At 42.0% G+C, this 129131-nt stretch overlaps 8 protein-coding genes across 11 annotated transcripts; 2 read left to right on the forward strand and 6 right to left on the reverse strand.

Moving 5' to 3' along the window:
- Positions 1-26043: 26043 nt before the first annotated feature.
- Positions 26044-29045, forward strand: ccn2a (cellular communication network factor 2a). Of its 2 annotated transcripts, XM_062411692.1 has the most exons (5): positions 26081-26578; positions 26720-26936; positions 27056-27307; positions 27407-27618; positions 27730-29045. In XM_062411692.1, exons 1-5 carry the CDS (start codon positions 26516-26518, stop codon positions 28024-28026), a joined length of 1041 nt encoding a protein of 346 aa, XP_062267676.1. In that variant the 5' UTR covers positions 26081-26515; the 3' UTR covers positions 28027-29045. The 2 variants fall into 2 exon arrangements, with proteins under 2 accessions (XP_062267675.1, XP_062267676.1); XM_062411691.1 differs by having other exon boundaries at positions 26044-26578; positions 27056-27618.
- Positions 29046-30445: 1400 nt separating this feature from the next.
- On the reverse strand, positions 30446-38507 carry chga (chromogranin A). The gene is made up of 8 exons (XM_062410802.1): positions 38246-38507; positions 37870-37919; positions 36719-36812; positions 35122-35190; positions 34927-35013; positions 33058-33378; positions 31879-32294; positions 30446-31284 (listed from the first exon to the last, which is right to left on the reverse strand). The coding sequence occupies exons 1-8, from the start codon at positions 38289-38291 to the stop codon at positions 31201-31203; spliced, it is 1167 nt and encodes a 388-aa protein (XP_062266786.1). The 5' UTR covers positions 38292-38507; the 3' UTR covers positions 30446-31200.
- Positions 38508-42115: 3608 nt separating this feature from the next.
- Positions 42116-46236, reverse strand: LOC133973916 (phospholipase B1, membrane-associated-like). Its single transcript, XM_062411991.1, has 11 exons — positions 46164-46236; positions 45929-46049; positions 45619-45670; positions 45348-45428; positions 45199-45264; positions 45013-45104; positions 44433-44514; positions 44041-44142; positions 43724-43819; positions 43417-43488; positions 42116-43178 (listed from the first exon to the last, which is right to left on the reverse strand). Exons 1-11 carry the CDS (start codon positions 46234-46236, stop codon positions 43050-43052), a joined length of 966 nt encoding a protein of 321 aa, XP_062267975.1. The 3' UTR covers positions 42116-43049.
- Positions 46237-48820: 2584 nt separating this feature from the next.
- On the reverse strand, positions 48821-58825 carry sel1l (SEL1L adaptor subunit of SYVN1 ubiquitin ligase). The gene is made up of 21 exons (XM_062411070.1): positions 58294-58825; positions 58123-58160; positions 57751-57946; positions 56980-57147; positions 56690-56795; positions 56388-56550; positions 55564-55617; positions 55376-55435; positions 55203-55284; positions 54925-55079; positions 54421-54477; positions 54260-54328; positions 53841-53918; positions 53578-53640; positions 53250-53337; positions 52503-52651; positions 52015-52180; positions 51535-51609; positions 51275-51447; positions 50965-51093; positions 48821-50818 (listed from the first exon to the last, which is right to left on the reverse strand). The coding sequence occupies exons 1-21, from the start codon at positions 58379-58381 to the stop codon at positions 50528-50530; spliced, it is 2448 nt and encodes an 815-aa protein (XP_062267054.1). The 5' UTR covers positions 58382-58825; the 3' UTR covers positions 48821-50527.
- Positions 58826-59758: 933 nt separating this feature from the next.
- arhgap18 (Rho GTPase activating protein 18) lies at positions 59759-77565 on the reverse strand. Its single transcript, XM_062411185.1, has 18 exons — positions 77249-77565; positions 69950-70217; positions 68905-69034; positions 68123-68205; positions 67780-67932; positions 66898-66961; positions 66173-66291; positions 65302-65373; positions 65104-65197; positions 64433-64524; positions 64094-64171; positions 63804-63963; positions 63582-63664; positions 63242-63448; positions 62943-63077; positions 61895-62016; positions 61725-61780; positions 59759-61360 (listed from the first exon to the last, which is right to left on the reverse strand). Exons 1-18 carry the CDS (start codon positions 77383-77385, stop codon positions 61269-61271), a joined length of 2145 nt encoding a protein of 714 aa, XP_062267169.1. The 5' UTR covers positions 77386-77565; the 3' UTR covers positions 59759-61268.
- Positions 77566-80771: 3206 nt separating this feature from the next.
- On the reverse strand, positions 80772-84568 carry fkbp6 (FKBP prolyl isomerase 6). Its single transcript, XM_062410676.1, has 9 exons — positions 84345-84568; positions 83928-84045; positions 83325-83414; positions 83025-83227; positions 82693-82812; positions 82340-82537; positions 81896-82005; positions 81554-81643; positions 80772-81163 (listed from the first exon to the last, which is right to left on the reverse strand). Exons 1-8 carry the CDS (start codon positions 84423-84425, stop codon positions 81565-81567), a joined length of 999 nt encoding a protein of 332 aa, XP_062266660.1. The 5' UTR covers positions 84426-84568; the 3' UTR covers positions 80772-81163; positions 81554-81564.
- Positions 84569-85552: 984 nt separating this feature from the next.
- Positions 85553-90960, reverse strand: tmem244 (transmembrane protein 244). 3 transcript variants are annotated; one of them, XM_062411483.1, is made up of 6 exons: positions 90817-90960; positions 87904-87989; positions 87693-87769; positions 86867-86992; positions 86620-86664; positions 85553-86298 (listed from the first exon to the last, which is right to left on the reverse strand). In XM_062411483.1, exons 1-6 carry the CDS (start codon positions 90955-90957, stop codon positions 86201-86203), a joined length of 573 nt encoding a protein of 190 aa, XP_062267467.1. In that variant the 5' UTR covers positions 90958-90960; the 3' UTR covers positions 85553-86200. The 3 variants fall into 3 exon arrangements, with proteins under 3 accessions (XP_062267467.1, XP_062267466.1, XP_062267468.1); XM_062411482.1 differs by lacking the exon at positions 85553-86298 and adding an exon at positions 86359-86508; XM_062411484.1 differs by lacking the exon at positions 85553-86298 and adding an exon at positions 86359-86508 and having other exon boundaries at positions 90710-90960.
- Positions 90961-95109: 4149 nt separating this feature from the next.
- Positions 95110-114635, forward strand: tmem200a (transmembrane protein 200A). The gene is made up of 5 exons (XM_062410678.1): positions 95110-95772; positions 109109-109246; positions 109440-109702; positions 110368-110531; positions 111283-114635. The coding sequence occupies exons 2-5, from the start codon at positions 109116-109118 to the stop codon at positions 112360-112362; spliced, it is 1638 nt and encodes a 545-aa protein (XP_062266662.1). The 5' UTR covers positions 95110-95772; positions 109109-109115; the 3' UTR covers positions 112363-114635.
- Positions 114636-129131: the final 14496 nt, after the last annotated feature.

The following is a 129131-nucleotide window of genomic DNA, read 5'->3' on the forward strand; positions in this document are numbered from 1 at the left end:
GGGCAGAGATCGGGTTGAACTGGGCGTCAGTATGACAGGGACTATTTTCGGCCGGCTACACACACACACACAAAGTGGCAGGTTGCTGTAAAGAGCTGAGCAGGATTTTCCCTCCGAACAGATATGCTACAGCAAAAGAGGCAGAGGAAAGTTTGAACGGGATAAAAGTTACTGCAGGGCAAGCTGGGTGTGTTTGGTTTGAAGTGGACAGACGCACAGTGAGTTATTAGGTTGTTTTTCAGTTGATGTAATTTTCCTCAACATTTATTTTACTGCCTTATTTAAGAAAAACGCAGGTCCCCGAATGATTCCAGCAAACAAGAATCAAGGCTGAGCGTGTTGATGACTCTCCTCCTTTATAAAAGCTCAACGTGTCCGAGGCACAGAGGCTCCTTTGCAGGGTGGTGTGGAAAAATCACAAAATAGTGACAGAATTTGGACTCACAGGTGAGGCTGTACACAGTCACTTCATTCTGCTAGGATGAGGATGAAATGGAAAAATAACTTATCTGCACAAACCAAGTGAAGTCAGGTCCTTTAGTTGGGTCACTATTGACTGTTGGATGGGGAAACCTAATGTTGTTTCTGTTCCTCGCTATTAATATCTTTAAAGTACCTCTCCTGAATGTGTAATTAGGGTCAAAGCAGAAGATGCACAAGCCAAGATATCCTCACCATTATTTCCTAAAGGCTAAAAACACTGGATCCTAGATGGATGGATAGATGGATAGTTATTGGATACTCAAACCTCCTGAAATGCTTGCATCAATCATGATCATGTACATTAGGTAAAAAAAATTACCATTTTTCATTAAACCTAAAGACATATTTATTTCTGCCAACAGGGGGCAGTACAGAACAACTTACATCACCACCAAGTCCATTATAGTCCAATATAACACTGTGTAATGCTACTCCTGCTTTTTTTTCTCTCTAATGGTTAGTCAGGACTATTTTAATTGACATATTATGGACAATTTAGGACGTTTTTGTACAATATCCATTTAGATTTTCCATAATCCCCATTACAAATACAAGCCACTTAATTAATTTTATATTATATAATAAAATCAGACTGCATCATACCTTTATCACAGCCAGTCAGGTCTTTGACTAATGTCCACACTTTTCTTCAAAGTGGCTGTTGCTCCGTTTCATGCCCTTCAGCAGCACATCCTGCAGAAGTGTCCTTGAGCCAGACAGTGAGTCCTTTGTCTGCTCTGGGATCCAGATCAGTGATGATCCTCACCAGGTGGAGGGGTAATAGCTGTAAAGAGAACATTATTTTTTCAGCTGGGATCGAGATAGCAGTGACCTTGTCCTCATCATAAGTACATTTTAGGTTTTACTCTGCTCTCCCCCTCCCATTTTTGAGCCAGCCAAAACCCACAGGACTTTTCTAGTTAAACCAAAATGCATTTACCTTGGAGTATGTTAAATCCACATGTAATTTGAAGGACCACTGAACCTTGCAGAGTGTTATATATTCAACACTGTAGAGGACATTATACTGACCATAGACTGTATATAAAGATGGACGACGCATCTCCACTTCCTTCCACTATCCAGAAATGAAGCCAAAATATCCCGGACACAAACGCTGCCATCTTTAAAGCCAGAGTCTGCATAGTAGCGATCGGTGAATGGAGCCTATGTAGAGAGGTCCCGCTGATACAAGCACTCGGCCAATCGTGAGCCAGATTATTTAACTTGTACTTCACGTTTTAGCTTGGTCCATGTCCCATCAGCTAACACGGAAGAGGCGGGATTTGCAGCGAGCCACCAGATGGCGATCGACGCGCTTTGGCTTCACTTTGAGGGGAACAGTCATTTAAACCTTAAAAAAAAATACCTGTGTGAATGTTGTTCAGGTAAATAAATAATCATGAACCTTTCTTTCTGTTAAATGTGTCCTTTTATTTTGACTTCTGCAGAATAGGCCTTTTCATAACCTGTTTTATTGAGATTTAATCAGACTGCATATTCAACTGAAAATCTACAAACCTAAGAATCTAAATAAACTTTATGCTGATTTTGGTTTAGTTCCTATCGGGGTTTTAACACCAGAGCCATAGTTCTAATGCATGGGTGACAGATACACTTGAAAGGATTACATAAGCATCACCTCCCTCTAAATAAATCGAATCTGCAAGTCAGATCAATGCACGTGATGGTATCATGAAAGTTTGCTTTGTTGACATCTTCAAACCTTGTACAGTAAGTGAGAATCTCGGTCTCCAACCGTGGTCCTTGACTTGTAATCCGCAGGCCTGATCCAGGACCCCAGAGGGCAGCATACCTCCCGGCTACCCAGGAATGTAAACTTTATTTTGGAGTCCAGCTGCGGACCAGCAGGAGGAATGCAGCGTGTTTGCTGTTAAAACGTCGTCTCTGTGGTGTACTCTCTCCGAAAAGAAATATGCAGAGAGAGTCATAAATAAAGATGAGGTATAGCTGGCACCGGTGGGATGACAACTGGCACCCGAACAGAAAAACATGTTGGCAGGTATAAGCAGGAGGGGTTTGTCAGATTTAGAGGTTTGTGTGTATTCTGGTAAATATTGATGTTTTTCTGAAGAGGAAGTACCTCTCAGGTATGTGACAGGATGTTCCACGCTCAGAGGAAACCGCAGCACTCACCTGCCATTTCAAAGTAAGAATTCAAACACCGAACCGACCTTGGGTGCACCTGTACGCAACTGTTTACTACCTCTGCGCAGAAAAACAAACAAATAACTGACACGGGCTAAGTAAAGATGGTTCCTGGGGCCACTGCTGCACGCCCATGCCTCTCTTAAGCTTTCCCATCCTGCACAGTCAATTATCAACTTTATGCAGTAAGTAGGTGTAATGTTGTTTTACTGTTTTATCTATTTAAAAGTATTTCCACATTGTCGATTTTAGTCAATCACCTTGACACCTGCGTCTCGTCAATAACAGCGCCACCTGTTGCCTCTCTGCTGCAGATGCCACTGTCACCTTGCTAAACCCACCGATGAACAACATGTCCACAACGATGACTTTTGATTGTGTATTAGTTGACTCATGGGGTCTGTGTAACCTGTTGTTAGTGGGTGCTTATGAAATATAAAAAATGTATTGCACACGCACGCATAAAGCAGCTATTCATATTTGTTGTCCAATGAGAAAAAGTCTCTACCAAAGCTCAAGCCACAGCTACGCCCATGATCACAGGGATACCACTATATTTTAATCCAACTGGGTGCTTTCCAGTGAGAAAACCTCACCCACTTTGCATTAAAAAAAAATCATATCCTTGCTCCCATCTCTCTTTAAACTGTTTACAGTCTCCTACATAAACCATTTGTTCGTAAATGTGTAGCCCTATGGTTTAAAACCTGTAGTTGGATCTATGAACTGACCTTTGGAGTCAGACATGTGATTTATTGGTCAAATAGGAAGTGCACTGATTTATTCCCTTGAAACAGCGAGAAAGGAAAGGAGGCTCTCACCAACATCTCTCCGCTCACCTTTTTTAATTTACATCTTGTGTGAACAGGTTTAAATACCATTCTGGTTTGCCCACCTCAAATCATCCCCTATACATGTAGGAGATGGTTTGTATAGGGCAATGTAACCAAGAGGAAAAATGCAGGAAGACAAACTACGATGACCTTGTGCATCGCAACAGACGTCATAACCTCCAACCGCCTCGCCAATGGTGGGAATGGAGGATGGAGGGAGGCAGGGAGGTAATTGAGGAATGGAAGTGTGTCTCCTAGGTGGCCATGCTGTAACTCTGGAAGGATGTGGGCATCGGTCAGACCACACACACACGCACACAAACAGACACGTACACACAACACAGTGTACACTAGTAGCAAGGCCTTCCCAAGCTCTTGCTCTTGTTATTGTTATGCACTGGTGTGTGTTTAACTCTGAGGCCTCACCATGGTGGGACCAGAGGAATTAGACTCCGGGTAAGTGCTGGGATCGGCATTTGATTCTCCGTTTCTGTAACGGTGGGTAATAAATTGTGGGCATTTGTCATCGTGGGGCTGAAGGAATTCGTCTCTGGGTTCCTGTTGAACTGCTCTCACATTTCCTGTTGAACTGCTCACACATTTGGACCAAAATGGAAAAACATGCCTGTCCGATGTTCCGTCCAAACGACATCGTTTTAGGCAATTAGGGAAACAAATCAACTGTGTTTGTTTTCCTTCCCTGGTGCTAGCTGCGTGCAGTCGAACATGTTGGACTGAGCTGGCTGAGAGCAAACATTTAAATGGAGTAATGTAATGGAAAAACCAGAGAAAAAGATGACCTGCTTTGTGCTGCATGTATCTTGAGTATGCATGGCAATATAAGATATTATCCGGAAGTTATTGTTATCGGAAGTTACACACACAGTACAAGGTGAAGAATAATTGCAGAGCTTTCACGTGTTTATGTCTAAAAGTCAGGGGAGAATGTGACTACAGTGGCATCAGCCATCTTTTTGGAGGCAGCATCTCCACTGGTGACAGGAAGTGACTGGACGTTCGGGGGGGCCAGCTCGACCCTTTGACCCAGTGGAGGTGCTGGGAGAGGAGAACGAGGGCAAAGCTGTCATCTCTTATGAAGTTCCAGTCCCATCCACGGTCAATCCCTCCTGCTGCTGTTAGACTGTACAATCAGCTCGGCTCCCCGTCGCCCACGTGCACTCTATATGTCTCACGCAGACTTTCAAGATTTTCTATCTGTGCAATTTCAATAAAATGTTTATACAGTGTTAAGATTGTCTTTACATTGTACATATTTCTGTTAGTTCATTGTGTTTATAATGTATGTTTTTCCTTATCACCTTTACTGAGTGTGTATTTAACTATTCCCTCTTTGCTGCTGTAACACTGTAAATTTCCCAATGGTGGGACAAATAAAGGATTATCATATTTTATCACAGAATTCCATTGCCGTCGGAAATGTATAACAATTTCTCCCTTATGAATTACCCCAAATAGTTGGGAAAAACTGGTTAATGGAGGTTTCCATCAATAATCAAAACATTCACATCAGCAACCACTAATGACTTTTTATTTATTAGTGAGCAGCACCCAGTAAACCTTAACAAACAAGGATATCTTATGAACATTAACGATTGAGGCACAGTAAAGAGAGATCTCATCAACCTGAGCCTTTGTCCTGATGGTGTTATGAAAAAGTAGCAGCAGAGTGGGACTGTGATGGTCTCCCAGTTGAGATCAGAGCAGTTTGGTGTGGGGAGACTTAATATGCTTCGAGCAGTATGGGTTATATCACCTAATTTTATTTTTGAAAGATATTCTTTAAAGTTGAGATTATTTTCAAAGTTATTTCTCTGTGTGTCGGACTTACCGGAACTGACCAGGATTGCAGACCCATTGTTTACAGATCCTGGCCTTGAGCAAATTCTACCTGTTAATCAGCTGCACTGAAAGGGGTTTGACGTCAGCAGCGGACAGAGCTAACAGAGCGAGAGGTGCGAAGACCGTGTGGACGAGTATTTGAGGAGGCAGATGGGGCCGTCCGGGTCAGAGGTTAAGAGGGGTTGATGGGTGGGGCGGCAGCGCTGGTCGGGGTGGAAGCCGCTCGGCAAACACAGCTTGCTGTCACAAACACATCACGTATATGAATAACCACACGTCTGTGAGAGACGCAGAGGACGGTGAAGTGTGTGAGCGAGGGAGAGGAAGGCGGAGAGGTGGACGAGAGCTCACGGGAGGGAAAGGGTGAAGGGAGGGAGGCCCTCAGTTTTCTCGCTGTTGTGTGATATGTTCTGCATGTTTTCACACCGGGGGGGTTCTCAGACTGCCCGTTTCCATTTCACTGTCTGGGATTTGTGTTCAAAATGTCCAGTGTTTGACGGATGGAACCAAACAGCTGATCATAGATGCAGTGAATAATAAGGGTCAGATTGAACCAAGATGAAATGACCATCACAAATGAGATGGAGGATGAGATCCATTCATCAATCATATCCTTCATCTCATTTGCTACTTGAAATGTAGGCAACTCATTGAAGAAGTTGGCATCACGCGGGTACACATTTTTATCTTTTTGTATAATTTCGTTATTAAACTCATGTTTTTTATTTCAGTTTCTTAAATTTGTTTTTTATTGTTGTATGTACAGAATTGTGGACATTTTTTATCAATTTGACCTTTTTACTGTATTAAAAATCTGAATAACTACAACAACAATAATAATAACTATAACAATAAATAAAACAATTATCTATGAATAGGAGAGTATTTAAAATGAGAAATGATACGATATGAGAGAGATGATATCACTTTATATCCCGATACATTCAACAAGATGAGATGAGATTGTCTGTCACTAATGATATGACATGATAAAAGGAAAATATGAAAATCAGACAAAACTGAGAGTTGTTGGTAATAACATGAGGTAACTAAGTGGAACAATTAGACAATATAAAACAACATGACACAAGTGCGAAGGGGTGAAGCTAAAGTCAGATCTGTTGAGGAAGTAAAATGAGACAAAATGACTACAGTAAGATAACACATACTTTACATCAACTTCAGTAATTAGAAAATAAATTACTGAGTGTTTACAATGAGATGAAATAAGTCATCATTACGGATAAGATAAGATGTAACAATTGGATGAGGATATGTTCAATAAGAAATAATAAAGAAATAATGAATTGGATAAAAAGGTTATAAAAGATAAGACATTTCTTGCCTTGACAAGATCAACTGTTTCAGTTTCGTCAAACTGTTTTACTTGTTTCGATTTTATATGAAGGTTCAGACGGATTCTACTCAACCACAGATACACAACAAGCTAAAGACGACTTCACCTAAATCCGTCCCTGTGTCACTGACTGGTTCAATCCGACCCTCAAAGGGACAAATCTGCCACCACATCAAATGTTTTCCTTTTAGATCTCAGTAAAGGCTTTTGCTCTTTGGTTTAATTTATCCTGGGAATATTTGCCAAGCACACACGCTCTCTTTTCATCAACACCCCAATTCACACACACACACACACACACAAACACACACAATTACACACATTCATACCTGGCTGCTGCCCCTTGCAACCACAGTCCTTTACTGTTGATCCAGGGGGCAGCTCCAGCGGACCAATTTGGACATTACAGAAATGTGCTCAAGGGCATTTCCATGGCGTTAGCTGAAGCAGAGGAGAGCAGGTCACAATCTCTGCCACGGTCTCCAATTTTCGTTGGCGAATCTGGGATCTGAAATCTCACTTCTCGTCAGGCTTAACTTGTTAAGACTTAAGGCTTCTGCATTTTGGAACTAGACCCTTTGTGTAGCCCAATGAACATTTAAAAGAAAAATCCAACACATCATTAAAGACTTTAATCAGTCTCTCTCTGAACCCTTTCTATTGCCCCATGTTTCTGTCCAGTTTGTCAAAGCAACTGACACCATTGCCACATGATGGTTTTTCAGTTCCTCATTATCAAATTATCAGTTCACTCATTATGAATGACACCGAGTTCATGTCAGTTATTTTATTCTCTTATAGTCTTTTCCATTTAACTGGGCAGTCTACGCCCAAGTTAGATTCTTGGACGCTGCAAATCAAATATCTCAAAGATGGTTTCTGTTAATTTAGGGAGGTCTTATTCCTCTCATATTTACTTGGTCGTCTTTCCAGTTAGTTTGGTTTTAATAAATTATTTCATCATATAAAAACAGGGTGATTTAAATATGATGCAAACTCAGGATTGGTTGAGCATGGCTCCATCCTCCTGTCATCAGTGCAAGATGGCAGCTCTCATATCTGGGAGGAAGGGCAGACACATCATCAGTCTTTTCATAAAGTCCATAGACTCAGATTGAATCCTATGTCATAGCATTCCACAAATTCACTCAAAACGACAAATGTGTGATTCCTAAAATTAGCCATATTCTCTGTTTGGGAATCAATCCTCTAGTAATTATATTCTGACCAATAACACATTGAGGGACTCACAACCATACAAATATCATGGCTGTATGCAGATGCACCATCTAAATTTACATTTTTCATTAGGAGCGACATTATACAATTACTAAAGTAAGTGGCAGACAGCATGGATGTTCATCCTCAATGGTTGGACTGTGGCTCAGTGTTCCAGGTGAGCAGTTGGTGCTCACCTCTTCATCAGAGCCCTCCCTTCATGCGACAGCATGTTGCTCTGCTCAGACCGGTCTGAACTGCCCCTCGCTAGGACACGGCCGCTTAAGCATCAAACGATATTTTTAATCAAGTGGTCAAAAGCTATTGCACAAACATTCTAAAGTAGCTTAGGTCAACAGTGTCCCAGAGCCTGTTCTGTTAGCTGGAATGCTCCTGTACACTGCGAACAGGCCTCTCTTTGTGCTGCAGTCCAGCAGTCTCACGCCACACCGCACCGCTCAGGAATCCTGTTTGTTTTCTTTCAAATTTCTCAACCTAGTTGAGTTAACCTGCGTTGCTCGAGTGTGTGTGTGTGTCCGTGTGTGTGTGTGTGTGCGTGTGCGTGTTTAAGTTTCAAGGTGTGCGCCAAGTGTGCATCTGTGTTGCACCAATGCAACATCAGAACAGCTCATTGACCATTGGCTCATTCTAAGCTGGTGCCAAAGTTCACTCGCTTTCAAGTGGAACATACTGGTAAAACATTTAAAAGGTTGAGTATATATCACTGACTCTGTGAATCCGGCCAGCTGCAGAGTAGCTCGTTGATGTGAGGAGTTACAGATAGATGCCTATTTGACCAAACTCCGCTCTCTGCTGCCAACGGGCCTGGCTTTTAATTCACATTCAATTTAGTCACAGTATTTTCCTTAGCAGATTTGCAGTGGTATTTTAATGAATATATCTGATTGAAATCCCAGGATGTGAGGACTTGTACACGCTTAGTTTCCCCGTCATTTGGGGACAAGAATCTCTCTTGAATTTGTTGCTGTACATTTCTGGACTCCCCTGCACTCGCTTTCTAGTCAATCCACTTATCTAACCAGTAATCTGCAATTAGCCACAATACTGCAGGATTTTTAACACCCTCAGTGCTGACCGGACAAGGCTTCTCATTAGTCCTCCTCCCTTTTCTCCCCAGTTCTGCTGTTGGCGAAGCAAACCAGAGGAATTCATTATCCCGGAAACTTTCTACAGATCAGAGTAAGCCAAGCAGAGCAATGCTATTCGTCTTTCCTGTGCTTCCTGACAATAAAAGCTGCACACAGTTGGCCTATTATTTCGGCCACAACTGACGACCACTGTTCCTCTTGTCATTTAGTGCAGCGCTGGCTATCAGGAAGCCCCGCTTTTTTAAACTGAATAGCCTGGCACTGTTTGTACCTGGATCGGATTCTTTCTCTGGAGGGAAAATGTCAAACACATCCCAGCTTTGTTCCGATGGTTAAAAGACAGGCTGAACTTTTCACCACCCATCCAGAGGCATGTAAATGGGTCAACCAGGCTGGGCCAATAGGCTCGCATATTGACTCGACCCATCCAATCAAATTAGTGCTTTGCTGTTTTGTAACCAATCCAGTTTAGAGTATTAGTTTGCGGTACTAACGTTAATGCAAAAATCTGAAAATGCTGACATCATACACTCGTCCTTTCCTTATCCCTTTTAGCCATATCATGGATAGCCCTATATGGTAATCTGAGTACTATCCACCCATTATCTATTATCCTTTAAGGGTCATGGAGTCAAGTACACCAGACATTGGGCAAAATACTTTTTTATAAACTTTTTTATAACCCATTTGTTTGTGGGTCTTTCTTCATCATCCTTCTGTCAAAAGATAACAGCTAGTTTGTCCACGCGTCTGTCTGTTGTCTTACATGTCGTCCCCGCCCACCCCCGGCCAGAACCAATCACAGCTCACACGGAGCGGGACGTGGACAGGTCACAAGTCCGTGACACACAACTATTCACTCTCGAGTTCACACCTACAGGCAATTTAGAGGTGAAAGTTTTCCTCACCTCTGCAACTGTGGGAGGAAACTGTGCAGATGTTGACAAGAGCTCCGCACAGAAACGCCCCATGTACGCATGGAGGAGATTTACATATTGTTGAAATTGGAGATGCGGTGTCATTTAAATTGAAAACGAACTGAGTTCAATGGAGTGACCAGATGTAAAACCACCGAAACACACCAAATAGTTTGCTGAATTTATTTATTTTGCCTTTCTTTGAAGAAGAATAATGAATGGAGGAGGGGTCAGCTCAAACTGTGGTCCAACTGGCACAGGCTCGAGGCACAGGGAAACAGAAGGGTCAATGCACTTCTGTTAAACTGTGGATCTAAAAGAGAGAGAATGAAACCCACCTGAAGGAGGATGTGTCCTTAATCCTCTCTTCCAGGTCCAGCGTTATCTCCACAGTCCATCCAGAGTTCCGCTCGACTCATCACTGGAAAAAGGATAAATCAAGAGGTCGAGGCCGCTCTGCTACTTTTATACTAGCAGCCACTAATCAGTTTACTCTGATTGCACATTGGAAGATACCTGACACCTGTGTTGCTGAAAGAGTCTTTAGCTCCGCCTTCCCCTGTGACAACGTCCTGATGCATTGCACTGCACACTGAACCGGATTCCACTCAAAGCAAAAAGAATGAGAACGTGCCAATTACAATGCAGCACAGCAAACACAAGTCAGATTCAATACTGTAGGCACTGATCGTTCTCACTGCAGGTCTCACAACAATACGAAGACATATACGAGCAAAATATGAACTTTATAATGTATAAAGACAGTTTGAACATTACTCTATATAGTGTTGTTTATATAATATTGCTTGGTAGTTTTCAAGTTACTACCACATTGACTCTGTCTACATTTTCAAATCCCATCTTTTTAAACTGGCATATTCAGTCTGATCCGTTTTTCCTACATAATGTTTTATTTGTGAAAGGCGCCTATAGGTAAAATGTATTTATATTATTATTATTAGTAGTAGTATTAGTAAGGCGGACATAGCAAATACGTAGAAACATATTTTGGCAGGGGAAAGTTGAGGTCACGTGCTAGTTGATGATCCTCATTTCCGGTAAGGGCCATGTTTGATTTGGGACAACACCACCCTGTCAGAACACACACCACTGAATGCGTTGTGTGCACACCGTCATGTGACTGCACTGAGTGAAGGATCCAATTTGAGACACAGCCACAGTCTTTGTGCTCAGCTCCCCGTCTCCTGGCATCGGCCTCAGATCAGTTATGAGAGCCGTATAGATTTTCACTGCTCTCAGGTGACAGCAAAGTTCAGATTGTTCAGATGTATCCAGAGTATGTTCAAGAAACCTTTTTTAAACATACGTTTTTTTTTAAATGAAGGATGATAAAGGGTTAAGAATATCTGGTGGATGATCTGATTTACGTTGTGAGGCTTTGTCGTTATTGTTGTTGATGACGACGTATTTCATTTTCTCGCCTGTCATGAAAGCAATTCTCCCTCTGATGTCTTTGACTCGCTTTCAAAAGCGTTTTACTGCCACATTTCCAGTAACCTGAGGAAATGCCATTTCTGGGCTGTCCCACCAAATGCCACATATAGGCGGCCCCTTCTTATACTGCAGTGTAGGCTGCTCTGAAAAGCCCCTCCAAAAGACTGCGCAGGGCGGTGTGTCCTGAATGTCCCGCACCTGCATAAACACAGCGGGCCAGGAGAGCTGCCTGCCGCCCCGTCAGCCACACCAAACCACACGTCCAAAAGGCAGGAGAAAAACATACCTGAGAACAGTTGCCGTGAGAAGCGACGGTAAAGTCAAATACAGTCAACCTCAAAAGGTTGCAGGGTAAGAGAGGTGCAATCTCACATTTACACGGGCTGAGTGAACGCCAGTATGCAAAGTGAGGCTTGGCTTTTGCACGCACAGTTAAAACATACCAAGGGGAACCGACACTATTCTGTACATGTGGAATAAAACCAACGGCCATTTTAAGATTTGTTGAGAGAAGAGATGCGAAGCACTTGGACGAAGGAGACGACGAAAAGGAGAGAAATGTCAAAAACAGAAATCAGATTGGGTGAATATAGAAAACATTTTGGAAACTTGAGGGATAATTACACAAAAGAAAAAATGTGTTGCAACCAGAAGGAGTCCGACAGGGGGCCCCTGAGACAAGCTGCGTATTGACGCGCCGTGACAGAACACCTACCTGTCAGACATGCCCTACATAGGTTCTCCTCACAGGGGACAAGGCTCCATATTCACACAGCATCACACAACACCTCGTCGTTACGTAACCGTCGCACCCTTCAATCATTGTGCCGTAAGTGAGACCTCACAAGGGGCCCCCGGCTCTGCTGCTTTATAGTACAGGACGCTCCTTCTTAGCGAGTGGGGCCTCCGCGTTTTAATCCTGCAGGACTCTGAAATGCAGAAATGCCCTTAAGAAGTGGTTTAGGCCAACGTTTCCCAGATTTAGAAATAATACCTGGGTCTGTTGACCTCCTCCGGGCTTGCTGGAAAACAGCAATTTAACACTACAATGCTCTGGCAACGAAAACACTGCGTTCATTATGTCGTCACATCAATAAAATGTGTTGCATCAATTGTGTAAACTCCGAGTTTGCTGCCACTGGTTTTGACACAAAAGTGATAATTCCTTCCTGCGTCATCGCCTCGTCCTCCTCTGCTGCCGATGGATTTATGCGCTGCCAGCGACTGGACACAGCTGGAAAAATGGCGGTGAGCTCACAGCTAATGCACGAGCCACATTACGGCGCAGCCCATGTAGATGATGATACTTTCACTGGATTAAACTTCTGATAAAGTAGAACTGCTGAAGCAATATGCGGGTTCCTGTTGCTATGATGTTTTTTGGCTATTTGTGAAAGTTTATTTCACAAGTGACAACCTCAAAGTAAACAAAGCAGCTGTTCAACACTTGAATTAAAATGTTCATGTTAGGGATTTCTTCATCACACTGATGCTTGTTCAAGTGCTCAAGAGTTTTTTTAAGTTTGGTTTTAATTTATTATTTGAGGCCATTACATGAGTCAAACAATTGGGATTGTCAGCTGAGACTGACTCACGATTGGTCGAGCAGCCAATTTCTATTTCGCAAGATGGCAGCTTTAATGGGATATTTTGGCTTCATTTCTGGATAGTGGGAGGAAGTGGAGACACATCGTCTGTCTTATAAAACTGTCTGTACAACTGACAACAGCTTTACAAGCGGGCAAGTCCTGGACTATTTCTCAGGACAATGACTTCACATCTCCTGGCTCTTTATGCCTTCACATCTAGCATACAGACAGGACGGCGGTATATCAGTCTGCTCATTTAATCCTATTGGCGAGGGGGCGAATGAACACATCAACTCAAATGTTAAGCTACTCCTTTAAGATTGTGGCAGTTATGTAATACTTTAATTTTTAAGGAAAGATGTTGTTCTTCGGAGACTGTTGAATTGTAATCGCTCCCAAATTGACGTCACCGTTAATAATCATTTACAACCACATTGCTATTTTCAACTTTTTTTTGTGTCTTCTGCTCTGATTCACTCCTGCTGAGAGTGGAAACATATTTCTGTGGGCCCACGCTGATGCGGTAGGAGAAGCATGTGAAACTCGGGTCATCCGCTGCTGGGGTTTGACAGCAAGCTGAGCGATGACACCTTCCTGCGTCATCACTTCCTCCTCACTCTGCTGAGGAATCCGCCGCCCGCAGTTCCAGCTGGGGAATATTCCATGTTGTTGTGAAGGGGAGGATGATGAGGGCAGAGTATTTTCCACTGTCAGCTGGTGGTGCACAGGTATGCTGCAAGGTAAAAAAAAAAAAAAAAAAAGAACGCGCCCTGTCAGCAGAGGACACAATTGGATGTTTTTCTTCTCTCAGCGTTGAGATAGACCCTTTACTCTGTCCTCTTAGTTTGTGCATGAATGCCACAGGCGTCATTGGAAAGTCTCACCACTCTGCAGCCGGGTATTTCAGGAAAACAGCACCAGGCTCGAAATTAATAGGGAGAGAGTCATACCTGCATGAATTCCCCACCCAAATCTGATAAATATGTGTTTTTATTTATTTATTGCTATTCTCCACATGTTACACTTCTTTACTGTGCAAGGGTTAGCAGCACAGTGTCTGCTGTTTAAATGAATACATTTGATGCATTGCATTTTTGTTGTTGTGACATCCTTCTCGTCACTGCTTATTCAAGGTGCATTCGTATCTGCTGCTGCCATCGTTACCTCTGGCGTCCGGGTTTTTTCGTTTTCGCAAAAACGACAGAATGGATTACCACAAATCTTGGAGGAGGGATACGGTAATGGTCGGTAAGAGCCAATAAAGTTTGGATCAGTGTTCAGGACTTATTTTCTTTAACATTGAAAGATTAGCCATTTTGCAACACTTGTGTAAATATCTGACATGTTTAGGAGACTGATATTTATGTGTGCAACTCAGATCCAATCCAAAAAATTGGATCTGATGAATTTATATGTGGTTTCTGTGTAGGGCACTGTCAGGTGGAGGTGTGAACTCTACTGTTCTCGTTTGAATCTGCTGTGAACCTCAGCTGTGCGCTTGAATAAGTGCAACAACACTATTGGCTTTACGGATTATTCTATTCAGGATTCTTGAGTGGTTTAACTTATGCATAACCTGACCTTATTCTGACCCGTTCTTGTGTCTCCGCCAACAAATCTTCATTGTCCTGTCCCTCAATTTGACAAATTGCTGAACTAATCAAAAATGCCTCTCTGTGTCTCTCATGGTCATAATTACCTTCACAAAAGCACCAGTCATTCTCCTCAGGATCACCAGAAAACACAATACAGTGGGAGATACTTTTAGCAAAAGAGAGTGTAAGCGGAGCCGGCCAACGGGCACATATATCAGCATGGAGGGGTCAGATTGCCACTAGATAGACAAACAGACATGGGGCGAGGGTGTGGGCTGCAGTCTGACCTTGCAAACAGATGGGGAAAGGCCTTTCTTTCCAGACACACAGACAGACAGGGAGGGGTCCTGTTAGCCACTGTGCAGAAACTGCATATCTGGAAACAATTAGAGCAGATGGGAAACCTGGCCAAGCTGTTTCTATAAGGCACAGCAACAACTCTCTCCCCAAATCAGTATTTGTTCACCAAACCACCTCTCACAGATGCACAGCTCATTTGAATCAAACATATTATGAAGCCGCAAACAATATCTTTTTATTTAATCCTTGATATCGGTACAAACACATTTGTGTTAACACCTCAGAAAGAGGGAAAGACTAGAAGACCAATATTTTCACAGCTGTTTGTGAAGGAACAGTCGTCCTCGCACTAATCTCTCACATTTTGCTCATTGCCAGGTCGGAAAATGGCTTTTCCCTTTCGCCGTGTTCAGCACTAATGACTTCATCAAAGGACAGATCCATTGTTGATCTCGAATGTGCTTTTGCTGGAGACACCACCCAGACGCTGGCATTCGTCTCCGCTGCCAGAGCGCCCGACCAGGTTTCACCGGTAACGCCAAAGCTCCAGCGGTGTTGAGAGGCCCTCATCGCACACCACCCTAATAAGAGCACTTGTGGCTTGAACATTGTTCTTTCAGATGATGACAGCGTGTTTTTTTTCAACCTGTGCACTGATGTTAGTGCCATGATGGGAAGCCTGTAAGCTCAGAGCTGGTTTTGTGTTTAAACCACAGACACATCATGCTTTTAAGTCAGAACTTAATGGGTCATTCAGATACTTTAGTCATGCAATGCTACTGCTGTTGTTTGATTACATAAGAATAGTAGACAACTTGCAAACACACACCCACATAAGTTATGAATTATAAAACATCTATTAAGTGTTTACCATGACAGCTTCTTATTTTATCGATCAAATAATCAACTCCTAATAAACAACACAATCTTCCCTTAAAATCCACCTATGCAAGATTTAAGTTTATGTCTAAGATGAATGTAAATTATCTACAGTTTTACAATAAACAAACAGATAAATTTGATGTGGTGCATATTTGTCAAAACAAAATGAACGAGATATATTTAATTGTACTAATAAATTGATTATTATGTGATATAAAGCTGGTTTCTAGAATTTGACTCTCATTAGCTACTACACACACAGGTAAGTGACGTTATAGGGATTACTCAGCCTGAGAGAACCCAGTACCCAGCACTACTCAGCAGGATTTGTATAACGTGTCGGGAGGAGTTTTTTGTCAAGTCTTAAAAAATATAAGCCTGATGATGCCATCAGGGTTTTCTAAGCTTTGGGATGAGGAGTCAGAAAGATGTGGTCGTTGACCAAGCAGGGAGGGTCTCACAAAAAATACAATATCAAGTTCCTTCGTGGGAAACGTAGGATCCAGTATTCTGAAGCTTGACCCACACCTTAAAAGGGTTCAGTGATATCACATGGTCTTCATCAGCAGTTTGCTGAGTTTTTATTTGATTTCTTGTCCACATTGGCTTAAACATTACAGTTCAGAGTTAATTTATAACATAAGAAAACAATCACTCCTCAGATTCCTGAAGCTTTTACTGACCTACATCAGCAAAGATGAATAGGTCCTCTAAAAGGGAAAAGTTTGGAAATACTGCTGGTCTCATTTCAGCTTGAAAACTCCAGGGCTGTGTCTTTGTCTGGATGAGCAGAAACTGAGATGTTTAGGAACAATGATGTAGACAGTCACAACCGCTTGATGATTGGGTCTTTTGGTTTTTCGCCAATGTTTATATGGACGGGGTATAAATTGATTTGACCAGTTTAGTTTGAAAACAGCATTTTCCAAATGAAAAACAGTAGTGTGGACGAGATGTAGCCTCAATGCGACAATAACTGCAGAACTCTCTGAGGATAATCATCTGAACAGGTACTAGAGGGACTTTGAGGTTTCAGCGCTAATATGAATTATCTTTGAACTTCAGATGTATCTGTATCCATGGTGGCTAAGACAAATCTTGTTAAGTCTTAACTCTTCCCTTTTCAGTCTAAAACAATAAAGCTCTGTGTGAGGCGTGTGCTGGTAAATACTCATGTTTGATTTAGGTGCCATGAATGGAGATTGGTGACAAGCAGCTGCTAAACAATTACTCATCACTCAGTTTCTGATTTTAAAGGAACAAGCCGTAAAAAGCCGCCCCTGAGTTTTATACGAGAGTGTACGAGGGCCCAGTTCTCCCGCTGACAGCCAGACCATCCAGTAAAACAAACAGTCAACACACACTCTCACGACCGGTTTGACATCTCGGCCAACCTCAAGCAGGCAGGAGAAAAACAGCACACAAATTGAATGAAAAGCCTTTAAAATGTCCAACGATAGAAAAACAGTGTGAGTTTGTTTGATGTTGAGGAACGGTGAGGGGAAGTCTTGACCTGGATCATGGCACATCACGGCTTGAAACACCTGTCGGGGAAGCGCACAAGCCACAAATGAAAATGTCTGTTTTTTCCTGCGCTTGAAGTAACATTTACCTTGGCAGCGAATGAGACAAAGTGGCAGCGTGTGATTAAAGCCCATGTTTTCATTCAAGGCTTTTACAGGAAGCTAATTAGCCGAGGTATGCAGTCGTGTGCCAAGCTAATAGGGGGAAGCTGACATTCCTGCAGGGAAGCGGCGGCCTCACAGAACTACAGAATATGTATTTACACACAAGTCTTTCAATTCAGACTGTTCACATGGATTTCTTCTAATTCGAACCCCTGAAAAAAGCTAGGATGTGGTCGCACTCCCTCGACCACAAGTTGAGTATATTGAGAACATTGAAAGAAAAAAGACCCTGCTGAGGTTATTTGTCTTCTTGTAACCGGATGATAAAAGTGACTTTGAAAGGGAAAAAAATAACTATGTTCAAACAGTGACCGATTGTGGTGCTGTAGAAGCACATCTCCTGCAGAAATGGAAAGTCCGACCTCACTGGATTAAATGCAGAACATGTTGTAAGAAACCTTTGATAAAAACATCTGTTCAAGGTTGTTGGGATCTGAAATCTAATTTGGCATGTTCAAACAGGCACAAATAAATAAAGACTATGGCTCAAGCACACACGTAAAGTGGAGTGGAATGAGGCTGAACAACCTTGTTACTACAGAGTCCAACCTGAAACAAGCACTGCGTTTGAGTTCAGTTGCTGAGTGCACCACATAGGTGCACTCATCAATTTGTCCATATCTCAGTTTTGGGCAAGACATTTTTTATTTTCATAGAGGACTATATCAGTAATAGCGTTAATTGTTATCATCGTAAAGTACTTGCAAGTCCTATAAGGAGAATGAATGTCCATTGTAAAGCTACCTGTTTGGAAAGGTCTTTGATTGGCCTTAGGATGGTTGCCGCTGGTATATGTAAGTGTGAAAGTGACCTGCAGTGGTTGAGCCATGTTGAGTCCAAGCTGCTCTTTATTCAAATTTAATCCTAAACCCAAATAAATCCACACCGCACTGAATCTGCTCTGCACTTCCTTGGGCCCTGTTGAGGAATCCTCACACATTACTGCATATGCCACTGTATATTATGTAAATAATGTATATTTATAGTGCCTGTCTAATCCCACACTCACTCCCTTCTCTCTTTAAGCAGTACCAAGGTCAGATTATAGATAAAGGGCCGACCACCAGTGCATTGTAGTGTCTGCGTTGAGGGACTTTCATATCTGACTCAGATGCCCTAAGACAGAGAGGCACCAACTTCCACTCTCACCAACTGTTACTCTTTTGCGTATTTCATCGGTGGCAAGATGTGATGACACAATGTGATTTAGGAATACATACCTTAGGCTTAACTGTCAATAGGATGCAAACGCCTCCATGTAGTGACAGCAATTCTAGCCATTCATGGATCATGGATGTGCTGTTAGAATGGGAGACCCAAGTAGAGGGAGATATACTGGGATGCTGTGGGAGACATCTATAGGTTTGGAGGTGACAATTGCTCATGCTACTCTGTTAGCGTTTGTTTATTGTTCCACCTTCTGGTCTACATTAGAACCATCTGCTTTAGACATCAGCTGCTGCCTGAGTTATCCTTTCAACAGCTTCCAGAAGACTTTCATAACAGGCCCCAAGTCTAAAGCCGATAGGATGTTTCACAAAAAGAACAGACTTTCAACAACCTGCCGTTCTCAATTCCTCTAAATGAGCTCCAAATGTTCCTGTTGGGGTTGTAACTCTGTGTGTGGCAGGACCAAAACTATTTTTGGAAGCTATCACCGGGAAAGGGCCGCCCAACTTTAGGTTCATAGACGTCTTGTGACCCGAAGAGTTCACGGTGTGATTTAGCAGCAGGCATTTCAAACTTTTGAGAAAGACAGTGAATTTGTTTGATGACTTCATGCGATAAACAAGCGGTTTAAGAACTAGAATCAAAGTTAGGTTGCCAGGTTTCTTCTAACCATTACAGTTCAGAAAAAAAAGGAAGTGCTCCGACACAATGTCTAACTTTAGAAACCCTCACAACCTCTGGCTGTAAGGTCAGTGAAAACGGGGCAGAGGCCATCCTGGACCCACATGGAGCTGTGACCACTCGACTGCCATATCTCTGTGTGTGGCAGTGAATCTACAGCGGAGATGAGTTTCAGCTGTTTGTTGAAAGAGTCCAACAGCCCAAATTCTCATCACTGTCTCCAGCCTAAACACTTTCCAGGACACAGGTTTTAAATAGGCGGTTTCCACTCTCTCTCTCACCCATCAGTCCCGCTTGTTATATCTGTTCAAATGTTCCCAGGCACACCGGTCTATTGTTGGACTCCACCTGCGAGCATCGGCCAGTTAAAGGATTCTTTGTCCAAGTCAGATGAAAGCGAGATCTTTTCCCTTGTTAACACGGCCTGGCGAATGCATTCCCCTAGATTTCCCTAACGAAATGATTTATACAAAGATTCGACCCAAAAATGTAATCCTCCTTCCAGCTATGCCCCTCTGGTATTAATCAATATATCATACCTTGGCCCCCATTGTCCCGAGTAACCCTAAACCCCACTGTTTTGTTCGGGCCGAGCTCGAAACAGATTGGGTTCTCATGTGCGCCTCCAGGAACATTTTCCACCATTCTGGGCTTTAAATAGAAACAGTTTCCATCTTGACTGTTCCTCTGCCCACCAACCCCATTGTTAAATCTCAACAAATCATCCCAGGCTCCAGATCCATTATTAGTTTCCACTGCACGTCTCGTCGCAGGCATGCTTCAGAAACCTTTCCATCGGTTTCCAGCTCTTTCATCTCTCGGTAACCGACCTGTCCCTTCTTCATTGTTAAATGTTAACAGATCACCGTCCAATCCGTGTTAAAATCTTGCCAATAAGTGTTTTTGCAGGCGGGCTGCAGACTGTAAAAGACAGGCACCCAGTTACTTCCTCGGCACATCTTTAGTGGCCTGTTTACTTTGTTGATGCAGGTGAGGCACCCGCACTGCAGATGAGGCACCCGCACTGCAGATGACACACTGTTTTACACTTACTCTACTGTCTTGGCGGCGCTCCCTTGTTTTGCATGCCTTATTATTGGCTGCGTGCGTTGTTGCTATTCAGTACAAAATAACAGTGCTCTCTCTAACATATTGTTTTCAACTTTTCCAGCCTCACGTCTCTCTGCAAGGCAGCCCGAGAGTTCAAAGAGGGAGAAAATATGCAGACAGGAAAATCGTTTTTGAGATTTGGGTTTCATGTTCAGTTTACCGAGTGGTATATGGATGGTTGGTTTGAAGGCTAGAGCCATGGAACATTCCTCAGATATCCTGCCAGCTACCGCTAATGGAATTGAGTTTAATGGAAAGCTGAGTGCCGATAACACAACCAAAACAACCAGCGCTTCAAAAAAGGGGAAAAATGGTAGAACACTATGTATGTGTATGTATACGTGTAGAAATACAAAAACACACACACACACACACACACACACACACACACACACACACACACACTTTGATGACTTGACTTTATTACAGTTACTTACATTTCCTGGATACTTACTCTAACTTTAACCATACAGTTACTACTTGCTTAACCCTTACCCTAACCTTAACCTAATCTTAACCTCAACCTTAAATAACCTTAAAACATGTCTTCTCCTTAAATCTTTATGATTTACGTCATGAGGATTTGCCCCATGAAGAGACAATTCCCCATGAATATAAATGTGTAAACATTTAAGGTCCCCACGACATGAGTTATAGCTGAATCACATATACTCACACACACTTCAGTTTAAACTTCAGCCTGGACAATCAACAAAAATGAAAATTAGTTTCTATCGCAGGGCTGCTTTAGTTTAGTTTTAATAAGGTGTACTTTATAAACTGGCAACTGAGTGTAGAAATAAAGTCCACTAACTACTTCAGCATGGTTCGAATACGCATCCAACAAACCTCATAGATATTTTCTCAAACTGGCATGAAATGGAAAGTACACAAAACCATTTAAAGACAGATGACTCGTGTCCCAAAAATGTCCACAGTGAAAATAAAGTCAAATCTGGACCACAAAATTAAGCTTTAGTGCAGAGTTCTTATTTGTGACTGAGTTGCCTTTTAATATTTATCTACCTGTTTAGTGCTTGGAAGGTCTGACTGCATCATTACTGAATATGAGCAGTGTGCGGGAACCATGGAAACAGTTGGACGATGTCCCAGAGGACACAGAGGCCGCCTCTGTGACGTCAGACTCAGGTGTGACATCATTAACCGGGGTGTGATGGAACTGCACACACATGAGGTGTCCAAGTAAACTGAGGGGGGGGAGGGGGGAAATGTCCACTTTCCGTACCTGAAGGAGGGACTGAATGAGGACAGTGTCGTCACCGGGGGGCAGATAGAAATGTTGCCTGGTCAGAGAATGTGAGTCGTCTCCGCTGATGCTAAAGTTGGAAACTTCCCAGCTGGCACAGTCATGCAGCCCTGTGATGTCACACAGTAACTTTGAAATGCACGGTGCAGTAATGAGGCTGTAAATGGGGCAGGTGACTGCATGCGTAACTGCGGACGAGAATAGAAAGGCAGGCCTTGACCTGGAATCACTGTGTGGGTCACGTGACCTTAAATCGGCAGAGTTCAGAGCCAAATTAGGAGCATCACCCCTTCAAGCATTAGGTAACTGCTGTGGCATATACTGGGGTCAGCTGTATCAGAGATTCCAGTGTAACTATAAACAGGATGTCAAGTCTTGGCTCCTTCCACCTCCCTTTATTAATGAGGGACGTTGATGTTCTTTCTCTTGAGACCCACTCGTTATCTGCTGTTGGGATTATTAATATGTGTAGGATATCTTTAAAGCAGCTATACTCAGTATTTACATGTTAACGATGAATCACCTGACTACTTGAATGAGACAGCAGTCGCTCATGGTGACAAATCCACAAGAGTTAAGACCCAACACTTCCACTATGTAGTGTGTTTCAAAACTTTATTGTTTTGGTTCAATTCACCGCTTTCGTCAGCGTCGGCGCTGCAGGCAGCTGCTGTCGGCAGAGCAAACACTAAAAGTTCACCTTCTTCAACACCAAACAGAAGACCGACAAAGGAAGCTGCTCGACGAATGACGCATTAAGCTGCTAAAGAGACAGATTTTCACATCAGGAGGTGCTGGGGAACAAAGCAGAGCAAAGTGGATGTGGTTTTAAGGCAGCCGGAGACACAGCTCCAAACAAATGTTGATGTAGTTCCTTATGTTTGTGTTGCTGGATATGTGAATAGGCCACTGTTAGCTAACAATTTTACCGTATGCTTCCACCGTAACCGAGTGTCACTGGTCTGAGAACAATTTGTTTCCCTGTCCCCGTAATTGCAAAAAACACATCTGACTTCTTACAATGGGGTTTTATTTTGAAGAGGTCGAGTGTACATCCATTTATCTCCCCTACGACTTTGTTGTGCAAGAAAATGAAAGTTGCGTATGTTTGGGCTTCTCACAGCTTCAACTCAATTTTTTAAATGGGAAACAGATTTTTTTATTTAACTGTGACGAATACAATCCAACCACATCTTCATTGACACATCACACAGAACAGTGCATTTTCACATGTGTTAAAAGGGTTTAAGATGAAACATCTTGCACAGGTATGCTGTACAACCCATGATGCCAACAAGTACAAGAGTTGAACCGACTGCCCCGACATTGTTTCACCACCACTGTTCTAATGACTGATTTTTACCCCACAGCACCTCTCTCTTGGACAAATATCTCAGTCTATACTTAGCCTGGACATATCTGGGCCTGCCACACACAGAGCCATATGTTTCCCTTGGCCACCGCATGTCAGCCCCTCCGCACATGTAGATCCGCAGGACAGTGAGTAGGCAGGCTGCATGTGAAACCCAGAGACTGACAGGCTGAACTCAGTGAACACATGGCCGAAGCTGCCTGTGTCATGAAAAACATCCGGGAAAAACAAGAGCTTCCTAGGTTACAGTGAGTTTCAAGGTGGCTCCTCAACAGGAGGCAAGCAGGCCTTGACCTTAAAATGATCCTGGACCTTTCACTTCCACATTGTTTTTCAATAACAACTGTTATGACCTCACTTATCTATTACTTGGTGAGACTTGATGCGATCTGACAAGTTGTTTTATAATTTCCCCGTCTGTCAAAGGTATCAAGTGACTTTCTTTAAAAAAACATTCAAGAACTTTGCCTGCGATGTTGGATTCACTGACTTTGTAAACAGCCTGACAGACGCTAGGTTACCCCTCACACAAGATAACAGCGTCATGTTAGTTTGAGTGTTGTTGTGCAGTGTGGCCGGAGTGCGTTCCTCCATCAAGCTGCTTCCTTTAGATATCACAGAGGTGAAGCGTGGGTCCTGAGTCTATGATGACTGATAACACACACACACACACTCAAGGTCACACACACACACTTTCTCTGGTTTGTTTTTAGAGACAAAATAGTCCACACAAACTGCACTTTCACTCACGGCAGTGTTTTTCCTCGGTCTAATAGGAGTCCCTACTGTACTGAGCCAGCATAGGGAGAGAACATATCCATATTAGGAAAAGAGCAGACGCCCTTATATGGCACGCTTCCTCCGTAGTAACGGCCCAGTCTGCTGGCTTCTTCCTCGCATTCCTCCAGCTCCAGGTTTCTCTGGGAGTTTTTCATTTCCGATTCGCTGGCTGGAGAAGGAGCAGGGCCGCCTTTCATAAGAGTCTGGCCTGGTGTGTGATCCCCCTTTTTCAAAAAAAATAGAAGAAAAAAAAAGAAATGCAGAATACACAAACCTCCGTCTAGCCTCTTTCCTGCAATCCTCCACTCTGGGGTTTGATGTAGTAAAATAAGCCTGGCTAGGGACAGGGCACACCTGGCCTTTCAAGTCGCTCATAGACTAAACCTCATTAGGCCAGTGAGAATCAGGAGAACATGTAGCCTTTGTTCCTGTTGTATCTATGTCCACGCGAGCTGGGATGCACTTCCACCAAAACTGGACTCAGGATTTTTTATTCGTCCTCTAAGACCCAGTGGAGTCAAAAGTTTATTGTCAAACGTGAAACTAAATCCACAGCCTTTGTGTTCAGAAAAATCCATCGCCCTCGCACAAAGCTGGAGAAGCAGCCTAATAATGCCCGAATCAACAAACATCCAATTTCGGGAAATGCCATAAACTGAGAACATTAGTCTTCATCCCCCAAATTCCCCGTCCTGCATACCTTGGCAGAGCCGTGCATTTTGCGCCTCAGGTATCTCAGGAGACTGACCATCAGGATCATCTTGTAGTATTCAGTCACAGAAATAAATCACTGTAAGCATTAATAACACATGTTAGATTTATCATTCGCTGAGTCTGTGAGGATAGGTTTTGACTTGGATAATGTATTGCCTCACAAAGAGGGAAATCTAAATGAAGAGGAGTTTTTGGAAGCTCAAACTAACTTGCATTATTGTAATTTATGTTGGACTGGTGGGTTCCAGTTTGGACTGGGGATATTTTATGTGCAGCTATAAAAAATCTAAGTAAATGTACATTGGCTATATCTATTTTGCAGTATTTTACACTTGCATTCTACTAAACTTCACAGGGATATTTCTGTTATTTATTTCCTCAGAATTGTTTAAAAACAAAAGTAATTAAATTCTTTTCAAAGTAAAGATTTAACGTAAATATTAAGAGCTTGCAGGTTATAGTAGTGCGGGGCCACATTGTATACAATGTCTCACAAAAATACAAAGATGTGAATCTGTAACTTGTTTTTTTTCTTGTCCTTTTTACTGCATTATAATCATCTTATGATTTGTCGACCTCTAGTTTAGGTGTTATTGTAAACTCCATTCAGAAGCTGTTAATTAAGTTCTATCCACCTTGAGCAGGTAAACAGTACAATACCACTTGTGCATTGATGTAACGATATTAGCAATAATGCAATACATATAACAAATCACTCACAGACAGGGTACTGATCCTGCTACATTTACTGAAGTCAGTTATGTAATACAGCCCTTGTACTTATCATAGAGTATTTTTAGATTGTGGTATTTCTTATAATAATCCTTATAACCTGCATCCGCTTTATAACTTCAAAAGTCACTGAAATAAGGTCATGACAAAGAAACCTGATTATGATGCGTGTCACACATCTGGGATCACAATGCTTCATTCATTCGTGCTCGTGCGCCCACATGTGTTTAAAAGAGTAATACTCCGAGATGCGGCTCAGCCACTGATGTCAGGGGACAAGAATGCCTCTGCAGGGTCCCAGACGTAACCGCACATGTACGGAAGACAAAGCTGAACGGAAGCCCTCGCCAAGTGTCTGAGCTGCAACAAGCACCTTGATAGATAACCAGGCTCAGGTTACTGGCACGGATGGATTTCCTTTCCCCTGCGGCTCGCTGTTAATTTACCAAAGTGGAGACTGTCTTTGTGCCTTTGAAGGAAAACGCAGAGGAATGCTGTCCTGGGCTCAAAATCTTAACCACTCATTACACATAAATCCGTTTATACGCCAAAGCATGTGTACGCATTTTTATGAGTTTACACCCGTTGTTTTTGACTCCTCTTCTTTCATGTGAAGCTCTTTTGTTTTTGAACCACCAGCAAGTTTTTTTTTTTCTCATCTCATCTCATCTCCTTCTTCTTCTTCCTCTTTTTTCTAAATTAATATTTATAGGTACCGGCTGTCTGTTTGTGAAGTCAGTCTCCAGGAATTCCCAGTGTGGGGTCCCTGGTCTCTAACCAGACTTAACCTCCCATTCCAGATGAAAGCTGCTCCGAAAGAGAGATGGTGTTGTTTGGCCGAGCAGCAGAGCCTTGCCTTCAGACAGCAGGAATGTGGGATGTCTGGAGTGGGGGTCAGGAAGCGAGGAAAGAATGCCAAGTATGTCCATGTTTGTCCAGGGCTGGCTCTCCATTCAGCCCCCAGTGACGTGCAACGAGGGCCAGCGAGTATAAAGGGAGCTCGCCTCTCCGGTCAGAACTCAGATCCACTCCTCTACCGAAGCTAAACTCTAGCTTTCACCACGACAAGAAAGAACGAAAAGGAAGACTACGACCGGAGCCACTAGACGAAACCAGACAAGAGATCAACTTGATCAGAAGCGGTTTCTCGAGCTCAAACTCAAAGACGAAAGGAAGACCTCCTCAACTCAAGACTTAAGGACAAACTAGAACCTATTTCTACACGGAAGAAAAGATGTCCACTGGAATGGAGAAAATGATTTTGCTGCCTTTCCTGTGCATCCTGCTCTCGCACCTGGTAAGTGAAAAAAGACATGACTTTATATTGTTGTTTGTAGATTAAGACAATTGAGTCACACAAGCTCCAATCTTAACAGACATTGAGCTGTCAATGTGCTGGATGTGAATCTGTAGCTTACCCGATGATTGTTTACCTCAGGCTTCAGGTCAGGAGTGCAGCGGCCAGTGCTTGTGCCCCTCCACTCCCCCTCAGTGCGCCCCTGGAGTGAGCCTGGTGCTGGACGGCTGCGGCTGCTGCAGGGTGTGCGCCAAACAGATGGGGGAGCTGTGCACAGAGAAAGACGTCTGTGACCCCCACAAGGGGCTCGACTGCGACTTCGGAGCCCCCATCAACAGGCGCATTGGAGTCTGCACAGGTGAGCCACTGGCACTAAAAAAAAAAAAATGTTTAATCCTTTCTGTCCTTCTACCTCAAAATGTCCACATAGTGTCCAAACTGCATCGTGACCTTTTCCCCTTGTCCTTTCCCCCACAGCTCGAGAGGGCGCCACCTGCGTGTTCGGAGGAATGATTTACAAGAGCGGAGAGACTTTCCAGAGCAGCTGCAAGTACCAGTGTACCTGTCTGGATGGAGCTGTCGGCTGCGTTCCTCTGTGCGCCATGGACATCAGACTGCCCAGCCCTGACTGCCCCATGCCCAGACGGGTGAAGGTGCCAGGGAAATGCTGCGAGGAGTGGGAGTGCGATTCTCCCAACATACCCAGTTTCATGGGCCCTGTTCTACCTGGTGAGTTAGTCTTCAGACAGCATTGTATTTGTATCTGTGCTGAAATTAGCTTTAATCAGGATGGTATTTCTAAACCTGTGTTTGCTCCTGTGTCTACAGCCTACAGAGAGGAGGAGACCTACGGCCCAGATCCCTCCTTGATGAGGGAGAACTGCCTGGTTCAGACTACTGAATGGAGCGCCTGCTCTAAGACCTGCGGCCTTGGCATCTCCACCAGGGTCACCAACGACAACCGCGATTGCCGCCTCGAGAAGCAGACCCGACTGTGCATGGTGCGACCCTGCGAGTCCCAGCTGGAGCAGAGCATCAGGGTGAGTCTTTGTTCAACTGCGCTTTTCTCACAAGCTCTTTAGATACAAAAAAAACATGAGCACCTACACTGAAGAACACCTGCTGATATTGTTCTTATTTTCCTCCTGCAGAAAGGGAAAAAATGCATCCGCACTCCCAGACTCTCCAAGCCCATGAAGTTCGAGATCTCCGGCTGCACCACCACCAAGTCCTACAGGCCCAAGTTCTGCGGTGTGTGCCTGGACGGCCGCTGCTGCACCCCCCACAGGACCACCACCCTGCCCATGGAGTTCAAATGCCCCGATGGTCAGGTCATGAAGAAGCACATGATGTTCATCAAGTCCTGCGCCTGCCACCACAACTGCCCCGGGGAGAACGACATCTTCGAGTCCATGTATTACAAGAAGATGATGGGAGACATGGCCTGAGCGGCTGAGGGACGATCACAGCTTATGACTTGAAGAACAAACAAAGCAGAACTCCATCTCATTTTGCAGCTCAGTGTATATGTTTTTGGTAATGTTTTATTTTGTCATTGTAAAAGTAGACCAGACACTTGTCTAAGTGGCTGTGTATTCTATGGCCGGTGCAAATCGGCCACATAGACTCAGACAGAGGGTTGCCTAGCAACTCCGAGAGATTCCTGCACTATAACTTCTACTTTTGACAAACCTGCTGCCAGGTTTTCCGCCCATCCCCCTTGATTTATCCTTTACAATCCCATCCAATTTTTACAGTATGCTTTTTTTTTTTACTTTATCTAAACCTTGACTCCCCTCAAAATGAGGGGTCTGATAACTCCCCCCACCCCCAGACCTGCAAACTCTAAGCAGCTGTAGAGGGAGCACGCAGACCACAGCAGGCCAGTGTTCCCCTGTCCAAACAGGTCTGAATGTGTCCTTGTGTGTGTGCGTGCGTGTGTGTGTGTGTTTGTGTTAGCCTGAATGTCAGCCTTGTCTGTACAGACGCTGTTCACTCTCCTCCCAGTGTGGAGGAAAGGTCAGAGTTTCCGCCCAGCACGTGGATGGGAAAGCAGCAGCGTGCTGAGTTTAGGGTTAGATATGGAACACAGTGGGCTTTGCCACAGCACTGAGGACAAAAAAAGACACATGTTGACTTTTATTATAAAAAAAAAAGATATGGCTATTACTGATTCAGGTCAGAAGGAAGAAACCAAGTGTTTATAGAAACTATTTTGTAACAGAAATAGGAGAGAAGACTGGAAGAATTGCAATTTCATTCCTTTTTTATTGTTGATGTGTAAATGATGTATATATTTGTACAGTTTAAGTTAATTTAAAAGCCAAATTTGTTCTGTGCTTCGAAATGTATCGATAGTGTGTTTTGTGTCGACGGTGTTTTTCACTATTTTATTGAGAAGTGTAACAAAAATGTTACATGTTTTACTTTGTAGCTGGAAATAAAATGTTATATATTTTTATACAAATATCTTCTCCAGTTGTTGTCTCTAAGTTTGCTCCCTATGCCAACATGACTACATCTTCAATACTGCTCTACACATCTATTTCAAAGCACATGTACTGCTTATTCACATACAGGACTCACATGTTAGCAACATGTATGACAAGAGTATAATTTTTCACTTTTCTGATATGGCAATTAATATAATAATGAACATAGATATCGTTTTTACCAGAGTCACTCTGTCAGATCTGCAGCTGAGTGACTAAAATCTGGAAATTGTTCTATAATGAATTAGTTTCCTTCTAATTAAACTCATTAAAATAATCTGTAATTTTTTAATATTCTATGAATGATCCCAAAGTGTGTATGTGTGTGTGTGTGTGTGTGTGTGTGTGTGTGTGCGTGTGCGTGTGCATGTGCATGTGTGTGTGTGTGCGTGTGTGTGTGTGTGTGTATGTGTGTGTGTGTGTGTGTGTATGTGTGTGCGTATGGGTGTGTGTTTGTTACTTCTCTCTCTTGCATAATAATCGACTTCTTTAGTAACAAGGAAGTTCAGGAAATGTGTGTGAGTTTTTAAAACAGAAAACAACCTGAATAACACACAGAACAAGACCTTGTTTCTTTCACATTAGACAAGGTAAAATAATAAAATAACTGAGTCTAAAAAACTAAAAAGAGTCAGGTTGCAATGCAGCATTTTCTGAAAACCTCCCTCTCTGACGGAGCTCAGAGAACGGAGGCAGAGTGATGACGCCACCTGGTGTCCTTTTGATTTTGCTGAATAGTTTGAATTTTATAGCCTCCACTTTTCTTGCAGATAAAAACCACTTTTCTCTCGTCACTTTTTTCTCTTTTCGTCTTCAGGTGTTTTTTAACCTCTGTATTTAGACCCAGACTTGAGAAGTTTTGCTTTTCAGCCGTGTCTCCTGCAGATTTATTTCTTTAAGCTGTCTCCTCTGCCCAGATTCAATTCTTGTTTTTTTTAACCCATTTCTTTATTTACCTCTTCTCCGGATAGAGAACAAAGAGTTTCAAAACTTCACATTGTGATTTAAATCTAAACACTGAGTGTTCCCTCTTATTATCCACAACTAAAAGGGTAATGTCAATACAGAGGCTTAAAATGTAGTTGTCTTAGAAATTAATACATGCACTGTATGAACAGCTTGTGTGTCTGAGTGATGATTCATGTTCTCAGCTCCATCGCCCACAGACACAAACAGGTTCAGACTGAAACTACAGTGTGAATGAATGTCTCTGTAGATTGAGAGGCTAAATCCACTGTGGGAGTAAAAAATACAGTATAGTTCATAGGAATGCACAAAGCATCGCTCTGAGTTCACGAAATTGCATTAATTCCATTATTCGCGTATTTGATGTGAATTCAGACAAAAGAATTTTCCAAACAGTTTTTCCAGATACAATTTATTTTTTTCTTACACAAATCTCATAAAGTTTCAGATTCCAGCCATTTATCTGCTAAAAATGTTCACTTATTGCCTTGGCTTGATTAGATTCAACTGTATAATAATAATAATAATCATAATAATAATAATAAACAAGCATGTATTCTTCTTCAGTCAGTAAGCATCTCAGAAAGAGCTGAAATCTAATGCCATTGCTGTACAACCTCACCTCGGCGGTGTGTGTGTTTACCTGGATCTGCCTTAACCTTTCACATGAATCAGTGTGCAGAGTTAAAAGAATCGGAAAAGCAGGCGACGCACGATTTGCAGAAGGACAAAGATGATTGTCAGAGAAAATGAAGGGAAACGAGTTGTCGACCTCCGCTGACAGAGAGACTGCTGTTTTTTTGTTTCCTTTGGGAGCCTTGCAGAGGATTCTCAATAATGTATGCGCGTCTCAACGCACAGAACGCGTGCATTCGTGTGCGTCAGTATGCATGTCTAGTCGCGGTGTGCATCTACCGTGTGTGTTTGCTACTCTACGCGAGGGACAGAATTTCACGGGTGGGTGGGGGGGGGGGGCTGCAGCGGTGCGGACATCCTCGAGAAAGACAGCGAAAGAGAAAAACTTGTCACATATTCACACGCTCTATCTGTGGGAGCCGGGCAGCTGGTGAAGCGGAGGAGGACGAGGAGGCAGAGGAGGTTGCGGTGTCAACTCTGTACCAGTCTCTCTCGCTCTCTCTCTCTCTCTCTCTCTCTCTCTCTCTCTCAGCCTCGACGCAGCTCGTGGAGTTTCTGGGCGACGTTCTCAAGCTCTGACTCGATGGCTGCCAGGCTTTCAATTTCAGGCTCCTGTACAGAGCAAGTGGGGAAAATATAACTATAGTGTTAACAATCATAAATTATGTGTATATATATACATATATACAGCCTTAAATGTATGGGAACCACAGACTGTATATAAAGATGGGTGACAAGTATCCACTTCCTCCAATTGTGCAAAAGTTAAGCCAGAATATCCCAGATATGGGGACATTAGGGTTATTTCATATTCAATTTCTGCCAGTAGATTCCTTTCACCTAAATATTACACACTGGACCTTTAAAACCAAACTTTAACTCTTGGATGCATCAGTTTATGAAGAACTACCTCAAATGTCAGAAACCTATCTATAACCATTATAAACACTTTTTAGTTTGGGCACTGACAATGAGTATGACCAATACTGCAGTGGGCCACCGGGGGGAGCTCAGGAGGAATTTGGCTTCATTTTATGGGGGGAGCTTTTACATCATCCATCTTTATATAAAGTCTATGATCAGAACTTCATCTGCTTCCACGTCAACTCTTACTCAATATGTATATAGCTCATAATGGTAAACTTTTCTTATTCTTCATCTCTGTCTCTTTTCATTGTTGGAAGATAAAAGCAGTGGAGCGCTCACCTCTGACTTCCTGCTGGCGCTCCCCTCCTCCTCCAAACCCTTCTCCTCCGGCGCCCTCTTGGAGATCATCTGCAGCTCCTTCTCCTCTGGAGTCTTGGGACCGCCTCTTTTCTTCTTCTTCTTCTGCCCCTCATCATCGTCGAGCACCTCCTTGGAATGATGCGGCACTTCCTGCTGACTGTTTCCCTCCTTCGCTTCCTCCTCTTCATGGGCCTTCTTCCTCAGCTGCAAGCCCTTGCCCCTCTTGCTCCATCGCTTTAGGTTCTCCTTGCTCCCTCTCTTCACATCCTCCTCCTGCTCCTCCTTGCGTTTCTGGGCGAAATGTGAAGATCTCTTATCTTTCTCCTCTTCGTCCTTCTCATCTAGCGTCTGCTCTTTTGATTTGTGTCCGTCTCTCTTCTCAGCAGACGCAGCACCTGGGAATATGAAAAATACAAAAGATCTGGGTGCACTTTCCCACCTGTTTTCTGACTGAAACACCTTCAGAACACCACCAGCAGAATCCAGCCTCAGCAAGTTTCCACTTCTTGTAATGAAATGTTTCTTGCCAGCTGGCAGCTCGGCCTCACAGTCCTGCTAGCTGTGCTTTAAGGGAATTAACAGCGTGGCGGGAGCAATCGGATGACTTGGCAGAGGCTCGCTTTTACAGAATAGGTGCATTGCATTTGCCACTTTAGCTCAGGAAATAATAATTTCTTTGTTAATCTGCGTAAAGATTCGACTGAGCCTGATTTCAGAGATTTTGCAGAATGCACAAGCTGCTCATTTAGATTCTAGGACATGGAGACGTTTAATCACTTCTGTTGGAGTGCTGTCAGTGAGCCAGCAAAATTGGCCTCGCTCCCCTGTGGGGGGGCTGGGTTTCATCTCGTAGATGGGAGCACTTCCATCAATCACCCAGCCCTGTGGTGGCAGCGGGTTTCATCTACGAGCCACTTTGTGTGTTTTCTTGCTCTCTGCATATCTTAAAATCCAGCAGCTGCCTTTGGTCAAATTCAATCTTTTAATTAGCTTTGATGTAAAATAAGTAAAAAATAAACCCGGTTTGGACGCTTAAAACATCAAGCACTAAATATGAATATACACACGTTTCCACAAATTTATCTTTTCACCCATTTTCCTTTTGGGTCTTTCAAATTGACAGTAACAGCTACGTGAAGAACAAAAGAGAGAAATTACCTTTCTCATTCATGGTCATATTTTCCTCTTCTGAATTTCCTCTCTTCTCCTCGCTTCCCTCCTCCACTTCCTCTTCCTCTTCTTCCTCCCTCTTTTCAGCCTTGCCCTCGCTCCGATCTTCCGCAGCCTCAGAGATGTGACTTTCCGGGCTCTCGTCCTCCTCCCTCTTCACTTGCACTTCATCGGTGATGTCACCCTCCTCCAGAGACTCTCCATCTCTCGGGCTCTCACCTTTGTCTCCGTCCCTATTTCCTCTCCTCTTCTTCTGTGAGAGGATGGATCTTTCACCGGGGCCTCCTAAAGCCTCCAGCATGGATCGATCTGAACATTGAAGGGGAGACGGGGAGAATTTACAGGAGGATATTGATTTTACAGTGATGTTAAAGGACGATGGTTATACACAAAAGCACTTCAGCTTATTAGAGCACACTTTACTGTCCGATCTGTCTGCTTTTGATTCATGAGGTGAGGCCAGTGAGTCCGATTTCACATGGAAACTACACATTACATGATTCTTACATATTCACATAAAACCTGGAGGACTGATCTGATTTATTCATAACAGCAAAATGTCATGATGAGTCATATTCTTCTACCTTTGCCATTTTATTTGAGCTCAATCTATCAACACATCAACTAAGTTAACTGATATATGATTTTGGACAATTCATTTGAATATAACTAACAGATGAATTAACTAAGCAAATAACTGTTGGTTAGAATTAAACTTATTGTTTATTAGCATTTGTGGTACTGTGATGAATTAATGGAAAACATCCCATCAGCCAGAATGAATATGATGTTTCATTATAGTTATAATGTTATTGTTGTATGTTGTAGTAATAACAGCACTATAAATCTATTACTATTAGTAGTAGTAGTAGTAGTAGTAACAGTAGCAGTAGTAGTGGTGGTAGTAGTAGTAACATTAGTAGTAGTAGTGGTAGTGGTATTAGTATTAGTATTATTATTAGTATAAGTATTAGTATTAGTAGTTGTAGTATTACATTAATTGTCCTATACATTTCTATGTATCTATGATGCCATTGACTGAACTCTTTCACAGAATAGTATCTGGTCATTGCAGAGTCAGCTTCTTCCTTACAAACATCTAATTTCATCTTCGGTTTGAAGGAGTTGAAACAGAGTTTATGGATGGAAATCATTTATAATGCATCGTCATTAGACACTCACAGTAAAGGTCAGTATGGTGGGAAGTGGACTCATCATTAAGTAGACATTGCCATTTAATTTACCCTTCAACTGCATGTATTGATTATGCACATACTGCACTCTATAACTCAACACTTTACAAATAAGGCAATCAACAAAGGAAGATTCAGTCTGTTTAAATTGTTACACGTTTTGTACTGTGTGTTCATCTTACCAGCTACGTATTTTCACTTTGCAGTAACGTCTAATCTACTGAATCTCTACTCTGACCCTTTTCTAACCATTTGATAATTCTTGCACTTCTTGTACAGCTCAGTGGCGTCTAAACTTGGACGTTAGAGTTGGTAGAAATATATCATTTTCAAAGGAATTTTTGCCTAAGAGGAGTTCATTCAAGGGCAACTGGACAAGTTTGTAGATTCCTGAAGACGTTTCACTTCTCAGGAAGCGTCTCTGAGGTGTTCTTGACCTGATTCTGTCCACAGAAAGTTTAAATTCACCTCAACCCTTACACTGCTTGTCTGCCATGTTTAACTGACTGCAAAAATAGGAAATAATGGGGCTGAAACAACATTTTAAGAAACGTATTGCGCAAAATGGAATCAATCGAGATAAACAAACATGAGAGCAAAGTTTGGCTCCGACTAACTCTTTGTTCAGTTTCCTGCATGAATCGGCGCGACTGAAGAAACTCACCCAAAGCGTCTGTGGCCTGAGGAGTTGGTGTGGGGGGGTCAAGGGGTGAAGCAGTGTCGGTCAGCGGCTGAGCTCTTTCCTGGTCACCTGAAATTGTATTTTTTTATATCTGAGGTTCCTTTCTAAGTCACCAGTCTTCAATCAAATAAACAGGCTCAGCAAAAAAAACAGGCATGTGCGAGATCTGTGACTCACCTTGAACAGCGATCTCCTGCAGCTCCTTCAGGAAGTTATGATGGCGAAGGATTGTAACAAGCCTGTCATCTGCAAACACACACACATACACACACAAACACACACATATGCAAATACATGCTTAAACACCTCGTTTGAGAAAGATATAAACAGATAAAAGACCATAAACTGATCCCGTCGGGGATAAAACCCAGGTGAATGTATTTTCCCTTCATTCTTTTTCATCCGACTCAGCAGCTTGCTTCAGTGGGTTTGTCAGAGTTAATTGCCCCGAAATTTACTGCATTCAAAGCAGCAGCACAATTAATCATTTGGCCGACAGAGACTCCCCCCACGTGAATTGCAGCTGCAGAGGGAGAGACGGACTTTCTGCTGAGCCACAAACGGCACCGTGTTCTGTGCTATACACAGCAAGCACAAAAAAAACAACAAAAACAGATAACCTCTGGGCTGTATGTGCCGTGATACCAGTGTGTGATATTTCTTTTACAGCCCCTCGTATTTCTCTCTCTTCTCTCTCCATCCGTGTCCATGATTCCCCCCCCCCCCCCCGCCCTCCCAGTTCATCCCTCTGGTGGTTTACAGTTTCCCTCTAGACGAGCAAGAAGAGCTCTGATTGATTATTTTTCTTTACAAGGACGGCTTCAAGGTAACACAATGACTATGTAACTGAATAGTTTTTTACTGAGTGCTAGTGACCCCCACTATGCAGTGGGTTTTTTACCCAGCAGCCACTGCATCAATCCATTAACCTTATGATGTGGTCATCATGCATCATGATGCTGATGGAGAGGGGGAGTTAAGTAGGTCTCTAGTTATACAGTGGATCATATCTTAGGGAGGTGTTTAACACAAGATGAGATGTAAGCAAACAAAGTGCCAGAAACACTAGTTAGTACAAACAGGATGAGGATAATGAAGATGAACTTACACATCACAATGTCGTTCTATATAAATCTTGATCACACTCTAATTCATCCAAATCTAAGTGCACAAATCATTATTGAAAGGTGACTTAATTTAATTAATTGCATGCCTATAAATTATCAAATCTATGTCGGCTGGAATTTGAGTTTTATTCATTTTCATTTTAGCAGCCTTTATTAAATCAGACTAGTCCCCTTGAGAGACCTGACCAAGAATAGCAGCAACACAGTTTCAACAGTAGAAAATTAACAAAGACAGATAGATACATTAAAACTTTAACTGGATTTTACCAGAGCTTTCAACTTGCTAGACATTATAGTTGATCAAACCAAAAATCAGTTTGCAAAGGAATCCACGTTTTAGCTGCCGAAAACCTAAAATCTTTCTTTCCCAATTCAGTCCGGAACTTTGGGAACAATTATTCACAAAATTCCCAAAGACGGAAGATTGGGAATTAAGATCACTGAGATATTCTCTCAAAAACGTTGTAACATTTCATATTGTATGTATTGCATAACTGGTTATGGTGGTTATGCTATTGCAGGAATGGGGTTGACAAAAAGGGACACCCTGTATGGTGGTGACATACAACATAATGTATATGTAGGTTTGTGTGTTTGAAGAAGAGGGTGAAAGCAATAAAAAACAAAAAAAATTGCCAGTAGCTCACCTGTCTTCAGAATGACCAGACACTCCTGACTGACAGGTATGGGTTGGGGCCTCGATAGCACATCTGCCAACGCCTCCACAACACATTTCATCACCTGCAGGAAAAGACAGGGGCTCAAAAAGGTTTCCTGCAACATCTGGCACTGCCTATGAAATAATTGGTTTCAATTGTCAGTGAAACCCTGTGAACCAGGGGCCTGGATGAGGACATGGACGCGAGCATGTCTACACTGTTTTATAGAGTAAAATTCCTCTGCTTCCCCTTGAATGCAGCTCTTTTGCGAACTCGGCCACTAATTCAAAGAGCGAGCCTCTCTTAGATGACGGATCAAAATCATTTCAACTCCCATTGTGCCTCCAATGTCGAGCCAATCCCACATATCAGATCGTATCAGAAGGGTTCTGCTTCCGTCTGCCAGATCTCTGAACGTCGCTGTAACATCGTCCTCATCTTCCCTTTGTATCCTCATCTCTCAAAAACATGATTTTAGAAACTTACCACTCTGTCTTTCTCTCTCACACACACACACACACGTTTATATATCCTTGTTGGGAAATTACATTGACTTCCATTCATCGTGGACAGCCTGACCCCAATTCACCTGTTACAGTAATACCACATAAATTATGTTTGGCCTCATTTGGACCAGGGAGGGCTACTGTTCCCGACAAGGCACCGGAAAATATTCCACAGAGGTAACAGAAAGTGGATTACTCTGTCTCCCCCTCTCTCCCATCACGGATCCAGCATCCTACCAAACCACGAAGGTCAAGACTCTCTATTGCTCTCAAAATGGAATCTATCGATTTGAACAAGGTTATACACTAGACATCTCCCGGTGGAGGAGGTAATGAAACGGGTTGAACTGCTCGGACCAGGTCATTTGTAATCATTGCCGCCACTTCAGAGTGTGGCCGGGAAGCTCAGCACACGCCCACCTTACAATGAAGCAATGTAGACAATATATATGGTACATTTTATCATATTCATATAAATTATTATTCTTGCAGAATAGATTTAATTACTGTAGGGCTACATATATTATTACCAGGGGGTAGTATAATGCTCTCGCTACTACAGTACTGTAAGGATAGTATCATTTCAAATACATTATATTATAATATAATAATGATACAAAAAATAATTGTTACCTTCACGTCCTCATTCTCCAGCTGACTTGAAGTCACTGGCAATGATAGAACTGGAAGAAAAACAAAAAAAGGTGAAACATGTATCATTACTTGTCATTTTAATAAAAACCCTATAGCTATAGTGTTTTAGCTTGTTTGCCATCTGAGTGACCGTATGATTATGAAAGCACTGTGTGTTTCAGGGACTAAATGTGCCAGATGTGAATTCCCTGCGTCTCTCTCTCTCCCTCTTCAGTTACAGATGTGTCAGTCGCTGTCCTTGGTGCTGAACAGCATCCTGCCACATCCCTTTACGCACAATTTACGCACATTTCTCCGAACAAACCCCAAGCACCAATTAACTTCCCTCGGGGTCTTTTATTTCCTTGTGTCTTACCACAGGTGGACAGTGCTGTCAGGATGAACAGTCCTCTCCCGATCATGTTCGGACTCAACGAGGCTCTCCAGGAATAGAAAAACAGCGGAGCTTGATTTCAGAAGGTTCGGTTGTTCGATTTGTTTGAAGTCCGGTGGATTTAAGGACGCATTCTGAACTAAACTTGGCCGCTTTTCGGTATTTCTGGAGAGCTGAAAATCGCCTGCTGCGTCGCTGAACCGCAGATCCTCCGTCCTCTCCTCTCCGGTCTCTCCACCGACACCTCGCCGCGACGGAGCCCGGTTTTATAGGACGACGCGGGGGGAGGAAGTGACATCATCCTGGGACAAACTATTACCCCCGTGTACCTGATCGTACCTCGGTGCTTGTCAGGGCGTGGACAGGTTCACACCACGGAAGTGAACTGGCTCCTGTAGAGTAAATTATATTTTCTTATATTATTAAATGGACGTTTTGGCACCAGCTTATAATACTAATAATACTATAATTAGGACTGTCACAATGATAAACATTATATTACGAATCATTTAAATAATAAGAATGAATAAGAGGGTAGAAAATATATAAGTACAAAGTCTGAAATCATAGCGAAGCCAGATCATGCTTGACAACATAACATAAATCATATGAATATAAGAACAACATTAAAACAACAAAATATTACAAAAGAATAATTTATTCAAGTGGTCATGCTCTTGCTTAATTGTTCTTTTCTTAATCATCTATCTAATCACCTGTAGTTCTTCATTTAGATCTAGAGGGTCCAGGAGTGGGTCAATTTCCTTTTTGAAATGACTTGATGTGCTATCTGTACACACATACAAAAACGTTAAACCAGAAAATGCAATAAATAAACCTATAAAATAACTATTAGAAATACAGATCGTTATAAACATCAGTCTGTACAGGGGAGTTTCTAATCACTTTTTTAATCTGGAGGCACTGATGCAGCGTAGGAGCCAAAGACGACTTAAAGAATGAAACTGCATCCAAGTGACTGAAAGATGTTTTTATTAACAGGCAGCGTTTGTGAAGGAGAGCCCACACACACCACCCTGTGTCTCCATCACATCATGTTCTGCAGGACAAAGCTGCATCACCGAAACCGTATTTGCTGATCTTGTCTCCTGACGACCCGAATGCGTTGCTAGGTGACGGTGTATTGAAAATGAATGCCGTCATTGTTGTTGCAGCGCCCACTTGGGTCATGTGAGCAGGTGGACTGAATAGGTGTTCAAAAAAAACAAAAGGGAGAACACATTTCTCTCATTTAATAAACCAGGACATTTACCCTTCTTATCAGCAGACTAATGAGAAGCACACATTAGGGTGGCTGTTAAATAACAGGCAGTATGTAATAGATGTTAATGAATTCATATAAATGCTGGTTCAAGTACAAAACACATGTTTAAATCATGGGTGATTATGAAAAGGTGCTGGATGAAATGTGTTGCTCAGCTTAATTCACCGTGAGAAATGTGTGATTGCTTTTAAAGGATATTTAGATGATTATTAACTTTAATTTGAGCAAGAGTTATCAGGAATTCAGCGTCATGTGGTTACAGAAAACAGGTCCATCCATCCATCCAGCCATCCATTATTTATACCACTTGTCCTTTGAGGGTCGTGGGGGAAGCTGGAGCTAATCCCAGCTGACACCAGTGCACTCTGGATAGGTCGCCAGCACATCACACATACAGCGTCAAACAACCATTCACACTCCCATTCATACCTAATATCAATATAAAGTCTCAAATCAACCTAATCCCCAATCTGGATGTCTTCAGATTGTGGGGGGAAACTGGGGGTACCGGGAGAAAACCCACATGGACCCAGAGAGAACCTGGGAACTCCAGGATCTTTCTTGCAATGCAGTGACAAAGGTCAAACTCTGTCTTCATGTTGTACCAGAAATGAGATCGTGACCAGTCAATATTACTTAAAGGGATGATTCACATAAAAATGAAAATTCCCTCATTATCTGCTCACCACTATGCTGGTGGGGGGGATGGGTGAAGTGTTTCAGTTCACAAAACACTTTTTGCGTTTCAGGTGTAAACATCGTTGCAGCAGAATCCAATGCAATTCAAGTAAAAGACAACAAACTAAAACATAAAATGCCTCCCTACTACCCCTGTGATACGGTCCCAGTGTCTGTAAGCAACATTTACACCATATTTTTTGTGTAAATGTCTTCTGCTATCATCCTGTGGATCACAGCAAACATTTAGAATAAAAACATGGTGTAAATTACCTGGTTTTCGAGGCAAATTTTATTGAACTAATCATCCTCAAACATAAAGTAATGTGATCATTTATATGTGGTGAAGATCCTTACACAGAACAAACTGCATTATTTCATTATTCTGTTACCTTACATTAACGTGTTTTTTTTAATACTCACCATCGAGGTTCACTAAATGTATTAAAACTAAACAAATACTGTGCTAACCAATGGAACATCCTTCAAATGTTTGTTCTCTTTCATAAGCGCCAATTCCCAAATGTACACAGGCTCATGAGTTCATTTTGTATGTTCAGTTGCTACTGACACATTCATTAAAAAACGCAACGACAACACAAAGGGGTTTCCAAGGTGTGGGCCGGAATCTTTGTGGTTTCAAATTTCCTGCGACGCCGTTTACCGAGATCCCAAAGATCTCATTATGCTTCCAGTGAGACAATAAAGGCCAATATGCGTCAGAGCCGGCTCCATATTTGCTCCTCATAAACCGGCAACGGCTTTGTTTAAACATAAAGAGGGATTTTCTTTGAATGTGGTAATAGGTTCATTATGAAATCCGACAGCGACGAGGACTGACTAGAATAAAGTCTGAGAGAGGTGACAGAAAATGGGGATAGGAAAGACAGAATACAAAATGTCCATCCTAAAGTGAAGGGTTGAATAAAATATTTACTGGATGAACTAGAAAAAAATATATAAATGTGTTCATTTTCTTTACCCTTGAGATTGTTTTATTAAATAAACACATTCAAAAAGTGCCTCTCCTATTCAGGGTCATTAGACGTGTTTACCTTCTTTCCTATTCTGCTCCATATGATTCAACCCTGCTCCGCTCAGTAAACACCGGCTCTCATTCTCCATTCAAGGGCTGAATTAACAAAAAGAAAGAGAAGGAGAATAGCTGGAGATGAGCTTAATATAGCTTCCACCTGTCCACGGAGCTAGACTAATCCAACAGTCAACACATGATGCACTGTTCACTCTGTTTAACCAGATGAATAGATGATCATATATCACAGCTACTTATACAAGTCAAGTAAGGACTCCCACACTCGCCATTAAGTGGTATATGCACAATATTAAAAGGTTATTTTTGTGCTGCCTGTGGTGTGGTACTCTGCCTCGGCCTGTGCTTGCTGCATAATAATGCCGGTCCTGCAGGACCAAGGAGGGAAAGTAGGCCAGCAGCAGCCTGAAGATCTGAGGAACAGATGCGTGACTAAACTGTCTGTGGTTTGAAAAGTCTCAGCTTTCTGCGGAACAAAGTCTACAGACGACAAAACTCTTTTTTTACATGTTGACATCACGTTGCAGGAGCCGATGGTGCGCGTGTGAGGAGACAACATGTTACTGTAAACGAGGTGAGCTCACTCAGCCTCCAAGGTTAATGGATTTTAGTGTGGGGATTGATGCGATTCATAATATCTTTGTCTTTTCAGTGTGAGTGCAACAGAATGATTGGACTTAATGCACCTTGGCAACACCACAAAACTTAAAGTGAGGAAGTGAGGAAGTGAGAGCCTGAGGGCTTCAGGATTGTGTCCAGGTACTGAGACAAGAAAACACTTTCATAGATTAAACAGACGTTCACCAATTAGTTTAATATTATATATGTGAATGTCTAAATGTCAGATGAACAAATCCAATATTAGCACCGTTTTTTCGAAATTACAACATCTGCAAATTGATATCAAGTAACTTTACCTCCACCAAGGAGGGTATGTTTCCAACCCAGTCTGTTATTTTGTTGGTAAGCAGTGCTCCTCGGATGTGGTGACCTCGGGTGCTCTTCAGTTTGGGGATCCACAAAGTTTATGGTGTTGATGAGATATTAAAGGGTTTTTACCTCACCACCTTCTTGAGTGCGTTAAATTCGCACTCAAGAAGGTGGTTTGTGAGCAAGACCACCCAAAAGCAACTGAAAAGATTCCCATGAATATTTGTGGAAGGACAGGACATGTGCCAAGGTAGAAACCACTAATCTTTGGTGAGGATCTGGATCAGGGGAAGGATCCGGATCAGGGGAAGGATCCAGGAAGTTACTTTTTTTTTAACTTTGGGAGAGGAGTGTTTAAATTTTTTTTAGCAATTCATTGAATTCAGATGAAGAGAACACCCAAAGATTTTTAGGGGACTGATATTTAAGAGTGTGTGATCCAATTGAAAAAAGGGTTTCTGGTGGATGTGTTTCCATGAGGGGACCGAACAGCCTTGGTGGAGGTATGCATCCCATGATTGCCCTTGTACATGTTAAGACCTTTTTCTTAAAAATACACCACCAGTATATAATTATAATTCAAAGTGTGGGAAGGAACTGATCAGCCATTTGGTGCGGCCGTGATAAATGGAAAATAGAAAAAACTTTCTCCGGAGAGCAGCTCACCAACAACAAAAAGTGAAACTCGCCACCACCTCCCACTCCAACTGCCTCTAAATATTAAATATGAAATAGTTACGTCGCATGATTCACATTACAGATCTTCAGACTGCAGTCACTTCTCTCACAGACACGCAGAGCTCCACAGAGGAGTTTGTAAAAACAGCTCTGCAAAGTGAAGGCTACACGAGACAGAGACGTCCCACAAGAAGCGAGAGCAGCAAGATGGCTGCTTTTGATGGAGCGTCGGCCTGAAGAGGAGGCTGGTCTGACCTGGCTGTGATGGGGCGAGTGAAGATGTACGGGTGATCCTGCAGATGGGACACAGAGGAGAGGACAAGCGATAAATGCTTCCTTAAGGGACAATTTAGTATTGGTATCCATTCATCCATCCATCCATCTGCCTATCCACCATACCAACCTACTTGCATTAAACCATCTTGTCTCTTGTTTGGTTTAGCTGCCATTTAAAAGTGCACAAAACCTGTCAGGTTGAAGACACAGGGGACAGATGCTGCACTGGTGCAGTGACACTAACACTTGTCTTACCATCGGTGGACAGTTGAGCGTGATGGGGTCAGAGAAACTGTTCACAATCATCTTTCCTCCCTCCGGCTGAAACTGTCAACAGGGTGAGACAGAGGAAACGGTGAACTCTACTGAGAAAACAAAGGTTTTACTTTAGCTCTTTATTGTTTTAAAATGTGCCCTCGATATTATCATACTGATCTACTGGGCATATATTCTCTTCAGTCATTTCATATCAGTCCCCTGATGGCATTTCCTCATTCTGAGAGGCAGTAGGCCGATCGTTGACCTTTAAAGCTCAACACAAGCAGTGCGAGTCCTTGTTCACCATGTTGTTCCAAAGTCCCTTGGCCAGCTCCTCGTGTCCCTTGATGGTGAAGTGGAAGCAATCGTGAGTGAAGAAGGTCATGTCGATCTTCCCGCTCTGTTCGGAGACACAAACACACATTAGTGTAGGTTTACTGAGAGAGAGAGAGAGTGAGAGAGAGAGACTGGTGAAACAGGACTTCTTTCTCATTCTCAGCAATGCGCTAACAGAGCGAAAAAAAAAGCCACAGCCTGTCACAATCTGGATCCTCAGTCATCAAGTGTCTCATCTTCTGAAAACAGGCACTCATATTGTCTTTGAGGAGAGAGGCGGTTTACCGGGAGGCGCGGAGGGTCAGCGTGTTTGAGGAAAGGCTGATGGACGACAGCAAAGTTGTCCCTGAAGAAGCGGTCGCTGTGCAGCAGAGCCTCCAGTTTTTTCTGAGGGAAGAAACACGACAATACGATCATCCACCAAGGAGCTTATGCTTTCAGCCATGTCAGTTTGTTTGTTGTTTCTTTTAGAATCCATTGTGTTTTGGGGCAGAGTCTTTTGTCTTCTCTTTTATTAAGATTGTGAGAATAACTCATGGATCCTGATAAAATAAACCAGGCAAGTTTAGGGGACTGATATTTATGGGCTATGCTATTTACTTTCATAAACTGTGAATGTGTACATCGTGATTTTGATTAGTAGGTGGATTTTATCAATGTGGGGGGATCAACTGTACCTGGAACTCCAGATTGACCTCCACCAGCTCCCGTAGTTCCTGAGACCCGGCTACTGGCTCTATCAGGCACGAACAGAACGACCTGAGTCAAGATGTCCCAAACAGAAGGAAGAAATGTAAAGAAATGAAGGTTGGAATTCATATCATCCATCCATCCATCCATCCATCCATCCATCTAAGTTAAAGTAAACATAATCATTGGTGGATGCATCTACTGCAAAGTTTGATAACTTTAAAAATCCCCTCCAGACAAATTTCATATCCAGGCTGAACTCAGAATTTGTGTCGAATTTATCCATTTCAAATAGTTAAAAATTCATGACAATATATCTAATTCCTCTTCATCAAAAAACTGTTTTCCACTTTTATTACCATGTCTCCTGCTTTGCTAAAAGCACATTCTGAGTGGTTGTGTTGGAGGTTTCAGATATAAACCGAGATGTGAACTGAGACACTTGAGAACCATTCTACTGTCTAACTCTATACATTGATCATCCTGCACATAATTTAAATGATGGTGAGAGTGAGATAAACGTAGAGGACTGGTTTGAAATGTTCACATAAAGAAAGTGTGGCTCACCGTTGGAGCAGACACCCCGGCGTGGGCTTCTGAACCTCCCTCAGAGTTTGCATGGGCAGGATCTGAGCCACGTTGACGATCATACGAGGAACCTGAACGGAGGGAAGAGTACATGTGTGTGTAACATGTACATGAACTTAAAAAACAATCCAAATGTGTCTCGTTTTTATCGCTCTCTGTCTTTACCTCATTCATCAGCATTTCCAAGGAGACGGTCATATAGTGAATGAAGTTATCCGCCGAGAAAAGAGCCTGGAGAGAAACACTGCAGAGGTTACTGACAACTCTTCCGTTGAACTGACCTCAGGGAGGTGAAGAAGGAGACAGACACAGACCTTATCTTTGCAATAATCACAGATGTCATTCATGCCCATGAGAATGGTCACAAGCTTCCAGTCCTTCTCGAAGTTCAGACCCTGCAAAATAAGACAATGTGACAGTGAGCTTCTTCCCCTCTTGTAATTGGTTACGTTTAAAAAACAAACAAACAGTAGAGTAGATAACATATATATGCTGATAAGTAGAGGAGTAAACGTGAAATGTAACTGAAACGTAAATGTACTTTGTTACATCCCATTACAGCTTCAGGTACTGCAGGAGCATTACCTCATATCCTCTCAGTGTGTCAATCAAATGTCTTGTCTGGCTGGGGAGGTTGCTGCAAGGAAACAGAAGCAGAATCCTCGTGAGCATCACTGATAAATAAAACAGACAGTTCACACACTTTAGCATGAGTATATCATTTCCTGGTAGAAGCAGCCTGAAGCCCAAACACAGCAGCAGTCAGGGTAAAAAGGTTGTGATAGGACGTCTTTCAGGTCAGGCTATGGTAAGTGGAACGATTCCTCTGAACAAACATGGAGGAGTCCATTAGCTCGTGATCCCTGCAGGTTGAAAGCAGAGCTGGGGGCCTTACAAAGTGTTGTGTCCGGTCACAGCCAGGTTGAAGCCCGTTTCACTGATGTGAGCCTGCATCCCGTGGACCGTCTTGCCGGGAGCTGCTCCGACCAGGTTGGGATTGAACAGCTTGAGGATGTCTACATGCACACGATGTGGAAAAATAAAGATGGTTGATAGAGCAGATGCTTCGTCTTTGGTCGACTGAGCGGAAAAATGCTGAGAGGCGTCTGCTGTGATCGAAAACATCTTACTTGCCAACGTGATGACATCCTTAAAAGAGCCGTAGCCTCCGATACTGTAGGAGGCAGAAGTGGAGAAGAACATTTAGTTCAAGAATAAGACATTTATTGACATTCAATGGTTATTAGAGGTCCGTCCATCAACATTTTGCAACAGTTTCAATGTAACACAACTACTTATTGACTGAAAGGTGGAGGTTATATAAGTCATGTGATGTGGTGTCATGTAGGACGTCCACAGAGCTTCACAGGCTATCCGTCACCTCCAGGACACGTGACGATACTCGATGGGAATCCCGAGGACAGTGGTGGCGTTGGCCCCTATGGACGTCTGCAAAAGAGACACGTTCAAATAAAACAGATTATGATGATGTGGAGGAATGAACGATTGACTGAATGAATGAACAGCAGATATATGTATCAGGAGTGGGGCTGAGAAAGTATCAGGAAGTAACACATACTGTGAGTGAATCCCCCAAGGCAGCGATGACTTTGATATCTGCCGCCTTCACAAATTCAACTGAAACAAAGCGTGGAAAGGAAAGATGGAGAGAAAAGAAGAGAAGAGAAAAGAAGAGAGAGAGAAGAGAAGAGAAAAGATCAGTGGAATCTGATGGTGCAACAGAAGAGATTGAGGTGTAGCTGATGTGGACGTGAGGATGACAGAGACAGACCTGAGGAGGGCACAAAGGGAGAAGGACTCATGTCCGGACACTGGAACACAGGGTGCTTGAAGCTCGCCGGTCGAGTTTTCTCTGGAAACTCCTTAATAAATAAATAAATAGAGAGACAGAAAACTTATGTTTCAGATGTAATGAAGCACATTTACCTTGTTACTGTGCTTGACTACATTCTTTTATGCGTCTCCATTTATTTTCAGGTACTTTTCATTTTGACTCCACTTTATATATCAGCAAATATCCGTTCTTTCTACTCTACTAGAGTTTTATAATACACTGCGTTACATGTTCTCATTTTCAAAAAGCCGTCATAACAAGAGGGAATGATCCAATCAGAGCGGGCAGGTTACATTAGACTCCGCCTCCTGCCACTGCATCACTGACTCAGCCATTCATTAATATGACAATACAATGTTTTCAATAGTATCGTCTGCTGTATTCTTTAATAATATGATAGTCTGTACTATTTGTGTTACACAGACTATACACTAGACAATGTAGTAGACGTTTGTTATACTGAAACTATGCAAGTACTTTGAGTTTCAATACTTAATGTACGTTTACAAACAGTACACACTTCATTCGAAGTTATTGTGTTTGCTTTTATTTCCGTATACTTTGTTTAATTGTAGTTTTACTCCTGTGAAATGTTTGAGTACTTCCTCCATCACAGCTCTATCCTTTATTTTCATGTTTCGAAATAGTCCTAGAGGTTTGTATTGACCTGAGCTGCTGCTGCTGCATGTGCTCTGCTCACGTTCACATCCATTTTGAAAGTAGGTTATCAACATGACATTGTTTTGTTGTTTTCCTGGTGTGACACAAATCTGTCACTCACAGCCTTTTGGTCATAAACAGACGATAATAAAATAATAAAATGTCATGGGAATTCAATTTTAGATTTTTTCCCATTGGTTAAAAGTAACATTTCGGTGTTCGGTGATAAAAGCAGGATTAGACAGTACCTTGTTGAGGGCCTCCTTGCTGTAGTGTCGTATCCCCTCCTCATACTCCCCCCACCAGTCGTTACCTTAGAGAGAAGGGTTCATTCCTAAGTGTGGAATCAACAAACACGATGACATCACAGAAACAGGCCGTCGGTCTTCACGTCCATTTTAATCCTACTCTTTATTTGAAACATAATTCGTCTATAATTGTGAGGCACAGCGTGAAATAGGGCCCAGTTTCCCCGTAACAATAAATGTAGGCCCACGTGTGCTCTGCTGGTTCCAGCACTTACCATTGACAGAGTGGGGCACGAGCACACACGTTGCCACGGCGATCCAAAGCCACTCCATAGTAGCTCCACGGCTGAGTCAATAGGTCGCCCCCACGGACTGCACAAAGTGATGCTCTCTTCTTTTTTTTTTACAGCCCTGTCACTTTGTGTCGCCCCCCCCTCCAGAGCTGAGTGACACCCCGCAGCTTCAATCAGCGTCAGCACAATACCTACGAGTTATGTTTGAGTTTTGAGGCACTTTAGGAAACAAACGCTCGTTGTGCTAATGAAAACACGATCTCTCGTCATGTACGCTCAATTATTTAATTAAAGGGTTTGACATAAAAATACCTGTTGATGTAAACATTTCAAAGCTAATTTATTTACCCAGCTTCGAAATATTTTTTTTAGCCGGTCGGGTCAACAGAGTCAGGCTCAGCAAAGGCAAATTTTAGATCAGTTCAAAATGCTTACAACTAATTAAAAAATAGCTTTTCTCCAATGTTCAGCGAGGACAGAGTTTGGTGTATTTGTAACAGTGGAAGCTTTTCTGCTTCAGGAGGCTGAGGATCATGGGTAATATCCTCCATTCACTTGTTTCAGTTCAGTGACCACAGAGATAGATAGGCTTTGTTTTTTTCTCTAAATGAACACCACTTACCAAAAGAGGTATTCCCCACATGTGGCTGCAGAGGGCGCTGTTGCTTAGTGGCAGTTATATAGTGTTGCTTTAACAGTAGGGAGAAAATTGAAATTACAATGACCACCACTAAATATCCATATCATTTATTAATTTCCATATAAACTTATTCAAGTATTTGTGATGGTAAAGATCCAGTCCTCTTGACTTTCTCCCCTTTTAGACAAATTGTGAGTGTTGATATCGATGCATGAACACAGGGACGTCAATTTCATTGGAACCATTTGGAATAATCGTTCAACCTGTCCTTGTTGAGTTTGTACACTTCACGCAGACGTACTGGGAGATAAAATCTCAATAATTCTTACAACATACTGTGGAAGTGAACAGAAGGGCCTCACAGAATAAACTGCATGTGGCAAATTGAGGAGTTTCTATTCCGGTTTGTATAAACACATCACAGACCGACCAAAGCTACACTTGTTTTTCATTTCAGGCTCAGACTCCATCTGAGCTGCAAAGTGTGAGCAGAGCGCAGAGCTCTGACTTGAGCAAATGTGAGGGGGTGGAAAGAGCTGAAGTTTGGTATAAAAAAAAATTCCTTCCTCTAAAGTGGAAACAATCCAACAAGTGAGAGTTTAAAATCGTTCATGTCTGTGAGGCTGTTCCAAATTCTGCCTCAGCGAACACACAGCCTAATAAGCTACAAGGAAGAAGGAAACGATTGAACCTTCATCCAAAACCCAAATCGCATCTTGCTGATGGAAACAGATCACACTGGTGATCTCTGCTTTCTTTCTCTGGACCTCGCGCATCTGTTTTTCACATTTGCTATTTCAAATTAATTTTCAAAAAGGCTGAGCACTCTGCTTTCACTGTACTCGGAGAGAGAAAGACGTCTGTGTAGATCCTCCAGCCGAATCTGCCTCGGCTGATTTTGGTGGCAAGCCTTCTAGATGTTAAAAACATCAAAACACCAAGCGCTGTGCTTAAAATGAAATAATTTATCAAACAAGCATCCAGTCCAGCTTTTCTATCAATTAAAGTTAAATACTAACCACAATTCTTGTTCGTATACTGGTGACATGAAATGGCCTTAGTACATTTTAGCACCGTCACTGACAGTGAGGAAATACAAACTGTCTTTCCCTGTGAACTGCAGGTACTGACCTGACGAGATGTCAATTAAAAAAACAAGTAATGAAGTTAGAATGCGAAACCTGTTTACTCAATGGATGTATAAAATAAAAAGAAAAATGGCTAAAGTCTGCAAAACATGCACAACCATGACTTCTGTTAGCAAAAAGACTGGGGCTAGCAAATAAAATTCTTTGTTCACGCTCTCCTGACTCAAATTATCTTCTCTGCACAAAATTAGGATTGAAGCAGATCAACTGTGTAAAATTTTCTCAAAAAAAAAAACAAAAAAAGTGAGAAGACACTAATGCACATATCAAATTTCAACTATGTCGACCAAAACACCTTCGATCTGGCAACTGCAAGACTATTTCCACGGTGAGGACACGGCTGCTTCTGACCTGAGTCACAGACTAACAAGTCCACAAGTCTGTGTTATTCATCCTCTCTGCAGCACCGTCCTGACACACCTCCGCTGTCTTGCTCTGAGCACAGGACCAGCATATTTAAATGGAGAGAGGGAGTTGTGAGGCTGAGCAGTTCTGCAGTGATCTAAGTCTTTATTCAGCGTGTGGAGTGGAGCAGGCGGAGGGGGAGAGGTGCTCAAACTAGCAGATATTCAGCTAGTAAGGAGCAGTGGCTCCATGCCTGGCTCAGCTTCCGTCTGTCTATTCCTGCCCTCGCTCTGTCTGGCAACCTCTCACAGCTGCTCCTCCTCCTCTTCATCCTGGACCGGACCCTGGCCTTGTGTTTCTTCCTGACCCTGGGAGTCGTCCTGGGCTTGTGGCTGCTCCTGAGCTGGCCTGGGAGGGGGCACCGGGGCGGGGGTAGGGGCAGGGGCAGGTGGACGAGGCAGCACTATGATTTGGTGTTGGCGCTGTCGGTAGGCGATGACTGTGCCCAGGAGCAGGGCGATGACGGTCATAAGGTAGAGGTCCCACTCAGGGCCCAGAATCTGGTCCAGGTCCAGCTGAGAAGCCAGCTCCTTCAGCTGAGAAGATAATGTAGAAGAGCATGAAGAGGTGCATCTCATTAATTTCACTTCTGTATAATGAAGAAGCTTTTAACTTGCTTGAGTCTTTATCTCAAAGCCAAACTGTCACGGCTGAGCTCTGGAATTTAGGAGGGGGTACTTACGTTAAAATCCTGCAGGTACTGAAGTGTGTAAGTCAGACCCAGCTTGCACAGAGCCAGGAAGACTGGGACCTGGGCATCAGGACTGGCTTCAGCGGCCATGTCGTAGAACCGCTTGGCTAAATGAATGTCCTGCAGGAAACAAATGGAACAAATCAGAACTACAAGTGAGTCTTAGCATCTTTGGATTTCAGACCAACAACTACATTAAGTATCTGCTGCATTTACAAAGCAATTTAACTAAGTGCAAATAAATATGATATTGAGGGGACGAGCTGATGTTTAAGAGTCACCAGTGAAATGAAATGCCCACCTGTTTGATGCCCAGGCCTTTCTCGTGCATGTAGCCCAGGTTGAACATGGCCTGTGCGCTGTGCTGCTGCTCGGACGCCAGTCTGTAGTGGATGACAGCCGTCTCATAGTCCACATCCGTCCCGAAGCCATAGAAGTGATAGTCCCCGAGTTTGATCCTGGCCACAGTGTAACCTGGGAAAGACAATAACATGCGTCAACTTGATTTCTAGTGAGTCTCATGATAGATGGATTCCTGTGTGTGTGTGTGTGTGGACTTACCTTGTGCTGCAGCTCTTGTCCAGTGGAGCAAAGCCCGAGGGTAGGTCTCGTTCTCAGTGAAGATCCGTATCCCTTCTGTTTGAAACAATTCACGCATGGTAAAGGGTGAGAAAGTTACTTTCTTAAAGTTGTTGTTATTTTCAGTAATATGGAAAATGGTCATCATTAAGACCCAGAAGCCTTAGGATAAATCAGTTTGGCTTTTGTTTAAAAAGAAGCTGACAACTGTGATTAAACTGTGATGAAGACCAACTTGATTAATGTGAATGTGTAAACTCTATTATGGAATATTCATTGTTGAATCATCAAATAGCCTCAAAGCAGAATAAGAAAACTACAAATATATAAAGATTACTGTCCTCCACAGTTATACTGTGTGGAGTTTTTTCAAATGTAAAAAATTATTGTTATTTGAACCTGATTTTACTTTACACTTCAACACTTTCTTCCTGTCAAGATGAAAATGTCAGTTTCTCTTACTCTGATCCAGAATGAAGGCCACGTTGCTCTGGGCCACCTCATAGCCCTGCTCAGCCAGCAGCAGATACTGCACCAGCGCTGCATCCGACTCGCCCTCCTTGAAGCTGCCGTAGGCCGTCATCAGACGCTCTGACCAGCGGCCGCGCTCACACACGTTCTTGAAAAGCTGCAGCAAAGACAGGCACATTCTGACCACTGAAACAACCAGGCACATTTAACAGTTGCACACAAAAGTGTTATTGTAGCTGCTTCTGAGGTTTGTGACTTTGGATTTATTCATTCTCTGACTGGCAATACTGTAAGAGTGTAAACAATGACCACTGGACCAAGATTAGAATCGATGATAATTGTTCAGCTCAAATTAAGAGCTAAGAAATTGACAGGCTATGAACTTTAACTCATAAATAATTGCTGAATCACAGCAGAGGGACGCTCCTCCGATTTAAACATGATAAAGAGAAAGGTGCAGCGGCTGCAGGGTGGCTCACCTCCACAGCAGTGTGGCAGGAGCGCATCACACCTGTGCCAGTTGCGTGCATCTGGGCCAAATTGTAGAAGGCCAGGATGTGGCCTGCCTGCGAGGCCAAGTTGAAGAACTTGAGAGCCTGTTTGTAATCGCGCTTCACACCGATGCCGTCTGGGAAACAAAAGGGAGAAGAGAGAGAATAACAGTGAATAACATGGAAGAGAAAACCGGTTTTCTTGTGAGCAGAAATAAAAGTTCTGTGTAGGGAAGAGAGAAAAAGAGACTGAGGGCTCGTAAAAGAAATAGATCATTATGTTTTAACCATAGACAGTAAGTAAAGGTTTTCACCCCGGTCCATTGATTTGTTTGTTTGTGGAAACTTGGTGGAAGGATGGGACATGGGCCAAGAACGAAACCAGTACATTTTGGCCGAAATCCAGACAAAGTAGAAGATACAGGATTTTTCTTTTCTCGTTTTTGCCTCAGAGAATAGTTCATGGATCATGATGAAAAAACTGGCATATTAAGGAGACTTATATTGATGAGTGTGTGCAATTTGGTGCAGATCCAAATAAAAATCCAGATCTAGCTAATTTAAATGTGGTTTCATAAGTGGACTGCTGGGCCTTGGCAGACGTGAAGTCTACTCTAGTTAAAATCTTTAGATGATACATGATTTACCGGACCAACAAAAAGAAGGTTGATGTGTAGGATGATGTGCGCAACAAGCAAATCAGACGCACATCCACACTAAGTCCTAAACACTCACTGTAATACATGGTGCCCAACTGGAGTTGTCCATCAACCCAACCCTGTTCTGCTGCCTTCTGGAAGTACTTCAGCGCCAGCTCATAGTTCTGAAGACACAAACACAACCTTCAAAAAGCTGCTCTTAGCTCAGCACCAGCGAGTCAGAGTGAACGTCTCACAAATCAAACTGCTGAGATTTATATTTCCCCAAATCTCTATTCTTAGTGCCAAGAACTGAGGCTGCCAGGATTTAAAAAGAAAAATAATCTGAAGTTAAATAAATCATAGTCAAGTCACCTTATGTTAATGTGGAGCTAATAAATTAATACAAATGTAAGGCTCCTCACCACTTGGACACCTCTTCCATATAGATAGGCCATGCCCAGGCCGCTCTGTCCCACTGGATTACCCTGAAGAAAAAAAAGAAATGAAAAGCATGTCAAAGCAAACTCTGAATGAGTGACACATTATTTAGACATTTCATTTGGAAGGTAAAAGTGTGCAGTAACAGACACATGTTCCTCTCAGGAGATATAAGGATAACATTGATCCAAACACCAGAATGGAAGTTCCTCTGCTCAGATAGAGAAAAAAAAAAAATCTCTCTCACCAGGTCTGAAGCCTTCTTGAAGTACTGCAGTGCCGTCTCGTTGTTCTGAGGCAGATACTCGCTGCCCTCCGAGTACATCTGAGTAACACAAGGAGTCACAGCAATGAAAAACTAAGGACCGAAATATAAATACAGCGCACCACCCACAACAGTACTGCCAAATCATTGGGTTTCTTTATTTTGGAAGGAATTCAGAGAATCGTGCCAATCTCCAGCTATCCGACTGCATCTCACACAGTGTGGGCCACATATTCATAATATTTGCAAACATAGAAGTGGAACAGATGGGTTAAAATTAACCTTATTTAAAACCCATCTCAATATTTACAGATGCAAATAGAAAAGGGAAAATTGTGAACAAAAAAGAGAGCCTTCAATAAAAGTGTGTATTAACACTAATTCAACCTCATATCACCCACCTTTCCCAGGAAAGCCATAGCATGTGTGTTCCCTGCATTAGCAGCCTGGTTGAAGTAGTCGTACGCCCTCTGTTGGAGAGTTTTAGAAACAAATTCAGTGGTGAAAAAACTACCTCATAAAATACATTTAAACTATCTTTTATCTTTTTTTTTAAAGTTACCTGGTGATTTTGTTCAACTCCACGTCCTCCGTGCAGATGAAGCTGACCCAGTCCTACCTGAAAAGAGAAAAAATAGCCTTGTTTACTTTGAGGCATGATACAAAAGTATATTTAAAAAAAAAAAACTTTTCTGGTCCTTTTGACCACAAGTGCTTTACTGTACAAGTTTCATTCACACGACCAAATACTATATACAGTGTTATTTTTTCCTTTTTTAAAAACACACCATTCATACATTGCCAACAGAGCAGTCAGGGGAACATTAGGGGTGAACTGAATATTTGTCGTAAACTGAGAAGTATCAATTATTAGATTACAGACAGCAACTATAAACATAGTCTGCAACACTCAAATAATCAAATTATTACAGTGTATATTTGTATTACTTTTTCCCCAGTGAACACAATTTGTATCCATGTGTTATAAGGCCACTCCCACATTATCAGGGTTTGAATATATTTGTCTGCTTGTTGTGTTGAACAAAGGACACTGCATTGGTTTTACCTGAGCTTGTACGTCTCCTTTCTCAGCTAGAAACTGGTAGTACTGGATCAGGTCTTCCTCCAACATCCCACTGGTGGAGCCCGGGTTCTCCACCTCATCCAAGAGCCTAATCCTTTGCACAGCTGATCCCCCTGTCAGGGACACGTCACTGGCCACTGGTGCCAGAGGGCAGATTGGAGAAATAGAAAAAGGAAGAGAGAAAACCCTTAGTGAGGTTGTGCCCAAAACAATCATTGTATATTAGATTCAAAGGTTAAATAAGTGCTACAAATTCTTACCCTGATTTGCCACAAGCTTGTAGTGTGTAAGTGCTGACTCACAGCTCTGGGGAACACCCACACCTCCCCAGTATCTGTATCCCTAATATGACAAAAAAATAGGAAAATAATTTGTAATATCTTATACAGAGAGTGATTCTGTAATTTATTTTCTGACAAATCAATGGACTCACCAGAATCATATGAGCTACCAAGTTTCCACCGAGTGCACCAAAGGTGTAGTAAACCAAGGCCTGAGAAACAAGAGTGTCAGACATTAAATTCATTCAGAATTTTTCCTACACAACCTTCAAATAATCACATTTAACCTCTTTAAGACAGAACTGAAGTCGCAGTGATAAAAAAACAACAAAAAAAACACCTTAGCTTGACTCGAGTTAAGTCCAAGTCCTGCAGCATATAGAAAACCAAGAGCCTATGGAAAAACAAACAAAGCAAACGTTCACATATTTGATTATCTGCACACTAATTATCATTATTTATGAAAACAAAATGTCAAAATGTATTTTTCTCATTTAAAATACAGTGGAAATTGCCTGTAGTGATTACACCTGTCCATGTCAAAATGATCAGTAAATATACGAACAGATATTCATCTAACTGACAATAGTATATGTATGATGTGAATGTAAAGTAAGAGAACTTTCCTATTTACTGATCTATGGATGAAATTAGATAAACAGCTCTGAGGCTCTCTCCTGCTCCAGGTCGGTGTTACAGTCCACTTACATAACAGACCTGCTGCTGCTGAAGACAGTAATTTACTGTAAAAGCCCTAAACCGCCAGCAGAGCAGGAATGGGAGGGTGTGATTAGAGAAAGCTATCACATGGTTCAGGAGTGTGCACAGTAAGCACACACACTCATACAAACACAGTGAACTTATGTCAGGAGAGCAGGTAGGGGCGGTCCGAAAACCTTGTACAAATAAGTTATTTTAACACAAACTTAGCACATGAAAGCTTGCAGTAGACGGCTACATACATCTCTGTATGATGTCATGTATAATAAGACCCTAAATAATGACTGTAAGCAGGTAACTTTATTACTATTAGTAAGCTATATAACAGCTTTTGTAGAAATTACTTTGCCCCAAGCTTTTTGACCCATTTAAGTGGTTGATCCCTGTAACTGGGATCACTACAAGCGGTTTCCACTGTTTAATCATTTTGGAGTGGAACTGTACCATCTGAGCTTTAGGTGAGCCTTCCACAGCAAGCTTCTCAAACATTTCTTTGGCCTTGGAGACATTCTGGTTTATGTAGTCTCCAAACAGCATGGCGTACGCCACCTTCTCCATGGCTTTCTGGTGTCCCTTCTCTGCTACTTTCGACAGCTTTTCATACAACCTGAGAGAGCAGTTGTATAAGCAGAGGTGGTGAGGACAGTGTGACACAGGTATAACACAAATTATGTGTACATAAAGAAAAAACAAGCTTGTTAAAGTTGATTAGAATTAAGGGAATAAATCAGACAGAAGAAACTCACTCTTTTTTCTGTGTTTTTCTGGTGGTGGAATTGAGCATGCGCAGGACGGTCTGATACAGCTCCTCAGTTTCCTCCTCCTGCATTCTCTGCTGTGCCTGCTCCTCAGCTTTGGAAAGAGTAGAGAAGTCGAAAAGAACATACAGATTCAAAACTTTGGCAACAGTACAGACCATAATCATTTGAAAATGAAACAGGATTTGCTCTAAACCAATTTGAGATGGCTCAGTTGGCTTCTTTGTAATAAATGAGACTAAAACACTTCAAAATGTTCAGGCAAACTTGAGACTTACTCTCACAAAATCCCCACTTCTTCTCCTGGTCATAGTCGTAGATTGTGGCACACCACAACCGTCCATCCCCCCGTCCATCAGTGGTACAGTCCATATACTCTTTCCGCTGGAAGAGGAATGGGAAGACACAGGGTTCTCCATGGGCTGTACCTCCATTCACCACAGGAACTGTAAAAAAAAAAAAATGCACCACAGTATTATATATCTGGGTATAATGTTATGAAGTCCATTTACTATGTTCTCTATGAAACAACAGTAATGAATTTGCGATTCCATTATAACATACATTTTTATTTAAATTAATGTAATCTACATATTATGCTTAATATTACACTTGTGCAAGGAGCAACGAGGAAATAGTTAAAAAATCCCCAGGTCAAATGATGTAACTGACTGCAAGAGGAGCCACAGGTGCAAAGTGCTGTTCATTTCTCATGGGGTTTAACCGTTGATCCGATCTGGCTCTGCCCCGAAACCACAAGCGCTTTCACTCAATACTGAAAACAGGCTAAACCCAGCAGAGCTTACAAAAAACACACCAGGGCAGATGTGTTTTCAGATACAGACCTGAGGGCATAGATAAACCTCCTGACTGTCACTGCTACATAACATTTAAAACATACAAATCTAGAATCCAAAATGACTTAGGGATTGGGTGTGCATGGCCTGAGTAAACAGACAGCTCTGCTCTCAGCCTGTGCTTCGTCTGTCTCACTGCACCTTCATTATTTACCACCATGTCTTTATTTGAGTTCAGATTTGAGTCTTTACCCTCTTTGGGTTTCTCCTCAGCTGGAGGAGGCGCCTCAGGCAGGTCCTCCTTCTCTTCTCCTTCCAGTCCATCTGCAGGCGACTCCTTCTCCTCCTCCTGTTGGGACACTTCATGACCGGAGGTCACAGAGGCACCGGCCACGATGACAGATGCCAGACGGACGTCCTCGTCTTCATTGTCTGGGTCATGATAAGACTGAAAACATGGGCGGGGATTACATACACATTAAAACAGGCAGAATACAGCACACAAGCAAAAAAACGGTGGATTTGTGACATTGAGTATTTACAGCAGTGAATCCCATTAGCTAAACACTATCATGAGTTATCTGCAAACTATGACCGTTGTCTAATAGCTATAGTGTGACGTACCTTCAGCTCTGGGCCGTCATTTTCATGTTGCTCCTCATCTGTTGAGTATCAATAGCACAGTAAGTAGGACAGTGGAAGGACGTGTTTGCTAAACACAAACAGCTGCTTGGTTTCAGACAGCTACCGTTAGCTGCTAGTCCTCAGTGTCAGACTCAAACTGACAGGACTCACCTGATGTTATTCCTCTGACGAAGACTATCAGCACAACGGTCAAAAAGCAAAGTCCTCTCGTCGTCTTAAAACACCTTTTCGACCCCATTGCTGCTGCTGCTGTCAAGCTAACACCGTGCTAGCTGTGGCTGCTGCTGTTCCTCTCGCCACACATTCAGGAGCAGCCGAGTCGCACGAGAAGCACCATGCATAAACACACACGGACACACGAATGAACCCGAATTTCGCTCCGGTTACTAACTCGGATAATTTTAGCTGCAGTAGCTGTCAAAGGAGCTAACGAATGCCAATGCAAAGCTAAGCTAGCTAGATAAGTGGTTGACTGAGGCTAATAACACGCAGAAATACCACGAACACGGATCTTTTACAGGAGCGTCAACACCTCCGGATTCCGGCCAGTGACCGAGCGACTCTCTGTGCGCGAGAACCTCCGCGTTTCAATGCGAGATGCGAAAAACCTCCAGCGTTTACTTTAAATTGACCAGACACTGCTTAGCTTTCCATGTTAAGCCCCGTACTACCGACACTTCCTGTTCTCGAATTTTGACCAATGAGGGCGCCTTTCGCACGACACTAGCCAATGAGCGCGGGGTAGATAAGCTGAAGCCAATCAGGTGCGTACACAATTATGTTTCTCGGCGATGGGCTCGGCCACGACATCACAACAGAAGGTGCAGGAGTGATCGTGTGTGTGTGTGTGTGTGTGTGAGTGTGTGTGTTTGTGTGTGTGTGTGTGTTGCACTTTAAGACAATCTGTACACTTGAATATATTTAAATAATGTAATTGTATAATTTGAAGACTGGACTCAGAAAGACGGTGACATAGTCTATATGCTTGATCTTATTATTATGATATAAAACTGCAATATTCCTAATAGTAATTATTTTTGCGCTGGTAGGAAACCAAAAATTGAATAATTCATTACAAAACTGAGATGATACATTGATCAAGTTTTACAGGCTAAAAAACAAAAAAGCAATCAAAATTATCACAGCTTCTAACAATTATTTTTACATTTAGTTACCCCCCTCTTGCATTAAACATTAAAAAATACGTGTTTTATACAGTTGCAGAGAGAGCTCAGCACATGCAAACTGGATTTGCTTGTACAAGAGTTTCTGTAATTACTGTTATTAGTGACTCTCAGAGCTCCCAGTCACCAATCAAGGGATATTATAGAGTCACTACATAGGGCGTGTGGATGACGCAAGTAAAAACCATCAACAAACCTGATTCCAATGTTAACTAAGGGCATGAGTTGTTTCCATATTGCTTACGCATGTTTAATCACTTGAGAATTCCAAGCTTCCACAACAATATATGCAGTCATTCAGAAAAAGGGGCCTAATATATAATATCAAATAATATAAGAACTGTAAGAATTAATGATGAACCTTTGAAGAACAAATTATGTGCATTGACTCCTTTTTCCAACAATCAATCAAGGATCTCAGAAACAGCAGATGTCGTGATTAGTAAGTACATGTTTATTTACAGGTTTGTTTTAGTGGTCATTTCCAAGGCAGTAAGAAGACAAGGACAATATTATTTGAAAAAAATAAAATAAAAATTCACAGTTCAAAAGATAATGCAAGGCAGGGCAGTTAAAATAAAACATAAAACAATGACACATGGTTTATCAGTTTGACGCTGTAGTGCAGATTTGATCCTCTGCTGCAGAAACTGTGATAAGCACACAGGATCCGATCAGGCTTGTGTTGAAGGCTTTTCCAGTCTAAATCTCAAATCAAAACTAAAAATGGCGAAAGGTATTTTGGGCCACTGTCCAGATATTTTCTTACGCTAAGAGTGTATCATTTCATAAGGCCATTTATGCAGTGAGAAGATAATTTATTCAAAGTGATCTCATGGGACTCCATCTTTATTATGATGGCCAAGACGTGTACGACAATTGATTAATTCCATGAAAGCTTGAAGACGATTCATATAAAAAAGATCAAGTGTGTCTCGTCACATTCGCACGGCCATGTGAGGATGGACTTATACTCAGACACACTCGAACATCCACCACAATCACAGCAATAATAAGGTGATACAAACAGTGATGTCGTCATAGTGTGTCCTGGTTACCTGACACTTACAAATTCCTCATGAAAACTCTGCTCAGAAGGGGCCTGACAGCAGTCCACCTCTGGACCCCTGACATATACCCATTCAATCCAATGTTCAATACTTCCTGGTTCCAGTGAAATGCTTCCATACACTCACATTCAACATCATGACCATTCACGTACTTTTTAGGGCTTATAATAAAAAAGATACAGATAAATGAAAGCCAATGTTTACTAAATTGGTGAAACCGATTTAATAGAATTTCGATAACTTATTGCCGCAAACTATATTAATTCCGCTTATTATAGCAGGCACCACAAAGTGATTAGAGGTAATGAACCACGGTACACAGGTGAAATACTTACAGTATCAAACAATATTAAGAATCCCAATATTGTGACTTAAGTGCTGAGGCCAACTAGAGGAAATAGCGTTTTTCCACCAGTGTCTGCGGTCTGAGAGGAGCATAGACAGCTGTTCTTAACTTCAGGTTCATGGTACCTGAGGTGCGTTATTCCAGTGAGCAGCATAAGGCAGGGGGGAAGGAAAATAAATTGTTGATTTTGCATGCACAGTGTCATTTTACTTCTTGTTTGGGATTTTTGTTCATGCAAAGAATTGGCATTTAAATGTATAACCACACATTATTTCACCTAATGGATTTTCATGGGTTTTGGAATATTTGCATTTTGAGGGAGATTTCAGGGTCAACCATGCGTGTTAAACCGTGTTACACTCCCATATGTTAAAAAACTATCCGTGTCCATGTCCACATGTGTGTCTCGAAGCAGCGAAACCCACAGAGGACCAGGTGATGTCTCTTCTCAGCGGGACCCTATTGTGAGAACAGGAAGATGTCCGGCATCCATGATTCATCCCAGTCTGATCGTAGGGAACCAGTTCATCGCTGTGCAGCTTTGATGACCCACTCTGCTGCAGGGTTCAGCTGGAAGAGGTCTTTCATGTATGTTTCCCCATCGAGACATCTCTCCTCTGTGCAGAGACGGACAGACACACAGATGTACATGATGTACTGTTGGATTACTATGATAACCACCCCCAAGAAAGTTTTGTTTTCATCAAGATCTAATGATTGGATTTCTATGACATTTGTGCGGGATGGGGCACGACCTAGGGCAGAACCCAGGACATTTGGAGTGGATCATAATAAATGAGCAGATTCACTCTCACTAACATGGCGAGATAGGGCCTTGGTCTTAGGTAGGTACTTCTACTGTCTGTGACTTTTACAGCCATAACAGTTAATATATTTTTTCACCATTTGGCCTGTAGCTGGCTGTCAGCGGAGGAAATCTTAACATTGCAATGATTTAATTGGAGCAGGATCAGCACTTACTGATGTTCCCACCAATCTCATAGAGACACAGCTCTTCTCGTTTAACTGCCACTGAGCTGGAGGACGAAAGAGAGAGGGCGAGAGAGTAAGAGAAAGCATTCACGGGACACATGGAGGGGATCAGCACTATGTAGGTAACACTGCTGTATGTACTGTACACATTACATTACCTGTCTTGGCTGAGGAAGCGTGTGAGAACATCAGCAGCCAGCAGCTTTTCAGTGAGCTCAACAGCCATGGAGATTTTACTGAACTGGGGAGCTTGGACCCGTATAAATCCCTGTGAACTCTCCTGGTTGGAAAAACACAGAGAGAAAGGTGAGTAACACATCACGCAATGAACACTTTGCAAAAATCATCATCAACTGTCCTCATCGACAGACAAACACAGATACAATATAATAATAATCATAAAATTCAAATCGCTGCATATGTATATATGTGGTAATTACAAAATGATCCACTGTTCTGTATTTGGCTCTTGATAACCCGAATGCTGCACTGTAAACAATTACATCATAGGAGCAACACTCCTTAACAGCACCACTAGGTGTCACTATTATTCAACTTACTATAAACATAACCTGTTAAAGAGAAGCACTTTATGTTTATCAATCTATCCATTCATCCATATATCTATCTATCCATCAATCCACCTAACCATCAATATATCAATCCATCTATCCATCTGTCCCACTTATATTTTCAGGCTCAAGAGGCAGGGTACAATATATTTAGATACAGTTAAATAGATTGGTTCAGTTATCATCTCCAGAGAAGGTTGTGTTTGTTTGTTAGCAAGATTACACAAAAGCTAGTGGACAGATTTCCTTGAAGGATGAAGTATGGATCACGAAAGATCCTGTTAAATTAAGGTGTGGATCCGGATCAGGGGGTGGATGCAAGAATGTATTTGATCACTTTCTATAAAAGAAAACCAGGCATGTTTAGGGATGTGATATCTATGACTTTGTAAAATTTCGTGCATCTTTAAACGATTTACCAATACCAGGCTTAATGCATGATACATGTTTTACACAAACATGGACAATCAGTAAAATGTGTGGTAGATTTTTGGATGTTTAATCATCCATTATCTACAGATTGATTCAGAATGTCACTCCCTCACTAGCACATCTCAATGTGGGATTGTTAACAGTGATTTCAATGTAAATGTTTACTATAAACGACATAACCTGGAAAATAAAAACCTCCTACCTCAGGGGCAGCTTTGTCAGGCAGTTTCTCAGTGGTGATCTTCTTCAGCAGCTTTCTGACAGCTCTCTCTTTATTTTGTTTCCGCTGACTTTCCATGTTCTGCTGTCTGACCTGGGTCATGATGAACTTGGGGATCTGGAGACACGTTGCACAGATGAGCGTGAGATGTGATACCGACAGTACAACACGTGCCATCATTCATGCGCCATGAAAAAATGAATCTCTGTTGTACACTTTGTCTATGTGGGTGTTTGAAATGGTAGAATATTTGAAACCAGAGGGATCTTTCTGATCCTTACTGTCCAAAGAAGATTCTGGTATCTTATCAGCAGGCGGACAATGTTGGCTGTGCTCGTCGCCATGGAGAACTCCTGTTGTTCCGTAACCTTGGAGCGGATGCCTTTGAACATGAAGATGTTGGGTGCCATGACAACCGAGACGTTGTTGAGCGTCATTTTGTTCTTGACCTGGTGGTCGATCACACGCTGGAAGAACTCCATCAATGCCTGGGGATTGAAGAAAGAAAAAATGTCAATCGATTTCCAAAAGGAAACAGTGAGGAGACTCTCATGAAATAAATGTTACACTTTGCATATATATGTTTGCATGAGGTGTGTTTGAAACTGAGCGTGCACGGACCTTCAGAGTGTCCCGATTGGGCTCCGGCAACAAAAGGACAAGCAGGTTCAAAGCCTGCAGCTGCTGCTTCTTTGTGGGGAGCTCTGTATAACACACACACACACACACACACAAACACACACAAGGTGAAATACTTGATTTGCACTTTTTCCAGTCCATTGTCTCATAATGTGGCTGTAAACTTCTCATGATCAAGCAGAATACTTCATGAACAGTACATACTGTTGACGGCAATGAAAGTGCTGATGTACTCCACAGTCAGTAATGGATGGGGCAGCTCCCTGATGAACAGCTTCAGGAGGCTCGCAGCGTCGTGCTGCTTCAACTGTTGCCACGGAAACATCCCATCGTAGAAGGAGGACTCCAGGTCCTGGCACAGGGACTGCAAGAACCAGTAAGGGTCACTAATGTTAACAGCAGTGAGGACTGACTGGCAGAATAAACGTAACAACCTTTAGCATTTCACAGTATGTGTGCTGTGGTGAAATTTCAATTCAAATACTTTGACCGACCTTGATTCTAGTGGCCGCTCCAGGGATCCGTAGAAGACCCTCAGTGTCTAATCCTTCCTCCTCGATATGAGCAATAAACTAGAGATAAGAGTGAGATTATGTTTACATAAGACCAAGCAAGAAGAGAGAGTAATGACTATGACAATTCAAGTCTGACATTCTGATAAATATTAGTGTCAGTCTAATAGTAAGTTGCACTGTGTGTAATATGACTTATGAGATCAATATGGATGATACAGCAGGACGCAGGGATATATTACATCTGTTTGATCGGTTACTACAGTCATTGCTGTTTATTGTCTCTGTCTCAGACTGTTGTGGAGACTTGCAGGTGCTCACCCTCTGCAGAATGAATGGCACTTTGGTCCCAGGAACCCGCCTCTGGTCCTGCTCCAATAAAGTGGTGAGTGGAACACCATACAGACCGCTTTCTACATACACACGCACAAACGCACAAACACACACACAGAAATTCAGTAAAACATTTACATTAACTACTGTGAACCTGCTAACTTAGACAATAGCTATTATCCCTGCAAAAAAGTTTTGTTTTCTTATGCAATTGTTGGTCGTTAGTTATCGGAATTACTTCAAAATCAGTCTCCCTGGTGGGACTTGACCCAAGAAAGAATTTTATTCCAAATGCCAAAAATTATCCTTGAGAAAAATGTATTTGATGTGAACTTTGACATTTAGATTTGTCCATGTCCCATCTTCTGAGATGTAAGAGGAAGGATTAATGACCTGTACTGCAGTCAGTCACCAGGTGGCGATTAAGACCCTTTTGCTGTCATGTGGTCCATCTTCATGTATAGTCTTTGGTTTGCATATGTACTTGGCTGTGTGTGTTTGTTGGTGTGTGTGTTAGCATGTGTGTGTGTGTGTGTGTGTGTGTGGGGGGGGGGGGGGTATACTTTTCCTGTTTTGTTGTTTTCCCTTTTATGTCTGTGTGTCTGAGTGTCTATTTTTTGTAATGTGCCTATTGTGTGTGTGTGTGTGTGTCAATTTACCTTTAGTCTTAACTTTGACAGCTTTGTGCGCCTTCAGGTCTATCCCAGCAGTGTCAAACAGAGCTGTCATCTCCACAAGCACCACTCTACGCACCTAGAACGTTTAAAACAAGCAGAAATGGATAATGAGACAGAGCTTGAGGAAGGACCTGCACACACATGCAAAATATTACGTCCTAACACCATATGTACACTTACCTTTTTCATATCCAGAGGAGACAGATCTCCTATTCTGGTTTGACCTGTTTTGTCTGGAAGCAGCTTAAAGTTCTGGAGAAGAAAAACAAAGAGAGTAAAGGACATAGGGGCATCAGTGACTGTGGAGGAAAGAGTTAGAAAGCAAACAATGTGCCAAAATCATATTTGACTGTGACACTGAATGGTTCATTTGTACAGTGTAAAACTTAATAGACAGAATATTAAGACAATTAACTATGGAGTTTTATTTGAATCCTTGGAAAAATGGAAATACTCAGTTTTAGGACCACCAGATGTCACTATAGACCGGTTCTCAAGCTGCTCTTGGAAACAAATGCTGCTTACTGCTGACATGTAACACCAACTCTGCCCACTTTAAGTCTAACAGTTGAGTTTAATGTTTTTTAATGCCGTTCTTCTGTTTATATTCAGTTTTTATTACATTATAGGGCTAAACTAAACTTAACTTTACCACGCAATAAAAGATTATTGAACAAGACAAACAGATTTAATTGCAAGAAAGACAAACATTTTAAGAAAATCATTCCTGCGCAGTGAGGTCTTTAAATTGCTCTTGTCACATCTCATTGTTTCTATTATCTCTGATAATCATTGACGCAGAACAATGAGTAAACTGTCCGCACTAGCTCTAATATCCCCCTTCACTAAAGAATGATCACAAGTGGATTTGTATACGATTGTATAACAATGTAAGAAAAAAATCTGTGCATCCTGTTTATAAGTCTGGCGATTGAATGAGTGCACACATGCTCAGTGTATCAGGGAAGGAAAAGACTACTGAGGAAGTGAATATACATGTAGCCTTACGTGTGTGTGTGTTTGTGTGTGTGTATAAAGGTATGTGGCTCACTGGTAGTTTGTCGTCAGGCGAGTTAGGGCTGGTGGCGACCTTTAGTCTTTGATTGATATCCCTGTATGAGAGCGCTTGCTCTGAAAACGCCACTTCAACGTTCAGTTCTGTCTCCGTTTCTGTTGAGAGAGAGACACACACAAACATGCACACCCACGCACATACACACACACACACAGAGATACACACATTTAAGCACACAAGGAAATAGGACCGCACAAGCAGCCCATTTAAACAGTGGTTGTGCAGGTGTTTATACAGGGGTGAACAACTAAGTGTTCTTTCATGTATTTAATCACAGTGTTTAAGTCACTATGACTGAAAGAGGAAGAAAGAGAGTCCTGCTGCATTTCCTTTACCTTTAAATACACTTTAAAATGAGCTTTGCCTGATGTTTACACCATTTTACAGTGATGTACACTATCAAAACATCTAGGTTCTAATCTGAACTAAAAGCAAAAGTAAAGAAATAAAAGCAATGGACTGTGGTAGCAATATTTTGTATTCCACTTTACCGTAGCAGCACTTCTTTAAGTAACAGATGATCATTACCTTAAAAAAATGTGGTTTTCAATTCTAAAATATGTTATGGAGTTGCTAGGGAGATGTTTATTTGGGCCTAAGTTAGTCATTCTCCATACTGACTCATGTATGTGTGTGTGTTTGCGTGTGTGTGTGTGTGTGTGTGTGGGGGGGGGGGGTCTGTAGGAGTATGTCACACATACCAGCTGAAGTGAGGTCTTTCTGTCCGTTCTCACTTCCCTCTATGAGGGGACTTGGCAGCTCATCCTGCAGCACAACACAGAGACACATAAGTAGATAGCACACCGTGTAATGTTCAACAGGTCATCAACTCACACACACACTGAGTGCATCCCCTCCCCAGGACACTTTCTTCATGTTACATATTATCTTATCTGTTAATTAGTGGACAAAGTTTGCAGGAAAGTGAAAAGACAGACTTGGTTGGAAACAGTTTCTTTTTGCTGACTGAAGTAGTTTGGACAAGCAGTAGTAAACTAAACTAAATATACTTTATGTATGTATTAAGTACTATAGTACTTCGTTATAACATGTATATGTGTATGTAAAATATATTGAAGGTGGTTTTATCAGACAGCCTGCTAACCGGTTGCTGAATGGAGAAGCAACAGCAAAGTTGTGACCACATGCAGTCAAAGAGGGAAGAGATCCAGGAGGAAACACAGTGTAAGGAAGCAGCTTCTTTTTTTTCATGTCACTAATCCAACAAGATTTTTAAAGGGATAATCCTATTCACTTCCTGCTTGGTCACTTGTATCACAGCTATAACTTGTCAGTTTGACACTTGGTTTTATTTATGTCGATTTAATAGCCGAAATGTAACACGTTAAGTTATCTTTATGCTAAACTGAGCTAACCTATATATTATATTTAGCCCACAGGCATCAGTGGTATCAAAGACTTATGGCAAGAAAGCAAATATAAATATTGGACTATTTATTTTAACTTTCTGACTTTACTATACATATATATTTTAATTTCATATAGCTCAGATTTAACATCGTTCATGCTGGAACAATTTAATCAGTTTGTGTCTTTGTGCACGTGTGTGTGTGTCTTCAAACCTTTTCAGGAGGTCTGAATATATCCCTGACATCAGGAACGTGTTGTCGGTTGCGTCGCCGTAGCAACGTCTGCTGTAGCGACGCCACGCGGCGCTCTACGGCCGCCGCCTGCGTTCTGGTGAGCGTGGACAGGAACACTGCGTTGTCTTCCTCCTGTCAATCAACCAATTAGAATCACACCACAGTCAACTGACGTAACCACCGTCTTATATGTACTTTGATCATTTGTCAAATGCACTCGGATTGATATAACAGGTTTGACGACACACTCAAATAGGAAACATGATAAACTATGAGACAACGTGGACTGAGGTCTCACTAATTACAGATAGATGACCTATACCTGATCCTGGTCAGGTGCCAGTGTGTCATCGAAGAGTTGTGCTAGCCCCGCCTCCGCAAGCCACGCCTCCTCCTGCTCTCCTTCTGAAAGAGAAAATGAGACAGATTGAAAAGAAAAGTGAGGAGTTAAGATAAAACAACACTGGTGTAAACATTTTGACTCAAAGAGAAGGAAAGGTGGAGACGATTATTTAAAAAAACTAGACTATTATTTTTAACCCTTTAAAAACACTTCACAGGTGCAGGAAAGGGAAAAGACCAACCGCGGGCAGAAGTGGACACACACATTACACAGGAAGAGTTTGTTTGCTCCACAGAACAATAGTCATCATAAACTGGCTAAATAAATTCACATGAGGAGTGCAAATCCCCCGCGTACGAAACAACACCTCTCCAGTCTGAACATGCCTGAGCAGGCAGGGACTTTTCTTTTTTGATTAACAGCTGAAATGTACATGTCACATCGGAGTTCTTCTAGAGTCTTCAAGAGGCTCAGAGCTCTGGTTCAGCTGCTCAATGTGACAAAAATGATTGTATGAAGATGCAAAATAACTGAAGAGGAACACAATGACCTCAATGAGATGCAAAACCAAAATAAGGAGATTTATTATAAAGATATGGAGATGCAAAACTATGTAAAGTAACAAACTCTGCACGACATTATCTTTACATCAGCAGAAATGGTCTGATTCGAGAATCCAAATGACTGTGACTCTATGTGCACTGCATGAAAAGTCAGTGTATCCCCCTTTGAGGTCTGTCCATGGACACAGTGCATCTTACCCTCAGGAGTTTTATTCAGCTCCTCCTCTTGAATTTCTCCTTCTCCTCCACTGTCTCCTCTCCCTGCTCCTTGAGTGATATTCTCCACCTCCTTCCAGTAGTCGTCCATCTCCAGCTCATCCAGAGAGTCCTGTATCACACAATGCCGTACACAATTTAATCATTTTAACCGCTTCAATTTTAATTTCCTGTTTCATATCTTCTTTCTGTCTAGAACTTTGGTTTTAAGATGATAAAATAAAAAGTAAATTCTTCTCAAATTACAGCAGTTGCTCTCCCACACAGACTGAAACACACGAGCACATTCCTGAAGTTTAAACAGACCTTGGAGCTCGTCTCTGTCTCTCACTCTGTTTTTCCAAAGATGGAACTAAAGTATGGGTAAAGTTTACACACATAAAAAAAAAACACACGCACACACATGAACACATTCTTATACAGAGACAGAGACAGCACAGAAGGTTGTTGCCTGTGAATCTCACCAAGACAAAAACCACAAAAGACACAATATCATGCTGACCAGCATTAATGGTTTAGGGGATTACAATGTAAAGGAATTAAATAGTTTTATAACGATAATTGAGGAAATACACCTTTAAATATGATTGGAATATCAGAGGATCCACAGATGTTGGAATTATTAATACTAAAGTTTGATTTGTCTACTTAATCCATCAAACTTTAACTATCTGTAACCTAAGTTAGTGCAGTTTAAAGTGCTTCACCACTGACAAATTGTTCTACATTAAAGTGATAAAAACAAATACAAATTTACAAAATATAAAAGTAAAATAATAAAATGGGATAAAAAAACATACAACATTTTGAGAGACTTAGAAGTATAATATTATTGATATTCAATTGTAACTCCCACAAAAACCCAAGAAAACAATTTCAGAAAAGAAAGCAAAGAGTGAGGAAAGGAAAACAACATCAGAGAAGAACTACACATCCATATGTGACCTGTGGAAAAGAGCCAATGATATCTTTAAACCAAAGACCCACAGAGCTGAACTCAGCTAAGTATGACTACATCTCGGCCCACCTGAGAGTTACAGCGCTGACACGTGGGTCGAGTTCTGGCCCGGACGTTGGGACTGTGTCTGGGGCTGGAGCGAGACTTTGGGCTGGAGTGAGAAATTGGACTGGAGGAGGGCTGAGACCTGGAGCAGGCCACAAAGTTCGGATTGGGGAGCGATGGTGACGGGTCGGTGCCGCTGGTTCTGCTAACATTGGCGGCAGCGCCAGGCTCGACTCCGTCTCCATCTAGTGTGTTTTGGTTCTGTTGAACGGTGTAGTGGCCTGTTCTGCGGCTACAAGAGGAAAGACAACATCTGGTTAACTGGCATCATGCTTGATAACACATGTCGCAACTTTGCACTTTTGTGTTTATCAATTACGTTATGATCAATACCTGATAACAAAACATAAAATACAAATATTCAAGGATAGCAAACGATAGATTGACTGTGTTTGTCATGCTCTACATAATTAGAATTACTGCCCGCCACCGCCCAGTGCAGTTTCAGTCTACGTACTTTAACTCCCAGTCTCATATGAAGTCACTGTGACCTTTGATCACTGAAATCTAATCAGTTCATTTCTGAGTCCAAGTTACAACTGGTCCAAATTTGAAGAAATTCCCAAAAGGGAGACTTCAGATATCACCTTCAAGAGGCCAATGACAAATGTTTTGTGAGGCCACCGTGATCTTAACCTTTGAATTCTAATCAGATCATCCTCGATTAAAAATGTTTTTTTATATCAGATTTAATGAAATTCCCCATATGGGTGTTTCTGATATCACGTTCACAAGAAAATTGGGTCACGGTGACAATGACATTTGACCGCCGAAATTCTAACAAGTTCATCCGTGAGTTCAAGTGAATATTTGTGCAAAACTAAACACACATTTCCTCATGACATTCCAGAGTTATCAGGTTCACAAAAATGGAATGTGACGCACATCTTTGTTTTAACTTATATCCACATGTCAGCTCGGGGCCTGCAGTGCATGTTAGTTTGCTTGGATGGCAGCACAAGAGAGAGATAGTTTGGATGACACGAGGGGTCAGTGAGTCCGACAGACAGAAGTCGACTAAAGTATCATCAGCGAGAACTAAGAATAGCAGCATGGACTTCACATGACTGACTCCACACAGTCAGCTCATCTCACACCACAGAGCACTGGTCAAACTAAGACAGAGTGAACCATTAGAGCTCATTATATTGGTTGAGACTTCATACAGACTGTTTAACTATAATGAGTGTGCTGTCATACTAATCACATGGACAGTCGGGGATGTGAGGCAGCTGACCACATGACAATGAGTATAGTAAACACTTCACTGATGATACGCAGTAGAGTGAATACCCTCACCGGGATATAGTCATCTTAATTTCAATCAAGCTGCATCAAAATTATGTAGATAACGCCAAAAACATACTATATCTCCCAATGTTAAAGAAAGAGAATCAAAATCCTCAGTGCAACCCACAAAATGTATTGGCTTCTTTCTTGGCCCATTTCCCATCTTTCAATCAAGTTTCGTGGAAATCTGTTCAGCAGTCTTTCACTCAAAAATGTTCATCACTTGGGCAAAGTTACCACAGTACCCTGGGACATTTGGAGGAGTCCTATTTTCCTAGTTAAACAAACCTCCAATGACAGCAGATCAGCTGATGAGCAACATATAATTAATACATAAATAAATAAAGTCCTATCTGTATATGAAACCGTAAAAATAAATCTAAATTAGTGTGGCTTCTTCTTCATCTTTTAATCGAGCATTAACACATTAGCCCAGACCTTTTTTGTCATTATTGTGAATAATATACTGACACAATCTTTCACCCTCAGTCCGTCACCAGTTCTGGATTTTTGACAATGCAGCTGACTGACTCCACAGGCAGACACTTTGAATGATTACTGCAATACTGGTCTTTGTGTCACTTTGCATTTGCCTACATCAACGAGTGTGAGCGTGTCGCACCTCAGAATGGAACAATGCAACACGCACAACAGCAGATAAGCTCAGACCGGGCATCATAAAAGCAACGTGTCCGCATAACACAATATGAATGAATTACTCTGATGTCTTTAGCTGCGAATTTGGCTTGTGTTGCAGGACATGTATGAACAGATTCTGGATTTAATTTAGAGGGGAGGTTTTCGTACCTACAGGGTGCAGGTTTGCAAATTGCCCTTGTGCAGGACTCTGGGACAAACGTGCAAACTGTTGTGTGATTTCTTGCTACTTATCAACCAACATATACACAGATAACAATATATAGTAGAACAAGAGGATATGTCAGCCAGGCGGACTTAGTCAGTGAGTGAGGGTTGGCTCTTATTTCCATTGGTTTTGCGGATCTCCAACTGAATGTCCCCTTTGTGGTGACGGGAAGTGACACAGTACATTCTTTCTATCGGCTCTCTTCCCTCTTCTCTGTCTCTCGTTCTTTCTTTCCGCCTTCAAGCTACAGTTTTTATTGACTGAGCACCTTCAGCTCTGGAACAACAGACTGATGGTTCAGCTGCAGACAGCTGATCTGTCATTTCTGTGTCCCCACCCAATCAAGCTGAGAGGTTTCTGTCAACAGCACAAAATCCTACTCATGAATCCTCAGTGTGAACACAAAATTATTTTACACCGATTTTACAAGCTGGTTAATTTGTGGGAATAAATTCTTGCTCTAAATCTAGTGAATTAAACTAAAATTGCATTCAGTCCCGTGCATAACTCCGCCAAGGCTCAACAGTCAAGATAATCAAGCTGCACCAATGTCAGTTAGATAATTGTGCTTGATCCATGAATTATTCTGATGAAATGAAAAAATCTGCATCAATGTAATAATAATTGGTTCTCTCCTGACCTGTATTACATCCTTCCACTACGTTTGGTGGTAATCTGTCCAATAGTTTTTAAGTCAACTTGCTTACATACAAAGAAACAAGCAAAGAGAGGAGGCGGGGGTAACTAAAGACAAGGCATTGTTTAGGAGGGGGTCAATGGACATGGGCGTATACGAATAACGCTGTTTCCAATATTTAGTCATGAAACACATCCAACATCAGTGAAGTGCAGAACAGGTTCGTATTTATGATATTAACTTTTTGAGTCAGAGTGAACAGCATGAAGTCGATGTGCTGCATTCATTAATTTGGAATTATGAGTGAAGTATTTCACCGTGAGGGTCCACGCTGAGGCTAGGCCACATACCACAGCAGACTTCCTGCCACACACACACACACACACATGCACACTGACACACACACGCACACACGCGCGCACACTCTCAGAAAATTTGAAAAAATAAAGCACTAGTAAATTTAGATACAACACTTTGATCTTGCTTTAACAAAGAACATTGTTGGCTTTATACCGACATTCAACCTTCTCCTTCCTTCCAGTCTATTTTCTTTGCACCTCCTCTTCCTCCTCTCGTCACCCCCTTCCTCTCCTACACCTCGCCTGGGACTTGAGTCGTCTCCTTTTCCTTTTCTGTTTGGTACTTAATATCCCCTCCTTGACGTCCTCCCTGTTATCCAACATTTTCTCCCTGAATGGTCCCATCTCTTCTCTTCTTCTCTCCTTTCTGACCTGGCCCCAGTATTACTTATCTAAGCACTGTCAGGTTTTCCATTCAACTACAATCCTGTGGTGCGAGAAAATATGTTGACGGGCTTGTTAACAATTAAGCTCTGAAGCTTCCATGGTCGGTTTTTCTTCACTGCTCTGTATGATTTGCTGATTTGTGAAAGTGTGTGTGTGATGATCAGTGCTGACATGTTACTGGAGCAGGTCCTTCCCAGGTCAGAGAATGTGAATGTCAAGACCACAACACACACACACACACACACACGCCAATATAATGCAAACAATGTTTTACATGCAATCGTGCACGTGACTTTGGTCCATTGTGCGCACAGGTGGGCTGCCCTTGTGAGTAAAACAAACATATTCTCTCTCTCTCTCTCTCTCTCTCTGGCACACTTTCATACATACGTGCACAAATGACCTTTTAAAAGAAAAAACTGCTGGAGCTGTGTGTGCAATTGTTCAACTCTTTGTCCACAAACACACACATACACACACCTTTTAACAGCTAGTTCGAGCTGCCAAAATAGAGTGTGAGGGATAGTGCATGTGTTTGTGTATAAGTAAACTGTGAGGTGTTAAAAGGAACAGCAGGAAACTATATCAGCCAGCAAAGAGCAAACTCTGCACCACTGAGCTGAATATGACTAAAGATCAGAGGTGACTATTTAAATCCACATGTGAGTGTGAGTCACTGAAGTGACACAGAGCTCCCAGACCAAGAAGATTTGTCTTTAAAAATCCAAACAAGTATTTAAACATGTCTCCCTTGTGTTTTTCTTATGATAAAAGACATATTATGAGGGGTAATCTGCATGTCAGGGCCATGGCCGAGTATTTCCACCTTAACAGTGCAGTAAACAAATGCTAGTCTGGGAAAAAAAGGCAGGGTTTGTGATGTAACGCACCTAAACAACCAATCCTATCAATTTGTGGGTGGAGCTCAGCTGCAGGTGAGCTGTGAGGGTCAGGGGACAGCAAGTAGGGGAGGGGCCATGTTAGCATATCAACAGATCCCAGTCATGAAATTGGAAAGAACGGTGCACATGCACTTTAAGCACACAAGGGGGATTTTTTCAATAGAAAGAATTTAACATTTTGAAGAACAAAGAAGGGGTGAGAGAGGTGAAAAAACAACCATCAGTACATACCAGTCATATTTGAATTGAATAATAGGAATTACTCAGGGATCTGAGGAGATTTTCCTACGCACATCACATTATTATGATTTGGCACCTCCAAATAAATGATGAACAGGAAACAGCTGAGGAAGCTAAGTGTGTGTGTATGTGTGTGTGCTTGTTCCTGTCAGAACCAGTAGACGTCACGTGGACCAACCTGGTCCTAATGAGGCTAAACATCATTTCTGAGGTCCGAGTCAAAGTCATCCATGTGTGGTTTACTTATGCACTGGTCATGGTTAAAGTTAGGGATAAGGTTTTTGGTTTGGCTTTCCACGATAAACCGGATAATAATAAGGATAGCAGTGCAAGCCTCTCTCTCTGTGTGTGTGTGTGTGTGTGTGTGTGTTTGTGTGTGTGTGTGTGGTATTCCCATTTACATCAACAGGTGCCAGCTGTCCTCTATAAAGACACAGTGTGCCTCTGTTCCCCCTTGGAAACTAGTGGTCTCCCCTCTGACCCACTGGCTGAATAAATCAATTAATATCTAATACCGTCTCCCCATTGTCAAACTGGCCGTCTTCATCCCTGTATGCCACTGTCTCTTTTTCTACATGGTGTGTTTTTATGTGTGTGTGTGAATTCCCCTGCTCACTGCAGTCGCCTGTTCTGACCTCGGTTCATCCTGACAGACAGCAGCTATGACGACTTATCATAGCAGTCCATGCCGATCTGGTGTCCAGCTCATCTTCCCCTCTGCAGATGTCATTTCCTGTGCAGCGTAGTATTTCTGCCGGCTGACTGTTGCCTCACACAGTCAATTTATTAAAACCATGTGTGTTTACTGGACACTAAGCAATACTGAGGGAAGCACGCCCTCTCTCTCTCTCTCTCTCTACAAAACAGTGAAAAACCCAAGAGCAACACAAAGCTCTTTGGCTAAAAGAGGAGCTGAACCTCAAAAACATCCGTGTGACATACTCCAGCAGGCACGTAACCTAAGGCTTAGGTCAGATGTCTCTGGCTGGTACAAGGCCATCAGCTTGCTTTCTGTCTGTCTGTCTGTCTGTCTGTCTGTCTGTCCATCCGTCCGTTTGTTTGTCTGTCTGTGTAACTCTGTCTCCCATTTCCTGACCAGGGGAAACAATGACCACAAGACTAAACCCTCAAGTCAACCTAGACAGGACGCAAACACACTCTGCTGTGGGAGGTGAGACAAAGGCAGGCTGTAATGTGATGCTGGGTTCTTTTCCCCGGTTAGCTGGAGAAGCCATCTGGAACACACACACACAGACATATTCTGTACACACACACACACACACACACACGTACATGCAGAGGCAGGTGTGCCCATCTGAATACCAGCTGGACTGGGTTGTTTACCTTTACCACGCCACAGTTGGAGACAGCAGTGGTTTGCTGACCTGAGCAGCACTGGACACACACACACACACACACACACACACACACACACACACACACACACACACACACACACACACACACACACACACACACACACACACACACACACACACACACACACAGGCCTTTTCGAGTAAACAAGTTATAAATAATAGTGCACTCAGAATGACTCTTCTTGTCACAGATAAAGAGGTGAACGCTGTCACACCATGATGACAACAAGCTGTAAACAAAGGATGTAAAGCCTCCTGTAGGTGGTGGGTGGGTCACACAGCGCCCTCCACCTCCACCAAACATAAAAACACCAGATGTGGGAATGTGGGAAGGCTCATGAGTGGATCAATCAACATAAAATATAATCAACAATTATTCTGCCAAACAATCATCTGTTTACTAGTTCAGTTATCAAGCAACGGTACGAAAATGCTTGGGAGTTCAAATCAAACTCCTTGTAACTTGGTCGCCCTTCGGCTATACAGTATGATGCTGTATCATCACTTTCAATACTGATTGTTCTGTTGAGAATTTTTAGGAAAATAGTAAAAATGGCCACTGACAAACTTCGAAATGGTTATCAAGCAAATCCGACCAACATGAAACAACACATTTTGTTATTTTAGCTTGTTAAACAATTGAACCATTATAAACTATTAACCCATTACATTTTAACAAATCAGGTTAATTCATCAGCTACATAAAATAATCTCTACATAAACCAGAGTCTGACCTAATACCACTATTTGACTAAGGCTGGTTTCTGTTGCACAGTCTTTCGGGGGAGTACAGTATTTCATTATCTGTAGACCAACATCTTTATCTCAGAGTTGCGAGTTAAGACTGTCAACCTTGTAAAATCTGACCTGATATATCAGAGTCAGGGTGAACCTGCTGATAAAGAAAAATAAAAACATAACCTAGGGCTGCAGGGGGAGGAGCTGGACCCGTGCACGTACGAGAATAAAAAACTATCAGCTAAATTAGTGAGGGGGGGTTAAACTATGACCAGGTTAGTGCTGGTTGGTGAACAACATCATTTATGCTTTGCTGCAAAATTCAAAACGAGGAAAACAACACAACCATGACCTTTACACTCTCCCACACACACGCACACACTCAGACTCTCTCTCTCTCACACACACACACACACACACACACACACTCCAGTTAAAGAGCTGGATCTCGGGAGGTTTGTCCCACCTGGGCTCGGTGGGGGTCTCGGGGTCCCGGGCTGATTGACAGCTGGGGCTGCGCGGTGCAGTTTGGGGCAGCAGTTCCGCGTTGCTGTGGTAACCCGTTAAAACCACTCCCTGGCTCTGCTGCTGCTGTCGACTCATGTTTCTCCTCCTCTTCCTCCTCTTCCTCCTCTTCTCGCCTCCTCTTCACACTCAACTCGCATCCACGCACTGGCTCTCATCTGTTCGTTCTCTGTGTCTATCTGCCGTCCACAGCCGGCTTGTTTTGTTCTCTCCTCCCTCCTTCTCTCACTCCGTCACCCTCTTGTTCTCTCTATCTCTCTCTCTTGTTCCCTGGAACTTGTCAATGGGACACGGGCGGGACTACAGACGCAACGCAGCTCAGGGATTGGCTGAAACTGTGGTCAAAGTTTCCTGGATGAATGCGCCCCCTGCTGCTTTTAAAGAGTTCCGTCACATGTGCCAATGTGTGCACTTTGGCAAAGCAGGGAAGTTCGAAGAGGAGCCATGTTTGTTATTTTGATTCACATGGGGCCATCAATATGAAAAAGACATTGGACAAATGTCTGTCTCAATCTGTCTGTGTGTAAGTGAATGTGTAAAAGAATCCCCAAATATGTAATGAGATTTGTTAACGCATACATGGATCTGAACGTTTCTGTTTAGAATGCGTGTGTGTGTTTTATCGGATTTGTAAATATTTTCCAATTTATATTCAGATTAGAAAGGGTATTTATATCTGTAAATGTGTAGACAAATCTGTAAACACATAAATGGAAACTAATGGCTGAAAAGTATTTTGCTTCAAGAGCTGAAAATAAAGAATAATAATAAAGAAATATTGGTAGTTTTTTATCCTTGATTTTACTACACTTCTACTGTGGCAGATCTGCAAATATGTGATATTTGTCTGTGTTTTCAGGAGCTGCAGCATTAATTTGCCACTGATGTGTGTGTGTGTGGCTCTTACTTATTTCTTATGTCAATTCACTGACTGTATATGACTATATATCCCCCTATCATATGCTCAAAAACATTAATACTGGCTTGTCTAGGTGCATCTATATGTATGTGCTTCTTGCCACTGTTGTGTATGTATTTTTTATGTGTTTGAACAAAAGTGGTACGAGAGTGCACTCACTGGCTTTTAAAAAATATTGACTGACAGTTTCAGGAAGCTGTTTCTATAAATTATTAACACATGACATTATTTGCTGTGTGTTTTTTAATATAACAATGTCCACACCCACATCATGAGCTGATGCTTTATTTGTTGTTTCCTGTACTCAAACACACTGGCTTTGTACAGTTTGGTGATCAACACACCGACAGCACAAAACAAGAGGGGGAGCTTGATTCAAACCCATCAACAACGAAGTTAAACAAATAGGATAATCAAAAAGGAAGGGGGGGGGGGTCATTATGTTTGGCTTAGATTACCTTGTTGTTGTATGTGTGCATGTAGAAGATGGAAAGTGTGGAGAAGATTGAAGTGGAGACAGTATAATTATATTTGTCAGAGGGAGAAATAGAAGATGAAAAAAACTAAATAACAAGAAAGAGTAGGTGGCAATAAAAATATATGCAATTCTTCCAGAGGGCCTCACTGGTTGGACACTGAGGCAAGAGGATCTAAACTTTAAGATTATTTAGGTACATACACATTCTGCAATTTGTTTATAATTTTGATAGACAACAAATAATCTCAGGCCTGTTTAAACACTCTTTCTCAATAAACACAGAGCCAAAACAAACACTGAGGTATTTTAAGGACACACACTGGATTTGTCCTTTAATGTGCAGGTCAATTCCAAATGAAAATCATGTATTGTGATGTGAAAATCAAATACGAGGAAGAAATCCACCAAAACAAGTAAGGGCTCCTTAAATATCCTATACTAGGATCAGTTTGCAGGTTTGAGAACAGTTTCTACATTATTTCCTCTCCTTGGCAAATTTTGTTCATCTAAAGTATTACATTTACGCTTTATTACCAGTCAACCCACTCTGACCATTTATAACAATTGTTCGACCTTTTGAAGGAATCGTATTAAACTGAAGGGGGGGACAAAACAGTATTTTAAGAGTCATTATATTAAAATATCAAAATAATTTATTATTATGACAAAATGTTTACAATTAAGTACAACTGTGTTCACCACAAACTTACAACAGGGAATGTTACAGCCAAGAACTAAAAGACACATCAAAACATTTAAAAAAATAATATTTTACTAAATATTTTGAACACATATTCCTATCTGAATTTATAAAGTCTGTGACGTAAAGGCACTTTTTTCTGTTAACCCCGAATCCTGATCACATCAACAAAAACATCAACACAAACGCGTGCCAGGAGATGAGTTAATACACATGTCAACCGAATAACACTGAAAGTCTTTATGGACACATGCTGTCTTTACCTGAGATGAAGGTAGTGTGCGAGTCTGGAGACCATCATGTCCGTCTGTGGCTCTGCGTTGTTCACTCAGTGTGTGCGTCTGGCCATGTGCTTGGAGATGACGGTGAAACACTCACACACTGTGACAATTGGATTAACCGCAGAGGTTAATCAGACTTTTCTGCTCCTCCATCTGCACCCCGACCTCCTACTCTGCGCTTCTGATCCTGTCATCCCCCCCTCCCTACGTCCTGCACTCAACACATTCGGCTTCACTGCATCCTCCATCATGGTCCCCTCCTCCTCCTCCCCTCCACCACCTTTACTGCAAAATACTTAGCTTGAGTAGGGCAATATGGCCGCCTGTTTCAGGAATGGGTTAAAGGAAACAGTGGACGGTAGATCAGACGCCTAAGCTGTTGCATAGGGAGAAAGAAATTGAAGGGTCACTTAATGGTAGAATTGGAAAAAATACAAATAAAGGCAGAGAAATGTAAGGGAATATCATAAAGCAAAACAAAAAATCATATCGGAAAGGTGTTCAAATGTTAATATTTTAAAATAATGCTTATTTGTTTATTTCCAATATGTTTTAAATACCTCATCAATATATTATGACTTTTAATGTGTCTATTTTTATAAATCCAATTCTGTGAGTGGGGAGTTCACATATGCTCACAAATGCCCCCTAGTGTTTCCTGCCACACATGACAACTAGTATTCCTTAAAGTGGATTTTTAAGTACATCCTCAAGCACCCCACATTCCGACCCCATCTGCTGTTAATCAGATTAAATGACTGCTGTCTGTAGTATTCTGAACAACAACAGTCAATCTGCAGCTCTACCTTAACCTTGCCCACATTGTACGTGGCCTCCTGTCCAGAATACACTTCTAACCTTAACAACCTTAATCTGTGTCATATCAGCTCAAAATACACCACCACATAGCTGCTAATACTCCCTACCAAAAACACTTTCTAAAATGTACACATTTCCAAATGGCAGTTCAATCCACAGAGGCCTTTCGTGAAAATTAAGAGTCGACAGTTCAGCAGGCTGTTTCAACCAGAAACTCAATTTAAAAATACATCTGGTTTACATTTCAGCAAAAACAATGACAAGATGTATCAGAAGTGAATTGTTTTTATTTGTCATCTTAAGCAACTCAAAAGTGAGCAGAACCCAGGGATATATTTGACACTCTTGTACAAACAGTATTGAGAAATACATGTGTGGCAGCTTCATAGAAAATACAGCCACTCAAGGTTGTTCATGGAAGCGTTCTACTTGCCATAAGATTTAGGCTAATTCTGCCAAAACAACCTAACAGAAATAAACACTGTAGAGGCCAAACACTTTACTGAATTATAAATAATAAATTCCTTTCAACGAAATTGCAAATAAATATATATACAATATTACTAGTTCCATAACATATGGAAAAACAGAAACGTTGGAACAGAATTATTTAAACCAGTGAGAAAGATGTGCGACTGAACCTTCAAGCCCTTTGTCATCTGCAACACACAATGATTTTAGACATTACATTTTGAGCAGCTCATTTATACATTTTAAGCAACACAAAACTCAGTAGATTGCACAACTCCACGAAAGCCAAACTGTCCTCTTATGTCACCACATTTATATTCAAAATTAAATTAAAATGTCATGGTAATCCCTCCAGTAATTTTTGCATAATCCTTTACAATATATATATAATAATTTAGAGACAAACAAATGCAGACAAATCATAACCTCTGTGGTGAAGGTAACAATTCCTGGTATCATGTAAGGATTCCAACACGAGTCCAGCGCTGCTTCAGTTGCGTGTCTAAACACTTTCAAGCATGACACCATCATTTGTATTGATCATGTATTCCAGTGGATAATTGAGGCAGATTTCTCACCTTTTACATCTTCACTTGCACTCTCCCCTGAAGTCCCTGCACATCTTGGTGTACATGTCTTTCTGCTTGTCCAAGGTGTCTTTAAAGCATCTACAAAATTCCAATGATTTACATATAACTTGTTAGCATGTGGCTAATAAGGCTAACTCAAAACATCCCGTATACTCTTCACTTGAATATGCTCTTTATAGAATACATACAGATAGGTGCTGTGTATTAAATTATTTTAGTGGAACATATCGTTTTCTGCCTTGTGTGTATGGAAAATATCAATTTTATGTTTGGCTGCAAACCAAAGCAGAAGTGCTCATTTTGAATGCACTGAAATAAAGTGGGTCTTACATTGTCACTTCCCTCAGGAGGTTGTTGATGTCACCGTCAAAGGGCTTCTTTGCCTGAGCACTTATGAGGCAACCCTGGGCGCTCTCGTACTCACCCAGCTCCAGGTACGCCTGAAAGACACAACAACAGTCTGAATGATGGACAGATCTTTATTTACATAGGGGTACATGTGACACAAGCTGCTTTCAGGCATGCATGTTGGGGCTGTATGCGAGAACACGAAACTGTGATCACTAGATTAGATTTGCTCGTTCTGTGGATTGATGATTTACAAAATAAGAAAGTGAATAAGGGCATCGGAATATGACATTTCAGTCCAAGGCACATGATAAAAGGACTGCTACTTTTGCCTGTGCCAAACCAAACTTTGAATCGTGTTCATGTACGAGCCTGTGAGGAATTTTATCAGATGGTTTGGAAAACAAACAAAAAGCTCATACCAACCTTTCCACAGCGGTACAGAGCCTTGGTGTTGGCTGAGTCGATCTCCAAGGCTTTGTTGCCGTACTTCAGCGCCTTGTGTGGGTTCTCCAGATGCAGCTGGGTGACAGAGAGGTTCAGATAGAGAGGAAGCAGGGCTGCGTTGATCTTCTCCTTTTCTGCATCAGTGTGTGATTCTCTGCTTACCAGCAGCGCCATGGCCTGTCAGCCCAGCAGAAAAAAACAGTCATTAACAGTATTCCTATAAACCGAAGCAAAGCACCACTTTAGCTAATAAAATAAAATGTAACAACCGAACATAAATACGTAAAAAAACGATAAGAGTTTATATATCTTTAGCTGACTTGAAGATTTACCTCTTTATAGCGATCTTTGGCGATATGGTAACGCCTCTGGTTGAAGCAGCGGTTGCCAAAGATTTGTACTGTGTTTACAACCTCCAGAAGTCTGGGAAGAGGAACGGCGTTCTGCTCCTCCTGAAGATGGTCACGAGATAAACCAACAAAACAAGGCTGACTGATCTGTGGTGGAACTCTTTTGGCCTTTTAAAAAACTGCATCATATAAATCCATGAAAATATAAATAAAGCTTTAGCTGATAGCCTATCGTTAATATGCATCTGCCTGTGTCAAGTGAGAAACTCCATCTTAGTGCTCAGTGTCTGTGATAATAGTGACAGCCTCCCTACCCGACTCAGTGCGACAAACTCGTCCACTTGACCCGAGTCGAGGAAGTCAAGGATCTGAACCTCGTACAGAATCATGGCGGCAGCAGGAATGGTCGGGGGACAACCCATGTCCCCGTACGCATACTTGGGTTGGAAGAGGAAACGAGAGAACTCTCCCTTCTTCATGGTGAGCAGACCCATCTCCAGTCCGGCCAGCGTCACATCTGTTTGGACGATAATGTTACAAACTGGAGTTTCTTTTCAATCAATGGAGAAATACTTACCTGTAGGCCACAATTTTTATAGATTTTCGGTTCTGACCTTTCCCTAATTTCATCATCGGCGGATGTTTTAAGTGTGTGCTGGTTTCAAAAGGTCGGTCGGAATATTCCAGGAAACCAGAATAATGCACTGTGGAGAAGAAAAAGATGGAAGGTGGGTGATGGCAGAACAACAAAGCATTTGGGAGATAACAACTGTCAGGAGTTCATAGTCAGGGGTGTTGCAACATGGTAGGCAAAGCAGGCGATTGACCTCCCTTCAGTTATTTGAGCGGCTATTTACCAGAGACTGCAATGCCACAATGTTGTGAAACTTCCCAACATTAGGAAACATAGGCCCCATGCCATGAGAATTCTGCCCAAAGCTTCATCATTCTACAATTGTATGTGTGTATCATGTGTCTGAGGTGCACCTAAACTTTAAGACTATTTATGTACACACACATTCTGTGATTTGTTTATAATTTTAATACCAAACAAATCCTTTCAGGGATTGTACTGATGGGATTTGGTACCATGTGTTTTTTGAGGGTGTGGGGGTCACTTTGGTTCGATGTAGGCCCCCCCCCTTTTTGCCGGGGCCCCCAAAGTCCCTTGAAACGCTTCTATTTGAGAACCAGACAAAATTGAACTTGTAAATTACTCAATACTGAAGCATTGTGGGATATAGGCGGGCCCTCTCCAGGCTGGACCACGCCTTTCAGGATCCCTCCATCTCCCAAGATGTCGTCCATCTGCTGACTTAGCTGTTCAAAGGGACTCTGCAAAGGGAAAATAAACTCTGGAATGAGGACACACTAAAAGGCTAAAGTTGGATTCTAACTCATAAAGATGAACTATTATAGCAATTGTTGGCTATACCAAGTGTGTGTGTCCTGATTTAGCAGCATTTATTGTCTGATGATTATAGCTGATGATTATATGTTGATGTCAGACATCATGTATGCAGAGACACGTGGTCACCTGTAGTATAAGCCTAGGTGTGTTTCCTAGCTGCCTTTCCTATCCCTTAGCATTTTTGGCAGCTAGCCGCAGAGACAGCCACTTTAGCTTAGCTTACCGGGGTGCGGGTGCTCCTCCTCAGCCGCTCCTCGACGGCCATCAACCTCTGGATACTGGGCACTAACCCGTTCCTCGACATGTCAGCCGGTCAGTAGGCCACTGCAACTGTTACTGGTGTTTAGTATGATTCAATATGAGGCGGATCATCCACCCTGAGCCTGCAGCAGCGGGGCTAACACAGGTGGGAGACAGGTGTTTTAGGTGAGGGCAGGGTTGCCAGGTCTGAGTGAACCAAAGTACCAGAACTGAAACTACACGCCTCTGTCAAAGCACATGCACGTATTGTTAAAGAGCTGCAGTATCATTAGTATTCTATTAATAATTATATCATTTTCGATATCTCAATTAGCACACCCACCTTTACAGTGACAGCTTTGTAGAAGTTTTGGTGGCTAGACTTTCATCTCACTGGAGTCTATCCATCCATCCATTTATCTCTCTCTCTCTCTCTCTCTCTCTCTCTCTCTCTCTCTCTCTCTCTCTCTCTCTCTCTCTCTCTACCCATCTATCTATTTCGCAGTTGCAGTTCATTCATGTCCCCCAAAAAAACTCATGTATTCAAATACAGTATATTAATACATAATTTTGCTCATACTTACTATTATATGCAATGCTATTTATTAAACATGTATAATAAGAATGATTAAACAATCGTGCAGGCAGCAGAGAGCATTACAGCATTTGTTTGTTTGTGTTTAATGTGAATGTGCTGATCTGGAGTCAGTTTTCTGCAGGATGTGGTTTTAAATAAATACATTTTAAAAAATGGAATCTTATTTATGTATTATTCATGTAATTTGCATGCAAAGTAGGTCCAACCAATCAACAGAGAGAAGACATTTGATTCCATGGCAACACTTCAGAAGTGGCCTTAGTTCCTGCGGGATAACTGCAGAGCTGTCAACCACAGGATGACCTGATAATATATAACCTACGATAACTCTGTTTCCACACAATACTACTTCTCAGCTAAAAGGCAGAAGTTGTTCTTTTTAGTGACACAATACTCGCATGAAATATTTTAGATAGACAATGATGTGCCACAACTGTAAGCCGTACTGTCTGTAGGCTACACACCAGCTGCCATTGCCCAGAATTCTCTTCTGAACACATCCCAGACGGCAGAGCCCCCTGGTGTTTCCTTAAAAATGTAACATTGCACAAATGTATGCTTGGACACACAGATGTGAACACACAAATCAGTCCTTTTGCATGAAGTTCTTTAATGTTAATCCAATAGGTCCCAACTAATATATATACAACCCACATTGAAGTCATTATATATGATTACATATATTGATTTCTTCCTGCAAACACAACTTTTTAAACACATGTAGCACAGATCATATTTGCTTTGTATCCAGGTAGGTATTTTATCTATTGGACTCCTACACTGCAGATTCTACAAGACTGAAGTGTAACATATTAAAAAAATGACCTGACATTACAATTACAAAATAGCTGTTCAATATGAATATGAATTCACCCCTGAAAAATATGTAATGGTAGTAGATATTTTCCAGCTGTAATATCCAGGAGTTAACAGAATCCTACATGTGTCATGTCTGGCAATACTTTTTGTTACAGTATGAAGTTTGTAAAGAAAAAATACAAAAGAATATTCAAACTGTACAGAATATGTTACAAAAACAATGTTATAATGAGGATATTTGCTATTGGTACACGGAGGGATGTTACGATAAAATGATAAATTAATCTAGCACAGAATGTAGTTGTTCATACCAGTGTTAACATGAAACTAGCAGCACAGCCTTTGCAAAGTAAATCCATTGGTATTGATGCAGACCCGAGATTAACCAGTAAGCCAGTTAAAAGATTTCCTCATTGTGTCGATTAGAAGTTCTGCAGTTCAGCGGGATAAACAAAGTTGCTCCTGAAGAGTTTGTAGGCCAGGAGCTGTCCCCCAAATATCATCATGACCAGACCTGAACCTGCAGAGAGAGGGAGGGAGGGAGAGAGAGAGAGAGAGAGAGAGAGAGAGAGAGAGAGAGAGAGAGAGAGAGAGAGAGATTAAATAATAGAGAAAAAGGGATCAATCGGAGGAAAGGCTTGGATGCCAGCAGCAGCAGCAGCAGCTGTCTTCCAGAAGCCTGAATCCAAGGGAACAGGAAAAGGGAATATCTGGGACAGATAGAGATGAGCTGGAGAGACATACAGAGAGGAGTTTCCATGTTCTGCAAATAGGTCTGGTGACAGGTGGGGATACACATGGGCAGGCAAACAGGATGACCAAGAAGAATAAGAGAACTTACCCAGAGCTATCCACCAGTGCTCAGCTGAAGGGAAGTCTGACATCACTGCAAACACACAGCACAAAAAAGATATAAACATTGTGCATTCGTGTGTGTGTGTGGGGGTGTGCCTGCAAACTTTGAACAACATCCATCACATTGTTACATAACCAGGCCTCCAATCCTATCAGCTGTTCCACGATATTGATCCACTTTGTGTGTGTGTGTGTGTGTGTTTGTTTGTGTGTGTGAGGGTGTGTTTGTTTACCTGCTACAGTCATGGCGACATGCAGCAATGTGACAGTTATGGCGTAATCCCAGACCCACTCCTCTACAATCCAGGCGAAGACCAGCCCTCCTAAAAGATACGTCACTTCTGTGGAAATCACACCGACTGGAAAGACAGGAGGACAATCATTTATCAAATAAGAGATGAAACTGGGTGGAAATTGTATTTCAAAATTACAGTAAATTATCACGGTTATAATTGTCTTCGTGAATGTTTTATATATTTATTTTCTGAAAAAAATTGAAATACATATCATCAACACCATATCACATGTGCAACATTAACAGTGAAGAATGAAGGCTGCAGTTTGCTGAAGAAGATTATGTCAGTGAATAGAGTTTAAATGAAACCTGAAACAATTCAATCAAATGTGCATACAGATGTTGATGACATAATATCACAACACAAAACAAGTGAAGGAGAGAAGGTTGACAAGTCCTTATGTTAAGTGCAGATGTCAACCCCAGAGATGAGTCATTGAGACCTATACTTGTATGACTGGGCGTCAGAAATATTATCATAAATCATTTCTATAGTAGATCATACTCTAGCAGAAAGAAAAACCTATTCTGCCAATTTGTTTTATTTCTTTATGTAAAATAAAATATATATCATTAGTTTCTTGAGCGTCACTGTACTATTTTTACAGCAGCTGGTGCAGTTGTGGTGTTCTAGTTCTAGAGTTTTATCAGTGGAATTTGTTTCCTACGGCAGCCATTAAGTAGCATAAACTAAAAATATGCATGCAAACGTCAAGTATCTTAGAACACGTCATACTTGGTAAAATTCCACCAATTATACTCACCCAGGTATTTGGGGTTCTGCCATGATGGTTGTGTTGTGTAGTCAAATGGTGCCAACAAGCTGTTGATCTCATGAACCCTTAACACAAAACAAGATTATAGAGGATGTGAACCAAGGATAAACAGGAGCAACATCTCCAGGCCCACTATGACTCCCTCTACAGGTTTCCTTTGAGTGTGTGTGTGTTAGTGTGTGTGTTAGTGTGAGTGCACCTGAGCAGTCCGATGCAGAGACTGACGACGATGTAGTAGAGAGAGTAGAAGCACACCATGCACATCAACAGGTTCTGCAGGACGACCTGGTGAGAGGAGAGGACAGGAAACTATATATCATTAGGGTTAGCAGTGTTGCGTCTAGGCAGGAAGGTTCCCTGTTTGAATCCCAGGTCTGTCTGTGTGGGTTTGCTCAGGGTACTCCGGCCTCCTCCCACAGACCAATGTCCAAAGACTTGCTGATTGAGATTAGAATAATTAAAAACTAAATTGGCCGTGGGTGTGAGATCTGTGAATGTCGGCCCTGTGATAGGCTGGTCAACCTTTTCACCTCTCAACCAATGTCAGCTGGGATCGGCCTCAGACTCCCGTGAATGATAATTGGTAAAAGTAATGGATCCATGGAAAAAACGACTGTCCTGTAGTTGAGAGATTTTCATCCTGAGCCAGACTGTTCCTGTTCCTGCATTTATAATCAATCATATTTGATTTAATGTCACTATAGCATATTGTATTTTAACTGCCAGGCCATTGTTACTTGATTTTTCCCTTCATTTTACTGTAGAACAAAGATGTCAAGTTAAAATCTGCTACATTAATGAGTTTTGCTTCTCAATTCAAGCATCTAACATCTTACATCAAATATCTGTTAAGGTGTACTTCAAATAAACTGAGCAATATGAGAAAACCTGAATCACAAAAAAACATTAAAGACATGAGCCTTATGTCAACGATTAGAATCTGAGTATAAACCGCTGTAGTTGGAGCAAGTTACTGGAGAGCCATTATTGTTATTTAATGCCTTGCATGTAGCTGCTTCTCGTCTGCGTTCTCACATTTTCTTCCAGAGGCTCATAACAGGAGACGGCAGCCGACAGGTCGGTGCTCGCTCGCCCGCTAAAGTCTGCTTTCATAGATGATTAACTGCAGCCTTCACAGGAACTGAGTTACACTACACCCTCACAGGAGAGATAGCAGACCTTTTTCTCACAGCTGACGTTTCAGCTTGTCAAACAGAGGTTTAACTAATCACATTAATAATGGGCCGCATTCCAGTCATGTGTGCCGGTGCCAGGGCCCTGCACACTGGTGCGGTATGGGCTGACAGGCACATCTTAATGGAACACAGTCACTGTTAATCTTATTAGTTACTCCTGTGCCTTCTATGCCGAGACAGAAACCACAGTTAGAATGAAAAACAAAACAACAAAAAACTACTTTCACTGCCTTTTCCCTTCCAAAGAAAATACTTGTACAGAGTACTGGGTCTACAAACCTGTTAATCTCTCTGTTATTTCTATGATAAATTTACCATTTGTTTAATAATGAAAATGTATGAAAGTAGTTAGTTTCCTTGAATGACAAATGATGGTGATGTCTTTAGCGTGCATATTTTTTCCACATATCTATAACTAAAAGTGTTAGTGAGGGCCAGCTTGTTGGTCTGCAATGGTTCATGATGGCATGTGTATTTTAACATGCAGTTTATATATAATTTTGCTCTAACAGAATGTTTTATGATCACAATTCATCCCTTAGTTAGTCGGCTTAAAACTCTTTTATAAGGGTTTTCTAAAATGTAAATGGAGTAAATGAATGGGATATTAACTTTTCACTGGTCAGTGTTAGTGTTCTGTATCCCAAAACCTACAGGTTAGTTTCCCATGAAATGTTGGTGAGACTTTGATGGTCCTTAGAGGATGAATCCCTAAACTTAATTATTCTCTTTTAGATTTTTTTGCAAAAACGTCCTGACAATTACTGAATAATAAGTGGATAATTTTTCATGATTCCCCTGAAAATGTTAAACCTCAACTTTGGTGATCCGACTGAACATTTAAATGAGTCTAATACTTTATGGTTTCTGACGAGTATCAGCCTCAGACATACTGCCTTAATTGTCATTTTACAACAAAATTATCTAGTGCATATTTCGGTTGTTTGAGTGTTAATACATTGATAGACATAGTGGTGACTGAATATTAGCATGTTAGCTCTGTGTGTGCACATGCTCACATTCACATTTACCTCACAAACATAGAGAAAGACTCTTCATGAATGACTTAAACAAGTTAAAGCTTCCAGAAGAGAATAGCATTTAATTCAAAGGATAGCTATTGACAGGATAGGACATTAGTGGACATTTCATTTATGACGCTAATATTGTTTCATCCTTCTGTACTTCTGAGTGAACAGTTGTTAGAAAATACAACATTTGAATCCAGAGATTACAGCTAATGATATGATTTGAAACTAATGTTACTGTGGCCCACTTTTCAATATGTGGTGGCCTCTTCAGCAGATAAACCACAGGAGGGTGTGGGTGCATCTTAAAGCTGGGAAGTAGCTGATCTCATGCTAATACCCTCGGAGACAGCTAAACACCTTAACTAGTGTTTTTGTCAGCCTCAGACTAGACTGTACTTTGAAAGCGGCTCTAGAAACCGGCTTTGAGGCTTCAAAACCCATCCTCTGACCGGTGAGTTCTGGTTGCTTACTGACAGGCAGACTCTGTGGGACATTTTTTATTTTCTAACTGTGACATCAGGGCATAAACCTCTAAAAAGATACACAGGTAAATGCTGATTATGACGGCAATAAAGACGTGATTCTAATGACATTGAATACATTTGATTTAATTCTCTTTAGTGCTCCATTAAACTGTACATAACAGATGAAGTTATACCTCGACAAAAGCAAGTAATCAGTTAATATTCAACAAGCTTCTAATAATGGAGTAGATTGTTAATGCTAATGTTTAAAACCAATGCAAACAGACAGTAGACTTGATTTTAAGAGAACTCACTCTAACGGACATGTTGATAAACACACGTCACTGCACTGAGCCTCGGCTACGCTACAGACCACAGCAACAGCAGGCTTCCACTCTCTAGGGCTACACGCCGTCCTTACCCAGGTGTCACTGGGTGTGGTCTTGAGAGAGACGGCTCCATGGCGTTTTATGAGTGTGAATCCACAACAACGACAGCAGTAGTCCAACAACATGAATAGCCGCAGGTCCGATTGAGAGCATGTAGGGCTACATGTGTGCATTTGTGTGTATGAGTATGAGAGCGAGAGAGAGAGAGAGAGAGGGGGGGGGGGGGGAGGGAGAGCATGTCAGTGGGTGGGGTGGGGATTAGAATAAATGGGATTACTACTTAGTAAGAACTGAGCAAATCCCAACTGGGATACAGTTGAACATAGTATAGATATAGTTCACTCATGCACAAAAGGTTTTAAGGTTAATAATTCAGGAAGCACAACACACACAGATTTATGTTTGGACCATACACACTATATATATTGTAAAGATGGACGTCTTGACTACTCCCCAAAGTGAAGCCAAAGCAACTCAGTATAGGTCATAAACGCCGCCTCCTCCATGTTAGTGGATGGGACATGGGTCAAAAGTCAAATAAATGTTTCAAGAAGATGCTTTCTTCATCCCTCAACTACCTCCTATATCTCATTCCCTTCTTCCATGGTAACCATCTTGTATTCTCTCTTCCTGCCGTCACATCCTGCGCTTCTCCTCTTCCCCCAATCCTTCAATCATTGCTTCTCCTCCTTCAAATATATATTTCAAATCAAAAGCATGGTGCAGAGGTCGAATGCGTGGGTGAAGCACTTTGAGGTAGCGCTGCAACAATTAGTTGATTGACTGATTCGTAGATCAGCAAAATGTTAATCAGTAACTATTTTGATGATCAGTTGATCGTCGGATGGACTCGGGGGGGAGCAGTGATTCGAGTTTTTCATAATTTTACAACCTTTCACAGAAAAATCTGTGAATATTAAAGGTGTGATTGGATTAATCTCGTGAAAAGGGATGCAATTAAAATTGTATCTAGCAGTTCTGAATATGACAACAAGGTGGTGGCATAGCTTTACCAGCAGAGCGGGAGCAGCTCCCACAGTGACAGCCAACACGAGAGCAGGAGATAGGAGCTACAGGCACAGGACTGGCAGCGACAGATAAGATGCTCCATTAATACACATCTTATATCAGTGTCATAAATCATTTTCCGCTGTGCTTGTTCCTGCTCAGACACTGTGCAGGAAAACAGGAGAGAGAGAGAGAGAGAGAGAGAGGAAGAATCTGAAGGGGGGGAGAGAGAGAGCGTTTAGATGTTGAACATCAATCATCTTTTCATGAAAATGAAGATTAAGTGGGTAAAGTGAGGGAGAGGGTGAAGGAGACCGAGTAAAAGCCGGAGTGACGTCGGTTCAACATTTCCGTATGCCTCCATAAATAGCTTAAGAAACTCTTCGACGTCACAGGCTGCATCTCTGCGCCTGGTGGAGAACAGGCACGTGCGCCTTTTGTATGTGAGAGTAACCTGCATCATTGTAACCATGGTGATTAAGAGCAGGGGAGTTGAAGGGCTGCACAACCAGATACACGTCACAACTGTTCAGCTTCCTGTGTGTGTGTGTGCATGTGTTCTGGTACATGTCATCTCTATGCATGTGTCTTAGCTTTATACTTTAAAGCAGGACTGACAGAAAATGCAAGAATGAATCATGTTTGTTTTGCCTTTTAAGTATTTTAATTATGCTAAAGTGTTTATTTACTTTTTAGCATTTCAGTATGATTGCTTCGTCCACGTACCTACAGTAATGAAAAATATATAGTTGTGTGTATCACAGGTTCACTCGTTTCATTTTGAGCTTGACCCATGTCCCATCCACTAACATGAGAGACTAGGCTTATGCGCCATATTGCAGCCATCCACCAGGGGGCATGTATATAGGGCGAGTGAAACCAAAGCTTCTGGCACTTTTCCCAAAGAAGATTTTTGTCTATTAAACTTTTTCTTATCGTATTTATGGATCCTCATGTGTTCCTTTTTTCTTTTGAAATTAGTTTAAAATAAATTGTATGGACACCATGATGCTGTGCATCAGATTCCTGTGCAGTTTCCTAAAACAAATAATGTCACAGCACCATAGTCTAGTTAAAACAAAAGAGACGGCGTGAGTACATTTAGACTGAGGGTCTGTCTGAAGTGCACCGCCAGCTCAAGGCCTAATATGAGTATGAGAAATGGGACGGTTAGAGACATCTGAACAGAGTGCTCCTGTATCCAGAGAGTGTTTACACCACATGAGTGACTCGCAACCGTCTGTGTTGTATCCATAGAGGCAGAGAAATGAACACACTGTATCCGCACTGTTCTCCTACTCGCTCATAAATCTGTTTGCCAGAGAGAGAGAGAGGAAGAGGGCTGAGGCTCTTGACCTACATGTCAGCATGGCGTGTTGTAGGAGCACCGGGGCTGTAATTTCCATACTGTGTGTGTGTGTGTGTGTGCGCGTGCTCGTGTGAGTTTGGTACACAGTTTGATGCATCATAATTCATTCAAGATCCACTAAAATAGGCAACATCAACATTGGTAAGTAGGAGGGAGGAGAGGGTTATCATGCAGGAATGAAAGAAAGATATTTAATTTATTCTGATACTTTACTTTCTGTTATTCTAAAATTCAAATGATTAATATAATAATAAAAAAACACTAGTTGCAACTACTTCTTCCTCATGTCTCTGGCCAATCCTCCAATCACTTAGCCCCAAAAACAACATCTGAAATCCTCCCTGGATTACACCAGTCCCCTTCCCTGTCAGTCATCTTCTGATCCATTGAGATATGCTCACCTCAGATAAGCAAAGACCTTTCTTCCTCAACCTTCACACTTCTTTTTTCTACACCCTCTACTATTACCTTCCTTCCCCCAGTCATTCCCCACGTCCCCCTTTCTCTTTCCAAATCTCTCCTCCTCTCAATTACAGCTCTATAGTTTAATTACCTTCTGACCACAGCTGCTTACAATAAGCGCAACACAACAAGTCCACACATTTCGAACAATCCCATAATCCTAAATGGGCTTGTAAACAAGAAACGCAGCACTCAACAATGTAAGGCTTTGTTTTTTTAACTCTCCCTTTTTTTTTTCTCCCACACTTTTCTCTCCACATCTCAGTTCTCGCCGTCTTCCTCCTCCTATTCGGTCTCTTTCTCTCTTTCCCCTCGCTGCAGTGTGTTTTCATTTCGATCCTTTATGGAATGTAAATACAGCAAAGCCAATGACCGCCGCTGCAGGGATGGGACTTCAGCATGAATCTCAACCACCTCCTGATCTCTCCAAAGGAGTCAAAGCGTTCATTAGAGTCTGTGCGAATTTTGTTTTGTGTTTTGAGATGCATGCGGACACCCACAGGGCTATTGTTTTTAATTATGTGTGGGGGGTACAGAGGGTGGGTTATAATTAGAGCCAAGGTTGTGGTTGAGGTCAGACATGTCATGGTCAGTTGTGAGGTTGAGAATGTCACCAGAGGAGCGACATGACATCACAACGATGTGTGTCCGAGTGTGTGTTCTGTGTCGACTGTTCTCCTCTGGCCTCAGGGTATTTCATTTCTTACCAGCTTCATCTCAGCCAACTGAACCAGCACTTGACTCACTAACACACACGCATATATACACACACACACACGCATATATACACACACACACACACACGCGCACACGCACACGCACACGCAAACACACACAAACACAAACACACACACATTGCTCAGATTATGTCTAATATTGTCTTAACCTCGTCACAGCATGTGTATTTTCTTTGAATCATGTCCAGCGTGCAATACAGGAAATGACATACTGCCAACATCTGCAACGTTTTTGCTGCCCTCTCTTTCTCTCTCACTCTGTGTGTGTGTGTGTGTGTGTGTGTGTGTGTGTGTGTGTGTGTGTGTGTGTGTGTGTGTGCCTCCAACCTGTGGGAATATATGAAAACACAAAGAGTAACTCTCAGGCCAACACTGCAGCTATTAGACAATTATAGCTGAACACACTTTTCCATCGTGGTTTTGTTGCTGCAGGAATGTTGCATTTGCACAACTTGTGTGTTTTTTCAAAATCCATGCTTCTTATTGCTCCCATAGAAATGCACTGAACATGACACGCTGATCCGTGTGTCTCCTCTCCACGCTGTGCATCATCATTTAGGCATCTCCTTTGCGCCCTACACATCCAAGAAAGAAAGCGTGGCACAGTGCCTTGTTTCCCAACATTAACACGCACACACACAAATACATCTCTCTCTCACACACGCACACGCAAACACACACGCCCGCAGGCACACGCACGCACTCGGAGAGCTTCGCACATTCCCACAAGCGCAGAAGAAGCGCTTTGGAGGAATTGGATGGAGCCGCCGCGTCTTCTCTCCGGCTCACAGGAGGAGAAACACGCTTTTCTCGCTGGTGTACAGTACTCAACCGTTTGTTCTTAAAATACAACATCCTTTTTAACCTTTTATTTTTCCTCTTTTCTACGCGAAACCAAGTTTTCGGACGGGAAAAACCCGGGGAAACGGAGAGTTTTACGCATTGAGCGGAACCAGGAACGAGCGTCTTTTTTGTTCTTCAGTCGAATACAGGATATTTCTCATCTCGAGGATTACAAGCTGTGCATTACCACTTTAAATAGGCGGGATGCGTTAAAGGATTTCCCCCTCTATCGTAATTAGGAGGCTGTTTCACCCGCTTCTTTGTCCTGAGCGCACAGACTCTGCGTATTGGCGTAAAACGGTCTCCGCGCAAAAAGAGAAGGATCTCGGATTTGAATTTGACCCAGACAAACTGTACCGATGCCAACACAGAGTCTCCACCAGAGACCTTGGATGTAGTCAAGAACTGAGCTGCTGCATGTCTCCTGTCATCCTCATTTCCCCCCCGGTATGGCGATTTACTGGAAGTAGTCTTCAAAGTAGGAGGATGGCTTCTTACTCTCCCCCAGGTTACAGCCTGATCCCCCTCCATGCTTAATGGCACAGTGACAGTCCGACGCTTTTGTGAAGGTAAGAGCTGAGCTGTGTTTGACCTCCAACTCTTAAACACTCACTCATCGTGACACATGCCAAGTTGACAGCTCCTCACTCCATCCTTTTTACCTCCATCCATATTTAATCAGGATTTCATCCATATTTGATGAACAGGAGAGTTTAACCGCAATTAACAGCCTCTGATAGACTTACAGTCTTTTAGTGACTATTTGTCCTCTTTCTACTGTCAGTTTGTTGGACAGAATAATGTTTAATAGTTGGGACAGTTCAATATTGGCTGTTTTGTTTATGAATCCCATGATCCCTTCATCGTGCCAAGCTTGAAATGATCCCTCCTCCATGTCAGGAAGCTATCTTTTTATCATTACTTAATCTAATAAGGCATGGTGCCAATATTTGCTCCATCTTCAACGGGTCAAAGGTCATCATTACAGGGTGAACTGTCATGTTCAGTATAACATCACGTAGTGTATTATTGGGTAATAATACAAGGTGAGTAAAGGTCATTGCAAGTCTGTATTGTTTACTAACGTTTTTTAATTTGGTCATCTAAAAAAAACACAGAAACCTTGCACCCTGAGTATGTTTTATCATATTTTCAGTAGGAGGTAAAATGGAGTCCAGCAGTGAGGAGGATTTTGTGTTCCTCTACTTCTTGAAAAAGGAAAACATTGGGTCCATCCCATTCTAAGGAGAATTCCATGTTCTGATCCAGGAGGTGGGAAGTGATCAGGATTTCAGGATGTTAGTAGTTCTGTTTTGATATGCCACCAACACTGAGACAGCTGATTAAACAGAAGAAAAACAGATTTCTCAGATCCAATTGATCCTGAACATCTCAAGCAACTCTCTGGAGACGACTTTGACGGATGAGAAAATCGCAGCAAATTGAACCTGATACTTTCGGAGTAGGAGTGCAAACAGTTTCTGATAATTACTATGGAGTTGGTGTGCAAGGATCTTAACTCTTAATGTAGGATGTGTTGTTATAACATATCATCAGCTCCTTCCTGCCTTGTTAAATAGTAGTTGTATTGATTGATTTCTCAATTGTGCGAAGCCTCCGATGAACACTCCTTCATGCCGGCATCTCATAATTAATGTAAGAAATCATGGTGTCAATATCCTGCCTCATATATAGGATCATCATTAAAGGGGGAACTGTCACTTTCAGTCATCATAACCCTCTCACACGTGTATTATTTAGTATAATAATCAGCTGTGGACTCTATTATCGATGCAAAGGTTAAGCTAGTGGGAACGAAATGTCTCGTTGGTTCTGTATTTGCTCTTAGTGTCCATCAGCCCATATCTGGATCGTGATTGGCTTCCAGAGGGGATTTCACAACCTGCTCTTTTAACACAGCTTAAAACAGCTTTCTAGTAACAAATTCCGCACAGCGAAGGTCACACATCAAAGTAAAAGACACAAGGAGCTAAACACATTTTTCAGAGAAGGAGGACTTAACCACAAGGATGCTCTGCTGCTGGTTTCATTGTGCGTGGTGTGACTGACCTCATGGTGGTTAATTAGGAGGAGCACTCACCTTGAGAGCTGTTGAAAAGACCTGTGGAGCCAAATGGTGGATAGTGAGACATTTTTTTACTGCACAGAAATGCATCCAAGTATTATACGAAGATCATTAAGACGCCGTTTGACTTTTAGATTAACCCTCCCTCACAGATATCACGCTATCTGGATGATCCTGTTTAAATGCCCCCACTGGCAGGGGAGCAGCTGCTTCACTTTGCCACTTTAAAAAACCCCTGTTGAGAAATGAGCAAGACTCCATATGAGGAAAAATACTCCAGTTGATCTGATTCATGACACTTGTTTGCAGCCAAATTAAATAAGGACTGTTATCTTAATTAATTCATAAAATGGGGACAGGGGGCATTTAGAATCAAGTCATGGAACCCATAAAGGTCCCACGTCTCCAGTTTGGACACCACTGCTGCAGATCAGGGGGGGAGGGGGGGCCTCATGATGAGTGTGGGTGACTAACTGACAATTGAGACTGTGAGGAAGACAGAATGAGTCATTTTGCTCAAATCAACAGGAGGCGAACTACGGTACATCAACACACAAACGCACACACACCCGCGCCTGCTCGTGTTGGGCTGGAGCGTCCGATGATTCAATTCCAAACCTAAATTCAATTCAGCAATTTGATTTTATCTATCAGAAGCAGGTGATGATGGTGAGTGAAGGATGCAAGGTTTTTTTATAAAAGCAGTTCACATCATCACAATCGTGTGGAAATAGACCAACAAGATGGTGAAGAGGCTGCTGCTCGAGTGCTCGCATCAATCAGGAAGTGTGCTGCAGAAAGGTCAGCGGGAAACACAAAGTGACATATTCTCCAGACAGATGACTCACCCTTGACCGCGAGTCTGTAGGAGTAAAGCAATGCACACCAACACACCTTCACTATTAGGCCCATTTCCCAAAGGAACTTCACATAAAATGAACATGACACAATTTTTATCCCATCAGCCATGTGGTTGTCTGTGTTTTGGGGTTTACAGCTCACCAGGGAAGCAGAGACTTCAGTTGGGATTTTTCTCAACTTGACTCGATTTCCATAGAATACAAGATTCTCATTTTGAACTGATTCAACCCGGGAAGACGTAATAACAACTGCACAGGACTATGTGGGTGTGTACACACATGTAACTAGATAAAGATGGATGACGCTTCTCCCCACTTCCTGATCCTGGAGTTTCACCACTTTTATAGCATAAGAAACTATATCAATTACCCAAAATGACAGAACAAAATTATTTTACCTGCACTCTGACTTCTTAGTTTGGTTCCTATCCAATCCCAGTGCATGGAAGAGGATGGATTTATACTGTCAGCCACGAGGGGGCCATACATTGATTTTATACACTTTCCTGTTAGCTCTGTTGCACTTGTTGAGAAGAGATTTTGACTTTTATTCTTTATGGACACATGGAGTTTGTTGACTTCCTGTAACCGACCTCCAGACTGAAAGGAAGCCTAATGTTGCTTTCAAGTCATATCAAACCTATTGTAATTGCCAGTTTATAATAGTTAAATCATGTTGGAGTCAACGACCCCAGACCCCTCTCTCCCTTCACACTCCTGCCACTGCGCTCTCCCTCAAGACGTGTGCATCATGGGCAGACCCATACCAACGCACCAACACATCAATTCCTTTTTCTTGTCAGCATGGCACACAACCTGAATGCACATGGAGTGAAAAGCCTTTCTTTTACACAAAAAAGTTGCTTGTTTTTAGATTGTGCCTGAAAGCTTGCGAACACCATCGATGAAGCCAGAAATAGCAGATGTCCCGCAGTTTCTAGGAAATCTCTCCCCGGTGTGTGTGGCCTCCTCCTGGGCGGGTATATAGACAAACATATTGGTGAGGGATCTTAAAGGAGCAGGTTTACTTATAGTATATCTTGGTGTGATGTTCAGCTGAGATTCACCATTGTAGGGACTTTACTAAAAGATCCACCGGTGTAAAATCAAAGAGAATCTAATGCTTGTGGGGCTGGAGACAGCGCTTGCAAACTGTTGATTCATTCAAAGTGCAAGAAAACGAAATATGTCAATAGGTTCTCTGGCTCCACTTACAGTATATCTGTAATTGGTGTTGCCTTTCACTATACTCTTTCACTGCTGAAAGCCTGCTGATTGGGTCGCTTGTTCAGTAGACGCATCATTTTCTGTGAAACGTTTTTTTTTTTTTTTCCATCTGTGAAACTAGTAGACCGTCAAAGGGAGATATATCTGTTTTTAATGATATAACCTTCACGGCCATCATACTTCAAATGTAACATTGTTTCATGTAGACACCTGTAGTTTCTTACCAACTTGCGAGGTTTTGCCACAATGATATCCACCATCATTTAACTGTCTTTGTTGCGTCCTATGATCGTCTTGCTTTAACTATTGGCTACATCGCCCCCCGTGTTTTCCAGCGGTACTGCAATATTTTTTCTGTTTCTTCCATATCCATAAGCCTTTAGAAGATGCGCATAAATATAGACAAAACAAATGCAGAATATGGACAGAAGGCTCTGTTTGTTTCTGTTAACAAATCTAAAGTTAAGCATAAATGAGCCTTTACATCGACCATTGACTAGGCTGCTATTTTGACTCTGGTACAAACTCTGCATTGGGCTTAGGCCAAACTAGTCATACCACCGGGTCTGTGTCCAGATGGAGCAGCCAGCCCCTGTTGTCCAATGAAATGACATCATAAACAAGTTGACCTTCTTCATTTCTACCATCCATCCTTTACGAAGTTAATGCTGCATAATCAACTGGAAAACCTGAACGCATCTGTGTGCCTGTGCATATTAGCTTTCAACTTACGGTTGGGTGACCTGCGGCTCAAAAAGTACAAACGCTTGTGCACAGTTTTTAGTTTGGTGTATTAATAAGTTAAGGACACTGGTTTCCAAAATAGGAAGTTAAAGGGACAAACGTATCCTCTTTTGTTTTGTCTTGTTACCATGATCTTTCATTTAACAATAACAAGAATTCAGCTGGAGCCCTGCGCCAAACAAAATAGAACTATGAATTTAACTTGGGGGGGGGGGGGGGGTGGTTGGCCGCTTCAACTGTTCTCAACTTTCTTCAGGGCAACAGCAGTGTCACATGTCACAAAGAATGCAGGGAAAAGGGGAATGAAACCAGGAAGATCAAATATCTCACACAAGGCCGACATCAAAGTAAGCGACATGGAGGAGGGATTTTGGGGACAGCAGGGTGATGGAGATTTCAGGGTGATAGAGATTGCCTTGTTTGAACAAGCAGCTGAGGGGGTGTTGCTCCACAGCTGACTCCGACCTCTGCCCCTCCTGGAAAAGCCGACACGGAATTCCACATCGGGGAATCAACAAAGTGAACGGATGAAACGTGTGGCCGGGAGAAAGATATCTCTCTTCCGAGGGGCACATCACGCTTTGTAATCCATTTCACAGCTCGGTGTCATATGTTTGTTTCAACCCGTTATCACAGCTCCTGTTTATTGGAGCTTCCTGAGAGCAGTTTGTGAGGCAGTTTTTTTATTCGGCCTGTATTTAGCTGACACCGAAAAAACTGTTTTCATACATACTTTATCATTGTGCAGAAATCTGGTTGCAGCAGTGTCTGTTTTGAATACTCATCTGTCAGAGGATTTATTAAAGCTTTTTGGACGTTCAGCACTTGACACTCTGCTGCCAAAAAGCATCACATCTGTGAGCAATAACGCAGGAATGCAGAAAGCAAACATGGACACTGTGAAAAGGAGAATGTGACCTTCTTCCATTACAGGCTGATGGAAGTCACTAGCTATAAGAGGATTTGTGTTTCTGACTGTAACTGCATTTCCTCCCATCAGCCATTTGGTGAAGTGATTATCTCCTGATTAGTGTAATATGAACATAGTTTACTAGTGAACATAGTGAACATATTATCCAACACAATACGATAAACAAAAACAATATATATTTCAAAATAATAGAAAAATTATGCACAAATTCTCTGCTAAATTATGCTATACTGTCATTACATATTTTATATTATATCAACTTATTTATATATATATATATATATATGTGAATCGGAGCAGCGGGGGCGGTATTGCGTTCGCTTTACCGCACCGTTGTAACGAAAAGAGAGCTGAACCGCAAGGCAAAGCTCTCGATCTACCGGTCGATCTTCGTTCCTATCCTCCCCTATGGTCATGAGGGCTGGGTGATGACCGAAAGGACGAGATCGCGGGTACAAGCGGCCGAGATGAGTTTTCTCAGAAGGGTGGCTGGCGTCTCCCTTAGGGATAGGGTGAGAAGCTCAGTCATCCGTGAGGAACTCGGATTAGAGCCGCTGCTCCTTTACTTAGAAAGGAGTCAGCTGAGGTGGTTCGGGCATCTGGTAAGGATGCCCACTGGGCGCCTCCCTTGGGAGGTTTTCCAGGCACGTCCAGTGGGGAGGAGACCTCGGGGAAGACCCAGGACTAGGTGGAGAGATTATATCTCAACACTGGCCTGGGAACGCCTCGGGATCCCCCCCGTCAGAGCTGGTCAATGTGGCCCGGGAAAGGGAAGTCTTGGGCCCCCTGCTTGAGCTGCTCCCCCCGCGACCCGACCCCGGATAAGCGGATGACGATGAGAGATGAGAGAGAGATGTGTACATTTATATTCACACTTTCAAACTACACTATTTATTGTATTATACCAGATATAGTTTATAAAAATGTTTGTACTAGACCATATGTACTATACAATATAAATTATACTTTTCTATACTGCATTATTCTATATATATATGTATTACACCATACATTATACCACACCATATTCTACACATTTGTATTATTGTACTTCAAAGTGTAGTATAGAATAGTATATATGGTATATTGTGCAGTACTAGTATATATAGTCTTTATTATTCAATACTAAAGTATACTATCCTACACTATACTATATATACTTTGCTATACCATATACACTTCTACAATACACTACACTACACATTAGAAATATAATGTATCACAGTACAGTATTGTACAGTAAGATAGTGTAATAGTTCAGGTATGTTTTTAGATTTTAATTAATTCATTTTAAATTTTCAACGCAGGAAAATAAACATAAAACATAAACTCTATTTTCTTGTTATGAGAGTGTTCTCCACCAGTTTGTACTGTGTGAGTAATATTGTGCTTGACTTTGGCCTGGGTGTACTTTAAAATGAAGTAGTTGCGTCTGACATTAACACTTGACACTGTCTTTATGTCGTTTTTTAAAGTTTAAAATGGTGTCAGGAGCAGGTTGAACAAAATATGAATATATTGTTCACTTTATTTCTGTCCTTAACACCTTTAGATAGTCCACCGTTTCTGACTGAGACAGAAATAGGTCTTGTTCTGAGGGCAGTCTTACGTGTTTCCATGATATAATGACAGGTGACCTTCACTGCAGCAGCGGGGGTTTTGTCTGTCTCGCTAAAACCCAGCTGCGCCATTGATACTTCACATTTATTAGAGCAATTTGGTTTCAGTCAACCTTACCAGAGCAGTTAATGCCTCAGAAACAAAAGCATATGACCCACTATAACGATAATGGGAACATATAGTAATGGATGCCAGTTTTTCTTTCTCCACCAAGCTCCATTTTTATCTTCCTGCTCATTCCTCTCATTTCATCTCTCCGTACTGCTTTCCCTCCTCCATCTGCGTCCATATTATATGTTTTCCTCTATGAGGCATTCACTCACAGCTCATTCGAGTGGGTAATTTGAGACAAAACTTTTTTTTTCATCAACGTGTTTCCAGAATCAAAAAAAAGTCTCTGGAGTTTCTGACATGTAGATAAAGGGTGCTCCGTCTTTTACTCGTTCCCCTCCAGATCTGTCCCAACTTTATCTCCACCTTCCTCACTTCTTTTCTCTTCCTGTACCACATGCTTTGTTCTCTTCCATGCTCTCAGTGCTTTGCTCTCTATCGTGTGACTGCCGAACTGCAGAGCTTTAGAGCAAATCACACAAACAAGCAGTAATTAACACCCTGAAAGCAATGCTAATGTGTACATGTGTGCAGAGTGCAGATTATGCCTTTTTCACCCTTTTGCAAGCACCTTAAATGTACAAGTCTTTGTTGCTTGTCTTTATCCTGGATGTCCAAGTTCCAACCATCTCCTCCAATCATGACACAGGGATTTTTTTTGCTCAATATCTGCACAATTGAAATAAAGGCTCACAGTGATCCATGGAAAGGCCCCACTCCCCCCTTTGTTGACAGGATACAGTAACGTTGACTGTACTTGTCATTCCGGTGCACACATCTGTTAGTTGCTATAGAAACCTGTCACCTAGCAGCAGCACATGTAGTTGCTATAGGGACAATACATCATGTGACGTCTCCTATAGATTAGGTTTTTATCATACGACCAAATGCATTCCCTTGCACAGAGACGCAGAGGATTCTCACCAAGGAAGCGTTGTGGCTCAGAATGTGTAATATCTGCCAGTGGGAATGTTTCTGTGCGTGTTACTCATGGAAGAGTAAATGATGAAATGTCTCCAGTGACCGAGTGAATCTGCTCGCTGAAGGTTGAGGTGTCTCAAATTGTTTGAATACTTTTCCTGCCACACTTTTTGAGCATGCACAGAAAAACACCGGAAGCAGTTTAGTCTCTATAAATGATCCCTTGCAGGCTACTTCATTATTCATTTTACTTTTGTTTAGAAAAAATGTTAATCAAGGCAGTTAAATGGGAAATGGAGCAGTGGATTTCTTATTATTTTTAAGTGTTATCTGAAGAGAAGTAAAAAAGAAAAAAAAAAACGAATATTATATTCATACGATATATTCATACGTATATGATTTTCATGGGTTAGTTCCAACCAAACTAGACAATGTTGTGGCAGAAAACAGAACATATTCACACTAATTTCTTCACGACTGGGTTAGGATTTCCTTTTGTATATTCAACATGCAAAAACAATGTTTGTATACCATGCTGTGATTTATCCGTCTGTACATGTTTATATATAGGTTTTATTTACTTTAACATTTTATTTACTTATTTTATGCGATGGAGTAGTAAAGGGCAACAAATCTGAGATTTCGAGAATAAAGTCTGAATATAACCAGAATAAAGTTGTAATGTCAATTCTTCTGTCATTTTAAAGAGAAATATCAGAGGATCCACCTGTTACCATTTAAATGATTAACGCAGAGAATCTTACCTCCTATTCATCCGCATTTCTTACATTTCCATTGATTTCCCTGAGGAACAATTTATGAATCATGATGAATACAAAATCTATCATTTTTAGAGGACTAATATCCATTAGCGTGTGCAATTTGGTGCAGCTTGATTGAATTTAAGGGGACCGTTTGGCCTTGGAGGTGGAGGGTACTCTTCTGAGAGCCATTCTGGTTTTACCACTACTTTTAGGATTTATGCCTTTTTAAGGGCAGTTAGCCTGTCAGGACATATTCCGATCAACCTTCTTGTTGTGGGGATAAAATTGAATCTTGAATCTCTTAAAACCAGTGCTGGAATTTAACCTCGTCATCTCATGCGGTCACTGCACAACCCCGGACTTTCTGTGCCACAGTCGTGTTAACTGGTTCCTCATTAGCCTGCTGGTGTGCCTGTTAGGACAGTGTTTCGTTAGCTCCGCTCCAATTGTTTCTTACAGCAGCCTTGTTAAAACTGAAGATGCACCCGGCTCGGTCCTGTCCTCACCTCACTCTTCTCTCCTCTAATTTCAAGCCTCTCTCTCCTCTTCCCATCCGCTCATCGAACCCACTTTGTCTCATCAAAACAGCTGTCATCCTCTTTTTGTGCACAGCTTTTGAAACGGGTTCTCAGTTTATGGTTATGACTCAGAGTCGCTCCCAGGTACATCGGCTGTTGGAAACACAGTGTGCGCCTGTACATCTTTCTTTAAAGCCCCCCCCGTCACCTCTTCTCCGGTCCTCCCGAGCCGTCCTTTTTCTCTCCTTTCAGTAAACAGAGGAAATACCGCCCCCCCCCCCCCCCCCCCCCCCCCCCCACACGCTCTTGCCACACTGTGTGGGTTCCCGTTTGACGCACGCTAGAAGAGAATAAAAAAGAGGCAGACGGAGGGAGAGCAGAAAAAAACAAATGAGAGAACCGGCTTGTTGTATTTGTCCTTGTGTTATTCACCATCTGTGGTAAAGCAACTTCCTACAGCAGCAACACCCATAAGATGACTGACATGAACAAGACAAATGTGAGACGGAGACAAGAAAGCAAGAAGGAGAGAACATCTGGTCTCACGTGTGATTCCCACTTAGTTAAGCTAACTACCCCTAGTTATCCTGGTCTGATATAGATTTTTTTTTTTTTTTACATTCATAGCTTTGAGACATGTAGACTAAAGAAAGGAAGGGAGCGAAGGAGGAGGAGAGTGACCAAATAGAGGAAAATTATAATTAGAGACAGATTAAAAATAGATCCAAGGGGACATTGGGTGGAGGAGGAGAAAGACAAACAGAGAGAGAGGCGAGAGGGTGAAGCTTGGGGAGGAGAAAAGGAAGTGGAGGAAGGGGGGGGGGTGAATTATTCAGGGTCACAACCAGAATGCATTATCAGATAGAGTGAGAATGGGAGAGAGAGGGGGGGAGGGACATGTAAGGGAGATGTGGAAATTAATAAATAGTCAAGCGAAGGTCATGGGTGTGTTCTCATTTCCATGCTTAATCCGCTTCAGCATTTTATGCGTATTGACTTACACTGTGCAGAAAAGATGGAACTAATTAATATTTTTTTTATTAAAGATAATGCATTTCAGACACTTTCAAACTACAAACAGTGCATCACAACAACCCCTGTGGCTTTGTACAGTAGAATCTAAACCGTAGAATGTCGATAAAGAGTGAAGACCCATCTTCTCTTCCTTCCACTAGAAATTAACCCTAAATATCCTGCGCTGCTCCCTCCGTCAAAGATGGAGTCAGTGCAGTAGCGATAATTGGATGGAGCTGCAGGAACAAGGTCCCACCCACTCAACCAATCACGAGTCACGATCAGCTGTCAATCATTACATTTCGCCAGATTTCTAAAGCACATTGATTGGGCCGTAAGCTCACCTCATTTACCAATCATATTCAAACTAAAAGTAATTTCTCTCAGTTACATAAATATCAGATTCCAATTGATATTAATGAGTCACAATTATTTTCTAATTAATAATGATGCGTCACAGTCCTATTTGAACTTAAGGCTACCAACATGTGACACAAACGATGTAACAGCCAAAGGTAAGGCAGGAGTTCCAACGTGGCACACAACAAACAATGTTAATGAACCTGTAGCAATGAAGATAGGGGAGAGCGGGGTAATGTGGGAGATCGGGTAATGAGAGTCACCCCCTGTATCTAGGCAACGGAACACATTTGTGGTATTTGACCATTATGTTTTCAAGCCCCTCCCATTCCCCCCTTGCCATGAAGGAGAAGTTAGTGCTGTGATGTGTTTTTTACATGTAAAAGCAAATTTTCTTGCTTTGAACTTAATCAACTGTTGTGTCAAAACAAATTGAATCAGGTAGAAAAACTTATATCATACATGTTGTTGAACTTCCAACATATAAAACCATGTGATTGATGCTAGCTGAAGATTAGCCTGAATTGCTAAGAGATGTTGTTTTTTCTAAAGCGGTGGCTGTGGACCATGAAGCACAAGTTAAGTTTAGTCTTAAACATATTCTAGTGTTATATTTCATTATATATGTTTTATTTTTAATGTCATAAACATTGTAAAAAAGCCATCATGCCAAGAAACTATACACCAGGAAGACAACCTGGGGCCAAACACCCCTCGCAGAGATGGAGAGTGCAGCCGCTGAGGTCATGCAAGGAAAGAAGTCCTTAAGAAAAGATGGAAGGGATAGAAATATTGACAAGACAACCCTCAAAAGATTCATGAAGAAAAATCAGAAAGGGAAAGTAAAATCAGTAGCCTGGGGTGCAGTAGCTGCGGTAAAGAGAATATTCACAGATGAGATAGAGGAGGAGCTTACCAAACACTTCAACAACCAGCTGACCAGTTCCATGGCCTTGCTCCAGTTAAGTGGCGTGAACTGGCATTTGAATACGCAAAGAAAAACAATATCCCTGTCCCGGCCAATTGGACAGAGAAACAATGTGCAGGTAAGCTAGGGTGTGCAAGAGATCACATGAATCATAATAATCATAAATGTGCTTAATTGACCAATCCCCACTTAGTTTTGGAAGGTGTGGTTGTCAATCTAGCTGTCGGGATTTGAACTATTACAACATGTGTTGTTATGGTAGTTTTAAAGTGGAAAAAGTGGGACACAAGACCACTTTTTTAAAAACAATCATATTTTCACTGCCCTTTGTCCTGAAGACATTATGATCATTTCCATTACTAGAAAACATTCTGAATTAATGGTAAATGTGTACATTTTACTGATATATCATTTTAGCTCACCTAGAGGGGAGCAAATGTAAAAAATGTCCCACATTACCCCACTCTCCCCTACTTATATTTCCATTCCCATTCAGTACCTTCATTATTCAACGTCTATTTAATCCTCTTGTGCTTCACAGAATAATGCTCATGTGAGCCTAGATTAACAGGCATTTAAAAACAAATGAAGGCTGCTAAAATAAGCCTGTGTTTGTTTTTAAGTCTTTAACTCTTAATTGTATCAACTATTAATAGACATCGGAGCAGCTGGCGAGTAGAAAGACTAGGATTCATTCGAACATGATCATTTGCAGCTTTCTCCACTTTTCCACGTTTCCGTTTCTTTTCACCAGCAACAATAGGGTGACAATAAAAATGCAAACACAATCCGGAGCGGCATGTCGAGTTCCGAGCTCTCTGATCCTCCCGCTTCTTTAACGGCAGAGTTTCTCTCCCATGCACACAGGAAGAGCAGTAAACAAACATCCTGCAAAAAATAAATACAAGTACGCACACACCCACCCACCCCTGTCCGTGTTGACTCCAAGGCTGACAGTCATCAGCTTAACATCAAGAGTAAACAGATAGGATCGGTGTACTGGGTGTGTTCTCCTTTGGATGCTCACTTCTGTGTCACTGCTTGACTGTGAATAGAATTCCTCTTACTTTGAAAGACGGCTAAAGTCTTGACGCACTTTCCATGTAAACTTGTGTCAAAAATATCCAAAGAATACAAATATAAGCAGGAAAGACGACAAATGGAGCTGCGATTCTTGGAACTGGTTCAACCTCCATGGTTGTGGGGGAGTGTTGGTCACCTCCTATATACAGAGCATCTGGCAGACTTTGGCTATATGCTGAAATGCATATGTGCCTCCCTTGTTATTAAATATTCTCACTGCTTTTGTTTTTTCTTCGTATTAATGCGTGTCGATATTTATGTCTCTTTCTAAAAAAATTTTTCTTTTGTTCTTTTATTAAAGTTCAGTGATTAGGATCTAGGTGAAAGGGATCTACTGGCAGAAACTGAATATGAAATAATCCTAGTGATGTTTTCACTATTGTGTGATAGTCTTAATTGTACAAATTGGTGTTTTCTTTACCTTAAAATGGTCCCTTTATATTTAAGTACTTTATATTTACATCAACTAAACACCTTTTGAGTTTTTATGACAACTGAAGGCTACCACAGTTGGGGTGAGGGGTATTTATCTGCAACATGCAACTTTACCTCGAGCTGTCATTAAACCTTAAACACTGAACCTTTAATTTGCATAGTTTTATAAGATTAGAAATCATCAGCTCCAAGCGGTCACTTGATGATGCATGGCATAAACACGCCTTCACAACAGATGCTGGACGTACAGTACTTGTTATTTTAAACTCGTGACTAATGTGTGTGTACATTGTGAACCTGCAGGTTAAGCATGACTGCGGCAGCCGGTGTGCTAACAGGCTTGGCCAAGCTAAAACGCCAGGACTCTGCCCGCTCTCAGCTTCGACCCGGACAGCCTACATCCCCCGGTGTGGGGAACCCCGTCCCAGAGACTGCTCCCAGGTGCCTGTCTCAAGCTTATATTCCCAGATTTAATGTTAATGAAAAAAGGTTGTCTAAGACCTGTGATTGCAGATTAACTTAAAAGAGAATTGGGGACATTATTTTGGGCCAGTTGTTACAGTTGACAGGTTTTACACTATATGTCACTAAATTTAAGTCTCCATGGTGTTTTCTTTCACTTCTATCCATTCAGAAAAAGAAAACGACGCACCGATGTTGTGGTGGTACGTGGCCGGCTCCGCCTCTACTCCGCCTCTGGGTTTTTCCTCCTCCTTGGACTGGTCATCTTAGGCATAGGGATCTGCATGGCGACCCTGGGTTACTGGCCGCATGGGGAAACCACCCCCTTGGCCAAATCAGCGACTGGAGAGGGATCGAAGACTGCAGCAGCTGGAGGAGACAAGTCATCTTCCACAGGTGAAGGAGATGGAGCCAAGATGTCCGTCACAGAGAGGGGTGAGGGTTTTTCCAGAAGGAGTCATAATGTGCAAGGGAAGGAAAGAACCATTGGATAATAACCGGCTTCGTACCACATAGTATTAGGGGATAGATCACCGAAAAATTAGAATTCACTAACTCCCCAAATCCCATACAATTGAGGTAACTGGTGACCACTTCAGAGAAAAAAGATAAATGCCTTCATACTGCGTGTGTTTGGTGTCAAGTGTCCGGTAGCCCCGACATTCAAATTTGATTTGAGACGGAATCATTTACATCTCCTTCTCGGAGCCGCGTTCACGTTTGCACAAACAAACCAGAAAAGCATACACATCGCACACAAGCTCTCGCCCAAAGGCTACGTGTCAGCATCGTTATATCTAACTGTACACATTTCTGTTTCCTTTACCCTAGAATGGACCTTTTATATTTAAATACTTTTATATTTACGTCACAAGGGTCTTCTCTACGGAGGCAACCATGTTTTTTAAAGTAAGCCAGACGGGACAAACTAAACACCTTTTGAGTTTTTATGTCAACTGAAGGCTACCACAGGTTCTCTTTCATGTTTGGAAGGTGAGGGAGAGGTGAGGGGTACTCAGCTGCAACATGACGCTTCACCACTAGATGTCTCTAAACCCTACACACTGACCCTTTAATCTCTCTATGTTTTGTTCATGTAGGTACTGCCTCCAAGCAGACAGGGGGGGCTCTGACGAGGTTCCTGGAACAGCATCTTCACTCGGAGCGGATGAAGATGTTCGGGCCTTTCACCATGGGCATCGGGATTTTTATCTTTATTTGTGCTAATGCCATTCTTCATGAAAACAGAGACAGAGAAACAAAGGTACACACACACACACACACACACACACACACACACACACACACACACACACACACACACACACACACACACACACACACACACACACACACACACACACACACACACACACACACACACACACACACACACACACACACACACACACACACACACACACACACACACACACACACACACAAACACAAACACAAATATATCGATGTCTACTTGCACTCATAGACTTCAAATACTAGAACTATGAATGTATCTGTGGGTCATATATTTTTGTCGAAAAAGCCCACATAGGTGATGACAAAAGGACAAACTATAAATGTGATGCCCTCCTTAAATTGCAATGTGAAGCCAGAACTGGATCAAATTTACTGCACTGTAATGTAATGAACCTCACATTTAGCATATTCTCATTTTTGTTCTTCATCCACTCTCTAAAAAAGTGAGGGGCACGCTCACTGCACTCATCCATATTCATCAACTGTTCATAAGATGCAGATCAGATTTCTTCCAACCTCCACCATTGTTTCTGTTCTGTGCTCTCATGCACTCACCTTCCGCTCCTTGATTCAATTTATTCTCCCATCCTCCCTTGCAGGTAATCCATGTGAGAATCAAACAAACTGACAGCAACATAATTGCACAATAATCTCAAACTGTCAAACAACAATTGTATTAGATGGGAAATTAAACACATTGCCAGGCAGTCCGCAGCTTAATGCCACTGCACTAACAATATATTTATATTCTGCTCTAGATCATCCACATGAGAGACATGTACTCCACAGTTATTGACATCCATCGCCTCAGGCAGAAGGAGCAAAAACAACAACACCGCAACAGCGCCTATGCAAGAGAAGGCTTCGGAGTTGATAACGCAGCTCGACGGGCCAGCAACTCCCTCCTGGCGTTCTCCTCTCGGGCTGGAGGAGGCTCTACAGAGGAGGAGGTGCTGTTGGGTGACGAGTTTTACAGACAGAGAGAGCAGGCTAGGTTGGATTGTAGCTTTGCGGGGCTACTAGCGCCGCTCTACAAAGATCGGCCCATCTGTGGGACCGGGCTGGGTCGCTCAGATTCCATGCACCATCAGTGGTCGGTGGACGGAGACGGAGAGAAGGGAGGACACCATGCTCGCTCTATCGTCTCCTCCTCCATCTCTGCTTTTACTCTCCCTGTTATAAAGCTCAACAACTGCGTTATTGATGAGCCAGAGATGGAGGTGATCACTGAGGAGGACAGGGCAGGAGAGAGGAGAGACAGGGAGAGGGCGCAGCCCCTGAGCTCCATGGAGTCCCTGGTGGTCCCCATAGCATCGGTTGCCAAGGCCTCCAAACCGCCGAGTTTACACCGAAGTAACTCGGCCTCCTCCTCATCCCACTGCTCCTCCATGTCCTCGTCCTCCCTCTCCCCGGCTCCCTCCTCTACCTCAGGCTGCTGGCTCTCCCCGGGAGCGGCCAGGAGTGACTTTGGCTCCAACAACTCTCTGCACATGCTCAGCAGCCACTCCAAATCTCTGGACCTGGAGCGCGGGGCGTGCATGCTCAGCGTGCACCCGGAGCAGCGCAAGCACCCCAGCTGGCCCCGCCTGGACCGCAGCAACAGCAGCCGCAGTATCAGCGGCAACCGGAGCAACAGTAAAGGTTACATGCGGCTGGAGGACAGGGAGGAGCAAGGGGAGCGGCTGCTGGACGCGTCACCGGCCGCGCAAGCGAGGCGCGACTACAGCAAGCGCGAGAAGCTGCTGATGATATCGAGGTCGCATAACAATCTGAGCTTTGAACACGAGGAGTTTCACAGCAACACACTGAAGAGAGGCAGCTCTGAGACTCGATTCTGAACTGAAGGTTGAGGACAGTTCGGTCCTGTTCTGTAAATTGCTCTGAAGACAGTGCGAGTGATTGTTTGAGGGCGACCTGACCAGGGTAACAGCTGCACCCTGGAGGGAGGAAACTCAAACGTGGGTTCACAACACTTTTTCTGAGCAGCAGGCTGAGGAACAGTGAGTAATGGACCATTTTGCTCAGTGAAAGGATCAGGACCTGGTCCGGAGGTGCTGTTCTGTAGCCGTCACCGACCTGTGACCTTTGTGGAATATCTCCCTTTAGGGATTAATATAAATAAATCACGTTACACCATCAGTCTGCTTTATACAAGAATAGTTTAAAGAAAGTTTGACACAAAGCTTTAGGATCAATGCCGCTTCAGCATAACAGTCTTTGAAAATTGCTTTTCTTCAAGTGTGACAGACTTTAACTCCAATGGGGAAATCAAGGACATGATGGAAATGTGTGAGCAATTTATCTCAGTGACATACACTCAAACATTTTTATAACACAGTCAATGCCCATAACCAGCAAAAGAGAAGAAGCTCTGAGACAATAAAAATAATTATGAGGATTTGTACCAAAAGCATCTTTGAAAACAAAGCTACAAAGTGCTATTTAGGGTGGTATACAATTAGAATTTCAACTAATCTACAACCATCTGACAACTAAATTAGACCAAGTGACAACTTACTGCCTGGTGCAAACCCTGAGGAAGAACATGTATGAAGTAACAAGGGACTCAAGATATAGATATTAGTGGGGAGGAATATGTTTTCTGGGTGGCTTCTGTATGTTTGTGTTTGTCTGATGATTGTAGTAGATGTAGAAACTGGGCCACACAAACAGCAGTTAAGGCAAAAACAGCACAGATACAAGAGTCAAAGCTGCTAAGCTGCAAAATATAATAACAGAGTCCATGTTAGCCTGAGGTTACAATGAGGCCGCCCCTTTCTCTAGAAATATAGTGTGAACGGTTTTGTATGTCCACTACTGAAAACTATCTTGATTGATTTCACTCAGGATAAGCAGTCTGTTATATATATATATATATATTGGTAACCTTGGTATGAACCAATGTTCAGTATCAGGGAAAACCCTTCTATTTGAAAACGTGTGGACTTGAGTATGACCAGCAGCCTGAGATGATTTATTTTGAACACATTCGCTAAAGCTCAAAGTGATGTGTAGAGCTTGCGCACTTCAAATGAATATTCATGAAAGAAGTTATTTTCTTTATTAAATAAAAAGTCACATTTGTCTCTAGAATAATTGTGAGACAAATATCTGAATAAACTAGAGATTTTCCAATTCCCTTTTTGCCTTCCCGATACTGATTCGGATACCTGGACTTGGCGTATTGATATTGGTAACCAATTGCTATCATTGTTGTACAGCCTACTGTTATTGTTGTTACTGGCATCACTTGTGCAACCCAAGAAAACTGAAATCGCGGTTTTAGTTGTGGGACTCTCCAGTGTGAAATATTGCCAAATCGCCAAATTTTAGCTTGCTCTAGCTAAGGCTAAACAAGCAAAAAAAAACAAACACTTCTATGCTATTCTACTAGCCAGTGGCAGTACAGCACAACTGCTTTGGAGCAACTAGGAATGAGGGATTTCCAGGAAAAGAAATGTAAGTTTCATCTGAACTAAAATACTTGAAAATATGGTATCGGACTAGAGGCTCTACTGGAGGCTTGTCGGAGGTATTATCAGTGTTTTCAGTATTGGAACATCTCCAGTAAAATATCATAGATCTAGGGATAATGGTATAATGTCAGCTGTGCCGTTATTATATAAAATCTGTCCCAGATGACATTTTTACAAACTTTCTTGAGGGGTTTGTTCAATACTCGCAAGATAAAGAAAGTCCCATGATTGAGTTCTGGAATACAGCTTCTGAGCAACATAGTATTAATGTCTCATCAAATTTGACATTACGCTAACACGTATTGAAAAGGTTTATTATTAGTGAAGCCACTTCACTTGTCTTTATTTATGAGCCAATAGATGTTGGTCAATAGCTGTGTTTCAGGTACAGTTTGGTTCGGCAGCTTTTCTACCTTACAATTTTAGAAATTCTACCTTATTAAAGTTCAAAACGTCTCAAACTGCTAATTTTAATTCAATTCACATCCTGTTATTTTGAAATCTATCCTGATGTGTGTGGAGAAAGACAGAGCCACTTTCCAGAGCCATACCACAGAGCTTAACTAACTGGTTCCCTGCAGTTTCTGGGTCAATGTCCCATTTTATCCTTTCTCAAAATAAACTGTATTTTCACTGAAAAATGTTTTGTCCTAATGAGTGCATCTGACCACAGTCCTACACATGGATTCTCACAAGCTCTTCCAATGCCGTTCTCACGGGTTAGTGGAAGGCAACAGCATCTCCTGGGCGCGTGCGCAAACACACAAGCACACAAACACACACACACATATCACCAACACATCCTCTGACCTGACATCTAAACACATCTTCCAAAATTCTCCTCTTCTCTATGTCTCCCGCATAGAAAATTATAAACAAAGGTATGGATGAGTCATCATCAATTATCACATGCTCTGCAGCTCTGTGGGATGACACACACACACACACACACACACACACACACACACACACACACACACACACACACACACACACACACACACACACACACACACACACACACACACACACACACACACACACACACACACACACACACACACACACACACACACACACACACACACGTAAACTGACTTGCATGAGAGCATGAATACATATTACAAGACAAATGCAAATATGGACACACACACACACACAAACACACACACAAACACTCAGACACACACAAAGTATCGTGATGCTGCCTCATGTCTCTGTGACTGAGGGAACAGATGATAATCCTAACCCTTTGTGAAGGCAGAAACCCTATTTAGGCAGCAGAGATGGAAGATGTCACATCAAATTAACATAAACCAACTACAAAAACCCCACTGCCTCCATTCTAGACTTTACTTGAGTCTTCTTGTTGAGGATTTTAATCTTTAATATGAATTGAAAGGCTGTGATGTTGGATGTGAAGGTGCAGGGAAACAACAGGATACAACCTTGACCTATGCCATAGTCCAGAAATGAACTACGGAAAATGTCAGAAAAAGGTTCACATGTGAAGAACACAGCGGGAGATGTCCTGATGCTGTGACACGTTCACAGCATCAGGACAACGCGTGTGTCGTCTAATGATTCCATCAAAGTCAAACTAGCAGGAGCACCCTGTGGTTGCCAAGCACATCTTCTCCCGTTAAGACAGATGGCTGATCAGTGACAGCAGCAGAATCAAATGATTCCAATGATTGACTGCGTGCACAGAGATACAACCAGCTCGTCTAGAAGCATGTGTGTTTTCTCTGTGGGCCGTACTGCTTTAACAGGTGATGTATCCATTCTCCTTTTCAATTTTCTGAGGGACCCCACAACCAAACAGCGTGACACACGCTCTTCATCATCTCAGTGTTTGTTCTGTCCCGAGCCGATGTGCCTCGGGGAGACACCTCCCGTCCTCTCTCCTCCTCGGCTCTGACAACCGCTTCAGTTTGCTGAGGCCCCGTTAGTCTCTAGTGAAGAGACTCACAACCTAGCTCTTTGCGAGATATTAACATAGAGCTCTGTTGATTTTCAAGTAATGAAAAAACGTTACCATGGGTTCATTATGATGAAAATGGGCACTGTAGAATATTCTGTGTCAATCACTTTTTTGTAATAATCTGCAGAAGACAATGTTCCCCAACAAATGCACTACTATCTCCAATTTAATAATGTTTGCTAAATACTAGAATGGAGGGTCTGTTTTATGGGATTTACAACTTTATTTTCTAAATATTAAGTTAGTGGCGCTGGTTTGAAAGATTTACTTCTACAGCAAGAATAAATTAGCATGAGCCTGGTTGCCACAGACGAGGTAAACAAGTTATATTGTCTTTGTGCCTTTTAGTATAATTTGTTGAAAAATCATTTTAAACCTCACACTGCCAATTGTTGCAGCTCCTCCTTTCAGCCTCTGTCTGAAACTCTTGGTTTTAGCTGCTGGAGTTGGTAATGTGATCAAGTTCTAATCATGTTGTGCAGAACGTTGAAAGAGAAAACAGCTGGCTATCTTACTGGCCTAGTAGCTGGGAGTGTGTTTTTCCCTTGTTTGCCCTAAAGGTTAGAGCAGAGGCAGGCAAAGCGGATATGATGCAACTGAAAAGATACCGAGATCAAACGTCCTGGAATTGGGGACTTCTCTGATTGCGAACGTTGTCGAGAAGAAGAATTGTTATACTTTATATCATTAAACATAACCAAGGTTTAGAAAGCTCCTGCAGTGGTTGCTCTAAAAAAAATGGTCTCAAGTGTTTCTGACTTTGAATAAACAGAAGAACACTGAGCAATGAAAGCTACCAAGGCTGCACTGATAACGGAAAGTGTGCCAGCTACAGTAAATCCCACCGCCTCACACTCTACACATACAATCCTGTCAGCCTGGACTCTGGACAGACGCCGCACAGTGATCACGACAAACAAACGTAGAAGAAAATACTACACAATCGTTATGTTGTGTTGAAAAACGTGTGTAGAGAAGGATGCACAACCACATACAGCTATGAGGATGAAAATGTCCATCACTATATTAAGATTAAGATTAAGATGCATTTATTTACGGTGCCCGGGGAGCAGATGTTGGGGGAGTAAGGTGCCTTGCTCAGGGGCACTAGACAGGGTAGGGAGAATCCTCTTGGATTTTTGGACAGATCAACGCAGGTTCGTCTTTTTGTTGTTTCTCCGTGTAGTCAAACCAGAGACGAACCAGAAACCTTTTCTGCCTATAGTCCAAGTTTCTGCCACTAGTCCACCGCCTCTCCCACCCGATCTCATATTTATAACCTTATGAAAAGAAAAACATGACCCCGAAGACCTGAGGCACAGGTGAAATCCCTGGAGAGGAGAAGAGAGGAGAGAGAGAGAGGATTCATCTTTCCCCCGTATCTGTAATAACCGGGGTTTTATTTTGTGCGTTTGTAATTCTATCTTTATTTGGTGCGTTTCGAGTTGCTGATTGCGAGTGCTGCCCATTACACCCCCTGTGTTTTTGCCAGTAACAACAGCAGTGATGTGGGCAGTTTACTGGCATAATCAGCAAATAAACAGGCTAATTAGAACCACACATCTGGAGGGTAGAGTGAACGGTTCGTGGATTAGCTGAGGAGCACGGGTGCCAGGAGGACAAAACTGCGTTAGTACAGCCGTCGCGGATAATAACAATGCACCGTGATTTGAGAGGGGCTGAATTAGTAATGGAAGTGAGTCACCCAGTCGGTAACATACTGGTTTCCAGAGTTGTGAATGCCCCATTAATATTTACTGATCGGGGGGAAAACTAAATGTTTGTTTTTATCAAACCTTTTATTATTTTGTGATTTTCCACAATGTTGGCATAAGTCTTTCTTATTTAAATATAACTTATAGAGACAGATTTGAAATGCCAGGAAGGAAGGAGTTCTGGCTGCTTCAACGTGTTGAGAGATAAATCCCGGGTGTCTAAGGCCTCAGGTTCAGCTGACTCAAGGTTTCCTGTCACGGTTTTCAAAATCACTTTGTTGCCATGTTGTCATTATGTCACGTTGACCCCTCTCCCTCTCCACTGCACAGAATCCTGTGTAATTAAGCAGAAAACAGACACCCCCCCCCCCCTGCAGTGTGTGTCACTGACAGAGCCTTTTGGCAATAGCTCCGATGTGCAAGTGTGTGTGTGTGTGTACATGCGCCTGTCCATGTGTGTTTGTGCATCGCCATGAGGCAACAGTGGGGGTGCCAGCCTTGTTGCCATAGCAGCCCGAGATGAGGTCTGGACCCCCGCCTGAGGAGCAAAGCAGATGCACGTTCACTCAAACCGAGCTTTTAAAAACAACGTAAGCGCTAACTGCCAGCCATTAATCATAGTTGAAAGAGAAAATGATATAAACAGTAAAATGGAGCTCTAATCCTGGAGTTAATCCAACTGCCTGTGGCTCTGTCCCACAGCGATGATGGTCAGAGCAGGTCGGGTCACCACCATTTATCTGACGCATGTAATCGTCTGAATTGGACTACTCACTGCTGGAAGGGAATAAAGCCAATGGGGTATAACTGTATAAATATATTAAAAGAGTGCACTCTGTTCTAAATATAGATGAAGGAGGTTAAGATGTTTCTATACGTATACTCCACTGATGCTCTATATGCCAAAGTGCAGTTTGTAATAGAAGATGTAGACCTGGAGTATTTCTTAACTGGCAACTTGGTAACATAGTGGTGGAAGAATTTAAAATAAATGTTTTCCTAGAAATAACCATTCCTAGTTTTATAGATGGGAGTTTATGGTGGAGTACTCCTGACCTTCCTTCAAATATGACACAGACAGTCCTCATATGCACTTTGTCGATCATCAATGGATCAGATAGCAATCCGGCAATACAGGGGCACATGCAAAAAGAGAGAACACAAACAAACCAACTCACACTGTACTGGCAGTGAATGAAACACTGGAGCAGGAAGACCCATCTGCTACTTGTAAGAATTCAACAGGTGAGTGTTGGAGTTAAAAGATGTTTTATATGTTTTCAAAAGAGCAGCTATGTTCTTTTATCATCAGACTCATGATTAATCATCCCAACAAAAATGTTGTTAATCCCAAGCTGTGTGTGCGCGTGTGTGTGTGTGTGTTTGTGTCTGTTTGTGTTTGTGTGTGGCAGCACAAAAGCCCTTTCATTTTTTTTCTTAAATGGAGCAAGGTATTTTTCTGATTCAGTTAAATGCCAAGAAAGGAATCATATACAGGATGTTTGGCCGCTTCAGTAAAAACATTAAAGTAGAGCCAGCCAGCCAGCCAGCCAGCTAGCCCCCCCCCCCCCCCCCCCCTCTACTTCAGGGGTAAAACATTATTCATCACCACTGAATGAAAGAGGAAACCAGCTCTTTGTTGGTCGTCATGTTTATATTTTTTATAGTAAAGTATCACATTCATTCGATAGTGATGTTGGGATGTCAAAAAGAGGCTTTAATCCTGCTTAGTAGAAAACACACAAATACACATACACACACACACACACACACATGCACACACACTGCCAGTGCCAGGTGAGTCACCGGTGGGCTTTGCATCTGCTTCATATTCCTTTCAAACCCTCTCTCTGTCCATCTATTTCTCCACCCATCTGTATCTTGTGTCTCTTGTGGTTCCCTCCTCATTTCCCCAACGCTCAGCCGCCACCGCCACCTTCTTCATCAACACCCCCCCCCTCTCTCTCTCTCTCTCTCGCGCTCTCTCTCCCTCTGCATGTGTCTTCTTCCATATTTATTTTCCGGTTCGTATCTTGTCTGTCATTTGTGCATCTCTTTCACGACCGCCCTCCTTCTTCTCTGCGACACCGGAAACTACAAGAGAGCACCAAGATGAACATTGAGCTGTTCATAGGTCACACGCTCCAGTTACTATTACTACACACATGCTGCTGGTGAAAGAGCATTTTTGAATTTATAATGGTACCAATGAATCTGTCAGAGCAGCAGTGTCTCAGCTATCTGTTAGTGCTGCCTGCTGATTATCTACTGCAGCTGTATCTCTGTTCTGGTATTGAAGATCCCATTTGCACCAGCTAGTAGCATGTGATCTGTATGTGGGCCTCTTAAGTGGATAAGCCCCTAGGGATGTATAATATAGCACTTCCATATTGTTTATAGGGTATAATCAAAAATTGATGCATAAGAGATTGAGACATCATGGCTTGTTCTCACCTGCCGTTGTTGTGAACATGCTTTTGCTATGATCGACTTAATATTGACCGTGACATGACAACTTTTCATTCCAATTTAAGACAAGCAGCAGAAATAGATTCAGTTCGATTTGTGTAAGAAATGTTTAGGCACAGAGTAATGCCCTGCAGATTTTTTTCTGATTTGGTCTGATGGAAGTGGCTTCAGTTTAAGTTCTAATCAATACACATTAGTATAAACATCCAATGAGTGAGGACGGATACCACATGTGTGAGAAATACACGTGGTCGGGTTGGATGGGAGTGACAGGGAATGAAAATTTGAGGAAGTCGGGGCAGAGAGAGAAAGAGAGACTTATGGGAAATGAAGAGGTTCCAGAGGTTGGTGGACAGATGCATGCATGGATCGAGACTAAGTGAGAGTGGGCAGACAGTGGGCTTATTTTTCTATACTTGTGGGGTTTAAAAAAAAAACTGGAGCCCATTGTATTTGCGGGAACAGCTTTGTGGTGAACAGATGCTGGTTAATGGTTATCCGTTAAGTTAGGTCCAGGTAAAAGGATTGAAAGGGAAGTTGTGAAACTAATGGTTAGGGTGGAGGAGTTAGAGAGCTCAATACATCGATAATGGGTTGCCACAAAGATAGATATACAACGATGTGTGTTCTGTGCTTTATGTGAGAGACTCCGGTCTCCAAGTGGGACTTCGCTGACGGTCTAAAAGCTTTTTCACAACACACACACTGTTGTGTCTGCACTTCTTTACTGCACAATGCACACAAGTACTGCTCCCTGCGGCGTGCCGAAGGACACACAACATACCCTTGCAGCTGATGTTATAGTCTGTCCTCATTAATAAACTACAGTGCATGCATGAATGAGCTGATCTTTCTCTCTCTCTGTTTATGTGTGTGACTATTTTATGTTATTCTCTTGAATATATGTACTTTGTGTGGGTGTGTGTATGTGTGTGTGGGGGGGGGGTAATTGTACTTATATAGTTGTGAGGACCATTTTGAGTAGAGATATTACGGAGTGGGGACATTTTTAGATTTTTTTGGCCTGTTTGAGGATTAAGACTTTTTAAGGCTTTTATGGTTTTTAAGGTTAGGGTTAGAATTAGATTTAGGTTAGGGTCAGTCGAAGTCAACTGTACTGTAAATTGTGCCATACGGGACATAGACAGGATTGAACAGCGGTTTCTCTCTGATCCCCGGTGTAACCATATAAGTATACAGAACATAGTTCACAGTACGACATTGTATGCAGTCAGAAGGCACACGGGGGACAGGATGAGAGTATTCAAAACAGAGTAGTGCAAAAAGAGTTTGGGTAAGGGGCTTGCAAACGCATAATTCCAATGAGTGTCTTCACTAAGATAGAATAGTACAAGAAAGTGTGAGTGTGTGTGTGTGTGTGCGTGCGTGTGTGTTTGTGTTAAAAGTTTGAACGCCCCCTCCTGTATTTCCTGTCTCTGTAGGCATCCTCTGCCTACTCAACCAATCAAGAGGAAGCATCCCACATCGCTCTTAACAAGCCAATTAAATTAGTGCTGCTGGAAGGAGCGACCTCAGGGCACCAACCCCTTCTCCCGCTGCTGCTCGTCTCCTTCTCTCCCTCTCTCTATCATCTTCCCATCTGCATTGCTGATGTAGCTCCCTCCCTTCTCCTCCTCCTATAGTCTCTGCCTTTCATTTTCTACCCGTCTTTCTCCATCCAACCAAATATTTCCCACAGTTCTTCTCTATATTTTCCCATTGTGTGCTTTATCCATTCTTACTTTGAGCGTCTTAATTGAGCTCATCAGTCATCTATCAAGCTCCGGAGCTGTTGCACAGATTGGCAACAGGAGATAAGACGCTCTTTGATATGATTAAACTGAGAGAACCAGTTGGTTGCACAGTGAGAATTAAAGCTTCAAAACTGCTTTAATAAATATTTAATATCAGCAACAGATCAGATGACTCTAAGTGAAGACTCTCTGGCTCTGATGGAATCATGGGTTGTGTAGAACCCACAGAGAGCTATCACCACACACGGCAGTTAGCTCCGGCCCTGCAGAGCCTTTTTAGTGTCTTGCAGCTCATTGTTTTTGGATGTAAAGTAACTTGACTGCTTTGTTTCAGTCTCAGTGCTCCTGTCACTGGCTTTTTCCTACATCAAAAACACACTGCACATCCTCGCCCAGCAACAAACAACTCACAGACAAAGCTAGAGAACATGTAGTGGAGCATTTAGCAGCTACACACTCAAATATTTGCCTTAGAAATTGGTGGTTACTAAAAAAGAAAAATTAATATAACTTAAGTTTATCAGCCGTCTACAACCAGATAAAATCCCTTTTTCAGTATATGATTTTCTGTGAGAGCTGACAGGGAAAGGAAAGGAATTCAAAAGCAGCCGAAAAGCATCTTAATGAGTTGTAGAGGAGTGTTTAAGATGCCATAAAGCAATGTGGAAATAACAACCCAACCAACAACAATCTATATTCTAATTCAGATTAATATTCTGCTCGACTTAGCATATGATTATTTATCCTTTTCAAAAGAATAAATTTGACTGCATTTCCGCCTCTGAATAAATTACACCTTCACATGCGAAACAATAGGTGGCAAATCAAATGGACTGAATTTCTGGGTAAACTTCACTGTTGGTCAGGATGTTTTTTTTTTACTTTTCAGCCGAGTTAGAAAAGGTAGGCCGAGTGATGAATCATTCAAGTAGCTTAATATATATGTGCAGGTGGCAAGTGAAAGGGAAATTCAGCAAAAAAAGCTTCATGGAGCCCTGACTGACCAAGACTCTGAGACCTGGAGGGAAAACATACAGTATATTTCTGATAGTGGTGGTGTTTCTCAGTTTGGTTGAGATCTGATTGCTGTGATGGTCACGGCACATGATCCATTCATCCATCCATCCATTCATCCGTTATCTCTACAGCATATCCTGTATGGTTCGCTGGGTGCATACACTGGACGGGTTGCTTGTGTCAACATACAGGGACAAACAACCGCCCATGCTCACATACGACACATAATACATATCATTTTTGTATTCATCAAACCATTCACTGTCCCATAAAATCAACATTTAGTCTTTCCCTGTGCAACATATGATACATTCTGTATTGTTGGTATAATCCATTGGTTGAAGAATCTGGGAGACATTTGATCTGGAGTCATTTCTGAATAAAATGCCTTGCGTTCCCCAACAACTGTGACAAGAGCCACAAACCAGCCAGTTAGCTGATACCATGTAATAGGGGAGAGAGTGGGTGTTACTCGACCCAACAGGTGGAGACCGAGTCGAGCAGTGAGGTTGAGCAGAGCGTCTCAGAAAAAAACAAGTATGCCATCTGTAGGAACACAGATGGACAACAGAAGAAGAGCGAGCCTGACAGATAAGAAGACGATAAGGAGAAGCAACCAACGCAACCATGTGATCCTCAGAATCAGATGACTCTAACATGCTGATGGTGGGTTGAGAAATTGGCATCAATAGCATAAGTCTGCGACTCCAGCATGACTGTAATGGCATGGATGTGTAATGAACTTATTCTGACAGAAGAGTGCGACCGATTTATTGCTTGGCCGATACAAATTGGCCGATATGACCTTTCACAGGCATTATTACATAATATTACACATTATCTGCATTTGCTGAAAGGAAAGCCTTGTTTTTGCTAACAATGCAGGAAAAAATTATAAGTTTTCTATTTATTTCTAATAAAATGTGGTTAAATTTTAAAATATCAAGCTCAATTATATTTATTTGTAATAAGTAATGGAATCATTGCAATTTTTGTAAATATACATATATAAACAAATTGGCTGATGTCAAGAATCAAGACTGTTTGTTGCTATAGCGCTGCGGGCTGTCAGACTCTACTTTACAGTCGCATGTTTCATATGATCACATGACAGGAGCTCAAGTGACTTTTCGCACTCTGACGTCCAAACAGACCATGTTCAGACAGGAATGTGGATTTAATCTTTGAAGCGTGTTCGGCCAGTCATCCGTGACTGAGCACATGGAGGATATGGTGCTTAGTTTCATAGTTTCAATTATATCCAGTCAGGAAATCACGCGTTGTACATTTTGTGACCTTTATTACAAAAAACGTATCTTATGCGTCACTGGGTTTCTATAAATGTTGTGCTCCAAATCTGAGAGGAGTCAATCGTAAATAAATTAAAACAGCACCAGTCAAAGAGCGTCCGCAGGAAATTTTGGTTGTGCTGGTGCTTTAAAGTGATTAAAACCACCAGAGCAAGCAAATGACCCACACTGACTCAAGGCTAAGACTACAGCTCCGTGTCATCACACTCCAACTGTTCCATGCATGATCAGTATTATAATACATATAGTGTTGATCATACAAAAATAGAAATGTAATTCTCAGTTTGAATGAGAGAAAATTGGGAAGCATTGCCATTTATCAAGCTGTTACATTTCAAAGACTGTAAGGAAAAAAATGTAATGTTACATTTTTTGTCTTAAGTTGTTCAGCCGCTTCTTGTACATGATTTGAACTTGAGAGGGCGAGCAAGCGAGCCCTGTGCCAAATACATAGAATAGTTATTTTCTCACAAAGATCAGAGGGAAGTTCAATCTGACTTGATCAAGCTGCGACAATAATGACTCTGTTCTGTGTAGAAAATATGAATAATGAATTTGTGATTTGATTTAGCGTGACTGGAGAGCTGAAGCTAGTCTGTCTCATCACCGACTACAAGAGGCTGTAAGAGTTTGATTGAATTTATCTCAAAGAGTCACAATTCAGCCGCATTAGTTACCACAGCTACAGAATCACCTGTTGATAATAAACGATAATGAATTCTCGCAAGGACGTCCCACGTTTTTACAATAACAGATATTATCATGATAACAAAACAAACAACAACTGCATCAGAGCTGCAACAAAGCAGAGCCACATGGGAAACCACCAGAAATACACCCCCCCACCCACACGGTCAAAGCTTATTATGAAATAGTGATTGGACATTTCTGATTTCAACCGCCCAGTTTCATCCCTGCACGCATTCAAACTCATATCAAAGTCACCTTTTCCTTTCTGCTCCCTTTCTTTCTAATATCTGTCTACATCCCTTTACACACGCAAACACACACGCACACACTAACACACCGTGAGAGGAATACATATTTGATTTGAAGTCAGTGAGTTATAAATTATACACAAAGCAGCCTACACAGAACTTAAAAGCTGCACTGTAGAGAGATAGTGTGTGTGTGAGAGTGTGTGTGTGTGTATGTGTGTGTGTGTGTGTGTGTGTGTGTGTGTGTGTGTGTGTGTGTGTGTGTGTGTGTGTGTGTGTGAGTGTGAGTGTGAGCGTGTGAGCGTGTAGTATGTTTGTGTGTTAGGGAGGGAGGACTACAAAAAGGAAAGCTGAGTTACACTCAGCAGGCTAAAGTCTTTGATGTCCTTCACATCCGGTGAAACACATATAAGCACAATGTCCATGTTTGAATCACTCAATCTAATCCTCTACCTTCATTTTAAACTCAGTGAATGGTCAAATCAATAATCTTTACATCATTATAAACACTCGTCAGAATTTGAATATATGAGCTGTTGTTTATTTACTAGTAATAAAAACATCCCAAGGATTCAAAGTGTTTTTTAGCAAATTCAAACCAATTTAAAGAAATTCAAATATAAACCTCCCTTATTTTAAAACCCAGGCTTTAAGAATAATCCCCCCTTTAGCGGACTCTTGTACGCTGCTGCCTTCCCGGAGTCTGCCGCCTCCTCAGTGCAAAGCAATAACAAGAAATTGAATGAAAAAATGACAGGAACTTGGACAAAACCTGCATTTTTTTTATCAGGAAGCCATGAGCAAAATTATCTTCAATAACCTATGAAGCACAGCAGGGCTCGAGCGCTTAGTACAAACAGAATACGATCTCTGCAGGACACTGATGTTATTAACCATCGTGACGAAACATGGTTCGGGAGCAAGTTTAGGAAATGAAGACAGAGGAGAAGAAGACATGTAATATTTATATCTGAATGGAGGGGGGGGGGGGGGGGGGGACACGAGTGATGACAAACAGCAAGCAAATAACACACCAGAAGTAATTTAGAATCTGTAATATGTTAGTACCAGTCTCAGGAGCAGCCCAGTATGAGGTTACCCCTCTGTGTTCAATAAAACCAGGCAAATCATGGGTCGTAACTCATACAATCCTCCAGTATACACATGTTTAGAGAATGACATTCATGATACCTGGATTTTGGGGGTTTTGACAATGGGCCATGCTCACCAGCAGGTTGTCTGACATGTCATGGTAGGAAAAGAACATGTGCCAGTAAGCTTTGACAGCTGAGGCCTAAAATGGAACTTGTGAGCTGGTGGTTATTAAATGGTAAGTCGTGCATACCGTGCTTGGCATGTGCGTAAGTCCTCGGGAAAAACCCATACAACTAAAATAACAATAATTTCTAAAAACACATCTCAACTCATGAACTCTGAGCTGTGTAAGAAAAAGAGAACAAAGACTTTTAAGGGTAAAAGTATCAATACACAATCAACCAAACGGTAAATATGGCTTTCAATTCTTTTTATGAGAGTATTCATGGCCATTTGCAGTAGCAGTAATGATGAATATAGCAGGTGGCAGATGCAGTAAAATATGAATGCAGTAGTTGTAGTGTTTGCATTCATAGTTAACAGGGGTTGTTTTGGGGCAAGTTTTACTGTATTTATAAAACTGACCAAACCACTAAAGGTTATTTTCAGATATCTGGGCTGGAAATCACAGAAATGGTATTTCAGCAACTTTCTTTCAGAGGCTCTCTGTACAAAACAGATCCTGGAAAATTACTCAAAATTCAGCAAATTGTGCATTGCGCTTGAAAGGGAAGCACTTCATCTCAAATTTTGTCTGTATCCTTTTCTCCCCAGCTTTAGCTTCAGCACTTTCTTCCTTTAAAACATGTTTTTTTGATTTCACTCACTTTATCTCCCTCCTCTCCTCTCCTCTCCTCTCTTATCCGTCCTTCATTTTCTCTCTCATGTCTCTCCTCTTTAAAAGTCCTCTATCACTCCCCTGTAAATGAATAAATAAATCAGAGGATTAGCGACACTGGGATCCTCTGCCTAATCCTTAAAGGGATGTCTTCATTAAGAGGATACCTTCATATCAAAACTAATAACATCAAACTAAATGCAAGCAAGCAAAAAACTGAAGGGCAAATACAGTGTTGTGTGTGTGCTTGCGTGTGTGTGTGTGTGTGTGTGTGTGTGTGTGTGTGTGTGTGTGAGATGGCTTAAATTCATTAGAAAAATTCATGTGCACTTTTCACATGTGTGTGTTTGAGTGTGTGGAGTACGTGTGTCTGGTTGACATTCTATTATTTCATTTGGAGCTATTTCAGCACGTCCCAGCTCTTAGAAGAATGTCAATGGGACATTTGGTCTTAACATTTGGTTTAAATCCAAATAAGGTTAAACAGGAATCTACTCACAGGTCGCTTTGTGCGTGGTGCATGTGAGCAGTTTAATTATACAGAACTTAAAGTACAATATGTTATGTCACGTTTGTGAGAGCACAGGCTTTACCCTTGCAGGGGTTGTCCACTAACCAGAAAGTCATTGGTTCAATCGCATGCAAACAAATTGCCCCTTACGGCTGAGCTGGTAGTGTGTCACCGATAGCTGGGTCCACCACTTTGGATTTCCATGATTTGAAAAAGACATTGGTAATCTAATGACTTTCATGTCATACAACAGGCAGGTCAAGATCTTTCACGTATCCAATCAAATATCTCAACATTTACTAATGAATCAGAACAGAAGGTTACTCTCTGTCGTCATGATATGGAGCCGCTGAAGCTGTTCTCAGAACCAGAAAATCGGAAAAGGACATTTTCCAGATTTCGCCTTTCACATATGAAGAGTGAGGCAGGAGATTGTTTGGATCAGATGCAGTCACAACAACAAGAAAATAGCCAGAACACTCAGGCAAGGACATTGGCGCGAAACAGCAAAGGCTCGAGTGTTGTTGTCTCCTCAGGTTTAAATGTTTGTTGGCGTCCTCTACGTGTATGGCTCCTCTTTTTCTTCATGATATTCGTATTCTTTCAGTTCAGTCATTTTTCTTGAAATGTTCCTATTTCTATCCACACATGGGCTCTGGACATTTTACTATGGGGTCTGGCAGAGAAAGTTCCAGAGATTGTCTGGACTAGAGCAACAGACATTTGCATTCTCACGTACAGCCCCTCCGGAAAATGGCGAGACTTCGATGCATGCTCGAGCTGTCTCCACCTTCTGTTCGGACTTTTTCCATGTTCCTGATTCCCACTTTATTAGGTCATCATTGCATCAAAGTTTCAATGTGTCCACGACTTTGGTTGATTTGTTTTCCTTGTAAATAACTGCAAAGCTAATTTTCTGAAAAGTCTGAGTCAGATTATTTGTGGGCAGGATTCTTGCTTCGAAGTTGATTCTCCATTCAATAAACCAAAAAGCAAGCAGGCAGGGGCGGTTGTTGCTCAGTTCATTACATTAGTCGCTGGATGAAGGACGCTGTCTGACCAAAAAGAAAGGGGAAGCTGAGAGATGTGTGCGAGAGTATGATTCCTCTTCTTAACCTAAAAAGGGACGATACTTTAAAAGCATTTCAATCAGAAAATAATAAGATGAAAGTATAATTTATTTCTCCCTCGCTGGCGAGAGGCTTTTTGTGATACTGCAGCCGGTCTTTGTGTTTCAGAGTAAGTGACACTAAAACAGGAGAGTGCATTCCATGAGCACAGGTCATTCGAAATGAAAACACACTCAGGTCATTTTGTTTGCAGCTTTAGCATTGTCGTAGTGAGGATGTTAGCTCAGAGCATAAATACTGTATAACCTCAGAGAGCTGCTAACAGGGGCTGTAAAGACTCTTTGTTAAAATCCTATTCTAGCTGTAACTAGACATTATGGCTTCAATAACAAGTCGGGGAGTGAAAGCAACACTTTTTAAATATGTTTCT

The sequence above is a fragment of the Platichthys flesus genome, chromosome 18, assembly GCF_949316205.1.
Source record: "Platichthys flesus chromosome 18, fPlaFle2.1, whole genome shotgun sequence".
NCBI lineage: Eukaryota > Metazoa > Chordata > Actinopteri > Pleuronectiformes > Pleuronectidae > Platichthys > Platichthys flesus.

Bases quoted from the DNA above. Each gene is read 5' to 3' on its own strand.
- ccn2a (XM_062411691.1), top strand. From the start codon at position 26,516: ATGTCCACTGGAATGGAGAAAATGATTTTGCTGCCTTTCCTGTGCATC. The intron at 26,937-27,055 runs GTGAGCCACTGG...TTTCCCCCACAG, and splicing joins GCGCATTGGAGTCTGCACAG to CTCGAGAGGGCGCCACCTGC. The intron at 27,619-27,729 runs GTGAGTCTTTGT...TTCCTCCTGCAG, and splicing joins AGCTGGAGCAGAGCATCAGG to AAAGGGAAAAAATGCATCCG.
- chga (XM_062410802.1), bottom strand. From the start codon at position 38,291: ATGATCGGGAGAGGACTGTTCATCCTGACAGCACTGTCCACCTGTG. The intron at 37,920-38,245 runs GTAAGACACAAG...TTTTTCTTCCAG, and splicing joins GACAGCACTGTCCACCTGTG to TTCTATCATTGCCAGTGACT. The intron at 36,813-37,869 runs GTAACAATTATT...CTTTTCCTGCAG, and splicing joins TGGAGAATGAGGACGTGAAG to GTGATGAAATGTGTTGTGGA.
- LOC133973916 (XM_062411991.1), bottom strand. From the start codon at position 46,236: ATGTTCTTCTCCACTTCTGCCTCCTACAGTATCGGAGGCTACGGCTCT. The intron at 44,515-45,012 runs GTGAGCCACACT...ATCTTGACTCAG, and splicing joins CCGGGGTGTCTGCTCCAACG to GTCGTTCTGTTCGTGCCTGA. The intron at 44,143-44,432 runs GTACAGTTGATC...TTCTTCCCTCAG, and splicing joins AGGTCAATCTGGAGTTCCAG to AAAAAACTGGAGGCTCTGCT.
- sel1l (XM_062411070.1), bottom strand. From the start codon at position 58,381: ATGGGGTCGAAAAGGTGTTTTAAGACGACGAGAGGACTTTGCTTTTTG. The intron at 55,285-55,375 runs GTGAGTCCATTG...TTGTCATATTAG, and splicing joins TGGTAGCTCATATGATTCTG to GGATACAGATACTGGGGAGG. The intron at 51,610-52,014 runs GTAAGAGAAACT...TGTTTCAAACAG, and splicing joins GGCCTTCATTCTGGATCAGA to AAGGGATACGGATCTTCACT.
- arhgap18 (XM_062411185.1), bottom strand. From the start codon at position 77,385: ATGAGTCGACAGCAGCAGCAGAGCCAGGGAGTGGTTTTAACGGGTTAC. The intron at 66,962-67,779 runs GTTTGAAGACAC...GTTGTGCTGCAG, and splicing joins TATTCAGACCTCCTGAAAAG to GATGAGCTGCCAAGTCCCCT. The intron at 61,781-61,894 runs GTAATGTAATGT...TTCGTCCTCCAG, and splicing joins CGCTTCCTCAGCCAAGACAG to CTCAGTGGCAGTTAAACGAG.
- fkbp6 (XM_062410676.1), bottom strand. From the start codon at position 84,425: ATGTCGAGGAACGGGTTAGTGCCCAGTATCCAGAGGTTGATGGCCGTC. The intron at 84,046-84,344 runs GTAAGCTAAGCT...TTCCCTTTGCAG, and splicing joins GGAGGAGCACCCGCACCCCG to AGTCCCTTTGAACAGCTAAG. The intron at 83,415-83,927 runs GTAATTTACAAG...TCTTCTCCACAG, and splicing joins CCACAATGCTTCAGTATTGA to TGCATTATTCTGGTTTCCTG.
- tmem244 (XM_062411482.1), bottom strand. From the start codon at position 90,957: ATGCACACATGTAGCCCTACATGCTCTCAATCGGACCTGCGGCTATTC. The intron at 87,990-90,816 runs GTAAGGACGGCG...TCCTCTCACCAG, and splicing joins CCACACCCAGTGACACCTGG to GTCGTCCTGCAGAACCTGTT. The intron at 86,665-86,866 runs GTAAACAAACAC...GTGTGTTTGCAG, and splicing joins TGTCGCCATGACTGTAGCAG to TGATGTCAGACTTCCCTTCA.
- tmem200a (XM_062410678.1), top strand. From the start codon at position 109,116: ATGACTGCGGCAGCCGGTGTGCTAACAGGCTTGGCCAAGCTAAAACGC. The intron at 109,703-110,367 runs GTGAGGGTTTTT...TTGTTCATGTAG, and splicing joins GATGTCCGTCACAGAGAGGG to GTACTGCCTCCAAGCAGACA. The intron at 110,532-111,282 runs GTACACACACAC...ATTCTGCTCTAG, and splicing joins ACAGAGACAGAGAAACAAAG to ATCATCCACATGAGAGACAT.